This window comes from Camarhynchus parvulus, chromosome 27 (genome assembly GCF_901933205.1).
Source record: "Camarhynchus parvulus chromosome 27, STF_HiC, whole genome shotgun sequence".
NCBI classification, from domain to species: domain Eukaryota; kingdom Metazoa; phylum Chordata; class Aves; order Passeriformes; family Thraupidae; genus Camarhynchus; species Camarhynchus parvulus.
The window spans coordinates 692920-818929 of record NC_044597.1 but is presented as its reverse complement, the minus strand read 5'-3'; the positions used below and the strand labels follow the sequence as shown (position 1 = coordinate 818929).

The 126010-nt window shown below is 51.3% G+C and overlaps 1 protein-coding gene across 2 annotated transcripts; it reads right to left on the bottom strand.

The window, feature by feature from the left end:
• Positions 1-6088: 6088 nt before the first annotated feature.
• Positions 6089-91966, bottom strand: LOC115914108 (acid-sensing ion channel 2-like). 2 transcript variants are annotated; one of them, XR_004061415.1, is made up of 11 exons: positions 91373-91966; positions 49075-49225; positions 25527-25654; positions 17323-17473; positions 15358-15414; positions 14592-14745; positions 13648-13739; positions 11493-11572; positions 8381-8449; positions 6865-7034; positions 6089-6309 (listed from the first exon to the last, which is right to left on the bottom strand). XR_004061415.1 is itself a non-coding variant. In XM_030966461.1 (10 exons), the coding sequence occupies exons 1-10, from the start codon at positions 91910-91912 to the stop codon at positions 6933-6935; spliced, it is 1524 nt and encodes a 507-aa protein (XP_030822321.1). In that variant the 5' UTR covers positions 91913-91966; the 3' UTR covers positions 6660-6932. The 2 variants fall into 2 exon arrangements, 1 of the variants encoding a protein (XP_030822321.1); XM_030966461.1 differs by lacking the exon at positions 6089-6309 and having other exon boundaries at positions 6660-7034.
• Between the last annotated feature and the right edge of the window lie 34044 nt (positions 91967-126010).

Here is a 126010-nt window from a genome sequence, read left to right as displayed (position 1 = left end):
CTCCCTGCCCAGCTCCCTCTTCCCCTCTCCCCTTGTCTGTCTTCCAATTCCCTGGGACCCTTTCCCCCCACCCCGTGCCCCTTCCCCTTTCCCATGTCCCTCTTCCCTCTCCCCTAGTCCCTCTCTTCCTTCTTCCCATGTCCCTCTTCCACAAGCTCCTAACTGGGACTGGGACTGGGTCTGGGTTTGGGGGACTGGAACTGGAATTGGGACTGGGACTGGGACTGGGACTGGGTCTGGGTCTGGGTCTGGGTCTGGGTTTGGGTTTGGGATTGGGACTGGGACTGGAATTGAGACTGGGACTGGAATTGAGAGTGGGACTGGGACTGCAGCATCGAGCACTGGGACCCCCAATCTTCTTCCCAATTTTTTCCACAACCCTTTCTGAATTTTTCACCCTAGAGTTTGAGGGGATTTTGCACATTCACAGCTCTCATTCCCTCTGAAATTATGGATGGGGATCTACAACCTCCGTTCCAGCCTAACAATTCCTGGTTTATTACCAGGATCAATCAAATCAAACCCTGATGGCTTCCAAATGTTCTCCCTCCTCTCTCCTGTTGTTATTTCCTTGTTTTTTATGAGGAGAGACAAGTTCTGGCTCCGGGAGATTTCCCTGCCAGTAAACAATGCCATTAAAAACAAATCAGGGGCCTCATTGTCCGTGGATCTGGAAATTCCTGCGCTCAGCTCCATGTCTGCCACTGCGGGGTGGGGACAGGGCTGAAGGTGGCACGTCCAGGTGCTGTCCAGCTGCTGCTCCTGCTGCCTTTGGGGCTTTTCCCTGGATTTGTGTCCCTGAACCCCGGCCTTGCTGCTCCAAGGCAGCTGTTCTGGCCAGGATGTGCAAGATCAGGAGGTGGCTCCAGATTTGGAGATGTCACTGTCACCCAGGGGGGTTGGACCCATCATTGTCCTGACCCATCCTTGTCCTGACATCCCCACATTTTGGGGACCCAGGCTATTCCCTTGGGATTCATTTCCCCCTTTTCCATAGGGCTATTTTCCTCATGTTTTGGGGACCCAGGCTCTTCCCTTGGGATTCATTCCCCCTTTCCATGCAGATGATCGCCTCACATTTTGGGGATTTTCTGTTGGGATTCATCCCCTCCTTTTGATGGGGATGATCGCCTCACATTTTGGGGATCCAGGCTCTTCCCTTGGGGTGAATTCCCTCCTTTCATAGGTCTGATCTCACATTTTGGGGATCCAGGCCAGATTCCTCTGCTCCAAAGTGCTGCAAAGTGCTGCTGATCCCTGTTTAGGGATCTTAAAACTTCCAGCTGGGAGGGATGAGGAGCCCAGGATGCTCTTCCCACTCTGTGTTTGGAGTGTCAGGCACTGGGGGGAGATGGGGACACTGGGAAAGGATCCTCGTCCTCTTCCCAGTCCCTGCTTTTGTGCCTCTCTGCTTCTCCAGCCTTTGGGAACTCTCTGATCCCTGTCCCCTTTGCAGTGTCTGATCCCTGTCCTGTTCCCAGTGTCTGATCCATTTCCCCTTCCCAGTGTCTGATCCCTGTCCCATTCCCAGTGTCTGATCCTTGTCCCCTTTCCTTGTATTTGATCCCTTTCCCTTTCCCAATGTCTGATCCCTGTCCTTTTGCCAGTGTCTGATCCTTGTTCCCTTTCCCAATGTCTGATCCCTGTCCCTTTCCCTGTGTCTGATCCCTTTCCCTGTGTCTGATCCCTTTCCCTGTGTCTGATCCTTGTCCTGTTCCCAGTATCTGATCCTCGTTCCCTTTCCCTGTGTTTGATCCTTATTCCCTTCCCCTCTGGATCCCTGCACACAATTCCCTCCTCCCAGGCCTCATTTCCATCCTCAAGTGGGAATTCTCTCCCACAAGGAGCCAGGCACAAATTTGGAATATTTAATGTACAGTTTAGCTACAAACTGGGGGCCTCTTAGGAATGCTGTTTCCAGGTCCTGGCAGAGCATTTTCCAGCCTGGCTGTGAGGGGAGGGCTGGGAATTCTGTGCAGGGAAAAAAGCACTTCCCAAGCTCCTGAATTTTTCATGGGTGCCCTACATGACAAAGTGCTGCTTGTAAATCCATCCATTATCCCTTATTTTCTCATCCATAATTAAACAGCCAAATCCTGTTCTCAGCCAACAAACAGGGAATTTACAGGGATGCTTCCTCCCAGCCCCTGGAGCAGCTCCTTCCTCCTCAGGCTGCTGCTGGGTGGTGACAGGGCCCCTTTGGGGATGGTTTTCCATGGCTGCAGCTGAAGAAATCCCTGTTGGAAGTGGCTGAAGACATTCCTGAGGCTCTGCCCTTCTCCCAGGTCCTGTTCCTACTGTTCCTGCTTTCTGCCTCCAATCCTGGCCCAGGGCTGCTCTTGGATTTTGGTTTTTGTGGATTTTTCCTGCTCCAGGAGCAGCCCTGGCTCAGCTGTCCAGCCAAGGCAGCCCAGGGTGCTGCCACATTCCTGTCATTGCTGCTCCATGGAAATGGGAATTGGGCACTCCTGGTGTCCCCAGGTTGGGGTTTGGGTGGGAATTCATGAATGGGCTGGAAGGTGACAAATTCCAGGGCTTCCGTTCCTGATTTAGAGAATCCTGATGGAAAAAAAGCTCCAGGGGGGCTTGGGAAGCCCCTTGCCAAGAAGGGGGATGTAAAATGGAATTCAAGCTGGTTCAGTGAAAGTTTCAGTTGGAATGGCACTTCTGGGATATCCAAATTAAAGCAGCTTCCCAGAATTTCAGCCTAGGGTTTAACTGGGAAAATCCAACTGTGCCTGAAATCCCAGTGCTCTGGAGGGGCTTGGAGCTGTTCCTGGGGGTTCAGGGATTTGGGAGAGGTGGGATCCAGTCAGGGTCAGTCCAGAGGGGACTGAGGAGCAGAGCAATGCCATGAGGTGTTCCCTGGGGGGCTTCCCTCCAGATCCTTCATCCCACATTTATTTTGGGATCAGGTTGCTGGGATTTTCCCAGTGGCTGTTTCCCTTCTGGACATTCCTGTGCCAGCCCCAATACCCTGCCAGGTTATTCCTGTAGATCCTGCTCATGGAAACAGCCCACGGTGCTCCTGCTCCCACAGCAATGATTTGTGGTTGGAGGCAAAATTCCCAGTTGGGAATTCAAGAATTCCAGCCATTAATTACCCTAAGGAGAAAAATCCCCTCAGGGAGCCTCTGGATGACCAATGTCCTCCATGGAATGTGGGAAACCTGGACAAACCTGCACCCCTGGACTTGGGAATAATCACTGGGATATTTCCAGGAGGAGCTGAAGGTGGGATCTCCCCACTTGGTCCTGCTCCACTTTGCTCCTCTCCTGCCACATTTTCCTGCAGGAGATTGGTGGAAAAAAGGGATTTGTGCCTGCAAACTTCCCTGGGTGTGCTCCAGGGCTGCTCCCGAGCTCAGGAAGAGCAGGAACCCTGCAGAGCGTGGAGATGATTCCTGCCTGGAATAACAATGGAGATGGAGAGAAACACAGGGAGGAGGGGAGGGAAAAGCTTCTGAGGGCTTAAAACTGGAGTCAGACATGAAGCACATAAACATGGACGTGTCCAGACCCAGCCAAGGAAACAGAGACCGTGGCTCCCAGAAATTCCATGAGCTAATGGATCACCACTGAGGTCTGGCAGGGGAGAAGGCAACAAAACCCCCAGAAACCACCACGGGGTGGGAGAGGAACCATCGCAAGGATTCCCATCAGGATGGGATTGGGGTTGGGGTTGGGGTTGGATTTAGGGTTGGGATTAGGACTGGGGTTGGGTTTGAGAGTGGGGTTGGGTTGGGATTGGGATTGGGATTGGGGTTGGGATTGGGGTTGGGATTGGGGTTGGGATTGGGACTGGGGTTGGAGTTGGGCTTGGGTTTGGGGTTTGGATTGGGGTTGGAATTGGGTTGGGATTGGGGTTGGAATTGGGTTGGGATTGGGGTTGGGATTGGAGTTGGGATTGGGGTTGGGCTCTTCCCACCCAAACTAACACAAAACAAGGACAATTTTCCTGCTAAAAATTCCCATTAATTAATTGTCTCTAATTGCTGTCCTTGCTGCAGGCTCGGGGGAGGAGCAGGGAGAATGGACCATGGAATGTCCTTCACAGTTGGTGATTCCCAGGATTGATGAAGTGCTGGTCCTTGGAGCATCCCGAGGGATGGAGGAGCCTCTGAATGCTGGGAATGAAGGAGGAATAGGGAGAGGTGCTTGGGTGACCTTGAGCAAGTGGAGGCGACTCCAAGAGCATTTCCTGGGTGTTTTCCTGCTCCTTGTGGGAACACAGCTGTGGGAGCTGGTCAGGGATGTGGTGGTTGGGCCATTAATCCCAGGAATGTGCTCTGGCCTGGGCTCCAGCCCTCTCCATGCCAAGCTGAGCTCTCCCATTCCCCAAAAATGCAGCTGCGCTTCAGAAATCCCTTCTCAGAGCTGGTTCTGCTCCTGCTTTTCCTCCTGAAGCATTCCTATGGGTTTTTCCTCATTGTCCAGCCCTGGGGCCCTGCTGCCCAGCAGGGCTGACCCAGTGCTCCATCCCTGTGGAGCTCCAAGGGAGATTATCCCTTGGGATGGCAATTCCAGCTCTGTTGGATGGATTTGTGGTTGAGGTTGAATTTCCTGAGCTGCAGCTCAGCCAAACCCCCCAGTCAATCCCACTCTGGATTTTCCCACCTTGTCCATGGGATTTTCATATCCCACAGGGATTCTTTTTTCATTTGTCCATCAGGATTTTGGGGTTTTTGGGAGCTGATGGTTGGCTCCCATCCCTGCTCCCTCCCTGCTCCCTGCTCCATCTCTGGCCAGATCCATCCAACACCAATCAGGGGTGGGATGGACCTACTAGTGCCTTTTCCACTCCTTTCTCTTTTCCTTGGAATGTGCTCCAAGCCAGCATGGGGTTAATTACTGCAAATAATGGAGCTTCCCTTTTCCCTGGAAAATCCTGGGGCACTCAGCAGAACTGGGGCTGTGCTGGGAGTTTGAAGTTTGGTTGTTCCTTCTCCTGAATCCCCAAATAATCCTCACAGTTTTTCCTGATCTTTATAATCTTTTTTTCTGGAAAAGAAACCCTTAATCTGATGAGGTTTGGAATCAGAAATGAAATTTCCTCCCATCCCTGTCCATCAGGTCTCAGGGCCCTTTTCCTCAGACCCTCATCTCTCCCTGAGGGTGTTTCTTAAAATTCCCAGGCTTCTCCCAGTGCTGGAGATGCAGCAGAGCAGCCCCTCAGTGCCTGGATCCAGGGGTGAAGCCACTGCTGACACATTTTGAGATGCACTTGGATGGAAATGGATTTGCTTGTTACACTTTGGAGCCAGTTAAAGTGGATCAGTAAAGGAAGAGTTGGAATCCCAGAATCCTGGACCGGTTTGGGTTGGAAGCAGCCCAAAGATCATTGAATTCCCACCAGGGACACCTCCCACTGTCCCAGGGTGCTCCAAGCCCCGTCCAGCCTGGCCTTGGGCACTGCCAGGGATGCAGGGGCAGCCCCAGCTGCTCTGGGCACCCTGTGCCAGGGCCTGCCCACCCTGCCAGGGAACAATTCCCAATATCCCATCCAGCCCTGCCCTCTTGCAGTGGGAGCCATTCCCTGTGCCCTGTCCCTCCGTCCCTTGTCCCCAGTCCCTGTCCATGTTTTTTCCAAGCTCCCTTCAGGCGCTGGAAGGCCTCAATGAGGTCACCCCAAAGCTTCTCCTCTCCAGGCTGAACAATCCCAAAACATGGCAGAGAGGTTTCCAACACCTCTGTCAGCAAAGAGATCCCACAACATCTCAGAGATCCCAGCACATCCTGGAGATCCCCATCCCAGGGAAGACAGGGATGCAGCTGAGCAGGGCCACGGCACCATTCCCACCCCATCCCGAGCTGTGTGAGCATGTGGTGGGAGAGGAAAAGGAGGGGTCAGGGATGAGGAAGAGCCCTGGGAAGGCTTTTCCTGGGATCTGCCCTCCCACTGGCAATGAGGGCAAGGCAGGAATGACACAGCCTGGCCATTTCCACAAGACCAGCTTTAATATCAGTCAGGAGAACGAGGAGAAAGCACAGAATCCATGAACGGGAGAAGGAAATTGCAAAAATTCCCCCCAAAAATTAAAGAAATGAATGAACCCAACCCCAGTTGCTGCTCCTGGCCTCTGCCGGCACAGCAGGGCTGGGATGATCCATAGGGATCCCTGTGGCTCCTCTCCAGGGATGCTCACCTTGGGCACAGCTCGGGATTCAGCCCAAGCTCACCCAGAGGACGCGGCCGGGGGAAGAATCCGAGAGCGCCGACTTTGGGATCTCTTTATTGTAAAACTCTCAGCCTACGGCGCTGGGAATGGAGAATTCTGGGATGCTCCTTCTGGCACTGAAACCCAGGGACTGCAAAGAGGAACAGAGCTGAGAGAGGCAGCTGAGGAATCCCAGGGCCAGGGAAAGCCCTGGCATGCAGTGCTCGGGGTATTTGGGATGCTTCCTTTGGGATTTGCTGCTGCTGCTGCTCAGGCTTGGACAACCCCAAAAAGTGTCCTGGCCCTCCATCCCGTGTGCCAAGTCCCTCTCCAGCTCTCCTGGAGCCCCTTTAGGCATTGGAAGGGGCTCTGAGGTTTCTCTTCTATGAGCTTCCCTTTTCCAGGTGAACATTCCCAGCTCTCCCAGCCTGGGAGCTGCTTCCCAGGTTGGAGCCAAACCCCCAGGAGGAAAGGACAACAGGAGTCAGGTCCAAGGCGCCTCTCACTTTGGGCAGAGTATATTTAGAATTTATATTTTTATATTATTTTTATATTCTTTTAATGCATAGCAAGTTTTTCTTCTTCTTTTTTTTTTATTTTTTAAATAGATTTTTTTAATAATTTTTTTCCAGTTTATTTTTTTTCTCCAGTATTTTTTCCCCAGTATTTTTTTTTCCATCTTTTTTTTTTTTCCCCCAGTGCAAACCTGAGCTGGGTCCCTGTTTTCCCTGTGCAGTTTTCCTTCCTCGGGATGGGCACTGTGGTGCGGAGGGGTCAGCAGGCGATTTCCTCCAGCGTCCCCAGCGGGGCCTGCAGGGGCACGGTCACAGTGTGGCTCAGGCTCTCCGAGTGGTTTGGCACTGGATCACAGGTGCTCTGCCATGGAGAAGCAGGGAATGCGTTATCCCACTGATAGCACAGGGATAAAATGTTTCTAAAATCATGGGATATTCAGGGGAGCTGGAAAAAGGTTGGGCCTGGTAAGTGTCATCATCACATTTTCTGGAAAAACCCCCTTGCCCAGGATTCTTCTCCTGGGAAGCTGAGACACCTCAGAGAAAAAGGAAAACAATCATTATCTCATTTGCTTCTCCTGTGTTTTGTTGCTTTTGGAATGTGTATGGAGATTGTTTCATTGGTTTCATGTGAATTGTTTTCATTCATTGGCCAATCAGGGCCAAGCTGTGTCAGATTCTGGAAAGAGTCACGAGTTTTCATTATCTTATATAATATTAATATAATATTAATAGCATTAATTAATACTATTATATCAATATATTAATATAATATTATATTAATGATATCTTTTTAGCATTCTGTAAGCATCCTTTCTGTATTCTTTAGTATAGTATTCTTTAATATAATATAGTATCATGAAATAATAAATTAGCCTTCAAGAACATGGAGTCAGATTCATCATTCCTCCCTTCATCTGGGAACCCCGCAAATACAAGAGGTAGATCCTGGGCAAATGTTAGGGTAGGCCCTGGGACAATGTTAGGCTTTACTGGATCATGCAAAACTGCACCTGTATAATCATTTAATGACCATGATAAATGACATGATTGTTATATGATAAATGATGTGATTGTTAAATGCCATGATTGTTTGGTAATTGTGTCGCCCTGTTCTTCTAAAGTTCTTCTGAACTCCAGATTGTTGTCACTGGCATATGGTCCCATTTGCAGCTTGACTGGGGCAGAGGCATCTGTAATTATAATTTTAATAACCTGACAGAGGTGGGAAGAGCTCCAGCATCCCCAGGGCATTTCCCCTTTGTAGGAATGTGTCCCCCGTTGACAGAGTGACCAAATTATCCTCTGTCTCCTTAAAAAGGAAAAAAAGCCCTGAAGTTTCTCTCCTCAAATTAGGTAAAAAGACACCTTGGGGACTTCATCTCAAACTTAGGGATAACTAATTGGACAGAGGCCAAAAGGTCCCACCTGAGCAATTTACTAGAGAAAGAAGAGAACAAAGACAATAATGGCTTTTGTGAGGGGTTTTACCAGGAGCAAGAGCCTCTTGCCCTGGCTCGGTTTTTCTCTGTAAAGAGCTTTGTTATTTTGGCTTTTATTAAAACTTTTCTGTTTCCTACCACAGAAGCCATCCTGCTGATTTGATACCATCTGAGGTAGCTGAGCTATCTCGGGTGTGATACAGGTCTCCAAGAGCTCAAAGGACCTGGCTGGAGGAGACCCCTGTGTGAGCCCTTCCCTCCTTACCACGTTCTCCTCATGGCTCCCGTCCTCTTCCTCTTTTCCAAGAAGGTCCAATAACTTCTCCTTGATCAGCTGCAAGAGGAGGGAGCAAGGTTAGGGTGAGAAGAGGCTGCAGGGGGATGGGGAGCACTGGGTGGGCTGGGTTTGGGGCTGCATTCCAAAGGGCTGGGAGAAGGAGGAAGATCCAAGGGCTGGGCCAGGGAAAAGCTGGGAGAGCTGGGGGTGCTCACCTGGAGAGGAGAAGCTCCAGGGAGAGCTCAGAGCCCCTTGCAGGACCTAAAGGGGCTCCAGGAGAGCTGCAGAGGGACTGGGGACAAGGGATGCAGGGACAGGACCCATGGGAATGGCTCCCACTGCCAGAGGGCTGGATGGGATATTGGGAATTGGGAATTGTTCCCTCGGAAGGTCGGTCTTGTGTTTTGTGTTGCTGGAATGGCTCCTGAGGTATTAAAGAGTCTTTTTCCCAGCCCTGTGACTGAAGAAGTCGAGATTCCTCAGCTCTGGATCTCAAGGTTATTTATTCTCTGTTATCTATCACATTCTCTCTCTGACCTGCTGTGGTCTGTCCAGCACGTCAGTCCACGGCACACTGACTGCCCTTGGGGTGGTGTTAGCTTTTTATACTAAAACCTACATGCACTTTATTTACAATAATTTTCCAATACCTATTACCTATGTCAGACAGTCTGTCTCTACTCTAAACCAACCCAAAAGTGCCACCATCACAGCAGAAGATGGAGGACAAGAAGAAGAAGAAAGACAGGACATGCCCAGATTCCTCCATTTTGCCTCCTGAACCCCCATTCTAAAACCCCAAAATTCTACATTTTCACCCTGTGATAAATTCACTGTCATTCTACTGAAACCCTTGTGGCTTTTCACTCCTCACACAAAGTTGGTAATTGTTTCCATGGGCTAAAATCAAAGGCACAGGTGTCTGTGACTCCATGCCAAGGTCTCTGAGCCCCTGCCAGGGTCTCAGATCACCCGGGGCAGCCAGAGGGATGTCCTGGGTTCTGACAGGTGGGCAGACCCTGGCACAGGGTGCCCAGAGCAGCTGGGGCTGCCCCATGATCCCTGGCAGTGCCCAAGGCCAGGCTGGAGCAGCCTGGGACAGTGGGAGGTGTCCCTGCCATGGCAGGGGTGGGAATTCAATGATCCTTAAGGTCCCTTCCATCCAAACCATTCCAGCATTCTCTTACAAGGAATAAAACCCACAAAAATTCCATTTTTGGGACACTTTTGGGGTTCATGGAAAGCTCCCAGCTCTGTGAGCTCCATTTCCCTTCCCAGCCCCTCCATCTTCCTGCTGCTGTGGGATTTGGATTCCAGGAAAATCCCATAAAACCTGGGAAGTGTTTTACTGGAAAGCTCCCACTGGGAGAAAAGAGAAATAAAGCCAACAAAAAGAAAGATGAAATCCCCCAAAACTGGGTCATTTCCTAAGGAATGTGGATCCTGGCTGGTGCAGGGAAGTGTGGTGGGAATTTGGGACCAGCAGGACAGAGCTCAGCAGAAGATCACAGAAAAGCCTCTTTAGGGTCAATATTTCCCCCAAATTTGGCCAATCCATGAAAAAAAAAGTGTCTGGTTGCTGTAATTCCCAGAATGTCTAAATATTTTGGCTGAAAACTCAAATTTTTGAGGTGCTGACCCCCCCCCCTTTGTGAAACTCCAAGCAGAGGGGAAAAACTGTGTGGATTTTTTTTTCAATTTTAAGGTATTTTATTCCTTTTTTCCTGGCTGGTGGGGGTTAAATATCTGGGATTGTGAAGATTCCTCTGCTGGGGAATCCCCAGGGAGCTTCTCTGAGGGGACAAAATGAATTTTAAGCCCTAATAAGAAGAAAAAAATAAAAAGTGCAGCAAACCCCCCCACATTTGACAAATTTTATCAGCAGATGTCAAAGAAAGAAGGAAAACAGAGAGGAAAAACCCAAATTTGTGAGGTTTCTTATGGCCTACTTAGGAAAAACCCCCAAGAAATCCAGGAAAAGGCAAATGTAATGAAATATTTGGGTATTCAGGCCGAGCTCTAAATTCAGGCTCAGCTTTTGTTGATCTCTGAGCTTTAGGTCTGGAATTTTTCCATATTTTTTATTCCTGGTTAATGGCACCAGTGCTGGAGCTGCCCAGGAGGGATTGGGATGGGGGCAAATGTCTGAAAATATAAAAATACATTAAAAAAAAAAAAAGAAAATGAGAGGATTTGAAGTGAGTTCAGAGCTTGGATTGTGGGGTTCCCTTCCCTGGAATGGGATGTGTCCCCAGCCTGGATTGGGACACATTAAATCAAGTGGACAACAAAGAATAAAATGGAGAACTCTCCCATCCCATGGGAATAAAACTCCCTGTTCCCACCCTGGGCTGGGGCTGTGCCAGAGCTGGATGAGGCAGGTTGGAAATACAGGAATTGGGGGGGGGGGGCTCTGGGATCCCCAGGGAACAGAAAATCCAGGGATGAGAGGCACCAGGAATGGCAAAAACAGTGATGGGGGGCAAATCCAGGGATAAGGAGCTCCAGGAGTGGCGAATCTGGGGATGAAGGGCACCAGAAATGGAAAAAACCAGGGATGAGGAGGTTCAGGGTGGGAAATCTTGGGCTGAGGGGCTCCAGGAGTGGCAAATCTGGGGATGAGAGACATCAGAAATCCAGGGATGGGGGCACCGGGATGGGAAATCCAGGGATGAAGAGCACCAGGAGGGGCAAATCTGGGGATGAAGGGCACTAGGAGTGGCAAAAACAGGGCTGAGGGGCTCCAGGATGGGAAATCCTGGGCTGAGGGACTCGAGGATGGCAAATCCAGGCATGAGGGGCTCCAGGAGTAGCAAATCTTGGGGTGAAGGACAAATCCAGGGATGAAGGGGCATCAGGAGTGGCAAATCCATGGATGAAGGGCACCAGGAATGGCAAAAACTGGGTTGAGGGGCTTCAGGATGGGAAATCTTGGGCTGAGGGGCTCCAGGGTGGGAAATCCTGGGATGAAGGACAAATCCAGGGATGAGGGGGCATCAGGAGGGGCAAATCTGGGGATGAAGGGCACCAGGAATGGCAAAAACAGGGATGAGGAGCTCCAGGATGGGAAGTCCTGGGCTGGGGGCTGGGAAGGCCTTACCTCGTACAGGTAATCGAAGAGCTCGAGGATGGTGAGGATGCTGGCCCCGATGAACAGCCCCATCTGGCCACCAATGTCACCTGCAGGGGACAGCACCGTGAGGGCTCCAGGGCACTGCTGGGCCCTGCCTGGGAGCTGCCATCCTCCCAAACGGGCAACAATTCCCCTCGGAGCAGCAGGGCCTGCAGTGGCATCGGTGGTGTCCTGGGAATGGGCCTGACCCCAAAATGGACACCCCAAAATGGTTTTCCTGCTAATGGAGCCAGGCTGCATCCCAGAAATCCCAATTCCCACTCTGGGCAAGGTGCTGGGAAGAATGAATGTCCCTGGAGCCAAGGAGAAACCCCAGCCTGGCAAAAAGTGGGAAGGGATTCCCACATCCCCTGGGATGGGACATGTCCCCAGCCTGGGTTGGTGTCACAGACATCTTTTATGAAAAATCTTTTCCTTAGGATTTTTCCTCCTGAGAAGCTGAGAGGCCTCAGGAACAAAATGTAAACAATGGTTATCTGCTGCTGTGGAATGCAACAGGTGCATCTGTGATTGGTCTCATGTGGTTGTTTCTAATTAATGGCCAATCACAGTCAGCTGGCTCAGACTCTCTGTCCGAGACACAAGACTTTATTTTCATTCATTTTCTATTCTTAGCTAGCCTTCTGATGAAACCTTTTCTTCTATTCTTTTAATATAGTTTTAATATAATATATATCATAAAATAATAAATCAGTCTTCTGAAACATAAAGTCAAATCCTTCGTCTCTTCCCTAATCCAAGAACCCCTGTGAACACCGTCACAGAAGGTGACTGGGATGTGGTGCTCAGGGAAGGCAAATCCCATGGATTTTGCTGGAAAACAGCCCTGGATGGACCCCGAGAGCAAAGGCACCCATGGGTGAGGGGGAGAAGGGGCCTTTTCCAGGGGTGTCCATGACACACAGAGAGAGGAAAGAGGGGAAAAGTTTGGGATCAAGGTGAGAACCCTGAATGATCCCAGGAGGTGTTCTGGGTTTACACCAGGGGGATTCACCTGGAGGCTTTGGGCCTGGGGAAAAAAATCTGGGATGAGGCTGTTCCTGAAGTTCCAGAGCTCTGGGAATGAGGGTGCCATGAGGTGCAAACGGGGTTGGGGTCACAGAGGCTCCAGCAGCCTCCTCTTCCTGCCTGGAATTCCTGGAAAAGCCCCAGGAGGTGCAGAAGGGCTCCTGAGGGGACATTTGGCAGGGCCACCCACGTGGGGTGACACGGGGACACCTCTGTGCCCCAGCTTCCCAAGGGGCTGAGCCCCCCCAGCATTCCAGAGGGATCCAGGGAGGCTGCAGGGCTGGGGGAGGGCTCAGCCCCACCCCAAACCCCAAATCTGCAGCTGGGACCCCGGAGCTGGAGCTGATTTGGGGCTGAGCAGCTCAGGGTCTCCTGCAGCTCCTCCATGAGGCATCCAAAGGCCAAGGGCCCAGCCTGGCTGGGAGAGGTGGATTTGGAGCAGGGAAGAGGTGATGGGAGATGGTTTTGGGGTGTCCTCCCCCACATGCTGCCCAGGGGAGCAGAATCCCCAAAAACGGGTGCTGGGAGCAGCCAGGGATGGAGCAGAACCTTCCATGGGTCTCCTCCTCCTCCTCCATGGAGCAGCTGAAGGCCAAGAGCTCAAGCCTGGCTTGGAAACTTGGATTTGGAACAGGGAAGAGGTGATGGGGAGATGGTTTTGGGGTGTCCCCCACACTCTGCACCCCAGAGGGCACCCAGCACCCACTCAACCCCAAATCTCCAAAGTCAGGAGCTGGAAGCAAGCAGGGATAGAGCAGCTCCAGAACCTTCCATGGGTCTCCTCCACCTCCTGCTGGAAAGGATGGATTTGGAGCAGGGAACAGGTGATGGAGATGGGATTTTGGGATGCCCTCCACACACTGCACCCCAGAGAGCACCCAGCACCCACCCAACCCCAAATCTCCAAAAAAGGGAGCAGGTAGGGATGGAGCAGCTCCAGAACCTTCCATGAGCACACAGAGTATCCATGGGGACATCCCTGGGATGCTGTGGTGGGGTGAGGAGAGCAGATATGGGGCCTTGCTGGGGGTTTCAAGGCTGTGGACCCCTCCCAGCCTCTCTTTGTCCCTCCCAGACCAGCAAAGACCCCAAACTGGTCCCAGTGCCCCCTTACCAAGTAAGGCTGCCACTTCATAGGCTTTCTTCTGCTCAATGGTCTCATAGTTGAGTGCTTCAAAAAAAATGTCCAGCACAAGAATGTTCTCTCTGTGGGAACAGGAAAAACATCAGGCCAGGAGCCACTGGTGGCTCAGTCCTCTGGGAAAAGGGAAAAAATGGGATTTTGGGGCTTTATCCCCCTTTGTATATGGATTGTTCCTCTCTCTGGGGTCCTCAGAGCCCACAGAACTTGGGGCTGGTGCAGACCAGGAGCTCAGGGCACCCTGAGGGCTCTGGGAGCCTTTGGAGCAGCTGGGAAAGGTTTCCCCAGAACTCCTCAGGATCCTGGATCTCACTTGGCTGGGAACTCTTTTTGGATGGCAATTCCTGATTGTGAGGGTGGGCAGGCCCTGGCACAGGGTGCCCAGAGCAGCTGGGGCTGCCCCTGCATCCCTGGCAGTGTCCAAGGCCAGGTGGGACATTGGGGCTGGAGCAGCCTGGGACAGTGGGAGGTGTCCCTGCCATGGCAGGGGTGGCACTGGGTGGGTTTAAGGCCCCTTCCCACCCAAACCATTCCATGATTCCATGATTCTGTGAAGAGAATCCAAGGGATCTGGAACAACTCTCACTTCCCACACACAGCAATCACATGCCCAGGGCTGGGAGAGCTCCATGGCCTGAGGAGCTCAGCTCAGAGATACAAATCTCCAACAGGACCAGCAAAACTGGGAAATTTTGGACTTTTTTTGGTGGGACTGGAGGATTCCCACGAGGCCAGTCCTTGGGAAGGAACTCAGAGAAGAAATCTACTGAGAAGAAATGAACCCCATCTCTCCCAGGTTTTCACTCTGCTCTTCCCTGGAGGCCATCCCTGTGCTGGGGATGGATTGGCCAGGACTGGGCATCTCCCGGACATTTCCCACCCAAAACCCAAAGGAATCCAGGCCCTCCCCCACTCACGAGATGTATTTTTCCGACTTGTTGAACTTCTTCTCCAGGTACTTGGCCGAGGTCTTGCTGGGGATCTTGACCATGGAGAGCTCCTTGTTGTACCTGGTGAGGTTACAGGGGGTCCTGCAGATGCAGTAATTGCTGTCCTTCTCTGCCAGGAGACCTGCAGGGGGGCAGGCATGGAGCACACGGGGTCCCACGGAGCAGGAAGGGACCCCATGGAGCAGGGAGGGACCCCATGGAGCAGGGAGGGACCTCATGGAGCAGGGACACGGAGCAGGGACCCCATGGAGCAGGGACACGGAGCAGGGACACAGAGCAGGGCAGGAGCAGAGATCATCCCTCCCACAAAGGGGCCAAGATTCTGGGATGAGGCTGTTCCTGAAGTTCCAGACATTTCTCTGGAACTTTTGGACTCTGGACATTTCTCTCCCAGTTCATCCCAGTTCTCACCCCCTTGGAGAGGCCTCTTGCTGAAGCTGACACTCTGTCACCAACAACAGCCTGGAGAACTCCTGGCTGAGTCCCTAAATCCAGGCTTGGAATGGGTCCCTCCACCCCAAACCCTCTCCCCTGATCCCGAGGGTTTCTGTGCCCCATGGAGAACCAGGAGAAACCCCATCCCAGCCTGCATCCAGCACTTCCCAGCAGCCTGGGGCTAATCCCAGCCCCTCTCCAGGCTGCAGATCCCCTGTTCCTGCCCAGCCAGGAGGACCCAGGCTGCTGGAATTCCATGCACATTCCACCCCTGGATCCAGGGCTCCCCGGTACTCACTGAGCGCGGGCTCCGCGCATTCCTTGTACTGCTCCGGGGTGCAGAAGGGAGCATCCCCTGCAGGGACAGGACAAAGCCATCTCAGGGGGACACCCAGGGACCCGCCTGCAGCCAGTGACCCCGGCTGTCCCCAGCTCTGCCTTGTCCTGCAGGAGCTGCTGGGAACAGCACCCAGGGGGGATCTGATCATCACAGAAGGCATTTCCAGCCTTCACCAGACCCAGGTCTCTCTTCCATGGCTTGGCCCTGTTTCACAGGGAATCCTGGAATATCCTGGGTTGGAAGGGACCCCCAGGATCACCCAGTCCAACCGCTGACCCTGCACAGACCCCCCAACAATCCCACCCTGGGCACCCCTGGCAGTGCCAGCACCTCTGGGGGAAGAACCTTTCCCTGATCTGCATCCCAACCCCCTGTGACACACCCCCAGGCCATTCCCTGGCTCTCTCCCTGTCACAGGGAGCAGAGATAGGAGCTGCCCCCTCTGTGCCCCTCCTGAGGACATTGAGCTCACTGAGCTCTGCTCCCTCTGCTCCACCTGAATGTTCCAAGTGCCCTCAGCTGCTCCTCCAGACCCTTCCCTGTCCTCGTGTCCCTCCTTTGGACCCTCTCGAGTTCCTTGATGTCTTTTTATTTTGTGGTGCCCAAAGCTGCCCCAGAACTCTTGGTGAGGCTGCCCCAACCCAGAGCAGGGCTGGACAATCCCTCCCTGCCCCTCTGCTGTCTCTGATCCCCCAGGACAGGGATGGCCCTGCTGGCTGAAATCCAGCCTTTCCCAAAGGCCAGGGACACCTTCTTCCCTCAGGTACCCCCAGTCCCTCCAGCCCAGCCCCAGGTGTCCCCAGGTGTCCCTGTCCCTGACCTGGCATGTGGACTGTTCCTCCAGCCCAGCCTTCAGCATCCCCCAGGTGTCCTTGTCACTGATCTGGCACATGGCCTGTGCCGCAAGCCTATGCTCCAGGTGTCCCCAGGTGTCCCTGTCCCTGACCATTCCTCCAGCCCATCCCCAGCTGTCTCCAGGTGTCCTTGTCACTGAGCTGGCACATGGCCTGTCCCTCCAGTCTATGCTCCAACTGTCCCCCAGTGTCCCTGCCCTTGACCATCCCTCCATCCCCAGGTGTCCCTGATGTCCCCGCTGCCCCCAGTGTCCCTGTCCCTGACCTGATATGTGAATCGTCCCCTCAGCTCATCCCCAGGTGTCCTTGTCCCTGACCTGGCACATGGCCTGTCCCTCCAGCCCATCCCCAGCTGTCCTCCCCAGGTGTCCCTGACCTTGACTGTCCCTCTAGCCTATCCCCAAGTGTCCTCACTGTCCCCAGTGTCCCTGATCTGGCACATGGCCTGTCCCTCCAGCCCATCCCCAGGTGTCCTCCCAGGTGTCCCTGTCCTTGACTGTCCCTCCAGCCCATCCCCAGGCATCCCCGCTGTCCCCAGTGTCCCTGTCCCTGACCTGACATGTGGCCTGTCCCTCCAGCCTAGCTTTCAGTGTCCCCCAGATATCCTTGCCACTGATCTGGCACGTAGCCTGTCCCTCCATCCCATCCCCAGCTGTCCCCACTGTCCCAGCTGTTCCCAACCTGGCATGTGAATCATCCATCCAGCCCATCCCCAGCTGTCCCCGCAGGTGTCCCTGTCCCTGACCTGGCATGTGGACTGTCCCTCCAGCCCATCACCAGGTGTCTCAGGTGTCCCCAGGTGTCCTTGTCACTGATCTGGCACGTGGCCTGTCCCTCCAGCCCAGCCCCAGGCGTCCCCACTGTCCCCAGCTGTCCCCACTGTCCCTGACATGACATGTGAATTGTCCCTCCATCCCATCCCCAGGTGTCTGCGTCCTTGACCATCCTTCCAGCCCATCCCCAGCTGTCCCCAGCTGTTCCTGCAGGCTGTCATGCTGTACACCAGGAATCCTCCCTCCATCCCATCCCCTGCTGTCCCTGCCTGTCCCCAGCTGTCCCCATCCCTGACCTGGCATGTGCACCATCCTGCAGTTGCAGTTCTCCACGATGTAGCGTGTCTCACAGTCGATCCTGCATGCTGTCACGCTGTACACCGGGAAGAACGCCAGGCCCAGCTCCGGGGAGCGGCACTCGCCCCACGGCGGGGGCAGATACGCCAGCTGGGGACACAGGGGACAGGGGTCAGCTGGGGACAGCAGCACAGGGGGCAGGGGTCAGCTGGGGACACAGGGGGACAGGGTCAGCTGGGGACAGGCACATTAGCTGGGGACACACGGGCACAGGGGACAGGTACGTCAGCTGGGGACACAGGGACATTAGATGAGGACATGTGGGGACAGAGGTCAGCTGGGGACACATGGGGACAGGGACATCAGCTGGGGACAGGGACAGGACATTAGATGGGGACAGGGACAGCGCAGGGGTCAGCTGGGGACACCACAGGGATCAGCTGGGGACATAGACATCAGATGGGGACAAGGGTCAGCTGGGGATAGGGACAGGACAGGGACATCAGCTGGGGACACACAGGGACATCAGCTGGGGGCAGGGACATCAGATGGGGACAGGGACAGGGATAGGGGTCAGCTGGGGACAAGGATGGCACAGGGGCATCAACTGTGGGACAGGGGCAGGTACCTCAGCTGAGAACAGGGACAGGAACAGGAATATGAGCTGCAGGACAGGGCCTGGGCCAGCAAGAGGGACATGTCCCCTGTCACAGGGCAGCCCCTGCATCCCCCCTTCCAGGAGCTCCCTGACTCCTGGGATAACTCACTGGGACAGCAACACTCACAGGTGACAATGAATGTCCTGGTGGTGACACTCCATCCTGGAGGTGACACTCCCAGGTGACAGTGAACATCCTGGAGTGGCAGCAGCTGTGGAGGGATCAGCTGGAATTTCTGCCTGGCAGACTCTGCTTTACAAACTGGAAGAGCTCCACCAAGCTCTCCCAAGCAGGAGGATCTGCACATTCCCTGGAAATGCCTGGAGTTTTCCCCCAGCTGCTGCTCCCAGCCTGGCACAGGAATCCCTGGGCTCAAATCCAGGGGGAATCCATCCCTAAGGGCTGCCCTGAACCCCTGCCTGGCCAAATCAGGGCTGAAACCTCAGGAAAAGCCTTTCCATGCAGAGCCTTGATCCTGTGGAGCTGCTGAACTCCTTTAGGGCTGGATTCCTGCTCTTGTGGCCCTGGAGCTGCTGGCAAAGGCACCCCAAGGAGCAGGAGCAGGATGGAGGGAGCAACCCCAGCCCTCAGCTCGGGAAGGATTAATGGGAGAGACTTCATTGGGCTCGATCCCTCTCCCTGCAGCCCCTCCAGATCCAGATCCTCCTCCTGAGGGGTTCCTGAGGGATTCCCTTTCCTTTCTGCCAGATTATCCCAGCTGGGGGTTGGTGGGAGGGATTGGGGCTGGATCAGCCCCGGGATTTGGAGCTGCTCCCTCCACCTATGGAATGCAGGGTGACCCCAACACCTGGCAATGATTGGCACCGATCCATGACTGGCACCTGATCCATGACTGGCACCTGATCCATGACTGGCATCTGATCCATGATTGGCATCTGATCCATGATTCAGAATGTTGAACAATTGCTTTATTAACACTGTATTACATTAATAATATATAATATCTATACTAAAGAGATACTAAAGAACACTAAACAAAAACCCCTGACTGTCTGAGACAGCCTGGACACAGCTTTGACCCAGTTCACCAAGGAATCCAAACAACCCTCAGCAGAATCCAATTAACAAATCACTTTGGGCAAACAATCTCCATAACATATTCCACGTGTGCAAGAACAAGAGCAGAGAATAGAGATAAGAATTGTTTTCTCTTCTTCTCTGAGGTTCTTACTGCCTTCCCCTGGAAAAACCCTGTGAGAGAGAATGATGTCTCTCTCTGTTGAATGCGAATGCCACATCCACCCTCCCCTGCTGCCCCAAAGTGGGAACAAACCACAGCAAAGCAGCAGGAAAAGCAGGGGAAAGGCAGCAGGGACACCCCTGCCCTCGGATCCTGCAGGATTTGTGCTCCCTGGCAGCTTCCCCAGGGCTCCTCCTCCTGCTCCTGTGTAAGAAATCCAGCTCCAGCCTCTAACTGAGACAGACTCCCAGCCTGGCCCTTTTGCAGTCATTAATAATTAATTAATGAATTAAACACTTTTCCTGCCCTCCTGATCCCGGCTTTCTCCAGGATTACCCAGATCAGTTCCCATCTGGCAGGTACTGAAAGGGGAAGGAAAAAATGCATTTGACTCCTTGGAAGCTGGATGGATTCTGCTTGTCCCAAATGCCAGGAAAAGAGGGGATGAGCTTGGGAAACCTGGAGGGAAAAGACCCCAGGGCAGGGGAGGATCAGCTCCTGCCACAGCCCTTCCCTGGCCACATTCCTGCCTTTCCACACTGCTGCTGGCACGGAGCATCTGCCCACAGCCAGAGGTCACCCTTCAATTACCTGGAAGTGCTATCCCTGGTTTCCCTGCCTGTTTCATTTTCTCAAACAGGGAAACGTGGTGGAGATGATCCCAGCAGAGGCTGGAGCAGTTTGATAAAATCCTGGAATATCCCAGGCTGGGACGGGTCCCACAAGGATTGAGTCCAGCCTCTGTTTCTGACCAGGATCCCAACAATCCCACCCTGGGCATCCCTGGCAGTGCTGTCCAAACCCTCCTGGAGCTCTGGGACCATTCCCTGGGGAGCCTGGGCAGTGCCAGCACCTCTGGGGGTGGTGAAGAACCTTTCCCTGATCTCCATGCCAAATCCTCCTGTCCCAGCTCACACCATTCCCTGGGCAGTGCCAGCACCTCTGGGGAAGAACCTTTCCCTGCCCCATTTCCCTCTGGCTCTGGGATGGATCCAGCACCAATCCCTGCCCAGACCCCCTCACTGGCTGATAGCACCAAATTCCAGCAATTCCAAGGAAGGATCCAAGCCCTCCCTGAACATCCCCACCCGGGCTGGGTTCCTAATGAAACCAGAACCCTCTGCTCCTTAAGGAGACCTCCAGCAGCAGCAGCAGCTTCTTGGAATTTCCATCCCAGGCAGCTCCAGCCCTTGTGGAATGCTGAGAATCCCAGAGCAGCCGTGGCTGGCTGATCCCAGCTCCCAGTTAATGGTGCTGGAATTGTCTGTTTGCCTCTCCAGCTCCTTTCCCATCCTGCCTGTTCCTTCCCATTTGCTCCCTGCCTGAGGAATTGGTGTTCAGGGATGAATTTGACCCTTCCAGCCCCGGGAGCTCCCTTGGGGCAGAGCTCAGGGGTGTTACAGGGCTCACAAGTGCCCAGGGGAAATTGGGATTTTGGAGCTCCAGGATCCTTCTTTGCAAATCCAACAGGAACAGCAGCACTGAAACCTCCTGGAGATCCATAAAAAGTCCAGGGCAGCCCCTCCAGAGCCTCATCCCAGGTTTGCTCCCATTCCTGCTCCCCCTGGATGGGCTGGGCCGGTGGCTCAGGTGCAAAATCAGCCCTAAATCCCCAATAAAGTGGAATTATGGAATTCTAAATGTTGGAAAAGCCCTCTGAGATTGAGTCCAGCTGTTCCCTCTAGGCACCACTGCCCCATGTCCTCAAATGTCACATCCACACGGATGAAACCCCTCAGGGATGGGGATTCCCCCAGGAATCTCTGCCTCTCCTCCTGCTCATTCCCTGGCACATCCAGAGGCAGCCAGACCATTCCCCCTCGTTCTCCCAGAACATTCTGCCTGGATTTGTTGGACCCAATTCCCAAACTCTGGCAGAAGTGCCCAGTTTGGGGGTGGGGGGAATTGGACTCTGAAGTTTTCCTGTTCTCACTTTTCCACCTTTTTATAGAATCCTCTTTTCCACAGGGTGCAGGGGGAGCAGGAAACCCAAACTATTCCCTCATCCTCAGATCTGATGTCTCTTCCTGACTTCCCTTCCCATCCTCTGCCTCTTCTCCATCCCTTCCCTCATTTTCCCATTTTCCTTTGCATCCGTTCCTGATTCCCTCCCAACCCTGTTGTCCAACCAAAACCCCTCTCCTGCCCTACAAATTCAAAGTTTTCTTCCATCTCCTGCTTCCAACTGCTCCTGTGCCATGAAGGTTCTGTGGGATTGGTTTTATGGGATCTCCTTGTTGAACTAATTCAGAATTTAAGGCTAAATTGGAAGGAATCCACTGGGAGAGTTTGTGGGATTGAGGGGAACAAAGAAATCAGGGGGTGATTCCAGGAGGGGTCAGACCATGGGTGGGAGAAAATGCTTGGAGCAAGGGTTAGGAAATGTGAATCCATGGAATTATGGGATGGGTTGGGTTGGGAGGGCCATTAAAGCTCATCCAATTCCAACCCCAGGGACACCTCCCACTGTCCAAGGTGCTCCAAGCCCCCTCCAGCCTGTCCTGGGACAATTCCAGGGATCCAGGGGCAGCCACAGCTGCTCTGGGAAATCCATTCCAGGGGCTCCCCACCCTCCCAGCCAGGAATTCCTCCCCAGCATCCCATCCATCCCTGCAGTGGGGGGGACAGGGACAGGGACAGGGCAGGGATGGATGGGACAGTGGCAAGGAATTCCCTGGACACACATTCCCTGTGTCCTGGCACTTCATCCCTTGTAAAATGACACCTCAAACATGGAAATGTTCTTTAATTCCTCCTAATTCCCAAACCCCAGTGCTTCCACCCTGACTGGGTTTCCAAGCCATCACTGCCAGCCCTGAATCCCATTTTCCTGCCTCTCTAATCCCACTCTGGATCTGCAGGTCTGTAGCTCTGCTCTCTATCCCATAAAACCTTGGGAGGGGATCAGTCTCCAGAGCCCCATCAAACAACATTGTTCCACTCAGAACCTGGGGCTTCACTGAATTTTTATGGCCAGCTTGGCAGGAATTGCCCTTTTCCAGGTGCTTCCCATCTTCCCTGAATGCCCTGTGCAGCTCTTTTGGGAATTCTGATCCCACTCCTGATGGAAGAGGTTTGGGTGATGCTGACATGCTGCAAAAACCAGCCTGGAAAAGGGCAAGGAAGGAGGAATTTCTCTTTCTCCGTGGGATCAGCCCTTCAAAGGATGGATTTTAGTGTGTCCATCCAAGCCTTGGTGCCATGGTCAGGGAAAAGGGGAATAGTGCAGGGATAGTGCAGCTTCCCAAGGTCTGGAGGGGGAGATTCCAACACCAACACCCAGAAGTGCCAGGAAAGGGGAACATGGCAAGGGATCCATCCAAAGCCAGCAGTGCTGGGAGCTGCAGGGCAATTCCCAATTCCAGGGGGTCCTGGCCTCCCTTGGGATCCCTCTGGAGGTGATGGATCCTTCCCTGGGCCAGCTCCCATTCATGAGCACACAAAGCTCATCCAACCACTCAGGAGCTGCCACAGAAACACTCCCAGAGACGCCAGAGCAGCCCAGGGGAGGCCCAGGGAACCCAGCTGGGATGGGACTGGGGGGCTCATCCCATGGGAAATGGGGTGAGAGCCCCAGGGCAGCAGCTCTGGGCTCATGGGAACCCCTCCAGCTCCTTTCCCTCTGCACTTGGGCAGGGAGGGGATCCAGGGAGGATTTTCCATCCTGACCCTCCTGGTCTCCTTCCATCACCCATCGTGTGCTGGCTCCTGCTCCCCTCGGGGAGCTCAGCCCTGGCTGCCCTGAGCTTCAGGGATTGCTCCAGTCTGGGATTTCATGGAGTCCTGGAATGATTTGGGTTGGAAGGGACCTTAAACCCATCCAGTGCCACCCCTGCCGTGGCAGGGACACCTCCCACTGTCCCAGGGTGCTCCAAGCCCCGTCCAACCTGGCCTTGGACACTGCCAGGGATGCAGGGGCAGCCCCAGCTGCTCTGGGCACCCTGTGCCAGGGCCTGCCCACCCTCCCAGGGAACAATTCCCAATTCCCAATATCCCATCCATCCCTGCCCTCTGGCAATGGGAGCCATTCCCTGTGTCCCGTCCCTCCATGTCTTTTCCCTCTCCAGAAATATTCCCCTCTCCATTTTCCCTGCAGCCCCTTCAGGTCCTGGAAGGTCCCAGTTTGGTCACCCCTGGTGGCTCCTCCAGGATGAACAATCCCACATTTTTTAAATCAGGAAGCATCTCCCTTGGCCACGTGTCCAGAAGCAGCTTGGGCCTCTTTAACCCATCCACCACATTTTATGGCCAAACCTCCTGCTGGAATTGCTTTCTCAGGAGTTTTTGCTGCTGACTCAGCATTTCCACCCTGCCACTGCCAGGTCCCTCCCAAGGTCACTCCTGCAGTAACTCCCAAGGTGGGAAATGCATCCCAGGAGTGTCTCCTTGCAGGAACCACGGGGCTCAGCCACTGCAGGAGGAGCAAAGCTGATTTAATTCCCATTTTTCCAGCCTGAGAGCTCCTTGTGAAGGGAGATTTTTAATGAGATGCCAACCACGGACAGAGCTGGCTCTGGACAGGGGAATTTGGGGAAGCTCTGGGTGGAAAGCCAGGATTTATGCCCTGGTCCCAAGATGTGAATCCTCACTGGTGCTGAGCAGCTGCAGCCCTGGGAAGGCAGAAAATCAGGGAGCAGAGCCCAGGGAATGCTCTGATGCCAGAGTGGGATGGGGAGAGAAGGGAGGGATTTGAGCAGGGCCACAGGGAATGATTCCAGAGCCAGGAATGAACCCCCCACACCCCAATTCTGTCCCACAGAGGACCCACAGCTCCCACCATCCCAAATCTTCCCCACTCCACACTTTTTATCCCTGGAAAAAGAGCTTTTAACTCCCCAAGGCTGCTCTGAGCTGGAAGATGGGAAATCAGCTCCACTTTTTCTTTATTCCTGGTTTTTTTTTCCCAGCTGCAGGATCATTTATTTTATGGCCCAGGATGTAAAACTCTGGGTTCAGGACCCCAATAACTGCCTGGGCTCAGTCCCTGGGGGATTTACTAGAGCTGTTCCACCTTTGGCTCTGGTTTATTAAAGGAGCAGCACAGGCAGAGAGATTTAGTTGGAAAAACCCAGACTAAATCAGGGATTGGGATAAAAGCTACACATTGGGAAGGTGGGGGAAGCCCAATGTCCCTGAGGACTATTAATTAATTAGAGGAAGTTATTAATGGCTGTAATTAGGTTAAAATTATTTTCTGGGAGAGGGATTGGGGTGGGAGCTGAATGCTGGAGATCCCTCCAGCTCTCCTGAGAAAAGGCTTTGGAGCCCTCAGATGATTTTAAACCAGTCAGAAAATCCCAGGAATGAGCCCTTCCCTCTCCCAAAACTCCGGCAAAACCCCTGGAAAAGGGAGACCCTGGAGCTGAGAGTCCCTAAATCTGTTCTTCTGTCCTCCACATCTCCCATGTGGAAGGGGAGATTTGGGGAGGAATGTTTCCCCCTCTCTCTTATCTGGATGATGTTCTGGTTGGAATTCTCATTTTTCAATGGAAATTTTGGAGTAGGCAGTGCTGGCAATGGGGTGGGGAAGGATTTCAGCAGCTGCAGCAAAGCCTTGAATTTGCACCAATTTAACCCAAAGCCCTTGAGATCTTCTCTGCAGGCTCCAGCTCCCAGCCCTGCTCCCAAATCCTGTCCAGGATGAGATTTTTAAGGATGGCAAATCTTTTCAATCACTGCTGGAGCTGCCAGGTGGGTCTGACTTGAGGAGCTGTTCCCAAAATCTCTGAGCATCAGGTAGCACATGATGCCCTGTCCAGCCCTTTCCATCCCTGCCCATCCATCCATCCATCCATCCATCCATCCATCCATCCATCCATCCATCCATCCATCCATCCATCCATCCATCCATCCATCCATCCATCCATCCAGATGTGTCACTGCTGATGATTCCCAGGCATCCCAGGAGAGTTTGCCATCAATCCTGTGGATATTTTGGTGTCACCTGAAGGATTCCTGCTGTTCTCCATTAGGATACTCTGTGCTCCTGCCTCTTTTTATATCCTTGGAATGTGTTTCTTCTGGGGAAACCCCAGTGGGTTGGACAGGACCCAACACTCGGAGCTGCCACAGCTCAGCTCCAACCATGGAAGAGCAAGGGATGAAATCCATCCCGGAGATGGAATTACTGTGGGACTTTAAGGAACTGTGGGAATGCAGGACTGTGGGAATACCCATGGGAGATAACCTGGAAAAGCTGCCCTCATCCCAAGAAATCTGAAGCAAGGCATCAAAAACCTGTTAATGATGGAGCTGCATCTCAAGGGGCATCAATTATGGAGAAGGAACCTCTCCCAGGAAGCCCTGGAGGGATCCTGGGGTGGAACAGGAATTTGGGACTTACCCTTTGCTCCTGGGTGGCCACGAAGGTCTGGAATCCGGGGGCCACCCCAAATCCCAGCTCCTGCACGAAGGGAGGCTCGGACTGGCTGTGGATCTGCACCTTGACTCCGGCCTCGAACGTTGTCTCCTCTGGAAGGGAAGGGGGAGGTTAAGGAGCTCAGGAACAGCTGGGATGTTCCCACCTGGATGATTGGATCCCTGGTAACTGAGGGAGGAGATCCAGCAGCAGGATTTGCCAGGAGCAGGCCATTCCTAGGCCTCATCCCAAATCACCTCCCATCAGCACCAGGAGCATCCCCAGCTCCTGATCCCAGCTCCCCCTCCCTGGAACAGCAGCTCCAGCCTGCTCTGAACTTCCAAGGAAGAGAAACCAGGAGAAAACCTCCCCTTTCCAGCTGGAATTTGGTTCCAGGACACTTTGGTGACATTCCAACATCACCAAACCAAACCAGCTCCTCCCTCCCCAACCTGAGCCGTTCCCACTCTCCAGGAGGGCTCCAGTACTGAGGATTCATGAATTCATGGATGCCCCTCCGCTGTCCCATCCCTGGCACAGCCCGAGGCCACTTGGGAATGTTGGTCATGAAATGACATTAAAAAAGTCCTAAATTTCAAGGAATTTTGGGTTTGGCAGCTGCTCCAAGCTGGAAAAGCCTTTTGGGCTTGGACACATCAGAGCTCGGGGTGATGGGAGGTTCCCACATCTCAAATCCATGTAGAGTAACTCGAGGTCAGTCCCTCTGTTCCACTAAAACAAGTGGACAAAAGGCACAGAGAGGCTTTGGAAGCAGAATTGATGAGCTCAGATCAGCCCTGTGGGCTCCTGTCCCAACACACCCGCGGTGTCACCTCCTCTCCTGGGGATTCCTGCTGCTCCCACACCCCAGCAAACCCCAGGTTCCATCTGGGAATAAGGACTGGCAGAGGAAGTTGTTAATGAGGCCCAATTTGACCTAAACCTGGAATATTCCTGGCTCTGGATCCACGCTGGTGGCCAGCAGTGCCACCTCCACATCTGAGGAGTTTCTGTTGGAGGATGAATCATTCCTCAGCCTCCCACTATCCCGTAGCATTTTCCTACAATCTCATTGTGCATTTCAACTTCTGACAGCTCTGGGAGAACCTTGGCAATCCCAGCCATTCCCAGCTCTGGAGCTGTTCTCCAGGGTCTGCACAAAGAGGCGTGGGAGGACACGGGCAGGGGACAAAGGGACAGTGAGGAGACTCTGGATGAGGTTTTGTGGATCTCAGGAATTCAGGACTTAACTCTGCTAGCAAAGGGATGTGCTGCCTTCTCCCAAGAGGATTTTCCTCACAGGATCACGGAATCCTGGAATGGTTTGGGTGGGAAGTGACCTTAAAGCCACCCAGTGCCACCCCTGCCGTGGCAGGGACACCTTCCACTGTCCCAGGCTGCTCCAAGCCCCGTCCAACCTGGCCTTGGACACTGCCAGGGATGCAGGGGCAGCCCCAGCTGCTCTGGGCACCCTGTGCCAGGGCCTGCCCACCCTCCCAGCCAGGAATTCCTTCCCAAACTCCCCCCTAAACAGAGCCTGCTCACCCAGGAGCTGCCAAGGCAAACACGGTGAGACCCCACAGGTGGGATGGGTTTAGGTTGGGATTTGCCAGGACAAAAGGAACATCCCAGTGCTCGGATCCCCTCCCTCCAGCCCCTCCAAGGTGTCACCTCCCAGCTCAGCAAAGCCATGGCCAAGGGCTGAGCCAGGAGTTTGGAATTCTGGAGACCCCAGGCCAGACAGTGCTGTCACCTCCTGGGAAAACCCCAGCCCCACATTCCCACAGTGTTTGGGGAACAAACCCCTGCCAGCTCTTCCCAAATGCCTTTGGTGATGGAGAACACGCCAACCCCATCCTAATCCCATTTCATTCCAATCTCATCCCAACCCCATCCCAATCCCATCCCATCCCAACCCCATACCAACACTATCCCAACGCCATCCTAACCCCATCCCAACCCCATTCCAATCCTATGCCAATCCCATCCCATCCCCATTCCAACCCCATCCCAGTCCTATCCCATCCCCATTCCAATCCCATCCCAGGCCCATCCCCATCCCAATCCCAATCCCAATCCCAATCCCAACCCATCCTAATCCCAATCCCATCTCCACAGCCCCACAGCATCCCAGGGTCTGCCCCAGCTGCCCCAATCCCATTCCAGGCCAGGCTCAAACCCTTCCCAAGCTCCCCCCAGCCCCAATTCCCATCCCATTTTCCCGCTCCTGCCGGTCCCATCCCACCCCCACGGCTCTGCTGGGTGTTGATCCCCTTCCAGCACGCCGGAGGAGATTCCATCTGCTTGCCTCACTAATTCCCTGACACCTCAGATGAAAAAACTCCTATTTAGCTTAATTTGTTGGGCAACAGGAATTTTCCCGAAATATTTTCCATCCAAAACTCCTCTGCCCATTTCTGCACCTGCCCCAGCTCGAATTCCATGGATTTCCCATGCCCAGAGGTCTGTCCATGGGTAAATCCCTGTCCATCCATGCCCAGGTCCAGCCTGCATGTATCCAAATTAACCCTAAAACCAGCAGGATTTGGAATTCTAAATGGGAAATCCTGGAATGAAGCCAGTGCTGCCCATGGAAAGGGAGGGAAGAGCCACAGCATGGAAAAAACTTTGGGATTAAACCCCAAAATTGCAGAATTCCACCAGTGATGATACCCAGGAAAACAAAACAAACAGGATTTTTTTTGGACGAGCTGCCAACCCCAGGCATCTTTCCTTGTTTCTCCTGCACAAGGATGAAACAAAAAAACCCCTGGAATTGGCTTGGAAAAATTGTCCCTTCTCATAAAAAATCTATTCCTTCCAAAATTCCTGTTTGCTGCCAGGAGAGGCAAGTTAAAAGCCCAGCTTTGATGGCAATGCCTGGATCAGAACTCACTGACTGCATCCTAAATATTCCACACCTGTGCTGGGATCCAGGAGCTTTAATGGGGAATAACTATTTCTTGGAATTGTGGCAAAAGGGAGGAACCAGCAGCACCAAAAATCTGGGTTTGGGGCCATTCATTTCTGAAGGAACTTTCCCTGGACACACAATAAATCCCAAAGGGCTCCGTGGCAACCCCTGGCACTGGAGATGGCTCTGAAGGTCCCAGGGGAAAATCCCAGCCATTATTTTATTCATATTTCCAATTTTAGGAGTTTTTGACAAGTTGACATTTTTGTTCCAATTTGATGATTTTTTTTTCCAATTTTAGCATCATTTAGAATGGCTTTTTATGGGAATTTCTCCTGGACTTCTGGGGCTGAGCCACTGCTCTGCCCATTTTTTCTGAACAACCATCACTGTGGGGAAAAATAATCCTGGAATCCTTGGATTTGCTCAGAGAAACTAAAATCAATCCCACTCCCCTGGGATTGGGTTGCACCTCCCAGTTTTTAACCTTGTTTGGGATGTTGGAAATGCTTCATTTACCCCCAGCCCCACTCTCAGGGCTTGGAGATTCAGTTTATAGCCTATTACAGGTTGGGAATAATAAAAAAATCCTTGGAAACTGCATTTATCCACACAGTAAATCCACTCCTGCACCCAGCAGTCTCCCAATGAATCCTGAGCCCATTTTTTGGAATCACCCAGCAATGTGGGGAAAAATAACGCTGAAATATTTGGATTGGGTCAGATAAATTCAAAATCAATCCCAATCCCTTGGGATTTGGCACGTCCCAGTTTTAAGCCTTATTCTGGGATGTGGGGAAGCCCAAACCCTTCCTTCATCTCCAGCCTGGAAATTCAGGTTTTAGAGCATTCCAGGTTGGGAATAATCCAGAATTCCTTGAGAACTGCATTTCCCCGCTCATTAAATCCATTCCTGCTCCAGGGCAGGGTCTCCCAACAAATCCCGAGCTGCTCTTTCCCCTGCAGGATTAAAGGAGCTTGAATTAAACCTGGGATTAATTCAGCACCTGCTCCCAGCTGGCTGCAGAGGGAAGCTCAGCTCTTACTCCTGCTGTTGCATTTCCATGACTTTTTTGGGAAGAGCATCCCTGGAAAACTCTACAGGGAGCTCCAGCAGAGTTGGGAGCAAGCTCATCCCTGAAAACTCAGGAATTAAAATCCCAAAAGCCAGGAGTTTACCTCTCACCCTGCCTGGCCCTGTGCAAACACATCCAATTCCCCCTGGGAATCAGCAGCTGGAGCTGATCCTGGCACTGATTTGTTGGGAAATGAGGATACAGCTGGAACTGGGAGGTGCTTCTGGTGGAACTGTTATCAACAGCTCTGAAATAATCTTAAATTCTGGAATTGCGATCCTGTAGTTCTGGAATTGTTATCCTCTGGAACTGTTATCTCCAGCTTTGGAATTGTTATTCCCAGCTCTGGTATTGTGATCCCCAATTCTGGAATTGTTATCCTGAGTCCTGGAATTGTGATCCTGTAGCCCTGGAGTTGTCATCCCCAGCTCTGGAATTGTTATCCTGTAGCTCTGGAATGATTGTCCTCTGGAGTTGTTATCCCACAGCTCTGGAACTGTTATCCTGTAGCCCCGGAATTGTTATCCTGAGTCCTAGACTTGTTATCCTGTAGTTCTGGAATTGTTATCCTCTGGAACTGCTATCCTACAGCTCCGGAACTGTGATCCTGTACCTCTGGAATTGTTTTCCCCAGCTTTGGAATTGTTATCCTGAGTCCTGGAATTGTGATCCTGTAGCTCTGGAATCGTTATCCTCTGGAGTTGCTATCCCACCACTCTGGAATTATTATTCCACAGCTCTGGAATTGTTATCCTGTAGCTCTGGAATGTTTATCCCTAGCTCTGGAATTGTTATCCCACAGCCAGCAGCTTCAGGGGGATGTTCCTGCTTGGAGAAAGCCAAAGTAGGTCCCACACGGCTCCATCTGGGAATTCCTCAGTTAATTCCCATAAATCTCCTGCTCTGGACAGAGAGAACAGAGCTGGGAAAGGTTTCACTGTCCTGGGCCTCAGTCTCCCTTCTGTAAAACAGGAATGACATCCCAAGGAATTCCAAGGGCTCTTCCCACCCCCAGGGATGAGGGGTGGGAAGAGCCCTTGAGGGGCTTCCATGAGGGGCCCCGGGGCAGCCGCAGAAGCCACATCTGGCAGGGAGCCCAGATGTGCATCCCTGGAGGGCACTCTGGGACCAGGATTCCTGGTGTTCCTCGGGAAGGAAGGACCTGGAGCAGGGGCCAGACATGGCCCAGGAATGCTGTGGGATGCTGAGGTCATCCTGAGGTTTTCCAGCATCCTTTGCTTGGTATCACCATGGAAACGGTGAGCCCGGGCTCCCCCACCTTCCCAGGGCTCTCACAACCTTCCCAGGGATCTCCAACCTTCCAGGGATTCCCTCTTCCCAGAGCTCCCACAACTTCCAGGGATCCCCCATCTTCCAGAATTCCCCACCTTCCCAGGGATCCCCCATTTTCCAGGGATCCCCCATCTTCCAGAGCTCCCCTGCTTCCCAGGGACCTCCCCACCTCCCGTGTGACCCCTGGGAAGGGCAGGAAATCCCAGCACTGAGAAGCTGCTCTGGGTGTGCTCCCTGTTCCCACCAACCTCGAGATTCCCCAAATCCTCTTGTAGGAATGTGTCCCCTTTTGATGGAGTGACCAAATTATACTTTGTCTGCTTAAAAAGGAAAAAAGCCCAGAAGTTTCTCTCCTCAATTTGGTACAAAGACACCTCATAGGACCTTGGGGACTTCACCTCAGACCTGGGGCTGCCAACTGGACAGAGGCCAAGAGGTCCCACCCAAGTAATTAGATAGAGAAAGAAGAGAACAAAGACAATAATTGCTTTTGTGGGTGTTTTGGCAGAAGTAAGGACCTCTTGCCCCTGGCTTGGTTTTTCTCTGTAAGAGCTTTGTTATTTTGCCTTTTTAATAAAACCTTTTTGTTTCCAACACTACCTCAGAAGCCATCCTGCTGATTTTATGCCATTTGGGGTAGCTGGGCTATCTCAAGTGTGAAAGATTCTCTGAGAGCTCATAAGACCTGAAGAGTAACGCATCATTATTACACATTCCTCATTATTCTAGGAAGCAGATTGGATTTGTGTCCTCAGGTCACCTCCAGGCCCTGGGGGGCAGGGGATCCCTGGATGCTCCCTCTGCTCCCAGGGAGGCTCCTGCCCCTCCAACCCCTCCTTATCCAGGCAGGAATCCTGACCAAACTCCCAACACTCACATTTTTCCCAGACAAGGGTTTACACTGTCTTGGGTTGGAAATGCAAGATGTGGCTGGGGTGTGTGTTCTATCCCCATCTGCCAGAGCTGGGGCAGGTATCTGCTGTTCCTTGGGCAGGTTTTTCTTTATCTCTCCCACAGCCAATCCTCCCTCCAGGAGATCTCTGCTGTTCATGGGCCATTGATTATTAATTACCTTCTGTCCATGGCCAGTGAGTGTCCCTGCATGGCTGATCAAATTCCATCATCCCATGGGGAGATGCTGCGCCCAGGGGAGGAGCCAAGCATTCCTACCTGGACGCAATCTGAGCTTTGGGACACCACAGCAGCCTTTGCCCACTGCATTGCCAGAGGAGCAGCTTTCTGCTGCCCTGCATTGCCAGAGGGAGCCCAGGCCCATCTGCAGCAGCCCTGGAGCTGCAGAGGAAAACTCCCCCCATGTGCAGGATCCCTGCTCCAGCAGCAGCACAGCTGGCACTGCAGGAGGGCTGAGCCCCCATGGGATGGGGCTGTGCCACCCCCTGACACACCGGGGGCAGGGCATGGTCTGACTCTGGCAGGGTTTGTTTGTATTACTGCATTTTTATTTCATTTTTTAAAATTTTCTTCCCTAATAAAGAACTTTTAATCCTGCTCCCATATCTTTGCCTGAGAACCCCTTAATTTCAAATTTATAGCAATTAAGAGGGAGGGGATTTACATTTTCCATTTCAAGAGAGGCTCCTGCCTTCCTCAGCACACACCTGGCTTTTCAAACCTAGGCATATACATTAAAACAAAAAATCCAATTGCCATGGAAACATGGTTCCAAGGAAGCAGGAGCTGCAATCCCACCCTGGGAAAACGTGGAGTTGTGAAGGCACCAGTTTCACCAGTTTGGCTGCCCCCAGAGGGCTCTGATTTCCATGGAATTGGGGTTTCAGTTCCCTGGGAACAGGGAGGAGAAGCTGGAATCTGAATGTTGATCCCAGCTGAGGCCATGCAGCTTTTCCAGGGAAAATCACTCACTCCAGATTTGTCCTGGGGGTGTTTTTGCTGTGGGCTGAGCTCTGGGAGCAATCAGGGACAAGAAATTTCCTGGTGGATAAAAGGGATCTGTCTGCCACATGCACCTGGGAAAAGGGGCTGCTCCCCTGGGATACAGCGGGAGTGAGTCCTGGGGGCTCTGTGGGGTCTGGGGGAGCCCAGCCTGGCTGGATCCAAGGGAATAAATCCATCCTGGAGAAAAGGAGGCTCGGGGGAACTCAACAGCTCCCAGACAGGGTGAGGCAGCCAGAGGAATTGGGATTTCTCCTGGGAAAAGGGACAGGATGAGAGAGAACGGCCCCAGGCTGTGTCAGGGGAGCCTCAGGTCGGGTTCAGGGAAAATTCCCTCATGGAAAGGGTGGTCAGGCCCTGGAAGGGGCTGCCCAGGGAAGGTTTGGAGTCATCCCAGCTGTCACCACAGAATGAGACCTCTGCTGCAATTTCCCTTTGCTTCAGGGAGAGGGCACGGCAGGAATGGGAGAGAGGAGGAAAAATGGATTTGACAGGAAAAGAGGGAGACAGAGGGAATTTGGGATGGAGCAAAGGCTGGGGAAGAAGCAAAGGGGTCTCTGCAGTCTGATCCCAAGGGATGAGGGCACGGAGCCAATGCTTCCCTCTGGAATTCCAGCCTGGATGTGTCCCAGGCCAGGTTGGACAGGGCTTGGAGAACCTGGGACAGGGGGAGATGTCCCTGCCCAGGGGATGGACTTTAAAGCCCCTCCCAACCCAAAGCATTCCATGGTTCTGGAATTCCTACAGCATCAACTGGGATAAATATCCAGGACAAACTGCAGCCCTCACCTGCCCTGGGCTGGGACTCAGAGCCTCCCTGCAGAAATTCCTGATTTGGGTTTATTTGGGTGCTTTCCACCCCATGCCTGGGTCATGGAGTGGGAAGGGGCAGGAGCTGGGACTCTAGAGCTCCTCCCCAGCCTGGAGAGGAGGCTTCTCCCTGCTCCCTCCTCTCCCAGCTCCCTCCCTTCCCGAGGAGCAGGAGGTGTTGTACAACCCCATGGAGCTGCTGTGCTATTTTTAGGGAACATATTGCATTTGCATCCCAAATCTGGGGCCAGATGGCTCCATGGATATTATTAAAAAGCTCCTTACATAATCCAGGAGCAGGAGAAAGCCTCAGGATTCCAGCCCCGGGCTGGGAAAGGTTTTGCTGGATGAGCAGTATCCAGGAATTCAATATTCCAGCTCCTCACTCCTATTTAATCATTGAAAAGAGGGAATAAACTCTGGGAAGCTGCTCTCCTGGGGTCATCCCAGGGCAGGCAGGGATGCTCCTGCCAGGTGATGCTGCTTCCATGAGCAAGGAATACAAATCCCCTTCCCACCTCAGCATCCCTGGGGAATCACATGTGGCAGTGAAAGGAGGAGGCAGGAGAGCCAGAAGATCCAGAGCTCCATGGATATTATTAAAAAGCTCCTTACATAATCCAGGAGCAGCAGAAAGCACCAGGACTCCAGCCCCAGGCTGGGAAAGGTTTTGCTGGGTGAGCAGGAGCCAGGAATTCAATATTCCAGCTCCTTACTCATGTTCTATTAATTAATTAAGTTATTGAGTTTAATTTTTAATCATTAAAAGGGGGGAACAAATGTCTGGGAAGCTGCTCTCCTGGGGGTCATCCCAGGGCAGGCAGGGATGCTCCTGGGATGCTGCTTCCACGATTTCTCTGTGCTGGGGAAGGAATAAAAATCCCTTCCCACCTCAGCATCCCTGGGGAATCAGGTGTGGCAGTGAAGGGTGACCACAGGAGGGACAAGAGCCAGAAGATCCAGAGCTCCATGATTTTATTAAAAAGCTCCTTACATAATCCAGGAGCAGCAGAAAGCACCAGGACTCCAGCCCCAGGCTGGGAAAGGTTTTCCTGGATGAGCAGGAGCCAGGAATTCAATATTCAGCTCCTTGCTCCTCTCTATTAAACTCAATTTTTAATCATGAAAAGGAGGGAACAAGTGTCCCATAACCTGCTCTCCTGGGTGGGGTCATCCCAGGGCAGGCAGGGATGCTCCTGGCATGCTGATTCCATGATTTCTCCATGCTGGGGAAGGAATAAAAATCCCATCCCACCTCAGCATCCCTTGGGAATCAGGTGTGGCAGTGAAGGGGCAGGAGGGAGCAGAGCCAGAATCTCCAGAGCCATCCCCACACCTCGGGAGCTGTGGGCAGGAGCAGGGGGTGGGGAAGGAGAGAGATTCCCTGCAGGGAGGGAGGGAGGGATGCTCCTGGCATCCAGAGCCGGGGGTGTCACCCATCTGCCAGTCTTGCTCAGCTGCTGCCCCCAGGGACTGGGATGATCCCAAAGAAATCAAAATAAGGGAAAACAGCTCAGAAAGGCACAGGAGCAGATCCTGCTCATCCCTCCCCCTCCAGGAGCTTCCCCTGGAACAGCCTGAAAAACTTAAACAGGGAAAAGCTGCTGCTGGTTCTGGCTGCTGGAGGGAAGCAGAATTCCCAGGGATGAGGAGGAGTCCTGGCAGAGCTGCTGCCCCTTTGGGGTGGATGGATGGATGGATGGATGGATGGATGGATGGATGGATGGATGGATGGATGGATGGATGGATGGATGGATGGATGATGGATGGATGGATGGATGGATGGATGGATGATGGATGGATGGAGGATGGATGGATGGATGGATGATGGATGGAGGAATGGATGGATGGATGGATGGATGGATGGATGGATGGATGGATGGATGAATGGATGGATGAAGGATGAATGGATGGATGGATGGATGGGTGGGTGGATGAATGGATGGATGATGGATGGATGATGGATGGGACTGGGATGTTCAAGGGTCCAGTCAGTTTTTTGTTATGGAGGAAAGGGAGATCACAGGATCATGGAATGGTTTGGGTTGGAAGGGACCTCAGAGCCCATCCAGTGCCACCCCTGCCATGGCAGGGACACCTCCCACTGTCCAAGAGTTCTCCAAGCCCCATCCAACCTGGCCTTGGGCACTGCCAGGGATGCAGGGGCAGCCCCAGCTGCTCTGGGCACCCTGTGCAAGGGCATACCCACCCTGCCAGGGAACAATTCCCAATTCCCAATATCCCATCCATCCCTGCCCTCTGGCAGTGGGAGCCATTCCCATGGGTCCTGTCCCTCCATCCCTTGTCCCCAGTCCCTCTCCAGCTCTCCTGGAGCCCCTTTGGGCCCTGCAAGGGGCTCTGAGCTCTCCCTGGGGCTTCTCCTCTCCAGGAAAGGATTCTCCCTCTCTGTATCCCTCAGCATTGCAGCATCTCCCTCCCTTTGTCCCTCAGTGTCCCCAGGTGTCCCCCCAGCCCTATCCCCTCCTGCCACCCCCACCCTGGAGGATTTTATGGATAAATAAACAGAAATATGAAAAATTTGCAGTGAGTTTTGGTGGCACCCACAGGGCATTCCCAGCTCTGGGGCAGCAGGGGGGTCAGGATTTCCCAACCAACCTGGGAAACCTCCAGGCAGCTCAGGCTGCTGGAACTGGGCTGGAGAGAGGGAAAATAAACCAAAATATCCATCAGTGCCAGGCTGATGGGAATTGGGGTAGGAAATGGTGGGCTGGCACTGGAAGGTTTTCAATGAATGGGGAGAAAACAGCCGGAGGTGAAATCCATAGATAAGAATGGGGCAGAGCTGAATCCAGATGGATTTTCCAAGAGAGACAAACAAGGGAATTCCTCATTTTGTGGCCACCTCAGAGCTGACCATCAAGCCCAGTGGGCACCAGGATCCACCCCATCCCTTATTGAGATGGAAAATCCCTTTTTAAGGAGTATTGGAGGGTGGAGTGGCTCCAGTCTGGATTTCACCCCATTCCTCTCCCAAATCCACCCTCCCAGGTGCCCTCACCCCATGGGAGGGGCTCCAGCAGCCCTGGCAGTGGAAATGCCACCCCAGCTCCGGTCACAGGGGGTGGGGGATGGATGGGGACAGGGAAAGGAGCACCCCAGAGGGGCTGGGATGGGAAGAGGAGCGGGAAAGGAGGGATTTGGGAGGAGTCCAGCACAGCTTGGGTTGTGTCTGGCGAGGGGAAAGCTCCGGATCCTCTCTATAAATATTCCCAGGCAAACACCAGACGGGAGCAGAACATTTCCACTGGCAGGAAAAACAGTGGGGAAAACAAAGGATGCAGACTGGAACAGGTTATCCCAGGATACCAACCCCAACCCCTCCATCTGGGGACACTCCAGGCAGCCAGCCCCAGCTGAGGGTGCAAATAAAGAGGGGCTTGGAGATTTTCCCCTCAGAATCAGCTCTGACATCCCTTGGGATGTGCACTGTGAGCTGCTCCAGCCTGGAATTCCAGGGAGTCGGCAGGACTTGGAGGAAAAGGTTGGAAAAATTATGGGGGAAGTGTTGGGGAAGATGAAACAGGAAAGCCTTATAAATATGAGTGTCTGGCAAAAGATTTTGAGAATATAGAAACTATCAGCGAGATTGAAATGAAAGCAAGCTTTGAGATCCCTCAGTTACTGAACAACTGGAAAACAATGGTGTGGCTGGCTGAAGGTGATCCCCTTTTGATGGAACAACACCCTCTGCTTGCAGACAGGCCCAAGGGTCAGAGCAGACCCTACAGCTTGGCAGAAGGGGCCCAAAGAGGAGTTTTTAGGGTTTGAAATGTAACACAGGATGGTAATGTAATGATTCTTACAGGCTGTATGGAAATGCTATAGGATTTGTATCTTGTACTAGATTGGTTAGTGAGAATTAGAATATTCAGCACAGAAGATTTATTGTATTGGAACGGGAACCTCGCTCTCTTAGCTCTTACCCTGTTTACTCTCTCCCCCTCTCATCCTCTCTCCCCCTCTCTTCTCTCAGGCCTGCTCTGAGCTGTGGCTGGCAGCTCCCAGCAGAGCCCTGCACCCAGGCCCTTTGCAATAAACCCCAAGTTCCTGACCTGGCTGCAGAGATCTCTCGTCTCCGTCCGTCCCCACTGTCCCACCCCCGACGCTCCGACAGGGAAGCCTTCAGGGGAACACTCTGGGGGCTGGAGGAGCAAACTGGGGGATCCCCACTGGGACCAGGCTGGGGCTGGCTCCAGACTGGGTTTGGGGAGATGTTGGATGTGGGCAGAACAGGGAAGATGGGATCCTTCCCTGGAAGGGACAATTCCAAGAGAGCTGAAGGTGCCCTGGTGGGTCAGAGGTGAGCAGAGCCCCAGGGAGGGCAGAGCTGGCTCAGAGCCCTTCTCCAGGCATGGATTCCATGCAAGAGGAAACAGCCAGGGGAGGCTGGGGTTGGATATTGGGGAAATTCCAGTCCCTGACCTTGCAGGGATTTAAATCCAGGTGGATGTGGCACTTGGGGACAGGAGCCACTGGTGGCCTTGGCAGTGCTGGGGGATGCTGGACTCATCTCAGAGACTTTCCCAGCCTGACCAATTCCATAACCCTGCATTCCAAACCATCTTTCCTCACAAAGACAGGAATTCTGCCCCCCCCGCCTGGCCCATTTTGGGATGGTTAACATCAAATCCCTCTCCCCCATCTCCCCTCCAGACACCCCCGTTTTCCTTCCCTCACCCTGAGCTTGCAGGGACAGAACAGAGACTTTTCCACCCACAAAGCCCTTCCCTTCCTACTGCTCCCACTCCAGCACTGTCCCCAGCCTGTCCCAGCCCACGACGGTCCCCAGCTTGTCCCAGTCCAGGACTGTCCACATCCCCTCCCAGGACTGTCCTCAGCTCTGTCCCATCTCAGGCCTGTCCCCAGCCTGTCCCAGGACTGTCCCCGGCTCTGTCCCAGCTCAGGACTGTCCACATACCAGCCCAGGCCTGTGCCCATCCCTGTCCCAGCCCAGGACTGTCCCCAGCCCTGTCCCATCTCAGGGCTGTCCCCAGCCTATCCCAGGCCTGTCCCCAGCCTGTCCCAGGACTGTCCCCAGCTCTGTCCCAGCTCAGGGCTGTCCCCAGCCCTGTCCCATCTCAGGGCTGTCCCCAGCCTATCCCAGGACTGTCCCCAGCCTGTCCCAGCCAGGACAGGAGGGAGGTTGGGCAGTGTGGCCTGCGGGGTGGCACAGGGAGGGGCCCAGGTCAGCACAGGCTGCCTGTGGCTCCTGTCACTGTCCCCAGGGTGCCAGGTCAGCTGTGCCCACAGCCCTGGGGAGGCCCCAGGGCCACCCCTGGCCCCTCTGAGGGGCTGTCCCCAGCTGTCCCCAAAGGGAGGATGAGCTGATTCCCTCCCTCCATGGTGGGACAGCAGCAGGAAGAGGCTGAACCCCTGGGTTTGGTGCCTTTCCCACACCAGATCCATCCCTGCCCCTGCCTTGTCCCTCTCTGTCCCCAGCTGGGTCCCCCCACCCCCACAGACCCATTTTCTCCCCCCAAAATCAATCGAGCCCTGCCCAGCTCTGCCTCCTCAGGGAGCCCAGCAGGAGCCCTGGGGCAGCTCAGGTCTTCCCTCAGAGCACAGAATTTCATATTCCAGAGCTGCTGGTTTGTCCCTCCAGAGCAGATTATTTATTCCTTCAGAGAAAATTATTTCATATTCCAGAGCAGGTTATTTGTTCCTTCAGAGCAGATTATGGAATATTCCAGAGCAGATACTTATTCCTTCAGAGAAGACAATTTAATATTCCAGAGTAGATTATTTGTTCCTTCAGAGCAGCTTATTTAATATTCCAGAGCCGATTATTTATTCCTTCAGATAAGATAATTTCATATTCCAGAGCAGACTATCTATTCCTTCAGAGCAGATTATTGAATATTCCAGAGCAGATTATTTGTCCCTTCAGAGAAAATTATTTCATATTCCAGAACAGATTATTTATTCTTTCACAGATGATAATTTAATATTCCAGAGCAGACTATTTATTCCTTCAGAGCAGATAATTTCATATTCCAGACCAAATTATTTGTTCCTCCAGAGCAGATCCTTTATTCCTTTGGAGCTGTTTATTTACTCCTCCAAAGCTGATTTTTTACTCCTTCGAAGCAAATTATTTACACCTCCAGATCAGATTATTTAATATTTCAGACCAGATTATTTTTTCTTCCAGACCAGATCTTTTTGGCCCTTCACAGCAAATTCTTTGCTCCCCCAGCACAGCTTATTTAGCATCCCAGAGCAGATTATTTATTGCTTCAGAGAAAATGATTTACTCCTTCAGAGCAGATGCTTTATCCTTCCAGAGCAGTGTGTTTGTCCTTCAGAGCAGATTCTTTGCTCTTTCCAAGCTGTTTATTTATTCCTCCAGAGCAGATTGTTTAATATTCCAAAGCAGATTCTTTGCTCCTCCAGGGCAAATTATTTTTTCCTCCAGAGCAGATTCTTGGCTCCTCCTGAGGTGATTATTCAATATTCCAGAGCAGAGTTTTTGTCCTTTCAGAGCAGGTTTTTTTTCCCTTTTCAGAGCAGATTCTCTGCTCCTCCAGAACAGATTATTTTATATTCCCGATCAGATTATTCTGCTCCTCCAGAGGTGCCCCAAGCAATGCTGGTGTAAGAAAGCACTGCCAGGTCCTGCTGCTGCTCAGCACAAGGAAAACTCCTCCAGAGCCTCTCCAGCAGGGAAAACCGATTCCCAACAGGGAAAACCCATTTCTAGCAGGGAAAACCCATTCCCTAAAAGGAAAACCCCTCCCAGGAGTGAAAATCCATTTCCAGCAGGGAAGACCCATTCCCAGCAGGGAAAACCCTTCCCAGGAGTGGAAAACCCATTCCTAGGAAGGAAAACCCATTCCCAGGAGAGAAAACCCCTTCCCAGAAGTAGAAAACCTGTTCCCAGCAGGGAAAACTCATTCCCAGGTAGGAAAACCCATTCCAGGAGTGACAAACTCATTCCCAGCAGAGAAAACTATTCCCACCAGGGAAAACCCATTCCCTAAAAGGAAAACCCCTCCCAGGAGTGGAAAATCCATTCCCAAAAAGGAGAAACCCATTCCCAGGACCCATTTCCAGCAGGGAAAACCATTCCCAGGAAGGGAAACCCATTCCCAGGAGTGGCAAACCTATTCCCAGCAGGGAAAACCCATTCTCACATTCCCAGGAATGAAAAACCCATTCCCAATAGTGGAAAAACCATTCCCAGGAGGGAAAACCCTTCCCAAGAGTGGAAACCTATATCCCACACCCTCCTAAGCACCAGGAATTCAGGAATTGCCCTCGGGAGGCACCTGGGAGGTCTCAAGCACCAACTGGACAAAATGGGAGCAAAAGATTATCCCTGAGCTGAAGGGATTAATCCAATTAAATTTAATGAGCCTTTGGAAGAGACTTTTATCTCCAAAGCTTTTTCCAGCCCTGAGATCTCCTGGGGGTTCCCTGGGATTGATTAAAATGCTCCAAGCCCCTCCAAGAAGGAAATTGAGCCCCCCGGGGAAGGATTGGGATCAGGGAATGGCCTAGATGGTTCCCAAGGGAAACCAGAGCACCCCCAAACCTCACCCGAGGCTCTCAGACCTCACTCCCCGTGCTTGGAAAAAGCAGGAATAAAAATCCAAAGTCTGCAAACACCTTTAGAGCTCCTGGGGCAGGGAACAGCCCCACACTTTGTCACCTTGGTGGCACCACCCCAAATTCAATGGTTTTCCCCATATTTTCCCAGGTTTTCTCACATTTTCCCATATTTCCCTATCTTTTCCCCATGTTTTCCCATGTTTTCCCATATTTCCCCATGTTTTCCCACATTTTCCCATGTTCTCCCATATTTTCCAATGTTTTCCCACATTTTCCTATGTTTCCTCATATTTTCCCATATTTTCCCATGTCTTCCCAATGTTTTCCCCCATTTTCCCATATTTCCCCATGTTTTTCCCACATTTCCCCATGTTTTCCCATGTTTCCCCATATTTTCCCATGTTTTCCCATATTTTCTCACGTTTCCCCACATTTTTCCCAGGTTGTCCCACATTTTCCCATGTTTTCCCACATTTTCCTGCTATTTTGAGGGCTTCTATTTCAGCTGTGGGCATTTGAGAACAACAAAGCTCCAAGGAGAGCTGGAAATGCAGATTTCATTTTAATGCTTCATCCCGTGATTTTCAGGGCCTTATCTCAGCTCCCCCAGATTCCCAAAGCCAGAAGGTTTGGATTCCTTCAGGTTTGCCCTCAATGAACATTCCCTTGAATTTGGGGCTTTTTTCTCCTTTTTTCTTTCTTTTTTGAAGGAGGCTTTTGAAGTATCCACAGCCCTGGAAGGATTTTCCTTCGTTTGATTTGTGCTCACAGCCTTTGGTTGAACAAAATTCTGGGACAATTCCAGAGAGGAGAAATTCCAGAGAAACTTCCAGGGCCTAAAGGGGCTCCAGAAGAGCTGGAGAGGGACTGGGGACAAGGGATGGAGGGACAGGACACAGGGAATGGCTCCCAGGCAGGGCTGGATGGGATATTGGGAATTAGGAATTCCTGGTTGGGAGAGTGAGGAGGGCTGGAATTCCCAGAGAAGTCGTTTTGGTTAAAAATCAGCTGGGAAAAGCCATCCCAGCTGGGGCTGCACAGGGACCATCCTGCTTCCTGGAGAGCCTGGGCATTCCCAGGCAGCAAAAACTGGGAAAATCCCCCAAACGCAGGGGCTCAGTGTTGCTCACCCTCCTGAAAATGGGAATAAAAGGGGCCTGGGGCAGGAATGACCCAGAGGGGATCAGGCCAGGAGAAGCTGTTGGTTTTTATGGAATAGGAAAATCTGCTCTTGGATCAGCCCACCCAAGGCAGGGGGGCCTTTAGGGACTGCTTGGGGCCATCTAAAATGTCCTGGCCCTTTTCCTGAGGAAAGCCAGGACTCCCTGAAGTAGCCAGAATCGCTGAATTAGCCAGAATTCCCTGAGTTAACCAGAATTCCCTGAGTTAACTAGAATTCCTGAATTAGCCAGAATTCCCTGAGTTAGCCAGGATGCCTGAATTAGCCAGAATTCCTTGAATTAGCCAGGATTCCTGAATTAATTAGCCAAGATTCCTGCATTAGCCAGGATTCCTTGAATTAGCCAGGGTTCCCTGAATTAGCTAAGATTTCCTGAGTTAGCCAGAATTCCTGAATTAATTACCAAGATTCTTGAGTTAGCCAGGATCCCTGAATTAGCCAGAATTCCCAGAATTAGCCAGAATTCCCTGAGTTAGCCAGGATCCCTAAATTAGCCAGAATTCCCTAAATCAGCCAGGATTCCCTGAATTAACCAGAATTCCCTGATTTAACCAGAATTCCTTGAATTAGCCCGGATTCCTGAATTAATTAGCCAAGATTCCCGCATTAGCCAGGATTCCTTGAATTAGCCAGAATTCCCTGAGTTATCCATAATTGCCTGAATTAGCCAGGGTTCCCTGAATTAGGCAGAATTCCTGAATTAGCCAAGATTCCCTGAATTAGCCAGGATCCCTAAATTAGCCAGAATTCCCAGAATTATCCAGGATTCCTGAATTAGCCAGAATTCCCTGAATTAGCTAAGATTACTGAGTTAGCCAGGATACCTGATCCTCCCTCCAGGAGATCGCTTCTGTCCACGGCCACTGATAAAATTCCATCATCCCATGGGGAGATGCTCCGCCCAGGGGAGGAGCCAAGCATTCCTACCTGGGCACAATCTGAGCTTTGGGACACCAGAACAGCACTTCCACTGGATTTCCTAGAGGAACAGCAGCTGCCTTTTTCTCCACTGGATCTTCAGAAGAAGACTCCACCCTTCTACAGGATCCCTGCTCCAGCAGAACCACCCCTGACACTGCAGGAGGGCTGAGCCACAATTCCAATGGGACTGCTGCCAGCACCCTGACCCACAGGGTGTCAGCTTGGGTTCTGACTCTGTCAGGGTTGGTTTGATTCACTGCACTGTAGGAATGTGTCCCCTGTTGACGGAGTGACCAAATTATCTTTTGTCTCCTAAAAAAGGAAAAAAGCCCAGAAGTTTCTCTCCTCAATTAGGTGAAAAGACACCTCACAGGACCTGGGGGACTTCACCTCAAACTTAAGTTACCCAATTGGACAGAGGCCAAAAGGTCCCACCTGAGCAATTCACTAGAAAAAGAAGAGAACAAAGGAACTAATGGCTTTTGTGAGATGTTTTACCAGGAGCAAGAACCTCTTGCACCTGGTTCGGTTTTTCTCTGTAAAGAGCTTTGTTATTTTGCCTTTTATTAAAACTTTTCTGTTTCCAACACTGCCACAGAAGCCATCCTGCTGATTTGATGCCATCTGAGGTGGCTGAGCTATCTTGGGTGTGATACAGATCTCCAATTTTTTTTTTTTTTTCTTCCCTAATAAAGAACTGTTATTCCTGCTCCCATATCTATGCCTGAGAACCCCCCTTAATTTCGAATTTATAACAATTCGGAGGGAGGAGGTTTGCATTTTCCATTTCAGGGGAGGCTCCTGCCTTCCTTAGCAGACACCTGTCTGTTCAAACCAGACACTCACAGCCTCTGAGACTGATGTTTATCTGAGCAATAAATCCTTCCTAGCCCAAAAGCAGTCCCATTCCCTTCATTGAAATTGTGACAATGATACAGCCTGGCCTTGGGCACAGACAGGGGTCCAGGGATCCACAATTCCCTGTGCCACCCTCCCAGAGACAGAGAGCTCAGGGGAAGGGAAAACCCAACTCCTTCCATCCCATGGGTCTCCCTCTGCCCACATCCCTTTGTCCCTGAACACCAGGGAGTGCTAGATAATATTTTTATTTTGATTTAGAGATGGGGTAACTGAGAGGTGTTTTAAAAAATTTTATTCTATTTTTAGTTTTATTCTATTTTATTTATTTTAATTCTATTTTTATTTTATTTTTATAAAATACACTTTTATTCTATTTTTAATCTCATGAGAAGGGTGAGATAATATAGATGTTATAATTGACGCTATTCTAATTAGAAGTTGATTATTTCTTAATTATAATATACTAGTATAATATACTACAATATACTATAATATAATATAATATAACGTAATATAATAAAATATAAATATGCTACAATATAATAAGTATAGTATACTATATTATAGTATATATAATATATATAGTATCTATTGTATAGTATACTATATGTACTATACTATAGTACAATATTATATACTATATGTATTTTTTGGTTTGTTTTTTGTTATATTATTTTGCAGATGTTTTAATAATATAAAATTACTTTTCGTGGGTCTCATGTATCTTTCATAGTTCTGTTTCTTTAAAGTATTTAGCCTTATTTGTAAGGCTATTTTTTGAAACTTGTTTTTAGTTTTATTTTTCTCTTAGTAACATTTGTCTTATTTTATGGTATTTTAAAGTTAGCATCTTTTTATTTCAAAGCTTGCATACTGATGCACACTGTGTGGGCCTTCTGTCAGGCCTTGAGAACCTTCTAGAAATCCATTTCCCACTCCGTGTCCCCCTCCAGGGCTGGAATTCCCTTGGAGCTCCTTCCCTTGCAGAGCCCAGCCCAGAGGCAGCACCGAGGGGACTGAATTCCAAGCACATTGAAATTATTAGGCAAATATTTGGAAATAATCAACTCCCTCCCTCACCAGCAGAGCTGAGGTGTTGCCATAGCAACAGCCACTCTCACCCACCAGAGCTCCCATTGGGATTCTGAGGGTGTCCAGGGAGCCCCAGAGCATCCAGGACAGGCTGGATGGGAGAGGAGAAGGCTCTCAAGGAAAGGCCAAGATCCAAGTTCTACAAAGATCAGAGTTCTCAGCTCTGAGGGCAAGCAGCTCTATCTGAGAACATGGCCAAGGCTCCTGGGAATGAGCCCAGGAGCTTCTCCTTCATCCCCTCAGCAAATCAGAGCCCTGTTCATGGAGTTTTCCCTTGAATCCTGTAAAATTCCGGGTTTAAAGAGACCTCAATAACTCCCAGCGCAATCCGAACCCAGAATGTCAGCCCAGGTCCAGAGACAGGAGAATCCAAAATCAGCCCAGGGACAGGAGAATCTAAAATGTACCCAGGAATAGGAGATTCCAAAATCAACGCAGGGACAGGAGAATCCAAAATCTACCTAGTGACAGCAGAATCCAACACAACCTAGGTCCAGGGATATGAGAATCCAAAATCAGCCCAGGGACAGGAGAATCCAGAATCAACCCTGTGCCACCCTCCCAGTGACAATGGAGACAGGAGCTCAGTGGGAAGGGAAAACCCTCTGAATTGTTATAAATTTGAAATTAAGGTCCAGGAGAATCCAAAATCAACCCAGGGACAAGAGAATCCAAAATCAACCCAGGGACAGAAGAATCCAAAATCAAGGCGGGTCCAGGAGAATACAAAATCAACCCAGTGATAGCAGAATCCAACACAACCCAGGCCCAGGGATACGAGAATCCAAAATCAGCCCAGGGACAGCAGAATCCAACACAACCCAGGGACAAGAGAATCCAACACAACCCAGGGACAAGAGAATCCAACACAAACCAAAATCTACCCCGGGACAGGAGAATCCAAAATCAACCCAGGTCCAGGGATATGAGAATCCAAAATCAGCCCAGGGACAGCAGAATCCAACATAACTCAGGGACAAGAGAATCCAGAATCAACCCAGGTCCAGGAGAATCCAACATAACCCAGGGACAGGAGAATCCAGAATCAACCCAGGTCCAGGGATATGAGAATCCAGAATCAACCCAGGTCCAGGAGAATCCAGAATCAACCCAGGGACAGGAGAATCCAGAATCAACCCAGGTCCAGGGATGTGAGAATCAAACATCAACCCAGGGACAGCAGAATCCAGCACAACCCAGGTCCAGGGACAGGAGACTCCAATACCAGCTTAGATCCTGGGACATGAGAATCCAACTCTAAACCAGCTCCAGGCACCAGACTCCCTCCTTGAGCCTCTGATCTTGGGCTGAGTCTAAGTTTCAGCTCAGCCTGGTGGCATGAGCAGTGATGGGGCAGGAGGGCACCAGGGGGTGTTGAACTTCACAGGATCCTCCACAAAGTCAGCTCTGAACCCCGAAGACACCACAAGCCCCAGGATTTTTGACCAAAATGAACACTTGGGGCTGTTTTTTCTCCCTCAGGCTCAAGGCCCCCAGCCAGGACAGGTTTCCAGTGCCTGTGGCACAGCCAGGGCTCAGGAGCTGTCTGAAGGAGGGAGCAGAGCAGCAGCTGCCATCCCCAATCCCCTCTGGATGGAGCTGATGCCAACGGGTGTGAGGGACCTCCTCCCTTCTTCAGCTTTTTCCCTCCCAATTTTTATCTTCACTTATTTATTATTCCTTTTTTTTTTTGCCTCCTGTGCAATGTGAGGCTGATTTATCTCCTTTAGACTGATCCACCTTGCCCAGAATCACAGGGATGGAAGAGCCCAGCACATTCCCAGAACATCCTAGAGGTTCTCCAAAGGACAGCACCAAAAAGGCACCAAAGTGGGAATGATGGGACACCAGGGCTGGGTCTCCTTGGAGAAACTCCCAGGGGTCCTGCACTGTGAGAAAAGGCTGGGAAATATGGGAATGTTCACCTGGAGAAGCTCCAGGGAGAGCTCAGAGCCCCTTGGCAGGGCCTGAAAGGGGCTCCAGGAGAGCTGGAGAGGGACTGGGGACAAGGGATGGAGGGACAGGACCCAGGGAATGGCTTCCACTGCCAGAGGGTAGTGCTGGATGGGATCTTGGGAATTGGGAATTGTTCCCTGGGAGGGTGGGCAGGCCCTGGCACAGGGTGCCCAGAGCAGCTGGGGCTGCCCCTGCATCCCTGGCAGTGCCCAAGGCCGGGCTGGACAGGGTTGGAGCAGCCTGGGACAGTGGGAGGTGTCCCTGCCATGGCAGGGGTGGCGCTGGATAATTTTTAAGGTCCCTTCCAGCCCAAACCATCCTGGGATTCCATGATATGAGACCCCAGCTGGGTTGAACACAAAGCCCCAGGTGTTCACCAGCTCTGGGATGTCCCCAAGCCATCCCTGGTGTGGTCCCTGTCCCCACAGGTCCCTCAGGGCAGCTCTGTCTCCCTTGGGGGATCTCTCCCTGTGTGAGATGAAGCCCTGAGGTGGAGATTGCTCCTTGTGCTCCCACCCCCATGTTGAGCCTGTTTTACCTTTAGAAGGACAAGAGCTCAAACCAATCCCCCAGTGAGGAAAGATTATCCCAAATCCCTGTGTTGTCCCTCTCACCTGGGCCAGCCCAGCTGATCTGGGGCAGGAGCTGAAATCTGGGAGCAAAGCTCCTCTGAAAGCCTGGCATGGCTGATGTGCTCACAGCTTCGTGTTTGGGAGAGTCAAACACCCCACAGGGAAAAGGGAATTGGGAGCCAAGGAAGCCAAATCCCCTCTCTGCTCCAGCAGGGCTGTGAGAGGGGCTGCAGGGGTGACAGAGCTACGGTGACACCAACCTGCAGCGCAGGGATTTCCTCCTTTCCCTTCCCTGATTCCCAAAATCGCCACAGCTCGTCCTGGAGGAGCGTTCCCACAGGGCTCTGCCACACAAACACAGCTCCTGGCAAGTTCTCCTGCAGCTTTTTGGGATGATTGGTTTCAAATGCCACCATGGGTTCAGGAAAGCTGCAGCCACCACTGCTGGGCACTGCTGTGCCCGGGTGGCCCTGGTGGCACTGTCCCCATCCTGTCCCCCATGCTCCTGCCCATTGTTTCTGCAGCAGCATTGAAGGATCCATGACCCATTGAAGGATTCATGATCCATGAAAGGATCCAGTATCCATGAAAGGATCCATGATCCGTAATCTGTTGAAGGCACCAGTGTTCCCCACAGCTCCACATCCACTCCAGGAGCTGCATCCCCACCCACAGGCCCCAGGGACATCCCACAGCCCAGCTCTCCTGGTCAGCACCTCCTGCTCCAGGACCAGAGGGTTCCAGCTCCTCTGCGTTCCAGCCCTGCCCAGGTTCATTCCTACACAGATTCCATCCACCCCAAATGCTCCAAAGCCAAGGAACCCAGTCCCTGCTCCACCCACAAAGCACCAACCCAGCAAACAAAACTCAGAGCAGCAAATATTCCCAAATTCCGAGGAGAAGGAAAACCCAGAGAGTCCACCTTGAACATGGCCTCCCAAAAATGCCTTTCCAGGGGAGAGGGATGTGCTGGAGCCTCTGAAGGTGTCCCCACACTCCTGTCACCCACAAATGCCACCCTTGCCCAGGACAGGCAGTGCCATTCCTGCCTGGCATCCCAAACCTTGGGGCTGGGACACCCAAACCCAGCACTCCCCAAAATGCTGCTCCCAAGGGGCCACCACAAACCCCAGGGAGAAAAGTGACACATCCTGGACTGAGCAGGATCCTGCTCCCAGAGCTGGTTTAGGCATGAGATGGGAAGGATGGGATGGGATCAATGAGATGGGATTCATGGGATGGAATGGGATAGGATGGGATGGGGTGGGATGGGATCAATGGGATGGGATGGGATGGGATGGAATGGGATGGGATGGGATGGGGATGGGATGGTTTTTCCAAGGAAATCACCCGAGGAAGAGGAAGCTCTTACCTGTTTCTCCCCAGATGGGCAGATACTCGTCCTGCTGGATGTCCAGCATGATTTCCAGGCCGTTCCCTGTCCCCCCCTTCACCGTGGTGAGGAGAGGCCGCCCCTCCTCTCCTGAGTTAAACATGTAGCATTTCCCATATTTTGTAAACACCTGTGAGGAAAAAAGAGAGGAATCAGGGAATATTTCCCACTGAATTAACCCCCATTCCCAACTGGCAGAGGTGAACAGCCACAAGCTGCATGTCAGGGGGAAATATTCACATAAATATCCCTATAAATATGCACAGAAATATCCTCAGAAATAGCCTCACAAATATCCCCAGAAATCCATTCAGGTTTAATAATTTGTTTAATCATTGTGCTTTCCTTATGGAAAGTAAAAGAGGGAAGGGAGGAAGGAAAAGCTGTTTGGAGGGAAAGCTCAAAAGCTCCTGGAGTAATTCCAGTCAGTCCAAGCTCTGACAAACACACACAGGCCTTAAGCTCCTGCTAAAAATTCACACAATTCCCTGGTTTTGGGTGGAGTCTCAGCCCATTTAGGCCATGGGAATGCTCTCCTGGCATTAAAACTCCAATATCCCTTCATTCCTCCCTCTGCCATTGCTTGGAAAACAGGAAGAGTTAAAAACACTTGGGGAAATGAGGAAAGATTTCCTCCATCATTTTGCTCTTTTTTAGTCTTATTTGGGGAGGATTCCTGATAGAAACTCCTGGCAAAGCCCAGGTGGAACTTCCATCACCAGCACTGCAAAGCAGGGAGGACATTGGTGCCCAACAGGGTGGACACAGGGCTCCAGGAGGGATGTGTGGAACACAGGTTTTTCAGAGGGAAAACAGGGATTTTCTAGTGGGAGAACACAATTTTTCCAGTGGGAGAACTGGAAACAGAACCCCAGAACAGGGGTTTTCCAGTGTTCTGGAAATCCACTGGAGAACAGTTTTTCCAGTGGAAGAACATGAGTCTTTCAGAGTGAGAACACAGTTTTTCCAGCGGAAGAACATGGGTTTTCCAGTGGGAGAACATGGGTTTTCCAGTGGCAAAACATGGGTTTTCCAGAGGGAGAACAGAGTTTTCCAGTGGCAAAACATGAGTTTCCAGAGGGAGAACACAGTTTTTTCAGTGGGAGACCAGGGGTTTTCCAGGGGGATGGACACCAGGTTCCAGGTGCAGGACACGTGGGTTTCCAAGGGAGGGAACACAGCTTTTCCACAGATCACAGAGTGTTTCTGAGGGGAGCAAACACAGGTTTCCATGTGGGATGGACACAGGATTGGTTCCAGGTGGGATGGACACATTTCCAAGTGGAGTGCACATGGATTTCCAAGAGGGAGGGACACTGGTTTCCAAGAGTGATGGACATGTGAAGAACACAGGTTTCCCAACAGGGTGGACATGTGTTTCCAAGCAGAGTAAACATGGGTTTCCCAATGGGATAACACAGATTTCCAGGTGGGATAACACAGATTTCCCAGTGGAGTAAAACACAGAATTCCCAGTGGGAAAAACCCACAGATTTCCCAGTGGGGTAACATAGATTTCCCAGTGGGAAAACACAGATTTCCCAGTAAAATAACACAGAATTCCCAGTGGGAAAAAACACAGATTTCCCAGTGGGGTAAAACAGAGATTTCCCAATGGGATAAAACATAGATTTCCCAGTGGGATAATGTAGATTTCCAGGTGGGGTAAAACACAGATTTCCTGGTAGGATAATGCAGATTTTCCAGTGGGGTAACACAGATTTCCAGGTGGGGTAAAACACAGATTTCCCAGTGGAGTAAAACACAGAATTCCCAGTGGGATAATGCAGATTTCCCAGTGAAATAACACAGATTTCCCAGCGGGATAAAACACAGATTTCCCAGTGGGGTAACACAGATTTCCCAGTGGGATAAAACACAGGATTCCCAGTGGGAACCCAAAGCTCCTGGTGGCAGCAGAGATGTCACCTTTGCTGCTGGTGGCACTCAGGGCCCGGGCTCAGCTCAGGATCCCCCTGGAATGGGAAAACTCCCAGAAATCCCAGATTTAACCCCAACCAATCCCCCCCACCCTGCACTGACAGCTTGGGGACATCCAGAACTCTTCCTGGGACAAAGGCTCCAGAAAGCCCAGTAACAACCATTTAAACCAGTGACAACCAGTTAAACCAGTAACAACCAGTTAAACCAGTGACGACCATTTAAACCAGTAAGAACCAGTTTGCGAACCAGTAAGAGCCAGTAAAGCCCAGCACTGAGCACTTGGAGCACGGGAGTCAGAGCAGAGCTGCTCCAGTCCCTCCGGAATCTCCCCCACATTTGCTGAGCTCATTTGACCCCAAGATGAATCAGAAACCCAAACAGACGCTGGAGCCAGCAGAGATTTATTCCCTCAAATATTGACATATCCTGACTAATCCAAGTGCCAGGGAAGCAGGTGGGATGGGAGAGAAAGGAAATAATATTTGAATTCAAATAGGAAGTGTTTGTGAGGGGAAAAAACAATACATCCTTTCAAAAGGATTTGATATCCAAATAAAAATAATCCCATTTGAATACTTGCCTGACTGATTAAACAGCTCAGGCTGGAAAGAGAAGCTCAGCCTCTGGAAGCAGCCCCATGGATGGGTTTTCCCAGATAGGCTCTGAAGGCAGAAGTCAAAAATTCCTAATGAGGGGAGTTTAAAATCCAGCAAGGAGGAAAAACTGCAGTGGAAAAAATCAGGGGGAAACAACAAGGCTGGAATGGGAACAACAGCCCAGGGATTGATTTTGGAGTCTGCAGGCAAATAAATCCAGGCAATTTGATGGGGTGGTTTTATATGACTGTAAAAATTCCCTGTAAAAGCTCCTGTTAGGATGTGTTTATCCAAGGAAAAGATGGAACCTGACAGGGGGAGCAGGGCTGGAATCACAATCCCAGGGAAAGAGACCTCATGGGGACTGGGAAAGGACAACCATGGGACCTCTCAGCCACAGGGATTCCTGTTGTTCCCAAAGACACAAAACATTATTTCTAATGGCATTTAAAGATATTTCCAAATTCAAAAATCCATGTGCATTCATTCCAACTCCCAGTAAATGGGACTGTGGTGTTCCAGGATCAATGGAGTCATGGAATAGTTTGGATTTGGACCTTAAGGATCACCCAGTGCCATGGGCAGGGATACCTCCCACTGTCCAGGGTGTTCCAGCCTGCTTTGGACACTTCCAGGGATCCAGGGGCAGCCACAGCTGCTGTGGGAATTCCATTCCATTCCATTCCATTCCATTCCATTCCATTCCATTCCATTCCATTCATTCCAGCCCCTCCCCTCCTGTATTTGTGGGACCACCGACCAAGGGAGGAATGATCAATCTGACTCCATGTTCTCAGAAGGCCGATTTATTATTTTAGGATCTATATTATATTGAAGAATACTAAACTAAACTATACTAAAGAATACAGAAAGGATACTTACTGGATGCTAAAAAGATAATAATGAAAACTCGTGACTCTTTCCAGAGTCCCAACACAGCTTGTCCCTGATTGGCCAAAGAGTGAAAACAACTCCCAGCAGAATCCAATGAAACAATCACCTGTGGGTAACAATCTCCAAACACATTCCACATGAGCACAGCACAGGAGAAGCAAATGAGATAAGAATTATTTTCCTTTTCTCTGAGGCTTCGCAGCTTCCCAGGTCAAGAATCCTGGGCCAGGGGATTTTTCCAGAAAATATGACGGTGACACTCTGTAGCCAGGATATTTTCTGAAAAATCCTTTCCTTAGGATTTTTCCTCCTGAGAAGCTGAGAGGCCTCAGGAACAAAATGTAAACAATGATTATCTGCTGCTGTGGAATGCAACAGGTGCATCTGTGATTGGTCTCATGTGGTTGTTTCTAATTAATGGCCAATCACAGCCCAGCTGGCTTGGACTCTGTCTGAGACAGAAGCCTTTGTTATCATTCTTTCTTCTTCTATTCTTAGCCAGCCTTCTGATGAAATCTTTGCTTCTATTCTTTTAGTATAGTTTTAATATAATATATATAATAAAATAATAAATCAGCCTTGTGAAACATGGGGTCAGATCCTCGTCTCTTCCCTCATCCTGAGACCCCTGTGAACATGGTCACATTACTCCCCAACCTCCAGGGAGGAATTCCTCCAGGTTTCCTCCCCAGTGTCCCATCCATCCCTGCCCTCCTGGAAGCCATTCCTGTGTCCTGCCCCTCTCCTGTTCCCTCAGCCCCTCCCGAGGATTTTCCTCCCCCTCTCCCCTTTGCTGGGAGTGATTATCTGGGAAAATCCAACATTGTTTTTCCAGAATCTTCTCTTGTTTTCAGGTTCCCTGACAACAGGGAAGGACTCATTATCAGATCATCAGGATAAACCCTGGAGCTGTTGGAAGGGCTGGGATTCACTGGAGGCAGCAAACACAAGCAGAGCAGGATGACTTAAGTTCAATTTGTGTGGCTGAGGGGAAAAAAAACCTTCCTGGCTCTTGGAAATGCTTTAACTTCCAATGAAATGGGCCAGAAACAAAATTCCAGACACGTTCCCTGAGAGTAGTCCATAAAAATTCCAATTTGTTCCCTCTGAAGGAGCACAGGGGCCTTTGACAGCTCCTTGGAAAATCCCTGCTTGGGCATAAAGTGACATAATTCTAAATCTGTGGAATGGGATTTGATGGGATCGTTTAGGTTAGGAAAAGCCTTTGAGAGGATGGAGTCCAACCCATGAACTACCTTGGAGTGACTTCCTGAGCTCCTCCTTAGCCAAGGGAAGCCCAAGGAAAATTATCATTTTGGGAAGCTAAAACTCAGAGCAGGGGCATCCCAAACAGATTCCGGCAAAAACCAAACACCACCACCACCAAGTGCTCCAAGAAAGCCCTGGATAAACAAATCCTGCTGCCTGTGAATCCATCAGGCCTGGGATTGGTATTCCAGAGGCCTATCAGGAGTCATGGAAAATGAGGCATTCCAGCTTCTAGCAGGATGCACAGAAAAAACATTCCTGCTGAGAAATCTGCCCTTCAATCCAGAGAAAAATGATGGGAAAAGGAACTCATTGGAAGCCTGGGAATGACTTTTCCAAATGCAGATGGAGATGCAGGTGAGGGCAGGAAGGCAGGAAGGAGGTGCCAGATGGAGGTAAAACCAAGGAAAAAGAGGGAATTGGAATCCTGTGCAGTAATTTCTCACAATTGTGGGACACAAAGGCTCAGAGAGACATTTCCCAGCAAGCCACATCCAAGGTATTGATGCAGAGTGGGAAAAAAAGAAAACAAAGCAATTTTCAAGATGGGTCCAGGAGAAGGGGAACGTGGAGCTGAAAAACTGGGATGTGTTTGTGCAAGAATATCCATGAGAAGATGGGGAAAAGATCCTGTTTAGGAAGAGAAAATACTTTATTTCCTGGGTTTTGCCATAGGGATCCATTCCCAGGGCTCCCAGCTCTCCCACTGCACCAAGATTTTAAGGGTAAAACCCCAAGATTTTGAGGGAAAACTCCAGGATTTTAAAGGGAAAACCCCCAAGATTTTGAGGGGAAACCCCCATGATTTTGAGGGGAAAAAACCAAGATTTGAAAGGGGAAAACCCCAGAATTTGGAGGGGAATACCTCAAGATTTTAAGGGGGAAACCCCAACATTTTTAGGGGAAAATCCCAAGGTCTCGAGGGAAAACTCCAAGATTTTAAGGGTAAAATGCCAAGATTTTTAGGTGAAAACACCAAAATCAAAATTTTAAGGGTGGCACCAAGCCCTGTCTTGATGGCACTTAGATAGAGGGATGGCTCCATCCCATGCTCCATCCCATGCTCCATCCTATGCTCCATCTTATGCTCCATCCCATGCTCCATCCCATGCTCCATCCCAGTCTCCATCCCCATGCTCCATCCCATGCTCCATCCCAGTCTCACCCCAGGCTCCATCCCAGCTCCATCCCAGGCTCCATCCCAGTCCATCCCAGTCTCCATCCCAGTCTCCATCCCAGTCATCCCAGTCCATCCCAGTCTCCATCCCAGTCAATCCCAGTCTCCATCCCAGTCAATCCCAGTATCCAGTCTCCAGTCCATCCCAGTCCATCCCAATGGTTCCTTTGTCCTCCCAGGCAGGAGGCAGTGGGACATTCTTTAAGATGATGGAATGATGGGAAGAAAACCCCAGCAGGTGCCCTCAGGGGTGTGAGGGATCCCAAAGGAATCCCCTTCCAGGGGGCTGACCCTTGGCAAGGAGGGAGCTCCCAGAATGGGAGAAAGGATTTAATGTCCTTTCCCAACAAAGGGCAGAGGGAAGGAATCCAAGGCCAGTCCCAGCAGAGGGGGTGCAAGCCAAGCCTTTAGGGCATCCTCTTCATGCATTATCCACACCCCAATCCTACACAAACACCGGAGAATGCAAAAATCCCAGAGCCGTGGATGCCAAAGGGGATTTGGGTCACCCTCACCTGAGCACAAGGCAAAGCTCTCCCAAAAATGAACAAAATGCAGGAGGCGGAACCTCTGGAGAGGAGGAGCTTTGGCATCTGCTCCCTGTGCACGGGCAGTCTGTTAAACTCCTGTTTGTTGGTGCTGTCAGGAAGGCGATGTCAGACATGGAAACGCTCATCCCTCCCTCCCTGCAGCTCTGATCTCCCCGTGGAGCCCAGGGAAGCACAGCCAGGGAACTTGTCAGGGCCGTGTTTACAAGCTGAGGCTTTTCCAAGGCTGAGATTCCCACTGGGATTTGTCAGGCAGCGCTGCCAGGGAAGGCAGCCCAGGCTCCCCTGCAGCAGCTCTGGCTCTGCAGAGCCTTCCCTGCCAGGCTGCTGCCCCCAGCCCCACTGATCCCTGCCCCAAACCCCACTGATTCCTGCCCCAAACCCCACTGATCCCTGATCCCTGCCAGACTGCTGCCCCAAACCCCACTGATCCCAGTCCCAGGCACGCCCTGAAGGCAGATCAACCCCATTCCTGGCATTAATGGGAATGTTCTTCCCAAATGAGGAGCCCAGATCCAATAATTCACAGAATCACAGAACTCACAGAATCACAGAATTCACAGAATCACTGGGCTGGAAGAGACCTTCATGATCGAGTCCAACCCAGCCCCAACACCTCAACTGAACCCTGCAGCCAGTGCCACATCCAGGGATGGTGACTCCACCACCTCCCTGGTTCCTGGGAATTCCCAAAATTCCCACAGATTCACACAATGACCAGCTGGAAGAGACCTTCAAGATCATCAAGTCCAACCCAACCCCAACACCTCAACTCAACCCTGGCACCCAGTGCCACATCCAGGCTTTGTTAAACACACCCAGGGATGGTGACTCCATCACCTCCCTGGGCAGCCATTCCAGAACTTTATCACCTTTCTGTAAAAAACTTTTTCCTGATATCCAGCCTAAATTTCCCTTGGCACAGCTTGAGACTGTGTGCTCTGGTTGTGTCAGTGCTGCTGGAGAAAGAGCCCAGCCCCAGCTGAGCACAGGCACCTTTCAGGAGCTGCAGAGAGTGATGGGGGCAGCCCTGAGTCTCCTTTTCTCCAGGCTGAGCAGCCCCAGCTCCCTCAGTGGTTCGGGTTTGTGTTCCCAGCCCCTCTCCAGCCTCATTGCCCCCTCTGGATGTGCTCAGTGTCCCAAGGTCCTTCCCAAGCTGAGGGCCCAGAGCTGGGCACAGCACTCCAGGTGTGACCCCACCAGTGCCCAGGGCAGGGGCAGAATGACCTCCCTGCTCCTGCTGGCCACACCATCCCTGATCCAGGCCAGGAGCCATTGGCCTTCTTGGCCACCTGGGCACACTGCTGTGTAAGAGCCTGAATGAGGAATTCAGGACTCCAGGCAGCTCTCCAAATGCAGTTTATTCCATCCAAGACGTTCCAGCAGTCCAGGGTTGTGGGTGACAGAGCTGTGCCTACAGCTGTCAGCTCCAGCTGCAGGCAGGCCTGGAGACCCTTAGTTTAGGTTACAATGCATTATATACTTTTCTTTTGGTTACATTGCATTCTATACTTTTCTTTGCTGAGCATCTCCATACAGTAGAACCAATCTATACCTTAACTTTTATCTATAGCCTATCATAACTACTGTAATTACCATATTCATGTTACTGTTCTCCAATCACTAAAAGTTAGTACATTACAATTTAAGCTAGAAGTTGTTTCTCAGTTTTCTTGCAGTGGAAAATTCTGAGACCTTTTTTCTACTTGCAACATGGGCAGGCTTGTTTGCCTGTGCTATCTTCCTGCTTGGTAAAAACACCTTCTTGTTTGGGGTGGGTTTATCCTTTGCTCTAAGCCATAAAAACCCCTTCTAACTTAGAGACCCTTTGGCTCCTTGGTTATCCAGTAAGATTGGCTCAGCAATTCTTTTATTCTCTATCAAAACTTGCTTCCATCTCTATTCCTTCAGATTCTACATTCAAAAATCTTTCTGCTAAGCACAGATATCTGTGAGACTTTTTTGTCAAACTTTCATCCTTCCCAACACTGCTGGCTCATGTCCAGCCTGCTGCCCATCAGTGCCCCAGGTCCCTTTGTGCCTGGGCACTGTCCAGCTGGCACTGCCATAGCTGCTCTGAACACACAAGATTCCCAGCACATCCATCCCTCCCAACACATCCATCCCTCCCAACACATCCATCCCTCCCAACCCAACACATCCATCCCAATCCAACACATCCATCCCCCCAGCACAGGCATCCCTTCCCAACACATCCATCCCTTCCCAACACATCCATCCCTCCCCAACCCCACACATCCATCCCTCCCCAGCACATCCCTCCCTCCCTCCCAATCCAGCTTTTGCCACTGGACGTGCTCAACTCTCTCCAATCTGTGTTTTATGGGATGGCATCAAACATTCCCAGTGGCTCACAATTCCCAGCCTCCAACTCCAGTTACACACTGGCAGAGGAGCCCTTGGCTCCATGTTTAATTCCCTAAGGGATATTCCCATTCTCTCCTGATTTGTGCCATCAGCCTCCCCCTGGAATGCCCCATTAGTGCCAGGATTTGTGGGAATGGGGAGGACTCCTCAGAGCTGCCCTAAATCCATAAAATTCCCCCTCCAGCTCCAATTCATCTCCCTTGAGTGGGTGTTTAACAGGAAATACCTGTTAAATCCCAAAAAAACTGTTAGCCCCAAAATTCCAGCACCAAATGGAGCAACTCCAATGGAGAACTCCAAATCTTTGGGAATTCTGTTGGTGCCCAAGCCAAGGGAAGTGCTGCCCTCTCCTCGATTCCATCAGTCCCTGGTTCCCTGCACACACAGCAAAGGGATGCAGGACAGGAGCTGGGGCTCGCTGGGATTTATGGGCTGTTGGGAACAACACCTGGATATTCCCATCTCCCATGAGATCACAAATGAACACAGGAACCCCAGTTCTCAAGGCTCTTTTTGGTAGAACGTGGAATTACTGAGGTTGGAAAAGCCCTCCAAGGTCACAGAGTCCAACCTGTGACCAGGTGACACCATCAGGGACCACCGAAGAGGACAGGTCCTCTGGTTTTCTGGGATTTGGAAAGATTTTGGGGGAAGAGTGGGGTCTTTTTAACAAAAAAAAGTTTCTCATTTTATAAAAATCCATAAAAATCAAATTAAAATCAATTAAAAATCCATAAAAATCCATTAAAATAAATTTTAAATCCATAAAAATCCATTATAAATCCATTAAAATAAATTTTAAAATCCCAAAAACCCCATAAAAATCCATTATAAATCCATTAAAATAAATTTTTAAATCCACAAAAACCCATAAAAATCCATTAAAAGCCCATTAAAAATCAATTAAAATCCATTAAAATCCATTAAAAATCCATAAAAATTAATTTAAATCAATTAAAATCCACAAAAATCCATAAAAATAAATTTAAAATCCATTAAAATCCATTAAAATCCAGGCCCCAGCACAAAGCTGAGGACACTTGGAATGTGCAAAGGGGTGCCCTGATGTGGCTGGCCTGGGACACCTCAGGCTGATGTCCCCACCTGGGGCTGGATGGGTCACACGAGGCCACAGGCACCTGGAAAAGGCCCTTGGGAAGCAGCAGATGGAGCAGGAGGAGGAGTCTGGGAGGGTGAGGGTAGTTCCAGCCCTGCTCCATCCCAGCCCTGGAGCCCTGGGGCCTGTGCCAGGCACAGCTCCTGGGCTGGGATTAATTTGGATCCTAATTACAATCTGTGCTCCCCCTGCATCCATCCTCACTGATTGCCTTAATTAGCTCCTGTCCATTCCCTCGGCTGAACTCCGTGCCCAGCTCTGGCACTGACAAAATTCCAACATTGCAGTGTCCCAAAACTCCTCCAACACTCCAACATTGCAGTGTCCCAAATCTCCTCCAACATTCCAACATTCCAGTGTCCCAAAACTCCTCCAACATTCTAACACAGCAGTGTCCCAAAATTTCTCCAACATTCCAACATTCCAGTGCCCCAAATCTCCTCCAACATTCCAACATTCCAGTGTCCCAAAATTTCTCCAACATTCCAACATTCCAGTGCCCCAAATCTCCTCCAACACTCCAACATTGCAGTGTCCCAAAACTCCTCCAACATTCCAACATTCCAGTGTCCCAAAACTCCTCCAACATTCCAACATCGAAGTGTCCCAAAACTCCTCCAACATTCCAACATCGCAGTGTCCCAAATCTCCTTCAACATTCCAACATTCCAGTGTCCCAAATCTCCTCCAACATTCCAACATTCCAGTGCCCCAAAACTCCTCTGAGTGTCCCAGAGCAGCCCCCAGATCCCCTCAGTGCCCATCCCCTGCAGTGCCACGGAACCTGAGGGAAAAGGGGGGACAAAACACCTGGAGCTGGAGTGCCTGTGCCAATCCCAAAGCCTTCAGCTGTGCAGGGATATCCTGCACCATGAGAATCCTCCAGAAAATAGGGATTGAGTGTTGCAGTGTTGTGAGGGTCCTCAGGATGAGGTGAGAGATGAGAATTGGCTCCAAGTTCTCAGAAGGATGATATTATATTATATTATATTATATTATATTATATTATATTATATTATATTATATTATATTATATTATATTAGCCTTCTGAGAACATGGAGTCAGATTCCTCATCTCTTCCCTCGTCCTGGGGACCCCCACAAACACCACACCGCCCCATGCTGTAAATGCCTTAAAGCCAATAATCTAAAATTACCCCTCGTGGGTCCCACTACAGTGCATCTTTCACAGTTCTATTTCTCCAAAGTATCCAGTGTTATTGGCAAGGCCATCCTTTGAAACTTGTTTCTAGCTCCATTTCTCTCTCTTCTCCTCATTCCCCAGTGTGGAAATCTGGAATTCCTCCTTATTCCACAGTGTGGAATTCTGGAATTCCTTTCCCCAGTGCGGAATTCTGGAATTCCTCCTTCTCATTCCCCAGTGTGGAATTCTGGAATTCCTTCTTCACATTCCCCAGTGTGGAATTCTGGAATTCCTCCTCATTCCCCAGTGGGGAATTCTGGATTTCCTCCTCCTCATTCCAAAGTGTGGAATTCTGGAATTCCTCCTCCTCATTCCCCAGTGTGGAAATCTGGAATTCCTCCTCCTCGTTCCAGCAGGATTCAGCTCCTTCCCATCAGTGAGAACCCCCAGAGTGTGGGAGGTGTGACCATGGCAGGGATGTCCCTGCTCCTCTGGCATTCCAGGACTCCCAGGACTCCCCCGGGAGTGCAGAAGTGCCCACAGCATTCCATGGGGTGGGATCCTGTGGAAGAGGTTTTGCAGTGACTTCTGTGAGCCAGAGAGGAGCTGGATCAGAGGATCCATGTTCACCCCTGAAAGAATTTCCTACCAAGGTTGCTGACATAGAAACCAAGCAAGAAAGAAGGAGAAATAAGAGAAATCGGAATTGCCTGTTCCAATGAGCACTTGGTTTGAGTAAAGTGTCAACTTATGAGCTTTGTAAGAATGCACAGAAAGCACGCAGGCTAGAATAAAAAGGGTTTGGAGCATTCTGAAAATTGAGTGTGTGGCTTTGTGTTGTCTCCATCTCTACCACAACCTCGTGTGAGATTTAATTTGGGACACCCTGGGAGCTGCAGCCAGAGTTTCCCTTTACATAAGTGGTGGAAGAGGTTTTACAGCAACTTCTGTGAGCCAGAGAGGAGTTGGATCAGAGGATCCATGTTACCCCTGAAAGAATTTTCTACCAAGGTTGCTGACATAGAAACCAAGAAAGAAAGAAGGAGAAATAAGAGAAACTTCAACTGCCTATTCCAATGAGCATTTTGTTTGTCTCTGGTGACCAATGGGCTTTGTAAGAATGTATAAAAGGCATACATGCCATAATAAAAACAGTTTGAAGCCTTCTGAAAATGGAGTGTGTGGCTTTGTGTTGTCTCCCTCTCTACCATGACATTGTGTGAGATTTAATTTGGGGAGTGCTGCAGCCAGAGTTTCCCTGCACACCAACAGTGGAAAAGTTTTACAGCGACTTCTGTGAGCCAGAGAGAAGTTTGAGAAGAGGATCCATGTTTACCCCTGAAAGAATTTCCTACCAAGGTCCTTGACACAGAAACCAAGAAAGAAAGAAGGAGAAATAAGAGAAAGGAGGGAAATAAGAAGGAAAATAAGAGAAACTTCAACTGCCTGTTCCAATGAGCATTTTGTCTGAGTAAAGTCTAAATTTATGAGTTTTGTAAGAATGTATAAAAAGCATGCTTGCCATAATAAAAACAGGTTGAAGCCTTCTGAAAATGGAGTGTGGCTTTGTGTTGTCTCCATCTCTACCACGACCTCGTGTGAGATGTAATTTGGGACACCCTGGGTGCTGCAGCCAGGGTTTCCTGCACACCAACAGTGGAAGAGGTTTTACAGCAACTTCTGTGAGCCAGAGAGGAGTTTGATCAGAGGATCCATGTTTACCTCTGAAAGAATTTCCTACCAAGGTCCTTGACACAGAAACCAAGAAAGAAAGAAGGACAAATAGGAAAATAAGAATAAGAAAATAATAAGAATAAAAATAAGAAAATAAGAAAAACCTTGCAACTGCCTATTCCAATAAGCACTTTGTTTGTCTTTGCCTGTTCCAATGAGCACTTGGTTTGTCTCTGGTGACCAGTGAGTAAAGTGTAAACTTATGAGTTTTGTAAGAATGTATAAAAAGCATGCTTGCTGTAATGAAAACAGTCTGAAGCCTTCTGAAAATGGAGCATGTGGCTTTGTGTTGTCTCCATCTCTACCACGACATCGTGTCACGTCGTAGACATCCTTTTCACTAAAATCCTTTCTTTAGGATTTTTACCTTCTGGGAAGCTGAGGCCCCAGAAACAAAAGGTAAACAATAATTGTCTGCTGCTGTGGAATGCAACAGTGTGACCCGTGATTGGTCTGGTGTGGATGTTTTGGTTCAGTGACCACTCACAGCAGAGCTGGCTCTCGCAGTCTGTCAAGGCCAGCTCGTGTGTTATCATTCTTTACTTTCTCTTCTTAGGTAGCTTAGCAGCTTCTGGAAACTCTCCTTTCTTTTTCTTTTTTAGTATAGTATAGTATATGTATATATCATAAAATAATAAATCAAGCCTTCTGTAATGGAGTCAAGGATCTCATCTCTTCCTTCACCCAAGAACCCTCGTGACCACCGTCACAGTGTCAGATTTAATTTGGGACACTCCAGAGTTCCCCTGCACACCAGTGGTGGAAAAGGTTTTACAGCAACTTCTGTGAGCCAGAGAGGAGTTGGATCAGAGGATCCATGTTTACTCCTGAAAGAATTTCCTACCAAGGTTGCTGACATAGAAACCAAGAAGGAAAGAAGTATAATAAGAGAAACCTGTAACTGCCTGTTCCAATGAGCACTTGGTTTGTCTCTGGTGACCAGTGAGTAAAGTGTAAACTTATGAGTTTTTTAAGAATGTATAAAAAGCATGCATGCCACAATAAAAACCACTAGAATGAAGCCTTCTGACAATGGAGTGTGGCTTTGTGCTGTCTCTGTCCCAGCTATGGCAGGGTCCCTGCTGGGAACCAGGGGCAGGGATGGATGGGATGTTGGGAAGGGATTCCAAAGGGAGCATTTTTTATCCCTGGACTCTTTATCCAAGCCAAAACCTTCCCAAGAGACCCAAACCAATGGAATTTCAGGTTGGTGATCCTGACACTCCCGAAAACCAAGGGGGTGGAGAGATCCAAGGAGCTGATCCAAGGGTTGGAGCCCCTCTGGAGGCAGGGAATGTTCACTGGGAGGACAGCTGGGGTCTGGGAGAGCTGGGGGTGCTCACCTGGAGAGGAGAAGGTCCAGGGAGAGCTCAGAGCCCCTTGCAGGGCCTGAAGGGGCTCCAGGAGAGCTGGAGAGGGACTGGGGACAAGGGATGGAGGGACAGGAGCCAGGGAATGGCTCCCACTGCCAGAGGGCAGGGATGGATGGGATATTGGGAATTAGGAATTCCTGGCTGGGAGCCTCCAGACTTGGAGATTTAAGGTAAAGCCCCTTCCTTTGAAGCCCTTCTGTCCCAGAGTTTTATTTGAGGTTCTACTTTAATTTCTGGAGTTCTTAGGGCGAGGCAGAGCCTGTGGTGGTGCCACTGTCACCTTCCTGTCACTGCCCCCTCCCTCTGTCCCTCTCACATTCCCACCATCCCAGGACATTTCCCAGCCCTGAAGATCCCAGGAGCTCCCTGATCCTGCTCTCCCTCATCCTGCCATCCCTGATCCTGCCCTCCCTGATCCTGCTCTCCCTGATCCTGTCATTCCTGATCCTGCTCATCCCAGGGAAAGCTGATTTGGGATTGAGCACCTGCAGGTTTAGGAAACCTTATCCTAATCCTCAGATAAACCCAGGAAATCTGCACCCATGGAATCAAAAAGTTTATTTTTTATGATCAAGAACCAGCTCTGATCCAGAACCAGCCCTTCCCCTCTGGCCTGGGAGCTCTCTGTGGCTCTTCCTGGGTTTGGGGGCCACAAAACCCAACTCTTTTATCCAAAACATAGATAGAAGGAAAGAAAACATGGAAAATCCCCCCAGAAAAGGTTTCCAGATGTTTTGTAAATCTCCCAGAGCAATGTGGGTTTATCAGCCAGAACAATTGATCTCAATTAATGCTGCCAGGTCCCACAGATGCTGCAAGGACACAAAATCCCTTTTCTCCTGCACCTCGGGATAAGCTGGATTAACCCCAACTCAAGAGCTGCACTGACTCCAAATTCAAACGCTCAAATTAACTCCAGGGGTCTGTCCCAAATTATCTCCAGGGGTCTGAGGCTCTTCCCTAAAATTCTAAGGAAAACCTGGGGCTGAGCTTCCCACCCTGTAATGCCCCAGGAGCAGCACTTGGCTTTGAGCAGATTTTACAAATTTTATTCTAAAAAACCAACAAAACCCTCCAGAATTCCCTGGGGGATGTTCAGCCCTTCCCTGAGGAAGCAGCTGGGATCTGGGATCCAGGATCTGGGGCTCCCTTTGGGCCCAGGACGCTCCAACCCCTGTCCCTGAATCCCTTCCCATGGAGGCACCATGGAGCCACAGCTCCCTCAGCTTTTCCTGCTGCCTTCTCCTTGGGGAGCCCTGGGGATGGAACCAAGCCCTGCCAGGGGCTGGGAACCACCCAGGGAATTCCCAACCCCATCCCTGCATCCCTGGGGCATCCATGGCCATCTCCTCTGGAAGGGATTTCTGCAAATCCTGCCCATGGAATGACCTCAGCAGCAGCACTGAGCACAGGAACCTGCCCAGGTTGTTGTTGTTGTTATTGTTATTGTTATTATTGTTGTTATTATTATTATTATTATTATTATTATTATTATTATTATTATTATTATTATTATTATTATTATTATTATTATTATTATTGCTTCAGAGCCCAGGTAATTAATTCTGTGCAAGGAACTGCCATTTCTGGGAGGCAGGAAAATCCAAAGCCCAGCTCAGAGCTTGTGGTGGTGTTTGAGGGTCCCCAGGACAAGGTGAGAAATGAGAATCTTGGCTCCATGTTTCAAAAGGCTGATTTATTATTTTATGGTATGTATTATATTAAAAATGCTGTACTAAAACTATACTAAAGAAAGAGAGAGGAGACGTCAGAAAGCTAGCAAAAAAAAAAGGAATGATAAAATAATAAATAAATAATAAAATAAAATAATAAATAATAAAATCTCATGACAGACTCAGAGAGTCCGACACAGCTGGCTGTGATTGGCCATTAATTAAAAACAATTCACATGCTGGGTAAACAATTCTCCAACCTCACATTCCAGAGGAGCAAAACATGGAGAAGCTGAAGCTTCCCAGCCTCTCAGGAGAAAAGATCCTGGCAAAGGGATTTTTCAGAAAATATCTCTGTGACAGGAGCTCTGCTAGACTGCTCTTGGAGCTCAGGACAGAGAACTGAGGCAAGAGCTGAAACAGCTCCAGGCGTTCCCACACCTGGGGCCTGTGGGATGCTGCTCATCCCCTGCATCCCAGCCGGGAATGGAGCCAGGCAGGGCCCAGCCCCACTCCCAGGGAAGGATTGTAGGGAATAAACCCATCTCTGCCCTGCCTGGAGGAAAAGGCTGGATGGGATGGGATGGAAGGGCTCAGGACTGGAGTCTGCTCCAAGGTCCTGCTGCAGGGGGAATGGGGACAGGGATGGGAACTGGGAAACGGAATGGGATCAGGGATGGGAACTGGGAAAGGGAATGGGATCAGGCTGAGAGAGGGATGGAAAAGGGAATGGGACCAGAGCTCAGGATAGGGGGAAAGGGAATGGCATCAGGACTGGGAAAGGGATGGGAAAGGGAATGGGATCAGGAGAGAGCTGGGGAAGGGAATGGGATCAAGGCTGGGAGAGGGAATGGGATCAGGGCTGGGAAAGGGATGGGAAAGGGAATGGGATCAGGGATGAGAAAAAGGAACGGGATTATGGCTGGGAAAGGGAACAGGATCAGGTCAGGGGGGAAGGGAATGGGATGCCGCTCAGGACAGGGCTGGATGGTGCCAAAGGAACAACAAGGAAAAGCTCCAGCATCCCAAAAGCCTGAGCTGGGAATGACAGGAAAATCAGAAGGGACAGAGCTCACGACATCCCCTGGGATGGGGGAGTTGAGGACACTGCAGGATGGGCTCAGAACAGGCACTGAACTCCCCCAGGGAGCTTCATCCCATTCCAGAATGAACAGCCAGGATTTTCAGCAAAAATCCCACTTTTTCTGCCCTATTTTTTGCCAAAAAAGCTCCCAAAATGTGCATTTCCCCTCAGTCCAGGGGGCCTTTCAGGAACCCTTGTTTTTCCCCGAGCTCCTGCCTGGATGAACTTGGTGCCTCAGCTGGAAAAAACAGCAGGAATTTCAAGTGATGGATAAAGTGCATTAACCTCAGAGTGAACCTTCCCTTGCAGGGCTGCCTGGCACACTCAGCTCGCAATTCTCACACAATGAGGAGACAGCCTGGGCTCCAGAGAGCCTCTAATGGGCTCTGAGGAGCTCCTGAGAGCCCCACAGTGCTTCCCACTCCCAGCAGGAATGCGAACGCTGGGATCACAATAAAGCAGGGAGTTGGCTGTGGATGGGGAGAGAATCAGAGGTGAAATAAATAAATAAAAAAATAAATAATAAAAAAAATATTTTCTGGGGTCCCCCATGGCAGGAAGGACTATATCTGACTCCATATTCTTAGAAGGCTGATATATTATTATATTATATTATATTATATTATATTATATATTATATATTATATTATATTATATTATATTATATTATATTATATTATATTATATTATATTATATTATATTATATTATATTATATTATATTATATTATATTATATTATATTATATTATATTATATTATCATGCTATACTAAAGAATAGAGAAAGGATACAGACAGAAGGCTACAAAGAATGATAATGAATCTTGTGACTCTCTCTCCAGAGTCCTGACACAGCCTGACCATGATTGGTCATTAAGTAAAAACAATTCACATGAAACCAATCAAACAATCACCTGTTGGATAAACAATCTCCAACCACATTCCAAAGCAGCAAAACACAGGAGAAGCAAATGAGATAAGACTGTTTTCCTTTTTCTCTGAGGCCTCTCAGCTTCCCAGGAGAAGAATCCTGGGCAAAGAGGATTTTTCAGAAAATATGACGGTGAATAATAATAATAGTAGTAATAATAATAATAATAATAATAATAATAATAATAGCAATAACAATGTTATTGTCACCAGGCCCTGTAAAATTCCCACGAGGAATGTGTGTTTCAGGGAAGGGATTCCTGGCTGGGAGGGTGTCCCTGGGCTCCTCCTTTATCCAGGTCAGTGTGGAGCCATCCCTGTGTCTAATCCCCGGTAAAACCATTGGGAAATGCAGTTCCTGAGGCAGGAGCTGGCAGGAGAAGAACATTCCAAGGCAGCATTCCCAGCCTCTCCAAGGAGAAGGGCAGGGAAAGCACTCCTGGCTGCTTTACTGGCTTTTCCAGCAGCTGGCTGAAAATCCAGGGATAATCTTTAATCATGTTTAATCCAGCCCAGGCACTGCAGTGTTTTCAGAGAGAAGTTTCCATGGATTTTCCTTTGTGCTCCGTGCAGAATCACAGCACAGATGGAGGTAATTCCACACTTTTTTTTTTCTGATGGTTCGGACAAAATCCAAGGAGCTGGTGACCCAAGAAGAAAGGAGTGTGTGTTTTTTTTTCTGGAAACTCGGTAAGAATTTGGATTAAAAACTCCTGAGGGTGTGGAGGGGCTGGCACAGCTTTCCCAGAAGAAGCCAGGCTGCCCCATCCCTGGAGGAGCTCAGAGATGCAGGGCACTCCTGGGGGAATTTTCCCACTCAGACAGGGAGGGAGGACTCACAAATTCCCTCCAGCCAGGACCGACCCAGGGCAGCCCTGGGGCTCTGACAGGGAGGGAGCAAAGCTAGATTGATCCCGTTGGAAAGGCTGAGCCAGGAGCTCCTGCCTGGTGCCCCCTGTGCCCAGCAGGGCTCGGGCAGAGCTGGCACCAGGGCTGGGATGGAGCAGCTGCTCCAGGTGGGAATTGTGTGACTCACAGAGCCCTGGCTGGGCCATTTTAATGAACCACAGCGAGCTCTGACAGAGCTGGCAGCAGGAAATGACACTCTGGGCAGCACAGGTGCCACTGGCTTTGTCCCTTCCCTGTCCCCTTCCGCAGCCTGGAGATCCAGGAGAGCAGCCTGGCACTGCCAGGGATGCAGGGCAGGGAGAGCAGGCAGCCCCCCCATTGATGCAGTGTGACCCCAATGCAGGGAATAATGTGGGGAATGTAGGGAATAATGTGCTCTGACTCCATGACTCAGGAATGGGAATAATGTGCTCTGACTCCATATTCAGGAGGCTGAACAATTGCTTTATTAAGCTATACTATATTAACACTAAATTACATACTAAAGACATATTATAGATATATAATATGTATTATATATAATATATAAACATATAATATATAGTATTAGTATATATTTTAGATATATAATATAATATATAATATATATTATATATAAAATATAAATATATACTATATACTATTAGTATATATTATAGATATATAGTATATATACTATATATTATTATACTAATTTACATACTAAAGAGATATTATAGATATATACTAATATAGCTAGTATGTATAATATCTAGATATAATAGATATATACCAAAGAGATATTAAAGATATATACTAAAGAATACTAAAAAAAGATACTGAAGAAAAACCTGTGACTGTCCCCGGAGTCACAACACACATGGATCCAACTGGTGAAAGAATCCAAACAACCTTCACCAGCGTCCAATCAACAAATCCCTGGGGGTAAGCAATCTCCATAACACATTCCATGCGTGCCAAACAACAGGAGCAGTGAATTGTAGCATTCACATTCTCTGAAAAAATCCCTTCACCCAGGATTTTTCTTCTGGGAAGATGAGAGGCCTCAGAGAAAAGGAAAACAATTCTTATCTCATTTGCTTCTCCTGTGCTTGTGCTCACATGTGGAATGTGTTTGGAGATTGTTTACCCACAGGTGATTGTTTCATTGGATTCTGGGAGTTGTTTTCACTCTTTGGCCAATCAGAGCCAAGCTGTGTTGGGGTTCTGGAAAGAGTCACGCGTTTTCATTATTATCTTTTTAGCATTTTCTAAGTATCCTTTCTGTATTCTTTAGTATAGTATAGTATAGTATTCTTTAATATAATACAGTATCATAAAGTAATAAATTAGCCTTCTGACAGCATGGAGTCAGATTCATCATTGCTGCCTTCATTGGGGCATTCCCAGCAAATACAACAGTGAATAGAGACAAAAATTGTTTTCTCTTCTGTCTGAGGTTCTCACTGCCTTCCCCAGGATAAATCCTTCGGAAGTTGTGCCTGCTGCTCTTTGTGAAGAGAGCTGCTGTCACTCCCCCAGCAGCCCCCCGGCCCTGGGGCTGAGCCTGGAGGTGGCACTGGGGACAAGGGGTGGCAGGTGACGGGCTGGCCTCCATGGTCTCACAGGGCTTTTCCCAGCTGGGTAATTCTGGGGTTCTGGGAAGCTTTTGGGAAGGATTTGAGGCAGTGCCTGGCTCGTGTCACACTGAACAGCAGCGACTCCCAGGCTGAACCCCCCGGGCCCAACACCTGCCCAGGTGAGCCCTCAGCAAAGCCTCCCCAGGCACACCCACCACTCTGGGAACCCATAGCAAAGAAACCCCATCACATCTGGGGCTCAGCACCAGCACATCCCAAAAAACGGTTCAGGAGAAAACCCAGGGAGCCACCAAAACCAGGGGTGGGCAGCAGGGCTGGGCTGGAGGAGGTCAGGGGGAAATGATGGTCCTGGGAGGTGAACAGGGTAAAACAGGGACCCACAGCCCCCAGGGACTGCTTGGCTTCCCCTTCCCCCTCACCAGGCACTGGGGGGTTCAGGCATTAAACATGGCCAGGGGTGGGTTTGGTCACTGTGCAGCACTGCTGGGGCAGCTCCAGCAGATCCCACAGCTCAGGTGTTCCTGCAGACCCCACAATTTGGGGTGTCCCTGCAATCCCACAGCTCAGGATCTCCTGCAACCCCATAGCTCAGGGTGTCCCTGCAATCCCACATCTTAGGGTTCTCCTGCAATCCCACAGCTCAGGGTTCTCCTGCAATCCCACAGCTCAGGAATGCAATCCCACAGCTCAGGGTTCTCCTGCAATCCCACAGCTCAGGAATGCAATCCCACAGCTCAGGGTTCTCCTGCAATCCCACAGCTCAGGTTCTGTCTTGAGCAGCTCCCAGATCTGCTGGAACACTCCCACAACCAAACCCGGGAGAAACAAATCCCTCAAAGCCTCTTCCCTGCCCAAGTCCTGACTTCCAGCTCAGCTTCAACCACCCAGCCACAAAAACCAGGGCAGAGGCACAGCTCTGGAACAGCTCCAGGGGAAAACTGCAGGGAAAAGCTCAGGAATCTTCTCTGCCTGATGCCTTCAAAACTAATAACAACAGAAATGCACTGCAAGTCTTCTCCAGGGTTGGAGGTCAGCACAAACTCCAAGATTCCAGGTCAGCCTTTCCCCTGTTCAGGGGTTTCAAACCTATCCCAGATTTATTTCCACCTGGGTAGAACTGGGAAAAATCCAGGCTCCAATAACTAGGACGAGCAAAACCTCTCCTTTCTGCCCAAAAAATATCCCCAGCTCTGCCAGCCCTGCAGAAATTCCCTGCACATCCCATTCTCCCAGGGTTGGCTGTGCCATCCACATTTCCTTAGGTGTAGGTTAGAAAAAGACTTCACAGAGCTAGGATCTTCAGTAAACTGCCTTCCTGCCTATGAGAAGGGAAAATTCCAGGTGAGAAATATTGAAAATTTTTAAAAATCCCCAAAGGATATCCCTATAAATCCCCAGAGGAGATCCCTACAAATCCCCAGAGGATACCCTGATAAATCCCCACAGGATTTCCCTACAAATCCCCACAGGATATCCCTATAAATTCCCACAGAATTTCCCTACAAATTCCCACAGGATATCCCGATAAATCCCCACAGGATTTCCCTGTAAATCCCCACAGGATATGGGTGTATTATAACCCCAAACTCAGTCACAGAACACCAAGGAATTGCCACCAAGCAGAGCATTGGTGCTTCCTGCCCATCAATCCTGGAACCTCCCACATTCCAGCCTTTTTCCCACCCACTCCTATTAAAAATGCAGCTTTTGGGCGCTGAGCTGTGGTGTTGTCACTCCCGTGGCCGTTCCAAGAGCTGCTAATTGCTGACAAGCTCATTACAAGATGAAAGCAGCAGGAGTGGAATGCTGGAATGTTTTCCTGCCTGTCTGCAGAGGGAACAGCTGGCCCCAAACCTCCAGCACTAATCCCATTAAACTGGAGCAAAAAATACCTCCAGCAATAAAAACAAGGCCCTTTGCACTCACAGATTGGATATTCCCTCCTCCAAATCCATCAGCACTCGGTGGATTTTCAGCTGTTTCCCCGTTGTGCTCACAGAGAGATGGAGATTCAGGAGCTGAGCCCAGCAGGGAGGGAGGAGGAGGAAGAGGAAAAACAGATGTGGGGAAGGTCATCCTGGTGTGGGGCTGGGGTCACTGGTGCCAGCAGCTGCTTTGGAGCCCTGTAATCCCAGCAAAGCCATTCCAGAAATCTGGGAGCTGGAGGAAGGCTGGACTTCACCTTGGGAATCTTTCCCAGCCTCACTGGTTCTGTGGTTTGATTTCTTTTTGTGAATTCTCTCACTCCGTCCCTGCTCTTGGTTTCCTCTGTCACAGGCAGGGGGTCCAGCCTGTCCCAAAGTCCCCCTGCCAAGGCCAGGGAGGGACAGGGGATAGAAACCATCCAAGGACTCCACTGAAACCTAGACATCACCAAACCCCATCCAAATCCATCAAACTCCATCCAAATGCTACCCAAACATCACCAAACCCCATCCAAACCTCACCTAAACCCATCCAAACCCATCAAACTCCATCTCAGCCCACCCAAACCCCATCCAAATCCATCAAACTCCATCCAAATGCTACCCAAATGTCATCAAACCTCATTCAAACCCATCCAAATCCATCAAACTCCATCCAAATGCTACCCAAATGTCACCAAACCCCATCCAAACCTCACCCAAACCCATCGAAACCCGCCAAACCCCATCCAAACCCACCCAAACCCACCCAACACCATCCAAACCTCACCCAAACCCCATCCAAACCCATCTGAGCCCATCAAATCCCATCCAAACTTCACCCAAACCCCACCCAAGCACCAGCCAAGCTCAGCCTGTTCCATCCACCCTCGGGAAAACCCTTGGAGCAGTTTCCCACCCCCTGTGCCCCTGCTGCCACCCAGTCCCTGGGCAGTGGGACTTTGAGCCAGGCTCACACACAGGAGGAGCCCAAGTCCAGGCTCCTCCATCCCAGGGTCCAGCAGCAAATCCAGGCAGTGATAACAAAAATCCCACCAGCAAATCCCCACCTGGTCACCCCAGGCCAGCAATGAGGCCTTTGCAGGATCCCTTTACCTGCCCCACCCCAAGAGACTCCCAACTCTGCTGAGCCAGCACTGGAATCCACAAAAACCCTTCTGCTCCATCACACCCTGAGCAATTTGGTGTTCCAGGATCCTCCCTGCAGGGCTGGCTGTTGGGGAACATGAAATGGGAAAGCCTTATAAATATGAGTGCCTGGCAAAAGATTTTGAGAATATGGAAACTATCAGCAAGATTGAAATGAAAGCAAGCTTTGAGATCCCTCAGTTACTGAACAACTGGAAAACAATGGTGTGGCTGGCTGAAGGTGATCCCCTTTTGATGGAACAACACCCTCTGCTTGCAGACAGGCCCAAGGGTCAGAGCAGACCCTACAGCTTGGCAGAAGGGGCCCAAAGAGGAGATTTTAGGGTTTGAAATGTAACACAGTATGGTAATATAATGATTCTTATAGGCTGTATGGAAATGCTACAGGATTTGTATCTTGTACCAGATTGGTTAGTGAGAATTAGAATATTCAACACAGAAGAAGATTTATTGTATTGTAATGGGAACCTCACTCTCTTACCCTTTTACTCTCTCACCCTCTCATCCTCTCTACCCCTCTCTTCTCTCAGGCCTGCTCTGAGCTGTGGCTGGCAGCTCCCAGCAGGGCCCTGCACCCAGGCCCTTTGCAATAAACCCCAAGTTCCTGACCTGGCTGCAGAGATCTCTCATCTCCATCCATCCTGACCGTGCTACCCCCTGACACTCCTACAGCTGGCTTTGACAGGATCTGTTCCTGTGAGCTTTGGGCTGAGTTTGCTACACTTTGAGCCAGGTCCTGCAGGGCAGGGACAGCCCAGCACCCTCCCTCACTGCCTTCCACGCTGCTGCAATGCTGCAAAAACCACCTGAAAGCCTCAAATCTGCCCCAATTCCCACAGCAAGGACACCCAGAGGAAATCCCAAACAATTCACCCCAGAGGCAGAGCACAAACCACCCCACAGTGCCACAGACATATTTTATGGAAAATCTTTTCATTAGGATCTTTTCTCCTGAGAAGCTGGGAAGTTTCAGCTTCTCCATGTTTTGCTGCTTTGGACTGTGATTTAGAGAACTGTTTACCCAGCATGTGAATTGTTTTTACTTGATGACCAATGGCAGCCAGCTGTGTCGAGGCTGTGAGCAGTCACAAGATTTAATTATTTATTTCATTCCCTTCCTTTGCTAGCCTTCTGATGAAATCCTTTCTTCTATTCTTTTAGTGTCGTTTTAGTAGATAATTTTCATTTAATATAATATATATCATAAAATAATAAATCAGCCTTCTGAAACATCGAGTCAAGGTTCTCATCTCTTCCCTCATCCTGGGACCTCTGTGAACACCACCACCCCACAGCTCCTCCCAAAATTCTCCCAAAGCAGCAGCACAGCCTCACCCAGGAGCAGCAGCAGCAGCTTTGCTCCTGCCATCATTCCTTTGCTGCTTTTTGATTTAAAATAGGAGTTAAAATGAGCCCTGGGTGTATCCCAGCAAGGCTAGATCCCATCCCAGGAGCCTGGACTGGGATTCTCCCAGCAGAAGGGAATTGCCTTTCCCAGCCCAGAGAAAGCACGGTGAGAACCAAGTGTGCCCATCACTAATGAGCACTGATGGCTCCTGAAGCACACAGGGCCAGACATCGAGGATTCCATCGAGGATTTTCCCTGCTCCTATGAAATAGGAGTCTCCTCCAGCCAGGTCTCATGAGCTCTTGGAGATCTATTTCACACCCAAGATAGCTCAGCTACCTTAGAAGGCATAAAATCAGCAGCATGGTTTCTGTGTTGGAAACAAAAAAGTTTTAATAAAAGGCAAAATAACAGAACTCTCTACAGAGAAAAACCAAGCCAGGGGCAAGAGGTTCTTGCTCCTGGTAAAACACCTCATGAAAGTGATTAGTTCCTTTTGTTCTCTTCTTTTTCTAGTGAATTGCTCAAGTGGGACTTTCTGGTTCCTGTCCTTTTGGCTATCCTTAAGTTTGAGGTGAAGTCCCCCAAGTCCTATGAGGTGTCTTTTTCGCTAATTGAGAAGAGAAAATTTTAGTCCTTTTTCTTTTTTAAGGAGACAAAAAATAGTTTATCACTCTGTCAACAGGGGACACATTCCTGCACTCCTCTCCAGCTGCGGGGAAAGCACAGCTGGAGGCACCCAGCCCCTGTGGTCAGCCCTGGCTCCCTGAGGAGCCAAAGCTCTGGGGTGAGTCCAGCCAGCAGGGAGGGGACAGCAGACCCTGATCCTTCAGATGGCAAAACTGTCAGAACCCAGGACATGGCCCTGACTGCCCTGGATGGCTCAAGCTCCTGCTAGGGGGCTCAGAGACCTTGGCATGGTTTACTCTAGGACACCAGGGAAAGGTGGAAATCCATTTATTCTGGATTTTTTCCAGGAGACCCCTCTTTCCTCAGGGATCTTGCCCTGCTCCTGCAGCCCCTGGGTGTCACTTCACAGCCAGTGCTGGTGTCTCCTGAAGGATTTCTGCAGGAACACTGACCTTTGGTTTTCCTCTCTTGTTCTCCCTTTGTCTCTCACTCACTGAGACATTTTTGGTGTCTGCATGATAAAATTAAACTTTTCTTGAGGGTTCCTGGCCCTGAGCGACCACAGAGGGGAGGCTCCAAAGCCTGACAGGCTGTGGGTCCCTGCATCGACTTGGAGGAGATGGGACTGGGGCAGCCTGGGTGGCAGGAATTGTTATGAATAACTAAGGTTTGTTCATCAAAATATGTAATGTAACTATAGGAGTCTGAATGTTATACAGCACAAGACTTCGTATACTTAACAGGAAATCTGGTAACTGCACAAACACATAATCAATAGCCCTGTTTAACAGGAAAAGCACAAAACCCCTCGATAAGCACAAGCAGGAAGCCCTACCCAGATAAGAATCCGCTCGCTTGCAAAATGCAGAAAAGTCGGCTGGGAAGCAAATCACGACCACCAAGAGGCAGGAAAAGACCCCCAGCAACAGACCGGAGCAGGCGCACGTACGCAGAGGAAAGAAGCAAATAAAAGACGAACTCAGAGGGGTGGGCAGTTGCAGGCCTTGGGAGCAGGGACTCCCACCTGTCCAGCGCGCTGAACTTGCTTGTTATCCTCGCCAATAAATTCTCAATTAGTATTCTGATTGGCTCAGAGGATTCTTGATTGGCTTGGAGAATTCATAAACTTACTTATAACAGGAATGGCTCTGGGAGAGGCTGGAGATGGGATGAGGCCAAATCCAAGGGCACCAATCCCTTCCCTGTCAGAACCCAGGACACTCCTCTGGCTGCCCTGGATGGCTCAAGCTCCTGCCAGGGGGCTCAGAGACCTTGGCACGGAGTCACAGACACCTGTGCCTTTGATTTTAGCCCATGGAAACAATTCCCAACCTTGTGTGAGGAGTTACAAGCCACAAGAGTTTGAATAGGATGAGAGTGAATTTATCACAGGGTGAAAATGTAGAATTTGGGGTTTTTAGAATGGAGGTTCAAGAGTTAAGATTGAAGAATCTGGGCATGTCCTGTCTTTCTCCTTCTTCTTGTCCTCCATCTTCTGCTGTGATGGTGGCACTTTTGGATTGGTTTAGAGTAGAGACAGACTGTCTAACACAGGTGATAGGTATTGGGAAATTATTGTAAATATGTTGCAGACATCTTTTATGAAAAATCCTTTCCTTAGGATTTTCCTCCTGAGAAGCTGAGAGGCCTCAGGAACAAAATGCAAACAATGATTATCTGCTGCTGTGGAATGCAACAGGTGCATCTGTGATTGGTCTTGTGGTTGTTTCTAATTAATGGCCAATCAGAGTCAGCTCTGTCCGAGCCACAAGCTTTTGTTATCATTCTTTCTTTTTCTATTCTTAGCTAGCCTTCTGATGAAATCCTTTCTTCTATTCTTTTTGTATAGTTTTAATAGAATATATATCATAAAATAATAAATCAGCCTTGTGAAACGTGGAGTCAGATCCTCGTCTCTTCCCTCATCCTCGGACCCCTGTGAACACGGTCACAGTAAATAAAGCACAAGTAGTTTTTAATATAAAAAGCTAACACCACCCCAAGGGCAGTCACTGAGCCAACAACCCAATGTGCTGGACAGATCTTAGCAGGTCAGAGAAAGAATGGAATAGATAAGAAAAAATAAACAACCTTGAGAACGAGAGCTGAGGAATCTCAGCTCCTTCAATCTCGGGGCTGGGAAAAAGAGACTTTCCAACACCTCAGGGTCATCTCGACACCAGAGATCCCATCACAAAACGAGAGGTGAGGACCCAACCACAGCACTGCCACCCCAATCATCCCAAATCCCAAAATGCCCCGTCCCAGTCATCACCTGAGTGGGCACTGGGAGGGCTCCCAGGTCAGCACTGCTGTCCCTGCTGTCCCCTCAGCCCCACTGGAGCTGCCCTTTCCCAAGGCAGGGGGGGAACAGAGGCCAAAGGAGCAAAATCACTTCAAAAAGGGGAGAGGAAGCAAAACAAAGTGTGGGATTTTCCATGGGAAGTGGCTCCTGTGCTGGGATAACAAAGGATCAGAGGGGCTGGAGCCAGGCTGGGAGAGCTGAGGGTGCTCACCTGGAGAGGAGAAGCTCCAGGGAGAGCTCAGAGCCCCTGCCAGGGCCTGAAGGGGCTCCAGGAGAGCTGGAGAGGGACTGGGGACAAGGGATGGAGGGACAGGAGCCAGGGAATGGCTCCCACTGCCAGAGGGCAGGGCTGGATGGGATGTTGGGAATTGGGAATTGTTCCCTGTGAGGCTGGGCAGGCCCTGGCACAGGGTGCCCAGAGCAGCTGGGGCTGCCCCTGCATCCCTGGCAGTGCCCAAGCTCTTCACACCCACACAGCTTCCCTTCCCTTCCAGCTCCATTTCCCAACATAGAATCCCAGGATCTCTGAGGATGGAAAAGCCCTCCAAGATCACTGGGTCCAATCTGTGCCCAGTGCCTACCCTGTCCCCAGCCCAGAGCCCTGGGTGCCACCTCCAGGAATTCCTGGACACCTGCAGGGATGGGCACTCCAACCCTCCCTGGGCAGTGCCAAGGCCTGACCCCCCTTTCCATGGGGAAATTCCTGCTGTGCCCACCCTGAGCTGCCCTGGCCCAGCCTGAGGCCGTTCCCTCTGCTCCTGTCCCTGTTCCCTGGAGCACAGCCCGACCCCCCGGCTGTCCCCATTGTAAAATGAGGACCCCCAATGAAGGAAATGATTGGCACCTGACTCCAAGGCTTTGGAATGCTGAACACTCACTTTATTAAAACTATATTACATTACATTATATACTTTATATTAATTATATTATATATTACTATACTACATCATACTTACTTCTAACTAACTACTCAAAACTCGTGGCTGTCCACTGACAGTCCCAACACACACATGTGGATCCAACTGGTCAGTGAATCAAAACACCATCACCAGAGTCCAACCAAGCAATCCCTTCAGGTAAATAATCTTCCAACACATTCCACATGTTCAAAAACACAGGAGCAGCAAATGAGATAAGAATTGTTTTGATCATTCTTTTCTCTGTTTCTCTCACAGCTTCTCTCAAGAGAACCTGAGAAAGTTAAATCTCTCTCTGATCAGAGGGCACGTGAATACCACAGTCCCCTCCTGTCAGGAGCTGTGCAGAGCCACAAGGGCCCTCCTTCTCCAGGCTGAGCCCCTTCCCAGCTCCCCCAGCCCCTCCTGGGGCTCCAAACCCTTCCCACAGCTCCCTGGACCTGCTCCAGCCCCTCCAGGTCGCTCTCGTTTAGAAGAGCCCAAAACTGAACCAGGATTTGGGGTGGGGTCATTACATGATTATCCTGGCACTCCATTCCCCCTGGGCTTTTGTGGCAGTCGGTTTCCAGCTGGGTAATAATTAGCATTGACTCCATGATCCAGAAGGCATGAAAGACAGTTTATTGTCAGAAATCTACAGTTCTTACAGAAACAATGGTGGACTTAAGACCTGATTGGTCTCAAAGTGAAAACCTCTCACTCGCTATTGGTGAATATCAATAGCACACTCTAGAGAACCATATCTATAAACAATGGTTACAGAAAGAGAGCTAATAATTGTCTGAATTCTTTTCCTCTAAGTTTCTCACAGCTTTTACAGAATTTCCCAGGTTTTTCCTGGGAAGGTCTGTGCCTGTTGTCTGTAGCCAGAGAGCTGCTGCCACAGGCTCTGGCATCCCTCAGTGCTGGATGTTTAAAGCCAGCCCTAAGGACATGTGAAAATCTCTGCTGTCCTTTTAATCTAAATCCATAATCCTTCCACCATCAAGGAGAGCTTGGAAACTTCATCAGAAGCAGTGCCCAGGCCGGAGGCAAAACACAAACAGCTCAAAAAAATCTTAAAATCATATTTTTTATCAGACTTCAGCCAACTCTCATGATCTGGGGCTGCTGGAGCCCTCAGTGCTACATCCCCTCTCTGAGGTGTGCAGGTAATTCCACATGGAGCTGATCCCACATGGAGCTGATCCCACATGGAGCTGATCCCACACCAGGTCCCAGCTCTGGAAAGCCCCCAGAGCTGCCTCTGATGTTGAGGCACCTCCTTCCCACACTGGATCATCCTTTGCAGGATGTGGCAGATCCCAAACCCAGGAGTCATTCCAAATAAATCCTCCCCAGCCCTGGGGAGGGGAGGTGGGGCAGGGAAAAGGAACCTGGAATCTCCCCCATCACCAATTAACTGCTAATGATGGTTTCACTGGGGGGATCAAATTCTGGTGGGCAGAAATTCCATCCTGTGCCAAATGAAAGCTGAACACTGACTCTATGAGGGAAAGGCCTTTGGAAAACCAGGAATATTGATGTGAGTACAGAAACACCAGGGCTCCAAACAGCCAGAAACCCCCTAAAACAGGGAGACCCCAGGAGCTGAGGGGGATCCTGTCCAAGCAGCTGCCACTGAGAATTCAGGAACCTCCCTGCCCAGCCAGGAGCTTTATTCCCACCTAACCCAAACCAATAGTTTTATTCCCACCTCCCCCAATGGCCCCCCTATCCAAGGGCCTTAGAGCCACTGGAATTATTTTAACACAATGAATTTGGCACAAAAAAGGCAAAGCCAGGTCCATGGGCATGAGCCAGAAAGGGATGGGAAGTGCCCAGTGCTTGGAAAAATCCAAGGCAGAGGAGATTCTGAGGGAAAGGGAAAGAGAAAAGGGAAAGGGAAAAGGAATTTCAGGTGGAAGGGACCTCCAGCAACCATCAAATCAATTCTGGGGAGAAGGAAAAGGAGAAGGAATTTCAGGTGGAAGGGACCTCCAACAACCATCAAACCCCAAGGAGCACACCCAGAGCTGGGAATCCCAGCCCAAGGAAAACCCATCCCATGGGTCTCATTCCCGTGCTCACTCCTGTGGCACAAAGCCAAGGGAAGCCTCTGTCCTGCAGGGTCAGGGAAACAGGACTGGGGTCAGGAATGTGCCACTTTCCCTGCCTGGAACTGGATTTCAGTGTTTCAGGAGAGAGCAGGGAGCAGAGAGCACAGCCCTGACACAGCTCTCAGGCAGGGGAGGGGCAGCTGTGTCCCCAAGCTGTGTCCCCAAATGTGGCAGCAGCTCCCTGGGCACAGAGAGAGGCACAACTTCCCCAGCCTTTCTGGGAAAGGCTGTGAGAAGATCAGAGAAAAGAATGAGGAACAATTCTTATCTTAACTTGTGAACTTGTGGAATGGGTTATGGAGATTTGTTTACCAAAGGGTGAGATCTTAATTAGCCAATGGTGATTGGTTTGGACTGGAGCACCAATTAAGTCCAACTGCGTGATAACTGTCTATAAAAGCAATGGGTTTCTTATAGAGATGTAGATTATTGATCAGCCTTCTGTGAATCAGGGAGTCAATACCAATTATTGCCCAGCTGGGGACTTGCTGCAAGGACACCCAAACCCACGCAGAGGGCAGGGGCAGCAGGGAGGGACCTTGGGTGACTCCAAACCCCAGGAGAAGCCTGAGGGGAGGGAAGGGCTGGGCTGAACCCAGCGATGAAGACAAGGGGATGAAGTTTGTGAGGGTGGAAGGCAAGTGGACTTTGCAGAGGAAAGCAGGAGGGTACCTGGGGAGGATCCCTGGCTGATCCTCACTGCAATGTGCTGGTGAGGTTGGATCAAACAGCAGGAGAGGACCCAGCTGGAGCCCCGGGTGCCACAAACCACCCAGAACTGCAGGAGGCTTCCAAAGGAGGGAGATGTGGCTGCAGGCAGCACCAGAACACAGGGACTGATGGCTCTGACATGCCAGTGTTTGGGTAGCGTGGGAGGCTGGGACTGTGGGAGCAGTGCCAGGATCTGCCACCTCCAGTCGGGATTCTCGGGATTGTTTGCCAGGAATGACTCGGGCAGGGAGGTGCCTCTGCTCCAGCACTCCCTGAAGGAAGAAATTCAGGCATTCAGCTGAGTTTGGAGAGCAGGAGATGCTGATGGAGCAGGGAACAAGCTGGAAAGCTGAACTGGAATGTTGAGAGCAGCTGTTCCAGCACAGGGAGCTGCTCCCAACCTTCCCATCCCTTATCCAGGCATGGGAGGGGGGAAGATATTCCCTCCTCAGAGAATCTATTGCTGTCCTGGATTGCAAGGCAAGATGGGATTCTATTACCATCTCGATGGCAGTTGGCTCCTGTTCAGTGGGCAGCTTTCCTTATCTCTTCCACAACAAGCATTCCTACCTGGATCCAATCTAAGGTTTGGGACACCAGAACAGCACTTCCACTAGATTTCCCAGAGGAACAGCAGCTGCCTCTTCCTCCACTGGAGCTTCAGAGGGAGAGACTGCACCTTTCTCCAGGATCCCTGCTCCAGCAGAACCACCCCTGACACTGCAGGAGGGCTGAGCCACAATTCCAATGGGACTGCTGCCAGCACCCTGACCCACAGGGTGTCAGCTTGGGTTCTGACTCTGGCAGTGTTGGTTTGATTTATTGCATTGTTTATCTTATCTTTTTCTTTTCTTCCCTAGTAAAGAACTGTTATTCCTATTCCCATATTTTTGCCTGAGAGCCCCTTAATTTCAAATTTATGATAATTCAGAAGGAGGGGGTTTACATTTTCCATTTCAGGGGAGGCTCCTGCCTTCCTCAGCACACACCTGGCTTTCCAAACCGAGACAATTGCTATTCCCAAATATTTGTTATACAGCTCTATCCAGCTGTGGGAATGCTGTGTTGGTGTATTCCAGGGGGCTGCCAGGCTGTTTCCCTGCTGCACAGCCCATTTCCATCGGAGGCATTGGGGAATTGCTACAAAACTTAGCAAAACAAGAAGGTCTGAGAGAGATGGAATTCCTGGCTGGCAGGGTGGGCAGGCCCTGGCACAGGGTGCCCAGAGCAGCTGGGGCTGCCCCTGCATCCCTGGCAGTGTCCAAGGCCAGGTTGGACGGGGCTTGGAGCAGCCTGGGATAGAGGAAGGTGTCCCTGCCATGGCAGGGGTGGCACTGGGTGGGTTTAGGGTCCTTCCCAACCCAAACTTCTCCATGACCTCATTTCTCCACCTGCCTGCAACCCCCCCGATCTCTCCAAGCTGTGCCAGGTTTGTCTGGAGCTGCAGGAACAGAATTCCATGGACACGTTGCTGATCCTTCTGTCCCTCCCTTCCACCCGAGTGCTGGGAGCACTGAGCTGTGAATTCCAGGGGAAAGAAGGGATGAATCCTGGCAGGAACATGTGCTGGGAGCCCAGCAGGATCTCCATGCCCACAAGGAGCCACTTCGGAGCACTCCATAAATTTATTACAAAACCAGGAGCCAACTCCCCACCATGGCTTTGCCCTGGTTTCAGCTGCTAAAGGGTTTTTAAAGGGAAAAAGGAAAAAAATCCCAAACCACACAATCCCAAGCCTTTTACAATCATTTCATCCAACTTTTCCCCCACCCTGGAGCCAGGAATTCCTGCCTGGGAATCACAGTTAATTGGATTATAATGGGCCATTCCTCCTGATTTAATAAAGCAGAGGAAAATGGGGATGGCAGCAGTGTGCTCCCAGGACTGGGAACAGCTCCAGTTCCTAATTTACACTCCAACTTTATTATTGAAAAAATGTCAAGCTCCAGGGGTTTGGGGAGGAAGTTTGCCTAGAATTTGCTTTATTCCAGGAAGAAATGATAGAATTGGGAAGAGTGGAACAATCCATGAAAAAAATTAAAGATTCCTGCTCCCACTGCTTGAAATTACAGGGGGAAAAGGAAGAAAAGAGAGAATGAGAAGTCTCAGAAGTGCTGAGAAGGAAGTGAAGGATCTGTGTCATCCCAGGGGTTTGGAAGGAGGACATTCAGGGTTTCAGCAGCACAGAAATGCAGAGCCCTCACTCCCAAGCACACCAGGATGGATGGGGGATCTGGGAAAAGGGAATCAGGGAAGGGTGGGGGCGCTGGAAAGGGCCAGGAAGGGACACAGAGCAGGAACGCAGGAAAAATGTGAATTCCAACATCAAGCAGCCCTGCTGGGAGCCCTGAGCACACTGAGCTGGGCAAGTTTTGGGGACAATTCCCACCTTGGGAGCCGAGGGTTCATTTTTAAAGCCTGGGATTTTGCCAGGATTTTCCCAACCAGTTCCTGGCTCCACAGGAGTCCCTACAACTGGACAGAGGGGATCTCCATCCCAGAGAGCATCCCTGCATCCCAAAGGGGATCCCTGCATCCCAAGGGGCATCCCTGCATCCCAAAGGGCATCCTACCAACCCAAAGGACATCTCTGCATCCCAAAGGACATTTCCCCATCTTAAAGGGCATCCTTGCATCCCAAAGAACATCTCTCCATCCCAAAGAACATCCCACCATCCCAAAATGCATCCCTGCATCCTGAAGGGCATTCCCCCATCCCAAATGACATTCCTACATCCTAAAGAACATCTGTGCATCCCAAAGGACATCCCCCCCATCCCTGCATCTAGGCCAGTTCCAGCCTGGCCTCCTGCAAGGACAAGGAATGGGAGATGAGCCCTTGGATGCCATCCAGCTGCAAAACATCTGGACAAGCAGCAGCTCCCAGGCAGGCCGAGCCCTTTCCAGGATAAATAACCCAAAGGAATCCCTGTCCCTGCCCCTTTCCAGGATAAATAACCCAGAGGAATCCCTGTCCATGCCCTTTCCAGGATAAATAACCCAGAGGAATCCCTGTCCCTGCCCCTTTCCAGGATAAATAACCCAGAGGAATCCCTGTCCCTGCCCCTTTCCAGGATAAATAACCCAGAGGAATCCCTGTCCATGCCCTTTCCAGGATAAATAACCCAGAGGAATCCCTGTCCCTGCCCCTTTCCAGGATAAATAACCCAGAGGAATCCCTGTCCCTGCCCCTTTCCAGGATAAATAACCCAGAGGAATCCCTGTCCCTGCCCCTTTCCAGGATAAATAACCCAGAGGAATCCCTGTCCCTGCCCCTTTCCAGGATAAATAACCCAGAGGAATCCCTGTCCCTGCCCCTTTCCAGGATAAATAACCCAGAGGAATCCCTGTCCATGCCCTTTCCAGGATAAATAACCCAGAGGAATCCCTGTCCCTGCCCCTTTCCAGGATAAATAACCCAGAGGAATCTCTGTCCACGCCCCAGGATGGGAGCTGCTGCTCCACACAAGAATCCAGCAGCTTCCCTCCATCCCAGCTCATGGAAAATCTGCAGCCAGGATGGGAAAAGCAAACACAGGAGAAAAAGCTCATCCCAGTTCCAATTTGACCCCTCCTGCTGGGAAAAGGGATGGGTTCTGGAGCCAGCCTGGGATGCTGCAAGGCCCTGCTGGCACCATCAGTGCTCCCAGGGGGAACAGCCTCCAGTGGCCCAGGGAATTCAGGATAAATGACAGGATAAAAAACATGGCCAAAAGGAAGAAAGCTCCAGTGGGAACAAACTCCAGGGATTTCAGGATAAAGGGAATTCCCCTGAACTGCAGCAGAGGGAAGGGCAAACCCCACAGCCTCAGGCTCCCAAGGGAACAAACCCAGGGGCACTGGGAGCCCAAATCCCACTGATCCCCACCCTGCATCCCTGGATTTCCTTCCCCTGCCCACAGCAGCGTCCCAGGGCACCTCCATTCCAGGAATTCCCACTTTGTGCACTGCTGGCAGGTGGTCCCATGCAGATCCTGGAGCAATTTGCAAACATTAATTAAGCCCTGGCAGCATCCCAGAATGGGCGGCGACTGTAAGTGTGTCTTTAATTACATTAATTCTGCTCAGGGTGGGCAGTAATTATTGGCAATCTATTCCAGGACTCAAACCCAGGGTGATTATTGCACCTTCTGCACCTGGAATCCCCTTTCTGGATGGATGGATGGATGGATGGATGGATGGATGGATGGATGGATGGATGGATGGATGGATGGATAAATGGAATGGATGGAATAAATGGAAAAAAAAGCAGCAGGCAGGGAAAAAATCACCAGAAAGTCCTGCTAAAAATCCTTCCTCTTCCTGCAGTTGGATGCTCCTCTCTAGAAAAATCCTGTCCCTCCTCTCCCAAACATACCCATCCCTCAATTCCCAAACAAACACTCCCATCCCATCACTCCAAAAAAATCCCATCCCTCAATTCCCAATCACTCCCATCCCTCCTCTCCAGAAAAATCCCTGCTCAAGAAAAGGGCTTTGGTTTGTGCTCCAGCCCAGCCAAACTGGGAGCAGCTCCTGGAGGAAGTGGCCAAACTCAGCCGAATCCTTTCCTCACTGAAGGTGATATCCTTCCTGTCCTGCCAGAAATCACAGTTCCCACATTCAGGGTCAAGTGAGGAGTTGGATTCCTGGATCCTTGTGGATCCCTTCCAGCCCGGGACATCTGTGAATCCAGGAGAGTTCCCAGCCCAGAATCCTGCCCAGATCTTGGTGAAAACCACCAGGGGTGCAGCATTCCAACAGCTGCCTGCACCTGGAGCTAAAACCTGGATCCAGAGGCACTGGGACACTGTGTGGTGCAAAGGAGCCCAGCCCAGCCCTGCTCTCCCCAAATTCCGTGGGATTTGCACTCCTGACTCCCAGCACAGCCACACATCCCCAGCAGCTCTGTCCTGCTCCAGGCCAGCCCAGGCTCTGCTCCTGCTGCTGGGACACCCCTGGCACACCTGGACAGGGACATTCAGGGACTCCCTCAGGATTCCAAGGAGCTGGAGCTGCTGGAGCAGGTCCAGAGAAGCCACAGAGCTTCCCCAGAGCTGGAGCCAGGCTGGGAGAGCTGGGGCTGCTCACCTGGAGAGGAGAAGCTCCAGGGAGAGCTCAGAGCCCCTTGCAGGGCCCAAAGGGGCTCCAGGAGAGCTGCAGAGGGACTGGGGACAAGGGGCGGAGGGACAGGACCCAGGGAATGGCTCCCACTGCCAGAGGGTAGTGCTGGATGGGATGTTGGGAATTGGGAATTGTTCCCTGGGAGGGTGGGCAGGCCCCGGCACAGGGTGCCCAGAGCAGCTGGGGCTGCCCCTGCATCCCAGGTTGGACACTGGGGCTGGGAGCAGCCTGGGACAGTGGGAGGTGTCCCTGCCATGGCAGGGGTGGCACTGGGTGGGTTTAAGCCCCCAGCAGCCCAGGCCCTGCTGCTTTCCTTGCCCCACAGACTCCTTTGGGATCCCTGCAGCTCTGGAGCCCCTGGGCTTTGTCCTTCTCCTCCCACAGCTCCTGGCCCCTCTCAGGACCCACCAGTTCAGTGCCAAACTCATCCCCGTTTCCATTCCCCAGCCCAAGAGAAGCCCAAATCCCCTCAGCACCCAGCCCTGTAGGAGATCAGGAACCTGCACCCCAAACCCCCAGGGAATCACCCCAAACCCTTCAGCCCATCCCTCACAGACAGCATTGCTTGGGGCAGCACCTGGCAGAGCCCACCCCGGATTCCTCCTTGGATTCTGCCTCCAGGAGCCCAAAATCAGCAGGATTCCCCCAGGATGGGAGATCAGGCCTTGGTTTCACCCCAGCCAGCCCCAGGCAGTTCCCTAAAGTGGCACTGGGACAATTTGGGAGCACATTCCGGGCTCCAGCCCCACATTAAACACCACCCACGCCCCTTCCAAAGGCAACACCACCCCCAAGCCACAGCTTTCTTTGGAAGTGAAGCCAAAAATAAAGAATTAAAATAAAAATATGAGAGAAGAAAGGTGGAAAAGGGAATGGCATAAAACAGTTTGTGGGTGGGTGAGGAAAATCCCCAAATAAACAACCCCACATCCTGAAATTCCTCTGCAATTGATTGTGGTGGTGGTAATTAAGGTGCTTGCAGCTGTTCCAAGCTGGTGGCACAGAATTCCTGTCTGATCCCATCAAACCCAGGGCTGAAATGTCCCATTCATTTGGTGGGACAAGGCTGAGCTTCACCCTGGGATTCACAGAGGAGTCTCTGCTGAGGAAACCACAATTACAGCCCCACCTGAGGGGGGTGTCAGCAATATTCATCAGATTTTCAGGCAAATACTCAGGAATATTTTTAAACAGCAGCACTGAGGTCTCTCTGCAGCTCCCATCCCATAAAGTCCCAGCCTGGGGGAGAAATTAAATGGTTTAACAAGAAATAACTGAGCAAGTCAATCCATGAGCAAGTATTGACTGCAGAGCTTTTGGAACAGCCCAGAAATCCAAGGATTTCATGAAGGATGGGACCAAAGCCTGCCACCCCTCCCAGCACAACCCCTGTGTCCCCACAGCTCCCCAGGCAGAGGCCCAGGTGACAATTTGCTTCGGGGAGTTATTAAATCAGGAGAGCATTAACCCAAAACCCCAGGCCATGAACAGACCCCAGGGTGTTGGATCCACTCATTCATTTCTCAGGATGAAAAATCCCAGGAAGGAAGAAATCAATGAGCACAGCACAGGGCAACCAAGATAAATATTCCAGAGACAAAGAGCTCAGAGGAATAAATCAGCCCCAAATCCAGGGAATGCAGAGCAAAATCCACTTCATCCTGAGCCAGGGAAAGCAGGTCCTCACTCACTGAGCTGCCCAGTCTGACACTTGGATTTGGGTTTTGGGAGAAGTTTTGAAGGCCAGGAGCTGCTGGATGCTTCCTTCCCTTGCAATCAGCACGTGGCCAGTTGGGAAGGTTGGATTTATCCAGCTCCAAGCATTCCTGGATGGCTTTAAAGCCCATCCCTGGAAGGGTCCAAGGCCAGGCTGGACAGGGCTTGGAGCAGCCTGGGATGGTGGGAGGTGTCCCTGCCCATGGAATTGGGCTTTAAGGTCCCTCCCAACCCAAACCATGCCAGGATTCTTGGACAACCACCCCAAGAGCCCAGCTTCAGCTCCAGCCTAAAATAAGTAAAGCCGAACCTTGACTGATGACAGGAGACTCCACCTGATCCATTCACAAATCCTGATCCTTCTGGAAAACACTGACAGGCACAACAAACCCCTCCTGGAGGAGGCCAGGACATAATCCAGACCTGAGCCCTCCTAAATGGAACAAATCCAACGGGATTTATCAGCCCAGCCCTGCAGCCTCGAGCTCCAATGAGCAGTGCAATCCCGTATCTCCATTTCTTAAGGAATAAAAGCAACACTTCCCACACTGTTGGCATTGCTGGGCTCATTCCACAGTGTCCTCTTCCTTTCCCATGTCACCCACAAAACCCAACAGCCTCTGCCCCCACGGTTTGGAGGGGCTGGGAGGAGAGAGAATCTGCTGTGAGAGATGGGCTGGGAGCAGGAGAGGGAATCTCCTGTGGGAGATGGACTTGGAGGGGCAGGAATGTCTTGCAGGAGCTGCAGGGCAGAGCTGGAAGCACTCACAGGACACCAGCTCCCTCCCCCAGCCCCTTCACTTTGCTCCACATCTCAGCCAGGACTCGTTTGCTCCAAATCCCCTCTGCTTTGGGATTTCAGGGGTTTTACCCAGGAAAGTCTCACCTCCCCCTGGTCTTTTGGCCCAGAAGAGGCTCTTGGAGCACCTGAGCAGGTCTAAAATCTGTGAAATTCTCTTTACACCCCCATTTATTCCGTTTGCATTTATCTTTTCACACCTCCTGCCTCATTCCTGGCTCACACCGTAGGATTTTCCTGCCTCTTCTTGGGGTTCTCCCTCTGAATCCAGGATGAGAAGCAGAAGCTCCAAGTACCTCAGACCCCATGGGCTGCCCCAGGCTCACCTCCATCCCACAGACACTCCTCTTCCTTCCCTTCCCTTCCCGAGCTGGATGCTCCTCTCCAGAAAAATCCCATCCCTCCTCTCTCAAACACTACCATCCCTCAGTCCCCAAACATTCCCATCCCTCCTCTCCAGAAAAATCCCTGCTCAAGAAAAGGGCTTTGGTTTGTGCTCCAGCCCAGCCAAACTGGGAGCAGCTCCTGGAGGAAGTGGCCAAACTCAGCTGGGGGAAAATCATAAATAAAACGGGATTTTGGGGCAGTGCCCTGTCCTGGGCTCTTGGGACACTCCCTATCCCCGGGCAGTTGTTCCCAGCAGCTCCACAGGAAACAGCTCTCTTCACCTGCAGTTCCCAGGTGGAGAAGCTCCTCAGCCTCCCCTCAAGGACAAGGCAGAGGAGGAGGAGGACGGACGTGCCAGGACAGAGGAGGTGGTGCCAACCCCTCTCACCTGCAGAGCTGGGGCAGGGAAAGCAGATCCAGGGGGTTTCTGGCAGATCCAGGAGGTTCATGGCAGATCCAGCTGGTTCATGGCAGATCCAGGCAATTCCTGGCACAGGGACTCCCCTCTCCCTCCACCCTGGAGCCACACAGCCCCTTTGGGATGGAAGGATATTCTCCCTGTTTCCTCAGCTGAGCAATGCCCTCAGTGCTGTGAGCTCCAGGGATCACACCCCAATTCCTCCCTCCCAGCCTCGGGGAGCAGCTTCTGGGACCTTTCCAGGATGGCTGGAGGAGACCGCGCTCCTCGGGCATCTGGTGGCAGCTGCAGAGCCGGGAGTGCCCAATTCCATCCCTGAGGAACTCCTGCAGCTCTCAGGAGTGCCCAATTCCATCCCTGAGGAACTCCTGCAGCCCTCAGGAGTGCCCAATTCCATCCCTGAGGAACTCCTGCAGCTCTCAGGAGTGCCCAATTCCATCCCTGAGGAACTCCTGCAGCATTCCCAGGGCAGCCTCGCCTGTACTCCAGCAGTACTCCTGGATTTATCCTGGCCGGGACAGCGGCACCCTGGCCGGGTTTGGAGGAGTGAGGGGTCGGTGAAAGCCGCAGTCAGCCCCTCCTGGCACCGGCAGATCCTCCCCTGGCACCCGGGATCGGGGAGGCAGCTTATCCCCACCGCCTGTCCCTGCTGTAATTCCCGAATTTCCTCGTGCCACAGCACCGGATTGTCCAGCTGGAAAGGGCCTGTCCCAAAACTCCGTTTTATCTCTGATTTCCCCCCAGCTGTGCCGCTCCTCATCGCAGCAGCAGCTGAGCCTGCACAGCCGGGGCAGCTCCTCCATCCCGCGGGGAGCCGCTCCCTCCTCCCCTGCACAGTTTAGCGGCTGCCGTGACAAGCCCAAAGGGACAATTCCGTCTGATTTCCCACTGCATCGCAGGCGCGGCCGGCATCCAGCTCGCAGGCACAGTTTGCTCTGTCCCCACAGACCCCAGCCCCCCTCTCCAGGATGCTCAGCCCCAGCCGCTGCCCGCAGAGATCAGAGCACCGGAATATTCCAGCACCACCAGCATCCCGCCGCTCCCGGGCATCCTTCACGTGCCTCGGGCTCCAACACATCCGAGCTCCCAACAGTCCCACCGGGATCTTCCCAAGCAGGGATCCCGCTCCCAGCGCTTTGTAAAGCCCTGCCCCGAGTTTTGCGGTTGATCCCAAACCCCGCTGGTTAACCGGGGCTCAAACACCTTTGGGGTCAGCTCGGCTCAGCAAAGCTCCGCATCCCAAAGCGCTCCAGGGTGCACAAGCCCCGCGGTCCCAAAGGAGCGGATCCAGGGGATGCACGGGGAGCCGAAGGAGCCCGGACAGAGCTCGGGGAGCCGGACACAGCAAAGCCCGGCGGGACGGGCAGGGCACGGCTGGACCGGACCGCGCTGCAGCCACCTGGGGAACCTCGGCTCGGACTGGGGAAAAATCTGGGCGCGACTACGCTGGGAGCAACGCGGAACGTGGGAAGGCAGCGGCGGGGATGGTGCGACATTAATTTAATTATTTCTCATTAAAACCCAAGGCAGCAGCCAGCCCCTCACACGCCAGACAGTCACCCCTAGAACAGAGAGCATCACTTGGAGCCGGTGCAAAAACCAGCGGGAGGGAAAGCGCTCGGTGGGCAGCGACCCGCAGGGAGCTCCCGAGGGGCCCCGGGGAGGACCCTCCCGATCATGCGGGACCTGCCGGACCCTCCGGAACCCGCCGGACACACCGGGACCCTCCGGATCCTGCCGGACACACCGGGACCTGCCGGACACACCGAGACCTGCCGGACACACCGGGACCCGCTGGACTCTCCAGAATTTGCCGGACACACCGGGACCCTCCGGGACCGCTGCGACCCCGGAGCGCTCCGGGCACCGCGAGCAAAGGCGCAGCGAGCGGCGGGGCCGGGAGCGGGACACGGAACGGAACCAGCACCGAGCAGGAGTCCCTTAAACCGACATCAGCCAGGGGTGCCCTTGGACCGACACGAACGGGGAACAGGGACCGGGACCAACAAGAGCCGGGGATCCCTCGGACCGAGAGGAGCCGCAGACACGGAACGGAACCGACACGAACCGGGAACAGAACCGACACTACCCAGGGCTCTTGGACCGACATGACCCGGAGGTCTCTTGGACTGACTCGAACCAGTGACACGGACAGAACCAACACTACCCAAGGCTTGGACCGACATCAACCGGGATCAGAACGGACACGACCCAAGGCTTGGACCGACACGAACCGGGATCAGAACGGACACGACCCAAGGCTCTTGGGCCGACACGACCTGAGGGTCTCTTGGACTGACTCGAACCGGGAGCACGGACCAGAACCGACACGAGCCAGGGCTCCTGGACCGACATGAACCGGGACCAGACCGACACGACCGGGGACCCCGGACAGGAGCCGAGAGCAGGGGAGGCTCCCGGCGCGCACTCACCGCGGAGAAGTTGTGCGGGCCGCAGAGCTCGCCGCGGTACTTGCAGGACAGCAGCATGTCCTCCAGCTGGTGGCCCAGGCGGTCCATGAAGTCGGCGCTGATGCCCTCGTAGTGGCGGGGCGGCAGAAAGAGGCGGAAATCGGCCAGTTTGGCGAACCAGCGCAGCCGCGCCTCGTCGGCGCGCAGCAGCTCGGTGAGCAGCGGCCGCGCGGTGCGGTTGGGCAGCAGCAGCCCCAGCCAGTGCCCCGCGTAGTACAGGTCGCCCTTGGAGAGGCGAGGGAAGCGCAGCGGGTTGTTGTTGCACAGCGTGACGGCGGGGAAGGGCAGCTGGCGGCTCCACTCGGTGCGCACGCGGGTGTGCGAGGGGAAGGCGAGCCAGTGCAGCAGGCGGTCGGAGGACCAGGCCAGCAGCAGCCCCAGCGCCGTGCAGAAGGCGAGCACCCAGAGCGCCCGGCGCGCCGGCGCCGCCCGCGCCGAGCACATGAGGCGCAGCCCGTGCAGCCGAGTGCGCAGCGCCGGCGCCCGGCGCCCCCGCGCCATGGGCGCTCCCCTCCTCCTCCTCCTCCTGCCGCTCGTCCTCCTGCGGGCCGGGCTCAGGGCGAGCAGCGCCGCGCCATCCCCGGGCCCCCGCCGCGGCTGCGGCCCCGAGCGGCGGGGGCAGCGCCCGCGGGCGGCCCGCGGCCCCGAGCTGCGCGGCGGGCGGCAGTTCCGGCAGCGCGGCATGCCGGGCCCGGGGCCACCGGGGCCACCGGCGCCGCCCGCACCGCCCGCCCCTGTGCCTGTCGCTGCCCCTGTCCCTGCCCGGCCGCGCCGCTCACATCCCGCGGTGCCGCGCCCCGCCCGACACCGGCACCGACCGAGCCCCGCCGCGACCCTGCCGGGCTCCGAGCCCGCGGACCCCGGGACCCCGGCGGGGAGAGCGCTGCGGGACCCCGCGCTACCCCCGGCCCGCGCCCGCCCGCCCCGCGCCGCGCCCGCCCCGCGCTGCCATCGCCGAGCGCTCCGCCGGGCGCGCCCCGGCCGCGGGCTGCGAGCGGCGGCGGCAGCAGGAGGAGGAGGAGGTGAGGAGGAGGAAGAGCGGGACGAAGCTTGCCGAGGTGCCAGTCCCGGCCGCTCGGCGCTCGGGAGGCGGAGGGAGCGATGCTCGGCGCCGATCGCGCTGCTGCTTTCCCGGAGTAGCCCCCCGCTCCTCCTCCTCCTTCTCCTCCTCCTCCTCCTCCGCCCCCCGTTATCCCCCGGCTGCCGCCGGCCCCGGCCCCCCCGCTGCCTCCTCCCTCCTCCGGCAGGAGTTTGTTTTTCTGCTTTTCAGCAGCCTCGGGGGAGAACATAATATCAAGGAAAGCCGGGGGTGACGGAGGCGAGGCTTGCAGCGGGCTCCGTGCGGCCGCTGCGATCCGGGGAGGGGGGGATGGATGTGCAGGGGGCTCCGGGCTCGCTGCTCCCCGCGCCTCGGCTCCATGGAACGAACGGGAAAGGCAGAAACGCGTTCCGGGAAGCATCGCCCCCGCCCCTCGCTGCCCCTCACCCCGAGCCTGCGGAGCCCTTCGGGGTCAGGGGCTCCTCCTGCCCTGATCGGACACCAAAAGCCCCTTTCCCTTAACACCCCGTGCGACGGGAATAACTCGGGATGTGGATTGGCATCTCCTCGGCATTGCTGAGCTTGGATCTCTGCAAGCGGCTGCCGTTACCTTCATTTTGCTTTCAAACAGTACAGAGAAACATTCCTCTAATTGTGTCCAATTAAGCCGTAAGTGCCGGTAACTGCTCTGAATCCCCTCTGATATTTTTTTTTTCTCCCTCGGAATTAATTTTCCCTGTGCATTCGGAGCCGTATATTTTTACCCAATAGATGGAGTCGTTACAGCCTGGTTCTCTCCAGCCTCTCCCGGCGAGTTGCTTTTTTTATTGTGGCAAAGCTGCGAACGTGCAGCAGCCCCGGCTTGGGGGGCAGCCGGCCCAAAATCCCGCTCCTTGTCCGAAAACACGGGGGAAAACGGCACTGAGAGGCTGAGCTTGAGCCCTGCACGGCGGGGGCGGTGGCAGCAGCACAAACATTGCCTGAGCTCAGCCAGGTGCCCTCAGATAACTCGGCTGCTTTTTCCCGAGCTCGTGTCCATGCTCGGGAGCATTTTCCCATTTTTTTAGCAATGCTCGTGAGCAGCAAATCCTTCCCAGCAGCCCAGCACCGGCCGTGACCTTTCGGAACCGAGTGGGAAGAGGCCGGCAGCTCCCGTATCCATGCCAGCGGCATCTCTGGCAGCTCCAGGGAGCCTCTCCTGCCGTTTTCCCGGCGGATCCCAGCTCGTTTTTCCCCGCCGCCTGTTGAAAGCACTGGGAGTTTTTCCCCTTTGCTCCCTCTCAGGATAATCAGCATCCCAAGTGCTTCCCCACCAGGTGGGCCGGGGCTGTTTTATCCATGATTTATTGCCACAAACGCAAGGAAATAAAAGGTGCCCGACCATGAACATCCTCCCGAGTTCCCTCCCTCTCCACGCTCATCCCAGCCCTGTGTCGCAGCTTTCCCTGGCAGGGAAAGCCCAGCCCAGCCTTGCCCTGTCCTCACTTTCAGCTCTTTCTCTTCTCCAAAAGGTTTTTCACTCTTATTTTTGGGCAGATGCAGCCCTGGCAAAAGGGGCTTGTGAAGGAAAGAGCAGCAACTTCACATGGGAAGCAGCTTTTCCTGAAATCCACTCCAAATGATCCACTCATATCTCCTTGATTTATTAGAGGGAAGCAATTTTTCTAAATTAGCTGGCAAAGGGTGGTGGGATGGCCAAGGCCAACTGGAGCTGGAATCCAAATGGTTCCCCACGAAAACATTCCAAAGCCAAACCAAACCTGAGGATGAAATTCCAAGGTATCACCTGGTGGGACATGGCCCCAGCCTTTGGAAATTCTCTCCATGTTTGCAGTTGTTTGGGAAAGCAGCTCATTCCCTGCATCCGAGCCCTGGGTGATTCCTCAGGCAGCCACAGCAGCTTAAAGGCTGATTGGACCTAATTAAGTCCAATAAGAAATAATTGAGCTGATCCAGAAATATTGCTAATTAACCAACAAGTCACTTGAAAATTATCCCTTGAGCTGGGTGAGTTTCCTCCTTCTGGAGGAGAATGGATTTGGGATTCTGTAGTTTGACAAATTCAGTGAATTATTGTGGGGGAATTCCACCATTCCCTCCCCAAAACATCCCCGGGGTGCCCCTGAAAGGGAATAAGAAGACAACTATTGGAAGTTGTTCCAAACAAAACCTTTGGCTTCTTTTGAAACTTCATTTTCACATCAAACACTGACCCAGGTGAAGACAAAAAGGATTAAAGAAAAGCTTGAAATCCCCTGGAAAGGAAATCCTAAGACTTTGTTCTGCTGGATAGTGTCAGTATTAGTATCAGTAGTAGTATTAATATTAGTATTTATTAGTAATAGTATTTATTCTGGAAGGGCTATTAGTATTAGTATTTATTATTAGTAGTATTTATTATTAGTAGTAGTATTTATCAGTATTTATTAGATTTTATCCTAGAAGGGAGCAAAGGGAGGGAGGATCCCCGTCCAAACTCCTCTCCCAGCCTCCCAGGGTGACTGGAGCCCCCTTCCCTGGTCCTGTGTCCCTTGGAGCATCCCAGGGCATTTCTGGGATTTATTCCCTTGCTCTCCTGAGCGTTTCCTGCTGGAACTGAGCTCATGCTGAGTGGGCAGCAGATTTATCCCAGGGTTTTATCCCTGGTTTTATTCCCTGGGGTTGGCCCCAGGCATGGGGGCGCTCTGGGACATCCTCTGCTCTGCTGAGCTTTTAGAGACCAGAATCAGGGGGAGAAATTACAGTGCTGAGATCAAATGGGGCAGGATGGGGCTGGGATTTTGGGAAACAATTCCTCCCTGGGAGGGTGGGGAGGCCCTGGAATAGAATTCCTGCAGAGGCTGGGGCTGCCCCTGGATCCCTGGAATGTCCCAGGCCAGGCTGGATGGGGCTTGGAGCAGCCTGGGGCAGTGGGAGGGGTCCCAGGGGTTGGACCTGGATGGGCTTTAAGGTCCCTCCCAACCCCAACCATTCCAGGATTCCCTGATGAACCTTCCCAGGCTGGATTTGGTGCTCCCAGAGCCCCTGCAATGCAAAGGTGGGGGTTTTTGGCTCTCAGGAGAACAAGGGGCAGACACTGCAAGGCCCCTTGTCCCCAGGCAGGGGGCTCAGGTCCCCTTGGGCTGGGAATGGGATCCCTTTGCCAGCACAGAACCATCTCCAGGGGCAGGAGCAGAGCCTGGCACTGCAGGGCACAGCTGGGTGTGAGCTGGATGTGCCCATCCTGCAGAGCCCTGCCTGGGCTGGGCTGGCTTTGGGACCCAGGGAGCTCCTGGGGATGGGTGTGACCCCACAGCCCTTGGGGACAGATGTGACCCCACAGTCCTTGAGGACAGATGTGACCCCACAGCCCCTGGGGATGGGTGTGACCCCCCCCGGGGACGGGTGTGACCCCATAGGATCTGGGGATGGGTGTGACCCCACAGCCCTTGGGGACAGGTGTGACCCCACAGGTTCTGGAGACAGGTGTGACCCCACAGCCCCTGGGGATGGGTGTGACCCCAAACCTCTTGGGGACAGGTGTGACCCCACAGCCCCTGGGGATGAGTGTGACCCTACAGCCCTTGGGGACAGGTGTGACCCCACAGGTTCTGGGATCAGATGTGACCCCACAGCCCCTGGGGATGGGTGTAATTCCACAGCTCTTGGGGACAGATGTGACCCCACAGGATCTGGAGACAGGTGTGACCCCACAGCCCCAGAGTGTCAGGGCAAAATGAACCTTAAACCTGTTCTGCAACCCCCAAAGCTTCGGGAAGAATTCCCTGCTCTGCCCAAGCCCTGCAGAAACAATTCGTGCTGGAGGCACAAAGGCACAGAACATTGGAAATTAGGGTTTCCATGGAAGCCACGGCTCGGCCCTAAAGCCAGCCCTGCTGCCTCAGAGCCCAGAGATGTGACAGCCCCACCCCGGGCAGCAGAGCTTTGGGGAGCCCCACAAACATCCAAGGGGGGCTGCTGTTGTTTTCCTTGCGTTTGTTTCATTTTTCATGCCAATAAATTAAATAAATGCCTGGGCTTCCAGCTGGGAAATTCTCCCAAGGAGTGGAGGGAATTTTGGGGGCTGCAGGGGTTTGGGGCTGTTTGTTTTAAATGCAGGGAGGTGAACTATTCCATCCATACCAACATATTGGGAGCACATAAATAGTGCCAGGATTTCTGCATCTGCTGCTTTGCCCCAGCAGCACCAGAGGAGTGAAAACGTTTGGATTTCACAACCCTGCTCCAAAACAAAACAAAAAGTAAAAAATGGGGAAACTTTGGATATCTCATTTCCTTGTGTGTGTTTAAAGGAAAAACCTGGGAGAGATCAAACAAATGCCCAGGTGAGCCAAGGTGTGGCTGCTCCTTTGGGAATTACACTGGGAATCCCAGCATGGGGAAGGGAAATAAAGTGGGATTTTCCAGGCTTGCACAGAAGGATCCATTGGGAAGATTTCAGGAGCCAGATCGTGGCTGGGCTGTGAACCCTGCCCATGAGGGTCCCTGATCCATGCACATCCCAAAGGATTCAATCCTCCTTCCTCCCAGCTTTTGGAGGGGACACAGGGCTGATCCAGGGGTTTAATTTGGGATCAGCTGTGGGTTGAAGGTCCTGTCCTGTGCCACACGTGGACAGTTGTGACCCCACAGCCCCTGGGGACAGATGTGACCCCCCACATATGACCCCCCAGGGCTGTAGCATGGCCTTTAATTAGCAGGGCTGCTTTAATTGGCATTTCCTGGCAGAGCCATTATTCCTTAAAGCAACAAAAGGCTAATCCATAAATAAATGTGTTTATAGAGACAGATATTTAAATACCTCCTTCTTTTCCTTCTGCAGGTAGGCAAGAGGAAGGATTTGGATCTATTTTAAGCTCACAGCTGGCATCCTCCCAATTATCTCCTTTTTCCCCCCATTTTCCATTTCACTGCCGAAGAAGTGAGGGGAGGAGATGAAACAAATGGAAACAGCTCTGGATTTGGGAAGGATGGATTTGAACAGGAAATCTTTGGAGCAAATGAAACAGCCAAGTTCTCGTGGCCTCTTCCTATCAAATTCCTTCTTTGCCATCAGGAATGGGGCACCCTGGCCCTGCCAGGGAACAGATGTGACCCCACAGGCTCTGGGGACAGATGGATTTTGGGAAACAGTCTGGGCCCAGCCCAGCTCTGCTCCAGGGCTCTCTGTGGATTTTGGTGGGTCCAGGGCTGGCCAGGAGCCTGCCCCCATCTCTGAGACCCCCAAATCTCTGTCCAGAGATTAAAAGAAGTAATGGAATAGTTTGGGTTGGTTTGGGATCTTAAATTCCCCCCAGTGTCACCCCTGCCCTGGGATGCTGCCAGGGGCAGCCACAGCTGCTCTGGGAATTCCATCCCAGCCCCTCCCCACCCTCACAGGGAAGGAGTTTTCCATATGTGCAACCAAAATCTCCCCTCTGTCAGTGGGATCCATTCCCCCTTACCCTCTCACTCCAGGTCCCAGCCCACAGGCCCTGCCCAGCTTTTGGGGCCCAGGACAGGCCCAGGGCCCTCAGGATCCTGCAGGGCCTTTGGATGGGCTTTGCCAGCTCCAAGAGGAACTGCAGCAGCGATGATGACATCAAATATTAGCATCAAATGAAAGTTAGCATCAAATCAGGGAATCCTGGAATGGTTTGGGAGGGAAGGGACCTTAAACCCACCCAGTGCCACCCCTGCCATGGCAGGGACACCTCCCACTGTCCCAGGTGCTCCCAGCCCTGCCCAGCCTGGCCTTGGGCACTGCCAGGGATGCAGGAGCAGCCCCAGCTGCTCTGGGAATTCCATCCCAGCCCTCCCCAGCCTCCCATGGAACAACTCCCAATTCCCAATCTCCCACCTCTGCCATTCCCTGTGTGCTGTCCCTCCATCCTGTGGGACAATGCAGGGACACAGCCAGGTGAGGTGCTTGGTGCCCCATCCCTGAGCTTTTGGGGCACTTCCCTCCTTCCCTGGGGCTGCTGGAATTATCCTGGATCCAGGCAGCCCAAGGGGAAAGGGAAAAGAGCAGCTTTGAAAGGAGCCCTGAAATGTGCAGGGAAAGGGGGAACCATGGGACACATCCAGAGGCTGGGAAATGAATTCAGCTTCAGGAGGACAATGAAGATTTGAGTACTGAATATTGAATATTATCTGTTTTCTGTCTCTCAGACACACAGATTATTCCAATTTTTCCCCCGAACCTCTGAACTTCAGAGCCTGGGGGGTTTCTGTTCCTGTTTATTTTCCTTTTCCCTTTCCCCAGTTCCTGAAGGGATGGAATTGGCTGGCAGCCCCTGGCTGGGAGCTCCTGTTTTGGCTGCTGAGGGGCTGCAGGGAGGGGTGATGCTCTCCTGCTTCCCTTGGCAGTTCAGCCACACTCCAAGGCTCCATGGCTGGCACCACTGGAGATGTTCTGCTGTAATTAAAGAGGAATCTTGGGAAGAAAAATCTTCCTGAGCTCATGTTGCTGTTCAGACCTGGCTTGTTCAAGGCTTTGGTCCTGAGATGTGGATGGAGCTGATCCATTTGGGATTGGGCACCTCTTACACCCTTATATGAGATGCAGCATCACCTTCATTTGGGATTGGGCATCACCTCCACTTTTATTTGGGATTAGGCATCACCTACATTTTCCTTTGGGATTTAGGCACCTCCTGCACCTTCATTTAGGATCAGGCAGGACCTACACTTTTATTTAGGATTGGGCATCACCTCTGGATGTGGCAGTGAGCTGTGACAGGGGGAAATGTGGGAGGGAATTCCCAGCCTCCCTGTCCTGGGGGATGATTCTGGATACCCCCTGGGAATAAGCCTGGAGTGGGCTGGAGGCTCCTCTGCCCTGCCCTGACCCCAAACCTCACATTCCCAAGAGGAGCAGCACCTGGAAAGGAGGAGGCTGGAGCTTCCCATGGGACAGGCCCAGCACAGCAGCCTGTGGGTGACTCTGGGACACCTGGGAGGGCCGTGCTGAATGCTCCATGTCCTGCCCTGTGCCTGGAGAGACAATTCCCTGCTAACTCCCCCCTTCCTGAACCCTTTTCCCTCCCTTTAAATTCACTGGACCTGGAAAATCCAGAGGAAAACTGCTCCATGTTTGGATGCTGGAGAGGAAAATTCTCTCTCTCAGGGAGTTTGGCTTCCAAACCAAGGTCAGGGAGCAACTCCTTAAGTTAAAGTTTATTCCTTGTCATTCCAAGGGATTTGAGGGCTCTCCTGGCAGGAGGAGAAAAGGGGAAAAGCCCTTTCCAGGTGGGAAAAGGGGAAAAGCCCTTTCTCCTCAAACCTGGAGATGTTTCCAATCCAAGAGGCTGCCACATCCCTGCTCCTATGGCAGCAGGAGGGAAGTGGGAAAATGAGATTTCAGATCCTGAAGGGTAAAAGGGAAGGGTCCCCTCCAGACCAGCGTCTGATCCCACAGCACCAGGACCGTGTTTGGAAGTTCTTTTGTTCCCTGAATCTGCTGGAAAACAAATGTGGAACTCCTGGGCCAGTCTGGAGTCTCCCCTTGGAGGTTTGGGCTGGAATTTTTGAGACTGAACAGCCCTGGAGTGTTCCCTGGGTCAGGGCCCAGAGCTGCCACTGAAACCTCCCATTCCCAAATCCTGGGATTTGTGGCACAGGAATTACAGGGAAATTTGCTGCTGCAAAAATTCCTATTTAGGGGTTGGAGTGATTGGCCCCATGTCCCAGATTGCAAGGCAAGGTGGATTCTATTTGCCATCTGTATGGCAGTGATCTTCTGTTCATTGGGCAGCTTTTCTTATCTCTTCCACACCCACTCCTCCCTCAGGGGAGACACCTGCTGATAACAGCCATTGAATGTCACTGCATGGTTGATAAGAACTACAGCATCCCATTGGGAGATGTGAGCCCAGAGGGAGGAGCCAAGCATTCCTACCCGGATATAATCTGGAGATTCTGGAACACCAGCACAGCTTCTGCACTGGATTTCCCAGATGATTTCCCAGATGAACAGCAGCTGCCTCTTCCCCTGGATCTTCAGAGGAAGAGACTGCACCTTTCTCCAGGATCCCTGCTCCAGCAGAACCACCCCTGACACTGCAGGAGGGCTGAGCCACAATTCTAATGTGACTGCTGCCAGCACCCTGACCCACAGGGTGTCAGGCTGTGTTCTGACTCTGTCTGTGCTGTTTTGATTTACTGCATTGTTTATTTTATCTTTTTATTTTCTTCCCTAGTAAAGAACTGTTATTCATGCTCACATATCTTTGCCTGAGAGCTCCTTAATTTGAAATTTCTAACAATTTGGAAGGAGGGGCTTTACATTTTCCATTTCAGGAGAGGCTCCTGCCTTCCTTAGCAGACACATGGCTTTCCAAACCAAGGCACCCTGTGTGGGGAATGGTGGAATCCTGGAATGGTTTGGGTTGGGAGGGACCCTAAAGCCCCTCCTGTTCCCAGCCTGGGAGCACCTCCCACCATCCCAGGGTCCTCCAGCCCCTCCAGCCTGGCCTGGGACACGGCCAGGGAGGGAACAGCACGGGGGGAGGTGATTCCAGAGGTGGCACCCAGAGCTGGAGGCTTTGGGGACAGGAGGGGCCCTGTCACCATATTTCCTGAAAAATCCTCTTTGCCCAGGATTTTCTCCTGGGAAGCTGAGAAACCTCAGAGAGGAATGAAAACAATAATTATCTGATTGCTGCTCCTGTGTTTGCTGCTTTGGAATGTGGCTTGGGCATTGTTTACCAACAGGTGAATGTTTGATTGGTTCCATGTGAATTGTTTTTAATTAATGGCCAATCACAGCCAGCTGTGTTGGCCTCTCTGAGTCAGTCATGATTTTTTTATTATTCATTCTTGTTAAACCTTCTGATGTATCCTTTCTCTGTCTTTAGTATAGTTTAGCATAATATAATATAATATAATATAATATAATATAATATAATATAATATAATATAATATAATATAATATAATATAATATAATATAATATAATATAATATAATATAATATAATATAATATAATATAATATAATATAATATAATATAATATAATATAATATAATATAATATAATATAATATAATATAATATAATATAATATAATATAATATAATATAATATAATATATCAGCCTTCTGAGAACATGGAGTCAAATTCTCATCTCTCACCTCGTCCTGGGGACCCTCACAAACACCACCGGGCCCTGAGGTTTCGGGCATTCCCATCCCAGCTCATCCCAGCCGAGCACAGGGCTCACCTTGGAGGAAATCGATTAATGCAATTCCTGTAAAAACCCCTGCAGCACCTGGGGGACAAGGCTGGAAGCACAAACAGTCCTGACCTGATGCTGCTCCCTGTGAGCTCCCAGACTCTGCCAAATGGGGTAGAATTCAGAGCTCCTCCCGAGGGAAGCAGCCCCTTTCTCCTCACAGCAAAACCTCCCCCTCTCCATCAAAAAAAGCTTCAATTCCTGTCAAGAATCCCTTCAAAGGATCCAATCTGACAGCCCCAAAGCTGCTCCAGTTCCTTGCAGATTCCGTGGGAATGCTGCCAGCAATCCCAGCAGGGCTCAGTCAGGCCATTCCCAGTGTGGGATCCCAAACTCCACACACCAGGGGCTGCTGCCAGAAAATTTGGGAATTTTTACCCCCTTCCTGTGGATTTCCAGGGCTGGAGGCTGCAGGGTGGGCGCTGAAGGTCTGTCCCACCCTATCCCTGTCACCTCAGGCCCAGGGGCATCCACAGGGATCTGGGGAAGCAGGACAGGCTGGGAGCAGAGCAGGTAAGTGCCACCTGTGGAGCTGCCAAACTGAAAGGATCCAACCAATTTTCCTTTGGCAGCCTAATGGTGACAGCAGTTGTGTGGGAAGATTAATGGAGAAAAGGTTGGATAAAATAGAAGCTCCATCCTGAAGTTTTTCAGCTGCTTTTTTGCAGTTATGTAATTGTAAATGACATTGATTTTTATAAAAACCCACAAACAACACCAGGAAACTTGGAATGTTTCGGGCTGGATTCTGCTCCTGCTGCCAGCAGAGGAAATCTGGGGTTTTCTTGGATTTCAGGGCAGTTTCAGGCTGGTTTTTTTCAGGGATGAGAAGCAGGATTTGGCTGTCAGTAGCCTTGGAATGGCACTGGAGCTGTGCAGGGAGCAGAGCAGGGGCTGAGCTGGCACAGCCAGGGAATTGTCTGGGTTTGTATCTGGCCAAAATTCCCTGTACAGGCTGTTCCCGGATAGCCAGCACCAGCAGGGATCAGGATTGCTCCAGGTGTGGGCTCTGTTCCAGCCTGGGTGATCCCTGTGACCAGCAGGAAAGGCCCCCCTGCCCTTCCTGAGGAGCTCTGGGGGTTCCTGGCTCCCATCCCATGGATCCAGAGCTGGGGCCAAGGTTAAAGCCAGGGATGAGTTTTTAGGGGATTTAGTCCAAGGTTGGACTTGGTGACCTTTCCCAGCCTCAGTGATCCTGAGGTGGCACCTGCAGGAGCAGCAGGACAGTCCCATTCCCAGTCCCATTCCCATTTCCATTCCCATTCCCATTCCCAGTCCATCCAGCCTGGGGGGATCTGGGATCACCCCCAGGCCCCCTGGGCTCACAGGACTCTGCTCAATCCCTGTTGGATCTGCCCCTGGGACACAGGGAGAGGACACTGGGAAGAGATGGGAAATGCCCCCTGAGGTGCCTCAGTTTCCCCAGGTACAGCAGCAGCATTCCAGGCCCAGGCTGGGACAGCGTTCAGGACCTGGCTCAGGTCAGTCCTGGCCTCTCTCCTGCCAGGACCCAGCCCTGGGAGCTGCTCCCTCTCCCATTCCAGTCCTCAGAACTTTCATGGAATCATGGAGTGCTTTGGGTGGGAAGGGACCTCAAAGCCCACCCAGTACCACCCCTGCCATGGCAGGGACACCTTCCCCTGTCCCAGGCTGCTCCAACCCATCCAGCCTGGCCTTGGACATTGCCAGGGATCCAGGGCACCTTTCCCATCTCAATTCTCTCCCAATATCCCACCAAAATCTGCCCTTTTTACCCTTTTAATGTTTCCCTGCATTCTCCAGCCTTTGGCTCCTCTGATGCCTGACAAGGAATTTTTTAAATTATTATTCCAAATCCCTGCTTTTTTCCTTCATGGAATCCCATAAGAAGGCAAAATGAAGGGGGCTGGCTCCTGGGTGGGAAAAGCCCTGGAGGAACAAAACTGCAGCAGGAAAAGGTTCCTCCCTCCGGGAGGGATGTTTGGGCTGGCTCTGCCTTGGCACAAAGATCTGGTCAGGATTTGTTTTCCTGGAGAGACATTCCCTGAAGGAATATCCTGAGTGCTCCTGGGGATGTTTGAATCCATTCCCTTCCCCCTCTGAGGAAAAGGGCTTTGCTCCAGGTGTAGAAGGCACCAGGATGGCATTTCCTGCTCTCTTTTGTTTCCTCTCTGTGTTTTCCCCCAAAATATTGAATACACCAATATTCAGAACTCCTCTCTCCCTCTCTCTCCTCCTTTTCCAGCCCTTGGATGTGGCTGGATGAGCACACGGAGCTTCCCTGAGCCGTGGGTAATGGGCTGGATGATTCTTCACTATTTTCTCCAAGAGTTTTCCCTTCCCAAGGCTATCTCCTCTCTGGAGTTCATATTTTAAAACAATTTCCCTGGAGGTGAAAAAGCTCCCTGGAGAATTGAGAAAGCTTGACTGGAAATGCTCCCATCAAACCCTTCCTGCTCCCTGCTTTTGGGCAGTTCTCTCCTGCAGGAATTGAGGGTTTTTAGCAACTTCTCCATGTGTTTTTTAGTTTTTTTTTTCATTTAGTCCTTTATTTTGGGAACAAGATGTTCTAAGGAAGGATTTATTCCTGTGCCCAGCTGTAAATCTGGGAATGAAGGGAGGATTTGCTCCCATTTTCCTGTAACAGTGTAAAATCTGGGAATGAAGGAAAAATTTGCCCCTGTGTTCCTATGCTCAGCTGTAAATCTGGAAATGAAGGGATGATTTGCCCCTGTGTTCCTGTACCAGCTCTAAAATCTGGGAATGAAGGGAAAATTTGCTCCTATGCCCAGCTGTAAAATCTGGGAATGAACCCTGTGTTCCTGTACCAGCTGTAAATTCTGGGAATGAAGGGAGGATTTGCCCCTGTGTTCCCATTCCCAGCTCTAAAATCTGGGAATGAAGGGAGGATTTGCTCCCATTTTCCTGTAACAGTGTAAAATCCGGGAATGAAGGGAGGATTTGCCCCTGTGTTCCCATGCCCTGCTGTAAATCTGGGAATGAAGGGAGGATTTCTGTACCAGCTGTAAAACCTGGGAATGAGGGGAGGATTTGGCCCTGTGTTCCTGTACCAGCTGTAAATTTGGGATGAACACATTCCCATCTCTCTTCTCCCCTTTGCCACCATCAATTCCCTGCTGCCAGGAGCTGATGGGAGTCAGGAGGATCCAGATAAGTGGGAATCAGAGCTGGGAATCTGCCAGGCCATGGATCACCCTCCAGAACTCTCCCTCAATGCTCCCACTAAAAGCAGGACACTTTCTTTTCCCTGCAGCATCTCCTGCCTTCCCATCTGTCCCTTGGGACTGGGGACACCTGGCTCTGCCACAGCTCTGGGATGGGTGGGGAGGGACTGGGACAGGACGCACAAGAAAGTTTTATTTTCATTATTTTCTAGTCTCCTTTGAGATATACAACCAACTTAGCCTTTCTTTTTAGGCCTCTCCTGCTTTTGTGCCACTTTAATGAATGTCTCTAATTGTGATATTTTATGAAAAATCCCTTTGCCAGGATTTTTCTCCTGAGAAGCCTCAGGAAAGAAATGTAAACAATGATTATCTGATTGCTTGGAATGTGGGCCGGAGGTTGCTTACCAACAGGTGCATCTTTGATTGGTTCCATGTGAATTGTTTGTACTTAATGACCAATCCCAGTCCAGCTGTGTCAGACTCTCTGGTCAGTCACGGGTTTTTATTATCATTCTTGTTTTAGCCTTCTGATGTACATGTATACTTTCTCTTTCTTTGGTATAGTTTTAGTATATCACGATATGATTGATAAGATTGATAAGATTGATATGATTGATATGATATGGTATAATATCATATCATATCATATCATATCATATCATATCATAATAATATAATAATCATCCTTCTGAGAACTTGGAGTCAATTCTCATCTCTCACCTCGTCCTGGGACCCACAACAACACCACAACAATTAATAACCACATCTAATTGCATTCTATACCCTGTAAATGGCATTAACTGATGAGAAATCGTGGTATAGAGTTCTTCTCTTTTTTCTAAAGTTCATTTGCATAACATGATGCATCAAAAATCTCTGAGAAATTAAGACGGTACTGTGATGCTTAACCTCATACTGAATGGGAACCTGGTTTGAAATCTCAGAATTTCCCAGAATTTCCAGTGATTTCCAAACTCTCAATCCAAGCCGTACTCTTACTCATGTGTCTGAGAACTTACATTATAATGTCTGAGTTTAAACCTTGTGACTGTGGCCACTGAAATCCCCTCAATCCCCTCCTCCCTGGACAATGGAGCTCCTTTTCACTTTGAGATCCCATTGTGCACTGACTCCCAGGGGAGCTGTTCCTGCAATAATGGCACAGGACAAATAATCTGATATATTTCCCTGGAATAATGGCCCAGGACAAATAATCTGATTTATTTCCCTCTGCCATTCCGGGTGCAGAAGTGCTGCTGGGGATAACAGCAACACCCGGTGCTGACCTTGGAAATGGAAGGAGGAATTCCACATTGATCCTGGAGCCAAGCTGAGGGGAAAGGGGCACAGAAAGCTTTTCCTGGGACACATGGGATTGTTCTCCCCGAGGGCTTGTGCAGCTTTGGGGCTGGGGTGTCAGCAGTTCCTTGGGACCTTGCAGCTCCTTAGGGTTACAAATCATGGGATCCCAGCCTGGATTGGGTGGGAAGGGCCTTTAAGGATCCAGTGCCACCCCTGCCATGGCAGGGACACCTCTCACTGTCCCAGGGTGCCCCAATCCCCACTGTCCAACCTGGCCTTGGGAACTGCCAGGGATCCAGGGGCAGCCACAGCTGCTCTGGGAATTCCATCCCAGCCCCATCCTGAGCAGTCACTGAGTTCATTTAAATGAAATAAACCGGATAAAATTCCATCCTTCAGATGGAACTTTCTGCTCTGGCAATGGGGACTGGGGCACTGAAGCACCTGAGAGCTGCAGAGCTGCCTCTGCTCTCCCTGCAGCAGCTGCTGGGGAGGGGGAGCTGTCAGCTCCAGCCCTTCCCTGCAGCCACTTCAGTTGGATAAATGACATTTTTGTGGCGAAAGCTGAATCCAAACATCCTCAGTTGGCAGGGGCTGGAATTTCGTTTCCAAATCTCACTTTGAGTGTGGAAATTCTGTGTTTCAGGAGGGTTTTCCAATGGCCAGGCCTGCAAGGCCTGGGGCCTCTGGGGTGGGGGAGCTTTGGGGGCATCAGGACTTGGGCTGAGGAGGAGAAATGGGGTGCAGATGTGAAGGTGAGGGCAGGCACAGCTGGATGTGGGACCAGACACCTGGGATTGCAGGAGCCACCATCTCATCCCAGCCTGGGCCAGGAGAAGAGGGATGGGATGGGATGGGATGGGATGGGATGGGATGGGATGGGATGGGATGGGATGGGATGGGATGGGATGGGATGGGATGGGATGGGATGGGATGGGATGGGGGTTCTGGGGTGAGGTGGAGTGAGTTTAATTCTGTCTGGATTGACCAAAATCTGACTTTATTGGGTAAATCCAGCCACACAAAGCCCTGGGCTGGGTCTGCCAAGCTAAAATCCAGCAGGGAGTTTCAGGAGCCATCCCAAATCCTGCTCCAGCAGTGCAGGGCTGGGGACTGGGATTTGCTGATGGTCTCAGGTCAGGCCTGGAAAGTGACAGTGACATTTCAGGGGGACAGCTCAGCCGACAGGGACTAGGTGTGGGAGGCTCATCCCAGCTCTCCATCCACCACTCCTGGTCCCACTCCTTGGAAATGATCCCGAGGGGACCCAGCAGGAACAGGCACCCCTCAGATGGAGCTCAGGGATCACCCCCAGAGAGGAGGAATCTGCTCTTGACAGCCCAGATCCCACAGGACCTGCTGGAACCCCCCTGTCAGGCACTTCCCAGGCAATCAGCACCATCCTGATACGTGGGGATTGATCCCAAATCCTTTTCCCAAGATCAAGAGCATCTTTTGGCAACCTTGGAACAGCTTCCCAGAGCAGCTGTGGCTGCCCCAAGTCCCTGGCAGTGCCCAGGGCCAGGCTGGACATTGGGCTGGGCCAGCATGGGACAGTGGGATGTGTCCCTGCCATGGCAGGGGTGGCACTGGGTGGGATTTAGGGTCCCTCTAACCCAAACCTTTCCAGGATTTTCTCATTTCCCATTACCCACTACACAGAATCATGGAGTATCCTGAGCTGGAAAGGACCCCCAGGCTCATCCAGCCCCTGTTCCTGCCCAGACCCCCCAACAATCCCACCCTGGGCATCCCTGGCAGTGCTCTCCAAACCCTCCTGGAGCTCTGGGACCATTCCCTGGGCAGCGTCAGCACCTCTGGAGGAAGAACCTTTCCCTGATCTCCATCCCAAATCCCCCTGGCCCAGCTCCAGCCATTCTCTGTGTCCTGTCCCTGCTCACAAGGACAAGGATGTCACCTCGTTATAGGGAATTTCCTTGTGGTTGTGAAATGTTGGACACAACCCCTGTGAGAGCTGGGGGAAAAACTCAGGAGAAAAGTGACACTGAAATCAGGCAGAGAGAAACTCCCTGACACAGTTTTGGGTATTAGAAAGCAGAAACTCCTTAGGACACCACCAGGACTTCCTGACCTCAACAAGAACCGTCTGGGTCTTCCCCCTCTAACAAACACCCAAGGCCTGAGAACCAACCTGAGATAAAGCAGAGCTAAGGCAGCAAATCCTCTTTCCCTGAGCTGTGCCTGTGCCCACCTGGGGCAGGCAGGACTCTGAAATCAGAGTGAAATCCAAACAAAACTCCACCAGAACTCTGACAGTTGAGTGGAAGGGATGGATGGAGACCCAAAGCCAACCTCCTGTTCCTGTACCCAGAGCATTCACGTGGCAGCTTTGTCCTGGGTTGTGATATGTGGCTGGGGTGTGTGTTCTGTTATCATCTGTTAGAGTGAGGCAGTTATCTCTGTTCTTTGGGCATTTTCTTTATCTCTCCCACAGCCAATCCTCCCTCCAGGAGATCTCTGCTGTTCATGGGCCATTAATTATTAATTATCTCCTGTCCATGACCAGTGAGTGTCCCTGCATGGCTGATCAAATTCCATCATCCCATGGGGAGATGCTCCGCCCAGGGGAGGAGCCAAGCATTCCTACCTGGATCCAAGCTGAGCTTTGGGACACCACAGCAGCCTTTGCCCACTGCATTCCCAGAGGAGCAGCTTTCTGCTGCCCTGCATTGCCAGAGGGAGCCCAGGCCCATCTGCAGCAGCCCTGGAGCTGCAGAGGAAAACTCCCCCCTTGTGCAGGATCCCTGCTCCAGCAGCAGCACAGCTGGCACTGCAGGAGGGCTGAGCCCCCATGGGATGGGGCTGTGCCACCCCCTGACACACAGGGGGCAGGGCATGGTCTGACTCTGGCAGTGGTTTGGGGTTTTTTGTACTATTGCATTTGCATTTTTAATTTTCCTAATAAAGAATTATTATTCCTGCTCCTACATCTTTGCCTGAGAGCCCCTTAATTTCACAATTATAATAATTCAGAGGGAGGGGGTTTACATTTTATATTTCAAGGGAGGCTCCTGCCTTCCTTAGCAGACACCTGGCTTTTCAAACCAAGAAAAGCTTCCAGGAAATTCTCCTGGTTTTCTTTAGCTCTGCACAGGAACCCTGCCCAGGTCTGTGTTGAGCAGGATCCCAGGAGCCCCAGGATTCCAGCAGCATTCCAGAGGCCCTCCAGGCTGTGCTGCTCCTCCAGCTGCAGGCAGTGCTGTTCCCCACTGCCCACGGGGGATTTCCTGGGGATTTTCCAGGCAGGGCAGGATTCAGTGTCTGTAGTCTGTAATTACTTTTAGTTGTTGCCTTCTCCTTTGTTGTAATTCGCCTGCTAATTATCGTCACCGGATTTTAACTCACTTGTTCCCATTAATCTTAAATTAATTACCAGGGAGTCCAGACTCCTTTAACACCAGGGTTGTTTTGCTTTTAATCACAGGTTTTGTGGCTCGGCGCTGCTGTGGCAGAAACAGCCATGGAAAATCTCTGGAGAGGGGATTTTGGTAAGGGCTGGAGGGACAGGAGCAGGGAATGGCTCCAGTGCCAGAGGGCAGGGAGGGATGGGATTTTGGGAAGGAATCCTTGCCTGGGAGGATGGGGAGGAATTCCCAGAGCAGCTGGGGCTGCCCCTGGATCCCTGGCAGTGCCCAAGGCCAGGCTGGAGCAGCCTGGGACAGTGGGGGGTGTCCCTGCCATGGGTGGCACTGGGTGATTCCTAAGGCCCCTTCCAGCCTGGCACATTCCAGGATTGTGGGATGGTGTTGGAAGAGCAGCTGGCCCTGAGGTGTCAGTGGGAGAAACCCCCAACATTTAATGGATCTGCAGCCTGGGGGTGGGAATATTCCCCAAGGCTCCATGAGAAGCTTTCCCATTCCTGTCAGCTGTTCCTGCCAGAATTCCTGAGTAAGGGATTTCTGGAATCCCTCTTTGCCAGGGCTCTGAAGCTTTCAGGCCGCCTTGGTGCCCCTTTTGTTCTCACCTTTGGCTGAGCCTTCCCTCAGGAGAGGATTTCACCAAACCCGTGTCAATCCCAGGCTTTTCCCCCAAAATCCACACCTCAGCCCCTTCCCTGAGCCAGGGCCCTTTGCTGGAGGTGTCACCAGAGGAGGTGGCTCCCTGTGCCCCTGTTCCAGCTGGACACTGATAGATGGTGGCCTTTGGGGCAGGACAGGGATGGGCACCCAGAGTCCCCACGCTTCGGGCCAAGCCCCAGGGAATTCAGGAAGCCCAGTGACCTCCCCACGCCAGTTCAACACCGCAAAGGGTCACTGGGGCTGTGTCACTGTGTCTGTGTCACTGTCACTGTGTCTGTGTCACTGTGTGTCACTGTGTCACTGGGGCTGTCACTGTGTCACCGTGTCACTGTGTCTCTGTCACTGTGTCTCTGTCACTGGGGCTGTGTCGCTGGGGCTGTGTCGCTGGGGCTGTCACTGTGTGTCACTGTGTCACTGTCACTGTGTCACTGTGTCTCTGTCACTGGGGCTGTGTCACTGTGTCTGTGTCACTGGGGCTGTCACTGTGTCTGTCACTGTCACTGTGTCACTGTCACTGGGGCTGTGTCGCTGGGGCTGTGTCACTGTGTCTCTGTCACTGGGGCTGTCACTGTCACTGTGTGTCACTGTGTCACTGTCACTGTGTCACTGGGGCTGTGTCACTGTGTCTGTGTCACTGTCACTGTGTCACTGGGGCTGTCACTGTGTCTGTGTCACTGTCACTGTGTCACTGTGTCACTGTGTCTCTGTGTCACTGTGTCACTGTGTCACTGTGTCACTGTGTCACTGTCTCTGTCACTGTGTCACTGTCCCAAGGGTTGTCCAGGTCCTGCTGGCACTGCCCTGTCCGAGGCAGGGCTGGAGACGCTGCCCAGGAGCTGCAGCCTCTGGCTGAGCAGAGCCAGGGGAGGCCCTGCAGTGACACAGGGACAGGCTCACCTTGTCCCTGGGCTGTTCCCTCTATTCCAAGGGTTTCATGTCCCCAACCCTCCTCACGTGGGGTCACATCAGGTCCCACAACCTTTGCAAGGAAACCCAGGGTGGGCTTGGGTGACACAGAAACCCAGGGACACTTTGGGTGACATTGAGACCCAGGGTGAGGTTGGGTCACAGAGATTTCAGGGTCACAGAGATTTCAGGGCCATGGAGATTTCAGGGTCACAGGTTTGGAGCTTTCAGCTCCCTCCCAACCTCACCCACCCCAGGTCTCTGAGCCTTCCCCTGCAGCTGGCTTGGAGTTGATTTTCCCAGTCTCAAGGAAGGATGTGGGGCTTCCCTTCCTGAGGACCAGCTCGGGTTCTGCCATCCCAGTCCCCCCCCTCCAAGCCCAGTCCCAGCCCTGTCTCCCCATCCCTGCTGTTCCCTGGTGGCTTTGGCAGCCCCTGGAGCTCTGTGCCCATCCCTGGCTCAGGCCCTGCCTCTGGGGGTGCCTTTGGCTCCGGCAGAGGCTCTGGCTGCAATTCCCAAGTCAGGAATAATAAATCTCTCTCCACACTGAGCCAATTAGGGAGCGGGGCTGGCAGGGCCTGGCTGTCCTCGTTCCCTGCAATGGGGCCTTCCTCAGCTCCTGACTCTGATGGGAATATTCCAGCCTGGGAGCCTAAAAGTAACCCTCAGAAACAATTCAGCATGCAGATGTGGCTCCTTGTAAATCCAAGAAGGAGCAAGTTGGGAGAAGGTTCCTTGTCATCATGATATTTTCTGAAAAATCCTCTTTGCCCAGGATTTTCTCCTGGGAAGCTGAGAGGCCTCAGAGAGGAATGAAAATAATAATTATCTGATTGCTGCTCCTGTGTTTGCTGCTCTGGAATGTGGCTTGGGCATTGTTTACCAACAGGTGAATGTTTGATTGGTTCCATGTGAATTGTTTTTAATTAATGGCCAATCACAGCCAGCTGTGTCAGACTTTCTGAGTCAGTCACGAGTTTTTATTATTCATTCTTGTTAAACCTTCTGATGTATCCTTTCTCTGTCTTTAGTATAGTTTAGCATAGCTATAATATAATATCATATCATATCATATCATATCATATCATATCATATCATATCATATCATATCATATCATATCATATCATATCATATCATATCATAATCAGCCTTCTGAGAACATGGAGTCAAATTCTCATCTCTCACCTCGTCCTGGGGACCTCACAACACCACAGTTGCTCCTCTCACTCATGGAGGGACAGGATGGGTTTGGTTTGTTCAGTGTCTGCCAAGTCCCTCAAGGAGATTCCATCCCAGGTATGTCACAGACATCTTTTAGGAAAAATCCTTTCCTTAGGATTTTTCCTCCTGAGAAGCTGAGAGGCCTCAGGAACAAAATGTAAACAATGATTATCTGCTGCTGTGGAATGCAACAGGTGCATCTGTGATTGGTCTCATGTGGTTGTTTCTAATTAATGGCCAATCACAGTCCAGCTGGCTTGGACTCTCTGTCTGAGACACAAATCTTTGTTATTATTCTTTCTTTTTCTATTCTTAGCCAGCCTTCTGATGAAATCCTTGCTTCTATTCTTTTAGTATAGTTTTAATGTAATATATATCATAAAATAATAAATCAGCCTTCTGAAACATGGAGTCAGATCCTCGTCTCTTCCCTCATCCTGGGACCCCTGTGAACACGGTCACACCTGGGGGTTGATCCCAGCCTGGTTTGCAGGAGAAAGGCTGGAGGCTGTGCTGGGACAATGCAGCAAAATTCCTTTGTGGGTTCTTGATCCCCAGTTTGTCTCTGAGATATTCCCTGCAGGAGCTCTGCAGGAGGGAGGGATGAGGTCTGAGGCCAAGAGAAGGGACAAAGGTGACACCTGGATGGTCCCAGCAGTCTCTGCTTGTGACTCTTGCATGGTCTGAGTTAAACAAGGATTCACTTCCACCCAGCCTGTCCCGAGGCTGAAATTCCAGCTACAGCACAGAGGGCACAGGAATCACCTTTTGCTGCTGTGCCCTCTGAGCAATCTGAGCTGCCTGGGGCCCTGCCAGGGCTGCTCTCACCCTGGGGACACACAGGCAGTCCCAAATGTGCCCTGGGAGCAGCTGGCAGCTCCCCAGGGAGCCAAATCCTCTGCCGTGGGCTGGGCACTGCCATCTCCAGCCCTCCTGGGACAGTGTTGGCCCCTGAGTTTGCTTTGCTGGACCTTCAGGGCAGTCAGTGCTCCTGCCAGGCCCCTGGGCTCTGTTTGGTGACGCAGCACTGTTCCAAGAGCAAGGGAAGCATTTGGAGGTTCTCCCATGGGATTGTCTCAGTCTGGGCAGTCTGAGCTTCCCCTGTGAGCTCCCCTGGGGCAGCACAATCTGCCAAAATCCAACATTTTGGGGTTCTTTGTCCTAAATCCCTGCCCTGCCATACTCAGGGCCTTCAGGGGCTGGAGGCCAGGCTGGCTCTGAAATATTCCCTGGACATCCAGGATGGAATCCCACACCCCAGAGAGGGTTCCTGGCTGCCCAGGGAGCACCAAGACCTCCCAGGAATGAGCCAGGAGAAGAGGGAATCTCCCCCAGGCTCACAGGAAGAATTCCTGCTTTCCCTCCAAGCTCTCTCTGATCCATAAAGAAAATCAATTCCCAAAGCAGAGCCTAAGGGAGGGGGAGCAGTGGGAAGAGAAGGAGGAGGAAGAGAAGGAGGAGGAGAAGGAAGAGAAGGAGTGGAGAAGGAAGAGAAGGAGGAGGGGGGGGAGGAGAAGGGAATTACTCTGGATGACCTTTCCTGCCAACACTGGGACTAAAGGATTTGCAGAGATCAGAGCCAGTAACACAAACAAATGAATAATAAATGGAGATTCTGAGGTGCCTCTGATGTGCAGAGAACACATCCCTGGATGGACACAGGGAGGAGGGACAGAGCCCTGCAGAAATGGCTTTTCCCTGTAAAGGCAGCAGGGGAGGCTGCAGCTGCTGTTCCCTGCATCCACCACCCCAAAGAAAACATCTCCTGCAATAAAAATCAGCCCTGAGTGCTTCTGGGTGTGCTGAGAGGCAGAGCAGGAGCATTTCCCACACGAGGATGGGGAGAAGCAGGCACGGAAATTCCTGAAAAAATGAATTCCTCATATCAGATGGGTTTGCTTTGTCTGGACACAGATCCATTGTGGAATTCCATCCTCCAGCTCTTCTGACAAGGGAATTTAAACATCCCATAACCTTCCACTGCCTTTCCCCAGCAGGCAGGGTCTCCATGGCTCTTCCTGGAGCATTTCCAGCTGGGAATTAGGGGGTGCCATTGGTCAGAGGAGGAGCCAATTTGTTGAGATTCTTAATTGCTCCAGAATTCCAGAGTGGGTTAGGTTGGAAGGACCTTAAGGGTGATCCAGTGTCACTGACATATTTTATGAAGAATCCTTTTGCCAGGATCTTTTCTCCTGAGAAGCTGGGAACCTTCAGCTTCTCCATGTTTTGCTACTTTGGAATGTGATTTGGAGAATTGTTTACCCAGCATGTGAATTGTTTTTAATTGATGGCCAATCAGAGCCCAGCTGTGTCGGGACTCTGATCAGTCACAAGATTTTATTATTCATTCCTTTCTTCACAAGATTTTATTATTCATTCCTTCCAAGCCTTCTGATGTCTCCTTTCTCTTTTCTTTTAGTATAGTCTTAGTATATCATTTTCTTTCGATATAATATATATCATAAAATAATAAATCAGCCTTCTGAAAGACAGAGGGAAGATTCTCATCTCTTCCCTCATCCTGGGAACCCTCAAACACCACCACAATCCAGTGCCACCCCTGCCGTGGCAGGGACACCTTCCACTATCCCAGGCTGCTCCAAGCCCCGATGTCCAGCCTGGCCTTGGGCACTGCCAGGGATCCAGGGGCAGCCCCAGCTGTTCTGGGAATTCTATTCCAGGACCCCCCCACCCTCCCAGGAAGGAATTCCTTCCCAATTTCCCATCCAGTCCTGCCCTCCTTCAGTTCAGGGACATTCCCCCTTGTCCTTTGTCCCTCACTTTTTTTTTTTTCCTGCCATATTAAAGCCCTGGGAAAATATGGGAATCTTTGGGGAAATTCCTACTCAGGACAGACAAAGCTCTGGGCACAGGAGCTGGAGACAGCCCTGGAATAAAGGTGGGGAATAAAGTCAGAGGTGGAAAAAATCAGGGAGGCTTTGGCTCCTGGTAACTTGCAGCCAGAGCAAGCCCTGACTCCAGAGGGAAGGATCAGCCTCAGTTTCCTGCTGGAAGTGCAGGGTGAGCTGCTGGCACTCCCCTGCTCCTCTGATGGCTGAAGTCAGGCTTTGTAAGCTCCAGTTGAGAAAAAGAAGGGAAAGGAAAATTTCCTTGGGAATTTCTGTCTATGCACCATATATCGCCATATCCTCCACCACTCCCTGAGGGCTGGAAGGAGAAGGCACCACTTTATCACTGGAGCCCAAATCCTCCCTGGGTATTGTAAATTCAGGGCCACCAAGGAAGGAAGGAATGATGAGGAGAACTCCATCTTATCAGAACGCTAATTTATTACTTTATTATACTATATTATATTAAGGAATACTTTGATAAAATATAAAGTATTATATTAAATAAAGCATATACTATACTTTATTAGTATAGTATACTATATTAGTATAGTATAGTATATTTTATTAGTATAGTATACTATACTAATAAAGTACAGTATATACTATTAATAATAATTATAGTATATACTATTAAAGTATATACTGTAGAATACTACTATATTCTTTAGTATACTAACTATACTAAAGAATACAGAAAGGATACTTACAGAATGCTAAAAAGATAATAATGAAAACTCGTGACTCTTTCCAGAGTCCTGACACAGCTTGTCCCTGATTGGCCAAAGAGTGAAAACAACTCCCAGCAGAATCCAATGAAACAATCACCTGTGGGTAAACAATCTCCAAACACATTCCACATAAGCACAACACAGGAGAAGCAAATGAGATAAAAATTGTTTTCCTTTTTCTCTGAGGCTCCTCAGCTTCCCAGGAGAAAAACTCTGGGTGAAGGAATCATGTTCAGGGAATGTGAATGCCACACCTGGACTCCCTTTACCCCTTCCCTCGGCCCTGGGAGTAAAGGGAGAGCAGCAGGGGGGAGTTTCCTTCTCCAGGGCTTCCCCCAGCTGCACATTTAGCTCTTCCTCCCCTCCCTCATCCCTAATCCATGATTTATCATCAATAAATGCAGAGTGTTTACAGGAAGGGTTTAGCTCCGGGCCTTGGCAGCAAATGGAATTTCTGGAGGCCGCTGAGGGGCAGCTGAACTCCCCCCGTGCTCCAGAGCCCATTCCCTTTGGGAAGGGGGCTGAGGAATCCCATCAGGAAAGGCTGTTCCTTGCAGGAGGAGTTGTTTGTCCCAGCATCAGGCAGGACTTGCACCAGCAGCTCCTTCAGGGAGAGCTGAGCTGCTGGAAAAAATGGAATGGCCTCCAAAGGGGCAGGAATGGGAATTTTCAGGGTGTATTTGAACACCAACACTGCTCTGAGACAGAGAAGCTTTGGATCATTTAGGTGGGAAAAGACCTGGAAGTTCAAGGAAGGAATTGCTCTGAATGGCCTTTGCTGCCAACACTGGGAGTAAAGGACCTGCAAAGATCAGAGCCAGGAACACAAACAAATGAATAATGAATGGAGATTCTGAGGTGCCTCTGATGTGGAGGGAACACATCTCTGGATGGGACACAGGGAGGAGAGACAGAGCCCTGCAGAAATGGCTTTTCCCTGTGAAGGCAGCAGGGGAGGCTGCAGCTGCTGCTCGTGGCTCTGAGCACCCCATGGAGACCTTGGGGCACCATGGACCTGTGCAGAGCCAGGGCAATGCCTGGAAAATGCTCTGTATCCATCCCAAACGCTGGATCCCATCGCTGCTGCCGTGTGGAGGGAGACATGGAATCACTCTGAGATGATGCCACACCCTTCTCTGTGGAAACCCAGGGCACTGGGAATTTCTCTGTCTTCTCTGGGGTGCCCTGACCCCAGGGGAGCACTGACTGTGACCCTCATTCATGGAGAAAGTTTCCCAGGCTTCAAGACAGACTGGAATCCACAAAAGTGTGAAATAGATTATAGAGAGCAGTGTAGGTGTATCACTTGGTGAGAAATTGAGGTTTTGGGATTTTTAGTATGTTGTGGATGGAAGCAAGATGGAGGGCACAGGGTATCGTCCTAGGTTTCTTCTTCATGCTTCTTCTTCCTTCTTCTTCATGGGTTTGGGTGGCATTTAGCAATTGCACAGAAAAGTCCTCATTAGGGGCTCTTTGGGATCAGTTATTGGGTTAAAAGGGAAAATAATCTAGGTGTCAGTTCTTAATTGAATAGTTTAGTCTTAAAAGACCTTTTACCAAGAGATTGTTGGCCATTTTTGTGGTGCTTTTCCAGTGCACTGAGCTTTGTGTGGACAGCGTGCAAAACTTTAGATAAGATAATAATAAACAAGAACCTAAAGACTGAAAATATCCAGTGTGTCTCTCTTTCCTGACACAAAACCACTCCAGGAGGCTCTCCCCCAACAGGGGAGCCCCTGGGAGGGCCCAGCCAGAGTCCCAGAAGTTGGGGTATCAGCGACAGGTACCCCAACGCTTCCCTTTCCCAAGGGACACAATTCCCTGCTGGAATCCTACCAAGGGGTGACCCTGGGGAATTCTGGGCTGGCCTCAGCAGGACAGAATCCCTGGGCTCTGAGTTCCCAGGGATCAGGGACAGGTTGAGTGTCCTCGCATGGAACAGTGGGAAGGGGCAAGAGAGGGGAAAAGGGTCCTTGGTGAGGTTGGTTTTGCAGAGCAGGAGTGAAGCTGCTGTTTGCAAAGGGCAAAGCGTCTCCAGGGAAAGCTGGAGCTCACCCACAGCTGGGAGTTTGGGAGGAGCAGGGAATGGGAAGATTGATTAACAAGGAGGTGAGGAATGCTCAGTTAGGGATAACCCCCATCGGATTTGCAAGGTGCTCCCGAGCAGAAAGAATGATGTGTAGAACTCTCTGAAATCAGAAGGCTAATTAATTACTTTATTACACTATATTATACTATAACTATATTACACTAACAAGAACTATCACTAACTCACTAAAAAATCTGTGACTCCTGCCAGAGAATGCTGACACACACATGTGGATCCAACTGGTCAATGAATCCAAAACACCATCACCAGAATCCAACCAAGCAATCACCTCAGGTAAATGTTCCAGATTGTAATGCAAGATGTTTTCCATTACCATCTGTGTGACAGATTATCTTTTGTCAAGTGGGCAGTTTTGCCTTATCTCTCTCTCTGAGTGACCACATTCACACCTCCCTGGGAGGGAACATCTCCTGATAACAGCTATGGAATGTCAGTGCATGGCTGATAAGAACTATAACATCCCATTGGGAGATGCACGCCCAGAGGGAGGAGCCAAGCATTGCTACCCAGATATAATCCAGAGGTTTTGAGACACCAGCACAGCTTTCTCTACTGGATTCCCCAGAGGAACAGCAGCTGCCTCTCCTTCCACTGGATCTTCAGAAGAAGAATACCATCCTTCTCTACAGACCCCCCTTGCTCCAATGGAACCACCCCTGACACTGCAGGAGGACTGCAGCCACAATTCCAATGGGACTGCTGCCAACACCCTGACCCACAGGGTGTCAGGTTGGGTTCTGACTCTGTCATTGTTGTTCTAGTGGACTGCATTGTTTATTTTATCCTTTTTTTTTCCTTTCCCTATTAAAGAACTGTTATTTCCTGATCCCATATTTTTCTCTGAGAGCCCCTGAATTTAAAATTTATAGCAATTTGGAGTGGTGGGGAGGGTTTACATTCTCCATTTCAGGGGAGGCTCCTGCCTTCCTTAGCAGACTCCTGTCTTTCCAAACCAAGACAGTAAACAATCTCCAGAACATTCCACATGGGCACAAACACAAGAGCAGCAAATGAGATAAAAATTGTTTTGATCATTCTTTTCTCTGATTCTCTCATGAGAACCTGAGGAAGTTAAATGTCTCTCTCAGGGGGCGTGTGAATACCACAACCCCCCATGCCCCAAACATCTGCAAACAATCCAGGTGTGGTGGAGCCAAACTCCAGATCCCAGCATGGGCCTTCAGGAGCCTTCTGGAACCCTTCCAGCTCAGCCTCATCTGAGATTCTGGGATTGTCCCACTGAGAGCACCAGAAATCAGCTCCTCTGCCCTGGGCAGCGGCCAAACATTACAGAACCACCCTCAGCTGGGAATAAAGATGAGCAAACCTCTGTGTCCTTTCCATTTCTGAGCCTTGAAGGAACTTTGAGGTGACCCCTGCACAATGCTGAGGGTCAGGAGCTCAGGGCAGAAGGAAAGGGAGACACAGGAGGTCCTGTCCCAGCATGGCTGCAGCAGGCAGGCATGGACAGAATTCCAGAGGTGGAATGACAGAGGTTTTGGGGATGCCTCCATTGCTGCTCCTCTGCTCCTTGCAGTTCCTGGGGCTGGTCCTGCTCTGGCTCCTGGAGGTGCCCAAAGCTGGCCCAGCTCTCCTGCAGTTCCTGCACAGCAGCAGGACCTCCTCCCCTCCCTGCACACCTCCTGCAGCACTGGGACACCCCCGGCTGGGGGGAGGCTGCAATCCCAGCCCTGACCCTGCTGGGGGGGCCCATCAGCCTGGAGGGCCCCAGGGGGGGCTCAGGGGCTTTTCCTGGGGTGTCCCAGAGGAGTCTTGGGGTGTCCCAGAGGTGTCTTGGGGTGTCCCAGAGGTGTCTTGGGGTGTCCCAGAGGTTTCCCAATGCTATCCAGAGGTGTCCCAGGGGTATCCTGAGGAGAGGGGTCCTGCCCTTCCCACTTCTCCCCCCTCCTCTGCAGCTCATGGAATCCCCTCCCACTCCCTGCTACCAGCTCCAGCGCCTTTGGGATTCCAGGAATGAATGCCAAACCCCGCTCCCACTCCAGCATTTCTGGGATTCCGGGAAGGAGCTGTGCCTCCCCAGCTCTGGGCTGGCCTCTCCATCCCGGGAGCAGCCAGGGCACAGCCCCCTCGCCGTGCGAGCTGGGGCTGGGACATCTGGGCAGGGAACAGAGGGATTTCATCCTCTCCAAGTTCTGAGGGGCTGTGGAAATGCTGGGATGGGGAATTCCAGCTTCTGCTGCCCCTGCGGCTGCAGGGAATGGAGAACAGGACAGGGACTGGCCAAGGGATGGCCCTGGGCTGAGGGGAAAGGATTGGTCAGTGCAGCCCTAAAATATCTGGGCCCTTGGGCAGAGCCTGCAGGGCATGGGGAGGGATGTGGGATGGATACAGGATGGATGGATGGATGGATGGATGATGGATGGATGATGGATGGATGATAGATGGATGGATATGGGATGGATGGATGGATGGATATGGGATGGATGGATGTGGGATAGATGAGGGGTGGATATGGGATGGGTATGGGATGGATGAGGGATGGATGGATGCAAACAGGATGGATGTGGGATGGATATGGGATGTGGGATGGATGAGGCATGGATATGGGATGGATATGGGATACATATGGGATGGGTATGGGATGGATGGATGGATGGATGGATGGATGGATGGATGGATGGATGGATGGATGGATGGATTGATGGAAACAGGATGGATGTGGGATGGATATGGAATGAATACAAGATGGATACAGAATGGATATGGGAGGGATACAAGAGGGATACAGGATGGATGTGGGAAAGGAAGGTTCTTCCCCCAAAGGGTGCATTTCTCAGATCTGGAATCTGTGGCAGAAATATCACTCTGATATTGCTTGGCCTCCTCTGCAGCAGCATCCCTCAATGAGGAGTTGCTGTGCTTGTATCTCACTGTCACATCAGCCACGAGTGCCTTATTCCCCTTCACAAAGATCAAACCAGGCTAATACAGCTTGTTCACATCATCCCTTACAGTGCTTCCTGGAGCACAGTCCAGTCCTCCTTCTAAGGTCCACATCTGAGAGTCTCATGATGGAATTGTGTCTTTTAACCCTGGTGTCTTGAGTGTTGGACAGCTCCTGCTTATATGGGCTGTTGTCTCGTAATCAGTGCCACAGGGTCTGCAGGGTCATCATGCCCACCCTGGCATCATCCCACACCATCATACCCATCCTGGCCATCCTGGCATTATCCCACAGCCATCATACCCACCCTGCCATCATCCCACAGCCATCATGCCCACCCTGGGATCATCCCACACCATCCTGCCTACCCTGCCATCATCCCACAGCCATCATACCCACCTTGGCCATCATCCCACACCATCATACCCATCCTGGCATTATCCCATACCATCATACCCATCCTGGCATCATCACACAGCCATCCTGCCCACCCTGGCCATCATCTCACAGCCATCATACCCACCCTGGCCATCCTGCCCACCCTGGCATCATCCCAAAGCCATCCTGCCCACCCTGGCTATCATTCCGCAGCCATCATACCCACCCTGGGATCATCCCACACCATCATCCCGGAGCCATCGTGCCCACTCTGGCATCATCCTGCAGCCATGATGCCCACCCTGGCCAGGAGCTCTCTTGTGGGGCAGACATCAGCTCTCAATTGCAGTGTGGTTACCAGCTTCCCATGAGGTGTGCCCCCTGTTATCCATCCATTACTGATGTCATTCTCAAAGCTCTCAATACCATGGCTCTGGGCACACAGCTGTTTCCATGTTTTAAACTTGAGTTTCTGTCAATTTCAAAGTCTTGGATAGGAGATTTTGGGAATGGAGGCCCCCCATTCTGACACACCTCCACCACACTGACAGGACTGTCCATCATTGGAACAGGGATGGAGATCCCCAAATTGGCAGGATGGACTCTGCCTTACCACCTGTGACCGTGTTCACAGGGGTCCCAGGATGAGGGAAGAGATGAGGATCTGACTCCATGTTTCAGAAGGCTGATTTATTATTTTATGATCTATATTACATTAAAACTATACTAAAAGAATAGAAGAAATCTCATCAGAAGGCTGGCTAAGAATAGGAAAAGAAAGAATAATAACAAAAGCTTGTGGCTCGGACAGAAAGTCTGAGCCAGCTGACTGTGATTGGCCATTAATTAGAAATAACCACATGAGACCAATCACAGATGCACCTGTTGCATTCCACAGCAGCAGATAACCATTGTTTGCATTTTGTTCCTGAGGCCTCTCAGCTTCTCAGGAGGAAAAATCCGGAGGAAAGGATTTTTCATAAAACATGTCTGTGAGAACCACCACCCATAGCTTCTGAAAGAACAGTTCCAGATGTTCCACTCTTAAAAGCATCTCCAGAGCATTGCCCAGGCTCCCCAGGGAATGGTCCTGGCCCTGAGGCTGCCAGAGCTCCAGGAGGGTTTGGACAGCGCTGCCAGGGATGCACAGGGGGGATTGTTGGGGGGTCTGGGCAGGGCTGGGGGTTGGGATGGATGATCCTTGGGGTCCCTTCCAGCTCAGGACATTCTCTGATTCTCTGAACCAGGGGATGGTGACTTCCAGTCGAGGCTCACCCTGCCCAGCTCCCGTTTGTAGCCCCCCTGGATTCCCACCTGGAGCAGCACTCCTGTTCCCTGGCACGGTTCAGCCAGACAGGCTGTTCATCCCATCCTCTGGGCAGCCACAGCCAGCCCAGGTAGAACTCTGGAAATAATTGGGATTTTTTGCCTCACTGACAATTTCAAACAAACGAGCAAACAAGCAATTGTTTCAGGTCAACTTGAAATTCAAATCCTTGATTTTTTTTTCTTCTTTTGCCCAATCAGAAAGAGCAAAAAACCCCACTTTGGGTTAAGGGGAGCAATTTATTTGTCCCAATATGAAAGATCCCATTTTCATGCCAAGTATTTTCTATAAGCAGAGTGTAACAACAGCATGAGGAGTTCTCTACCCAAAGAGTGATTTATTAGTTACATTTTCCCCTGATTTGTTTGTGTGTGCAAGGCTGGAATCCCTGCAGAGAGAATTTGCTGCTGTTAAATCTCTCAGTTTTTTTGAGACCAAAAGAATTGAGACCATGAGATTTGGCAAAATATTTCACTCAGGTGAAGCTCTGCAAGGAGCTTTTCTGTGCTGTTCCCAAATCCCCTTCACCCCTCAGCCCTGGGGCTGTGGTGCAGAGCCTGCCCTACCTGTGAGCACAGCAGGTGACCCCTGCCCCGGGCAGGCTGCCAGGCCAGGAGTTATTTGTGGATAAAGTAGGACAAAGTCATGGGAAACCTTTTCCTGCTGCAGGAAAGGCCTGAGAGAGCAATACTGGGATTTTGTGCCACTTCAGCGTCCCCAAAGGACTCCTGAAGGAGCTGGACTGGGAGATTTCCTGCAATGGTGCTGTAAAAGTGAGGATAATTCCCACATCCCTGCGATCTCTGAAACTCAGTTTTGGGGGAGAAAGGTTTTTGTGGACATCGTCCCGATCTTCCCACTCATTCCCTACATTTATGGGGTGTGTTTTGTAGACCTTGTGCTGATTTTCCGCTTATCCCAGTAAGAGCCTGAATGAGGGATGCTGGACTCCAGGCAGCTCTTCTACATGTGGTTCCTTGTATCCAAAATGCAGTTTATTGTATCCAAAATGCAGTTTATTGTACCCAAGACATTACAGCAGTCCAGGGTTGTGGGTGACAGAGCTGTGCCCACAGCTGTCAGCTCCAGCTGCAGGCAGGCCTGGAGACCCTTAGTTTAGGTTACAAATGCATGATTTACTTTTCTTTTGGTTACATTGCATTATATACTTTCCTTTGCTGAGCATCTTCATACAGTAGAACCAATCTATACCTTAACTATTATCTATAGCCTATCATAACTACTGTAATTACCATATTCATGTTACTGTTCTCCAATCACTCAAAGTTAGTACATTACAGCTAGAAGTTGTTTTTCAGTTTTCTTGCAGTGGAAAATTCTGAGACCTTTTTCCTACTTGCAACATTTGATGCCTTGTTTGCCTGTGCTATCTTCCTGCTTGGTAAAAACACCTTCGTGTTTGGGGTGGGTTTATCCTTTGCTCTAAGCCATAAAAACCCCTTCTAACTAACAGACCCTTTGCCTCCTTGGTTATCCAGTAAGACTGGCTCAGCAGTTCTTTTCTCCTGTATCAAAACTTGCTTTCATTTCTATTCCTTCTTCAGATTCTACATTCAAAATTTTTTCTGCCAAGCACAGATATCTGTGAGACCTTCTTGTCAAACTTTCATCCTTCCCAACAGATCCTCAGCATTTCTGATGCCGAGGTAACCCGGGCTGCTGCTGCTGCAGGCTTTGAGAAGAGCCCCTGGTGGATTCAACCCTAAACCCAAGAGCCTGACTGTGTTCTCAAGGAGAGCATTCCCCCACCCCTTGTGTTTATTGTATTTGTGTCGCCCACAGATGAAGGCAGGAATGATGTATCTGACTCCATGTTCTCAGACGGCTGATTTATTATTTTATGATACTGTATTATATTAAAAAATACTATACTATACTATACTATACTATACTATACTAAAGAATACAGAAAGGATACTTACACAATTCTAAAAAGATAATAATGAAAACTCGTGACTCTCTCCAGAGCCCTGACACAGCTTGGCCCTGATTGGCCAAAGAGTGAAAACAACTCCCAACAGAATCCAATGGAACAATCACCTGTGGGTAAACAATCTCCAAACACATTCCACATGAGCACAACACAGAGGAAGCAAAAGAGATAAGAATTGTTTTCCTTTTTCTCTGAGACCTCTCAGCTTCCCAGGAGAAGAATCCTGGGTGAAGGGATTTTTCCGGGAATGTGAATGTGCCACTGTGCTGGCACAGCTGCCCCGGCTCTTGCTGTGACCCTTCCTTCCCCAGGGATGAGCAGCAGGGAGCACGAGCAGCGATCTGGAGGGGACAGAGCAGCTGCTGGCTGGGAATGAGCTCCATCCTCCTCCTCCCCTGGCATTGCAGAGGAGGCCGGGATGGGAGAGGATGGGAGAGCCTCTCGGAAGGTTGCAGTTTATTTCAGCCTCGAGATACATGAAAAGTCTCTGTTTTGGCCCACACATTTGAAGAATGAGTTGGAGTTCTTAATTTCTCGGTCTCAAAGTTGTTTATTGTATCTTATCTATAAAAATTTTTCTCCTGCCCTGCCGAGGTCCGTCCAGCAGGACAATTCCAGGCACTCTGCCTGTCCCTGGGCCGGTGTTATCTCTTTATACTAAAAACTACCTATAACATGTTTACAATTACTTTCCAATACCTATCAGCTATGTTAAACAGTGAGTTTCTACTCTAAACCAATCCAAAAGTGCCACCATCACAGCAGAAGATGGAGGTAGAGAAGAAGAAGAAGAAGAAGAAAGGCTGGACATACCCAAGTCCCTCCATCTTGTCCCCAAAACCCCTATTCTAAAACCCCCAAAATCTACTTTTTCATCTAGTGATGATTTTATTATTACACTACTTAAACTTCTGTGGCTTTCGGGTCTTCATACAAAGCTGGTAATTTGCTCCACAGGTCATAATCAAACCCCCAGGTGTTCTGGGCTGTGCGCCAGGGTCTCTGAGCCCCCTGGCAGGGGTCCTGGTGACTCTGGACACCCAGAGGGATGTCCTGACTTCCGACAAGAGCCCAGCAAAGCTTTGGGGATCTCTTATCAGCAGAGCCACCCCCACCCCCCAGACCCCTTTGATTCCCAGTGCTGCTAATTGCACTGATTAATGAGTCTCTCACAGCCCTAATTGCACAAGGAGAAGCTGAGAGTTCATTTTAACTTCCTGAGCTGCTTCCAAATGAGGCGGGTGCTGGGCAGCCCGGGCGGGGCTCATTTGCATGCGCTAATTAACAGTGCTTCACTCACGAGTGGCTCTGGTGCTTCCCCAGCAGAGCCTTTGGTGCTGCTCCAGCAGCTCCCGGAGCTCCACATCCCCCTGGGACAGGAATGGGCTTGGAGCGGCCCAGGACTCTGGGGCTGAGCAGAGCTCCAGCTCCTGTGTGAAATACAAATGTTTTTGTA

Bases quoted from the DNA above. Each gene is read 5' to 3' on its own strand.
- LOC115914108 (XM_030966461.1), bottom strand. From the start codon at position 91,912: ATGGCGCGGGGGCGCCGGGCGCCGGCGCTGCGCACTCGGCTGCACGGG. The intron at 13,740-14,591 runs GTGAGTGGGGGA...CTGTTCCCACAG, and splicing joins AAGTCGGAAAAATACATCTC to AGAGAACATTCTTGTGCTGG. The intron at 8,450-11,492 runs GTAAGGCCTTCC...CTCCTCTTGCAG, and splicing joins TCTTCGATTACCTGTACGAG to CTGATCAAGGAGAAGTTATT.